Source organism: Misgurnus anguillicaudatus, chromosome 18, assembly GCF_027580225.2.
Source record: "Misgurnus anguillicaudatus chromosome 18, ASM2758022v2, whole genome shotgun sequence".
Taxonomy (NCBI): domain Eukaryota; kingdom Metazoa; phylum Chordata; class Actinopteri; order Cypriniformes; family Cobitidae; genus Misgurnus; species Misgurnus anguillicaudatus.
In genome coordinates, this window is record NC_073354.2 from 35326323 (window position 1) to 35470501 (window position 144179).

General features: G+C 40.2%; 10 protein-coding genes, 1 long non-coding RNA gene and 3 pseudogenes across 11 annotated transcripts; 1 reads left to right on the forward strand and 13 right to left on the reverse strand.

Moving 5' to 3' along the window:
• Positions 1–11863: 11863 nt before the first annotated feature.
• LOC129429961 (trace amine-associated receptor 4-like) lies at positions 11864–12883 on the reverse strand. Its single transcript, XM_055186965.2, has one exon. The coding sequence runs from the start codon at positions 12881–12883 to the stop codon at positions 11864–11866; it is 1020 nt and encodes a 339-aa protein (XP_055042940.2).
• A 6180-nt stretch (positions 12884–19063) lies between these two features.
• On the reverse strand, positions 19064–20083 carry LOC129429954 (trace amine-associated receptor 3-like). Its single transcript, XM_055186957.2, has one exon. The coding sequence runs from the start codon at positions 20081–20083 to the stop codon at positions 19064–19066; it is 1020 nt and encodes a 339-aa protein (XP_055042932.2).
• A 3462-nt stretch (positions 20084–23545) lies between these two features.
• LOC129429959 (trace amine-associated receptor 4-like) lies at positions 23546–24565 on the reverse strand. The gene has a single exon (XM_055186963.2). The coding sequence runs from the start codon at positions 24563–24565 to the stop codon at positions 23546–23548; it is 1020 nt and encodes a 339-aa protein (XP_055042938.2).
• A 4640-nt stretch (positions 24566–29205) lies between these two features.
• Positions 29206–30225, reverse strand: LOC129429957 (trace amine-associated receptor 3-like). Its single transcript, XM_055186961.2, has one exon. The coding sequence runs from the start codon at positions 30223–30225 to the stop codon at positions 29206–29208; it is 1020 nt and encodes a 339-aa protein (XP_055042936.2).
• Positions 30226–54009: 23784 nt separating this feature from the next.
• LOC129429994 (trace amine-associated receptor 3-like) lies at positions 54010–55005 on the reverse strand. Its single transcript, XM_055187005.2, has one exon. It carries the CDS (start codon positions 55003–55005, stop codon positions 54010–54012), a length of 996 nt encoding a protein of 331 aa, XP_055042980.2.
• Positions 55006–59373: 4368 nt separating this feature from the next.
• Positions 59374–60477, reverse strand: LOC129429993 (trace amine-associated receptor 3-like). Its single transcript, XM_055187004.2, has one exon. The coding sequence runs from the start codon at positions 60475–60477 to the stop codon at positions 59374–59376; it is 1104 nt and encodes a 367-aa protein (XP_055042979.2).
• A 7147-nt stretch (positions 60478–67624) lies between these two features.
• Positions 67625–69927, forward strand: LOC129434961 (uncharacterized). The gene is made up of 4 exons (XR_012358464.1): positions 67625–67671; positions 68241–68404; positions 68874–68990; positions 69664–69927. It is a non-coding gene; the product is annotated as an uncharacterized lncRNA (long non-coding RNA).
• A 10918-nt stretch (positions 69928–80845) lies between these two features.
• LOC129429968 (trace amine-associated receptor 2-like) lies at positions 80846–81865 on the reverse strand. The gene has a single exon (XM_055186971.2). The coding sequence runs from the start codon at positions 81863–81865 to the stop codon at positions 80846–80848; it is 1020 nt and encodes a 339-aa protein (XP_055042946.2).
• An 8259-nt stretch (positions 81866–90124) lies between these two features.
• Positions 90125–91052, reverse strand: LOC129429950 (trace amine-associated receptor 4-like; annotated as a pseudogene).
• A 5111-nt stretch (positions 91053–96163) lies between these two features.
• On the reverse strand, positions 96164–97194 carry LOC129429970 (trace amine-associated receptor 4-like; annotated as a pseudogene).
• Positions 97195–115116: 17922 nt separating this feature from the next.
• Positions 115117–119895, reverse strand: LOC129429992 (trace amine-associated receptor 2-like). The gene is made up of 2 exons (XM_055187003.1): positions 119828–119895; positions 115117–116155 (listed from the first exon to the last, which is right to left on the reverse strand). Exons 1-2 carry the CDS (start codon positions 119893–119895, stop codon positions 115117–115119), a joined length of 1107 nt encoding a protein of 368 aa, XP_055042978.1.
• Positions 119896–122056: 2161 nt separating this feature from the next.
• LOC141350303 (trace amine-associated receptor 3-like) lies at positions 122057–123070 on the reverse strand. Its single transcript, XM_073855403.1, has one exon. It carries the CDS (start codon positions 123068–123070, stop codon positions 122057–122059), a length of 1014 nt encoding a protein of 337 aa, XP_073711504.1.
• Positions 123071–131724: 8654 nt separating this feature from the next.
• LOC129429991 (trace amine-associated receptor 4-like) lies at positions 131725–132771 on the reverse strand. The gene has a single exon (XM_055187002.2). The coding sequence runs from the start codon at positions 132769–132771 to the stop codon at positions 131725–131727; it is 1047 nt and encodes a 348-aa protein (XP_055042977.2).
• Positions 132772–137111: 4340 nt separating this feature from the next.
• On the reverse strand, positions 137112–139156 carry LOC129429964 (trace amine-associated receptor 4-like; annotated as a pseudogene).
• Between the last annotated feature and the right edge of the window lie 5023 nt (positions 139157–144179).

The following is a 144179-nucleotide window of genomic DNA, read 5'->3' on the forward strand; positions in this document are numbered from 1 at the left end:
TGTATTCTTCAAAATGGTGTTTGTGTAAAAGTCTTATATTTTTCTGGCTCCCCCTTGCTGTGTGTTAATAAGATCAATAATAATGTAGGGTTATATATTAATATTTTTAATAGAAACAAAAGATTTAAGGAAAAAGTCTATTATTTAATACTACAATCTAATATTGACATGGTTTATTAATAATTAAGTTTGATAAAATGCAATATTTATCTCTTATTTAAAAATGCATTAATTAATGAATGTATATAAAATAATATATAATTAAGTGTTTTATGTATGAAGTCAAAACTCTGACATGGGCTTAATGTTACGATCCCCCTTTCATCTGCCCTCACTTTTCAGACTTCACTTCCCATAATCCTTTGCACCCCATCATCCATCATTTATTAATGTCATCACATGTTCACAAATATCTGGACTCTGTATATAAACACTCTTTTGTCTTTTTCATTGATCAGTTCTTTTTATGTAACGTTTGTGTGTAGCGTGACTGTGTTACATGTTCCTGTGTTTAACCTGATAAATATTATTAAAACTACTATATTGTACATTGTGTTTGAAATCATGCACGCTGCACCATCCGATTGGTTTAACCCACAAGATAATATGCTTTTAAATCTCACTTGTGGTTAATGTCATAAACTAATCAGACTGCACAGTGTGCATGATGATGGATTGTTTGGGATGCTGTGACACGCAACTGTATTTGTGCTGCACATATCCGAATCAGTAGCTACGTTTACATGGACACATTTTGCCTCCATCGGATTAAAATCCTTCCGATTATTAAATCCTATCATAGCGTTTACATGAACACTTAATAATGTGATCGGATTGATGTGCGTGTTTATATGACACAAGATTTACATCAGATTTGATCATTTGACATGCGCACATTGCACAAATACAGTTTTACGGTGTTTCAAGATTTGCTTTGTGCCTCACTGATTATAAACCAGCAGCAAAAACACCCATTCACGTGTGCCCAAAAAGCGTATTTTACTTCACGCTGTGCTGCAGGGACCGTTCGCGAGAGCGAGTCCAAACACATTCGTTTGTGGATCAGAGAATAAATCATGGACTGACCGGACAACGCTGTCATGTATCACTTTATGGGGAATTGGACGGATAATAGGAACAAGATTAACAAGACAGTCACTTCTTGTGACTTCCTTCAACAAAACAAACTCGAGTTATTTGCGTCACATGTCATTACGGCAATTCTACGTCATTGCACTTGTGCATATGCTCCACACTCCCGTCCTGTAGGTGGCGGAAATGCACCTTTCCGTGGGTTTGCCAACCGCCATTAAAAAAAGAAAAGATGGCACATGCGCAGAGCATCCCATTTTCAGTTATCCATCCGATCAAGTGTATACATGTCATTTTGAGCGGATTACAAACGGTATAAACCACCCCTAACAAGCGGATTAGATTTTTAATCAGATTGGCACTTTTTAGTCCGATTGAGGTGTTTACATGGAGCATTTTTATTCAGATTGATCATTTAAACGGATTACAAATGTCCATGTAAACGCAGCTGACAGTTGATGTTTTGCACTCCGTCAAGGTAGCGTGCACACCCGAGACCACCTCTGCAAAGTTTACCAGAGTACCAGCATACCACAGTGAAAGTGAAGTGACTTATTTGCCAATGTATGGTAATACATGCACTGCAAGTCTTAAACACACACACTATGAGGCTGTTTACACTTGGGATTAAGATCTGTTTTCGTTGATTAGATCACAAGTGGATGAGGGAGACTTATTCTGTTTAAACCTGGTATTTAAATCTGTTACTTTCGACCACTTCTGTCCTGATTACTGACGAGGTGGTCTGTGGTGACTGTGGGCGAGTCTCTCTGCTGTAATTTAAATGCAAGCGGGAGTAATGATGGGTTTAAATTTACCCGAACTAATATTATGTCAGAGTCTGCTGCTTGTGTTGTAAGTAAACATGCTGCAAATTGTTTTGTACATGTAAATGTAAGAGCTTTCTCTGATATTTTTAGATATTTTAACTTCCACACGCTAGCAAAATGAAACTACTGAAAGACGCAGAGATCAGCCTCTTTAGTTTTATCAATGAAAGCCTTAAGATAGCGCTGCATACTGTGTGTTGACGTTAGAAGTCAGAAAAGATGTAAAACATTGTGCTCAGTACATCAACTTTTAAATAAGTGGGCGGAAAGTAGGCGGTCTCGTGTGGCTGTTTCATGGCTCTTTTTTGTGTCCTTGGTTTTGACCCTTGCCTGGATTTTTGGATTACGTTTCTGGATTACCCTTTTGGATTTGTTTGCCTTTCCTTTTGGGAGTCTTCTAATAAAAACTCTGCATATGGATTCATCTCTCTCTCGCTTTGTGTAGGCAGCCCCTTTGTTACAGAATACTTTGCCATACCAGAACCCAGCGGAGGATTGTTTATTTCCAACCGGCAACAATAAATCCAGTGTTTGCTTTGCTTGAATTACGCCAGTGCAACCGACCGATTGAGGATTACGTCAAGGACTTCCTGGATTTAAGCTATCAGGTACACCATAATGATGACATGCTGAAGGACATGTTTTATAATGCAATTGATTGGGATTTACGACTGTGTATGCCGCGTGATGCCTCACATTAGACCTTAGAAAGTTTAATTGACTTTGCTTTGTTAATGAGTGGTTTCCCCCTTTACCGTGGGAGCTGCAGATGAGGGACACTGCAGTTCAGCCACAGCTACCTCACAAGGACCAGCTCAGGTCATGCCTGTTTTACCAAAGCCTGAACAAACCATGCCTGTTTCTAAGATGGCCGCCATCATGCCTGTCTCTTTCTCTAAGATGGCCTCCACCAAACCAGTCTCTGCACCCAAGATGGCTGTACCTTTACCTGCACCTGTTTTTAAGATGGCACTGCCTTACCGGCACCTGTTACCCAAAAAGCCATCGCCACACCTGTCTTCAAGAGGGCTGTTGTTACCCCTGCACCTGTTATCAAGATGGCCGCTGTACCTGCACCTGAGCCACTTCACAAAATGGCTGCCTCACCAACCTCTCCAGTTCACCCCAAGACCCGACTATTGATGTCAAGTCTGCTGGATACCCAAATGGTGTCAGTACAGACATCTAGGACCCCACATCAAGTTTTATCCTGTTCTGTGGTTCCTACGGCAACAGAGGTATGTCCTTTGAACTCTGTGCTTCCTATATTTGCCATGGCCCTGTGGTGTGCGTGTTTTTTTTTTTTGGTCTTCTGTTTCATGTGAGGATTCTCCAGCCCATGAATCTGAATCATCTGATGCACCTCCTGTCATTGCTAGAACCTGAGCCTCCTGCACATTCCGTCAAAAGTGAATCGTCTGAATCGCCTGGCTTACCTGAATCGCCTGTTTCACCTGATTCGCCTGTTTCACCTGGTTCATCTGTTTCACCTGGTTCACCTGAGTCACCTGTTTCACCTGAGCCGCCTGTTTCACCTGAGTCGCCTGTTTCACCTGGTTCACCTGAGTCGCCTGTTTCACCTGGTTCACCTGAGTCGCCTGTTTCACATGGTTCACCTGAGTCGCCGGGTTCACCTGATTCCAAGATGGTCAATCATGAACACTATAAACTCTCTGTCTTGCTCAAGATGGACATTTATGAACTCCAGGGGCCTCATTTATCAAACGTGCGTACGCACAGAAGTGTGCGTAAAGTGTGCGTAGGAACAGTTTTACGCAAAGTGTGGAATTTATCAAATTGCACTTATACGTAGAAATGTGTGTAAATATACGCACACCTCTGAGTATGCGTACGCAGAGCATCTAGTGGTAGAATAGCGATACTACACAGGACCCTGTTCCAGTGAGTAAAGAAGTGTCTATTTATTATCCACAAGCAGGTGTTAAAAACGATTAATGTCAGTATGGTAACAGCAAATAATTATAATGATTTATTTGTGATATGTATCTTTATCTGTGAAAGCTCTACATGTGATTTGTATAAATTAAGTCTCCGGTAAATGCTTGAACAGTGCAATGGCTTATCTTGCGATATTGGAAGACTTGGCAAATAATCCATTCCGCCGGTAGCGCGTTTTCAAAGATCGCGCCAATGATGCTGATTATATATGCTGCTGTTTAAGGTGGAAAGTTGTCCTCCTCCAGTTGCACTCGTTTCACGTCGGTGTGCTGTGACGCGTTTTTTTCCCCTGATAATTTAATGTCAAACAACTTTTTTTATTTCTGAAAGTGTTCTCTCCCCCTTATATTCAATGGAAACTCACTGGTAACATGTTCCCATGTAGATTTGTTTTCTTTTGTTAGTTATTCCTCCCGCACTAAGTAAACCAATCAGGATGTGTTATTAGGATTTATCCTCATCCACCAGTAACTCAATTTCTGTGTCTGTAAAATTCCTCTTTTACGCTCTCTTTGTCATTAATGCGATAAGGGAAAAAGCACAACCACGTGACATATAACGGGAGGTGTTGTCACCATACATGGTTCATTGGAGGCGTTTCGGAATGCAAATGACTATGAACGTGCACGAGCATGGTGCTTAAGAACAAGTGGGATTTATCATCAAGGATTACTTACTGATGTGCGTACGAACCACGTGCGCACGTTTGATAAATCCCGATTTTTTTGTACTTAGGCACATTCTAAATTTCATTCGTAAGTACAAATATAGAACATTTTCTACGCAATGTTGATAAATGAGGCCCCTGGAATTTACTGTGTTTATGTTCATGTTGTCTGATTACTTTGTTCTGCCAGCCTCTCTCTCTCTCTCTCTCTCTGCTAACTATGTTTTCAGGTCTAGAGCGCCTCCTGCACCGCCTTGGTGTCCAATATTACCAGTACCCTGGTCGGCAGGAGCTCCCCCAAGTATTTTTTGGGGGGGTAGTACCCGGACGCATGGAGGAGGCAGAGGACACCGTGGATGAAGCCGAGGTGTCCAATCTTCCACTTCTGCCTCATGACCATGGTCCACGCCTGCCTCATGACCCTGGTCCACGCCTGCCTCATGATCATGGTCTGTCCTTGCCCCATGACTCTGGTCAACCATGGCCCCATGACCCAGGTCCATCAGGACCTTATGACCCTGGTCATTACGATGTATGTTTAGATTACAGTCAGAAACCTGGCTGTGCTTAAAGATTAACCTACTTAAGTCTGTGTCATTAATGTTAATCAAACAGCCCATGACAAAGAGACAAATAGCTCTAAAAATAATAATATATTTAACTCATTCACCGCCATTGACGAGTTATCTCGTCAATTATGAGTTAATATTTAACTAACAAATGTGCCTTTCTGGACGAATTTCAAAGTGAATGTGTAATTTTATCCACTAGATGGAGCCAAACCGCCAATTTATCAAAAACGGAAGTTAAAATGATTTGATGAATTATTTGAACTGCCTTTATGCTTGATAGTCATTCTGAGTCTGATCTCTAACATAAATTCCTTTACAAAAACGCATTTTTTAAGCTTTTTGCTCAAAATGTTGTATTTTTGAAGAGAAATATCCATATTTCAGTGGTCAAATTAAGTGGAAAAAGTAAATATATAATGAAAGTTTTTTCCCCATTTTGTTTGTGTGTTTGTTTGTTTGTTGTTTGTTTGAAGCAGAGGGTGTGTTCTTTAATTTGATATAATTTGTATGTTTATATATTTATAGAAGATAATTTTTCCTGCAAGGAATTTTGTGAAACTTTTGTTAAAATCACAAAAATGCAGGTGGGCAACTTTTCTCAAAAAGGCTGGCGGTGAATGAGTTAATTTATACAATAAAGACAGTGTTATGATTCGTTTAATATAATTTCTGTACCTTATGATAATTTCAGACCTTATTAATTTACAACTTTGTTCTTTTTTTAAATGTTTGCAATTTCTTTATTTGTTATTAGATTTTTCCCACCCACTTTTTGCTGATCCGAAAAATAATTTGATCTGTGCCCTAAAAACTGTAATGTTTTCCGGACTGTGAGATTTGTGATCCGTCACACACCCCTAGTAAAGTTAGTACAAAGTGATAGCCATAAATGCATTTGTACTAATAAATGGCATACTAATTTCTTTCGGTGTTTCGGTTTCGGTTTTCGGCCTTGGTTTCCTTTTTTCGGTTTTCGGTTTTGGCCAAGGATTCTCATTTCGGTGCATCCCTACTTGTCATGTCACACTTCCCATTTCACTTCCCAGTTTGATCGCTATATATCCGATTCATTGTCATAGTCACACTGCGAAGTATTGCCAGAGTAACACCTGCCTTACTAAGCGATTCATTGTCATTGTTGTCTTGTTTCATGGTTCTGTTTTCATGTTCATGGTTTTGACCCTTGCCTGGATTTTTGGATTACGTTTGTGGATTACCATTTTGGATTTGTTTCCCTGCCCTTTTGGGATTCTTCTAATAAACACTCTGCACATGTATTCGTCTCTCTCTCTCTCGCTTTGTGTAGACAGTCCCTTTGTTACAGACAGAAGTATAAATACAAAATGAAATACGAGCCTCGGCGTATCATCCTAAAGGATCACATTTGTAGAGCCGATGCGTAAATAAATCGGTCGTAACCCACCGCGTATTTTGGGTAATATGAGATAAGGCTGGAAAAAACCTTATCATCATTCTCGGTAAGAGGGACCGGCTCGAAATGTCCTTCGCCAGCAGGACATCGACTTTTGCACGCAGTACATGTGCATCGAACGCTTTCACTATACTGCCCTACAAAGCGAAAGCGCAGTAACTACGCATTTGGTCAAAATTAAGTTAAGGGTTAAAATGGGCTTTGTGAGATCTGTTGTGTCTTGTGACAAAGTCTCCTGGTTAAATTTTGTCCCATTTCAGAGAAATGTGTGTGCCAAAATTGCAGTAACATGTTTGACTGGCTGGTGTAAAAAACTTTAAAGCCATTTTTCTCAGTTTCAGTGTTTGCGTAGATACTGCACTTAGCCTTTGGAGGGCAGTATAGTGAAACGAATGCCCGTAGAATTTGGGGGAGTGCCGGTAATTGTATTTCGTAACCGAGGCGGACAGTGCGTAAAACTCAACGAGACGGGCTGGGAACTGAAGCGAAGCATCCAGGGACCGTACGAGGAGAATTAACGACGAATTACCCGCGGTGGGGCAGCGAAGCGAGACAGGTGAAACTGCCGGTGTGTCTGCTGTGACAGCATAAACATCTACAGTATGTGTGTGTGTGACACTGACCTGAGCCCGCTGAGGGTGACGGTCGTCTGGTCTCCTGTTCGGAGAGCGCAGACTCCGGAAAAACACCCGCTGGCGATAGAGGAGAGGTAGGGTGAGCTGGTGTGCCCGCTCACGGCTCTCTCGATCCTCTGGAGACCTGGAGAGGGAAGAGGAATGCACTCTTATGTGTGGTTAAGTGGGTACCGGCTGGACAGCCGGTGGAACAGATGCAAACCAAGAATTTTTCACCCGACCCTCTACCGGGGGAAGGAGCGAATCACCGACTCCTGAAGAGTGATCCTCTGCCAATCCGGGTCGCCCGTACTGGCCACTTAAACTCCCGATTTTCACGGAAAGCGGCTAAGCGGGCGGGGCGAGCTGCTGACGACCGGTTCCCATGCGCTGCCGAGATGGGGTCCGAGGAGGGGAACAGAGGTGGCCGCCGCAGGATGCCGACGGCGAGAGGCAGACTGAGGAGCCGGCGTGGTGGACCAAGGGCAGCTCTCTTTCGCCGGGGCATGACCTAGGAGATCGCCTCAGTCTGCGCAGCGGAGCTGTACGACTCCACGGGCTCGCCGAAGAGGCCGGTCTGTGAGACAGGAGCATTCAAGAAGTTGTTCTCGTCTGCGTCCGTCATGTAAGCCAGACATAGCCAAAGGTGGTGATCTTGAACACTGTGGTGGACATCGCACGACTGAAGGTCGCGGCTTCCCTCGTAAATCTCTAAAGCCTTTGCTTGGTGAACCTGCAGTAACGTTATTGCGTGCAGGGCTGAAGCCGCGTCTCCGCATGCCTGATGGGCAGCGCCCATAACCGGACGACTGTCTATACAAACACGGGAGGGAAGGGTTGGGTGGTCCCTCCAGGAACGCAGCTGCATCGCAACCCCCCGCTCCACTGAAGGGATCCCCCCCTTAGCGGCTCCGTTGGTGAGGGAGGTGAGGGGTGAAAGCTGAACGGCCGAGACGGCCGCAAATCACTTCAGCTCTTCGTGCCGTCGGGAAAGGCAGGCACAGGAGGTGAGGACCGTAGAGGCCCGGGCAGCTCCGAAGTACCAATCATGTGGGCGGAACGGTTCGGGCGGAGAGGAGTTAACCCCTCCAACTCTACCGTTTCCGTCGCTCGACCGGGCACGGCCGCCATCTCCGGGATGACTCCGCCTCGGAGGGAAAAAACGGACACCCCTCTGATGCTGCAGAAGTGACGGGACCAGAAGGAGGTCCAATGGATTCGGCAGAAATCGCAGAACACGACTCTGCAGTCTCCACCGGAGCCTCAACCGGCTGAGGATGAGAAGGCCGGTAGGTGTAGGACGCATCCTCCGTCCTACTCAGCATAGTGATGCGAAGAGCGTCCTGCGAGCGCTTGACAGCCGCACCATGACGGCGTTCAGCACTGCAAAGGCGCGGACGTCGTTCCCGTAGAAACGACAGTCGTCTCCGCAATCCAAGAGGGTTATGCTCTCACAGAGAGAACAAAAGCTCTCCACGAACGCAGCCTCGGAGTGCTCGATGCCCAAGCACGAAGACAGCGCTCGTGACCGTCACTGGAATCCCTGTACTTCTCACATCCAAGATCACACAGACGAAAAACTATCCTGAAAAGGACGCTGATCTCCGAATATACGAGAGAGTGGCTGTCTTTAAAAAGACACAGAGCTCTCACGTATCACTCTTTAGGGAAATCACTCTTTAGGTGCTCAGCTGATGATGCGCACAGGGAGAGGCAACGCACACACTAAACTCAAAACAACAAAATATGCAGAGCAGTGGAATACTGCGAGCGTCCGCTGTGTCAGTACTGCTTGTCAATCAACTTCAGCAACCGTTCCCAGCAGAGCAGAGAGTAGCTTCTCAGTAGCAGATAATGCCGGCTTTCGAAGCGATAAAAAAAGAAGCTGATTTCTATATTTGCACCTGTGGCTTATATACGCACCTGGCGGGGCGGCGCCAGCATTATGCAAATATCTCAATGCCAAGTTCATTGGCGTTTTAGTAGTATTCGAAGCAGATTGGTCTCTCTAAGCGAGTTCCCAATTCGTCGGTCACGACGTGACGTCGTAGTGACCGACTGAAAGGGAACTATTGAGTGAACTTTACAGGACACAGGTGTGAAACAACAAGTAACCAAAGAAACAGAGAAGCCGCTAATTAAGAAGATAATTAACTAATAAACGTGATAAACTAAATGAACAGGGAAACACCAGAAACTAAAGCGAAACTGTGACAGATACACATGAGCAAACATCTAATATATATTGGTACTACAGCGTTTGTGATTTGTAGGCCTATTTAAATATAGTTGTAAATTAAGGTAATAATAAGGTAAGGGATGTGCCTGAAGCCGAATACGTTATTTGTAAAGGCACAGATAATGGCTTCATAACGAATTCATCCGAATAACAGAAAAAATATTCAGCCAGACACAATCACGTTTTTCTGGAACAACCTGAATTTATAAACCCCTTAAAGCAAGAAAAATATGTGTGTGAAGTGAATGAGTGTAATCTATGAAATGACATGTATGACATTTTCTGTGCGTCTCTTATTTAGAAATCCAAGCTTTTTGGAATTAACTTAAAAATCTTAAAAACACTGCTAACATCAAAATTCCTTTAACCCAGCTGTAAAAAAGTTAACCGAAGTTTTTTTTCGCTTTATTAAATTACACAAGACCAGAAAAGTTTGATAAAATGCTGCACTCTGATAATAAAATATTCGTTAATATACAGACTCCGGTAACAGATGATCTTTTCATTACTTCAAGTTGAAGCAAGCTTTATTGTCAATGGTGAATATCAAATAAATAAGTAAATAAATAAAATATGAAAATGTAACATTTTAAAAGCAAAATTTAAACAGAAGATTACTATGACATGAATTGTAATTGCACATATTGCATAAAAATAAAACATTTGAATTAAATCTGTTTCTAAATACCTCATTGTTAAAAATCATGTTACTTGTTTTGAAATAATGGTCAAAATGATTTTTAAATAATAGAGCATATTGTTATTTGAAAATTTTAAACAAATATCTGATTATTTATTTATTAAGATAAAGATTAATGAGAGTTTATTTTAAACATTTTGTTATGTTCATGCAAACTCTGTCAAGCGGAAACGCTGTTACCAATTAGTCACAGGGGCACACCTATGCTGGGAGCGGGAGCGAAAGCACTGCGTCATGAATTCTTGTCAAAACAAATGTTTTTGATCTATTCTACATGTGTGTATCGGTGCGCCTCTTGTCGATCTTAATAACTTTTTTTAATAAATCAGTTCCCGAACTTTATCTTTCTCAATAACTCAATAAACATCAAGCAAGTCCTGCATTTTATTTTCAAATTACTGCATGTTTTTAAACCAAAACCAAAATGTCAGACGCACACGCATCTTTATAGTATTAGGTTAATCATTTAGGATGATGCACCTCTCGGAAAACGTACAAATAATGATCACTTTAGATAATTTATTACTGGAGTACACTGTAAAAAGTCATTCTGTAGGCTTGTAGATTTTATGAAATTGAATATGTAAACTTTATTTAATAAAATTAATTTCATGTAGTTTGGTAATTTTTGTGTTAAAATTACTTTAAAATGACTGGAATAAAAACAACTTAGTGTTTTTGTGAAGGATTTAGCTATTCTTATTGTGTATCTGCGAATGTAGCGAATACTGAATAAATCCAACGTAATACAAATGAGCTGTTTTAAATGAAAAACCATTTCAGGTTTATATGCAGGTCGTGAGCGCTGAGGAGACTGATTTAGGAAATATTTCTGTTATTGTGCCAAAATTCAAAGTTTTGAAAGCATTTCATTCGAGAATGTATGTTTTTTTAACAAGGTTCATAAAGATATCCCCTATTTAAACATTTCCTTCGAGTTTTTGGCGATGGGAGCTCCAGATAATCAGCGGGCGCTCAGCGCTCATATATACCGGACAACGGCGCCTCACCTTGCCTTTTTTTTCATTCAAGGTTAGCTTGTGTTGGCTATAGTTTGAATATGTTTTGTGTTAATTTATGAAAATAATTTGCTTTTCAAAATAATTTATGATTTATTTATTTGTAAGTTATATACAAATTGGTATAAAATTATATAAGAACTGTATGTTCATACACACAAAAAAACAATACATTCATTTCTTATTTGACGTAATATTAATGCAAATATGAAATAAATGACTGACACTTGCGGAAATGTGTTTATTGCTGAAGTGAACTAAAAAACATACATTTTGGGTGTCTTTGTGTGAGGACTGAGACAGCATCCACATGAATGAGTCCAACTCAACATTGACAAATGTGATTGGCATGAAACAAAAATATCAGGAAACTAACAAATCACTGGATTGCTTAAAATAATGAGCAGCATAAAATATGATTTTCTCTTTTTATAATTTGACATCAAAGTGAAGAGTGGACTTAAAGGGTACACTTACCCTATTATTGAATCATGACTTTAATCATATATGATTAAACAGTTTTCAGTTCCTCTGAATAGTTTTGTATTAAACATCAACTTGGGTTTAAATCACAAAACCTACATACTATTGAAGACAGGACATTAAAAGACAAGTTAAAAACATTTGTAATATACATCTCAGATCTAAATCTGTCTGGCACGTTTTGCTCAATGTGTTGTTTAAATTCTCTTGTTTATTTATTCAGTCACTGGTTATTATTTATCTACAGAAACTGTATTCATTCAAATGTAAGAGTACCTGAATGACTGAATCCACAGATATAAGTGAATATGAGAGTCTTAAAGGCCTTCTGAAAGCGAGGATAAAAAAATCCATAGATCAAAGGATTACAAGCTGAGTTAAAATATGCAAACCAAACTAAAACATCAAAAACATCAGCTTGGATCACATAATTAAAAAAAGGATTAACAGCTGCAGCAATAGAAAAAGGCAGCCAGCAGATAAAGAAAACTCCCATAACAAGAGCCAGAGTTTTAGCTGCTTTTCTTTCTCTGTGTGCAGAACTTTGACTGTTAACACCTGTGGTGATCACAGACACTTTCTCTGACAAAACCTTTGCATGTTTTTTCACAACATTGAATATGATGATATACAGAGAGGTCATTATAGTTCCTGGAATAATAAATGCCAATATTATACAAGTTAGTCCCCATTCTTTGTTAAAAAACAGAACACAGCCACCAAAACAAGACATCTGTAATAAAAAAGCTTCCAAACCAACAGCATTCACCCCTGTAAACACAACAGAAAAGCAGTACACAAATGAAAAGATCCATGTAAGGGTGATACATACAGTCACAGTGTTGTTTGTGATCCTCATTTTGTACCTCAGAGGGTCACAGATGGCCCAGTATCTATCAATAGATATTAAACTAAGATGTATTAAAGAAGAGAAACAGAGGGTTACGATCAAGCTAGAGTGAATTTTACAAATAACATCTCCCAAAAACCAGCAGCCCTCGACAGATCGCACCATACTGTAGGGCATCACCAGTAAACCCAGCAGACAGTCACACACAGCCAACGACTGAACGATCAGATGAGTTGGAGACTGAAGCTGTTTGAAGTAAGAGATGGAGATGATGATCAGCAGATTCCCAAAAACTGTCATGAGGATCATAAGTGAAATAAAAGCGTACATTGCCACTTTAACAACAGTGAGACGATGAGCTCTAGGACAAGAGTCTGGATGTAAAGGATAACACAGGAGAATATTCTCAGTCTCATTGAAAGACATCGCGTCTGCCCGAACATCTGAAAGGACTTCCTTTGTAATTGTTAACAGGTAGACAATTATCACCCAAAGTTTAAACTGAATAATTTTAGAAATTACAACTCTAAAGAAACATAAACATAAATACTGTACATGCCCATTCGATCTAACTCCCCAAATAAACTTGATATAGCTCAGATGTGTTCATTTATACACATCAGGTCAGGTCTCAACCCCTCCCCAACTGTATACGTAACTAACTGATACACAAACATCTTGACTCATGAGATTAGAATAATTTGATGTTATCTAATATTATCTGTGACTTGATCTGAGAGCAATAACACACAATATTTTGTATTCTTCAAAATGGGGTTTGTGAAAGTCTTATTATTTTCTGGCTCCCCCTTGCTAATAAGACTAATGTTAATAATGTAGGGCAATATATTAATGTTTTTAATCAAACAAAAGAAACAAAAGATTTAAGGGAAATGTATATTATTTAATACTAAAATCTAAGTTTAGGTGTTTATCCTAGATATTGACATGGTTTATTAATAATAAAGTTTGATAAAATGCTAGATTTATCTCTTATTAAAAGAAAAGTCAAAAACATAAAGTCAAATGTCTGACATGAGCACTGCACACTGTGTGTTCACGTTAGAAGTCAGAAAAGAGGTAAAACATTGTGTTCAGTCCATCACATTAGATAAGTGGGCGGAAAGTAGGTGGTCTCTTGTGGCTGTTTGAACAGATTCAACCACATGCACGTTTACACTACGAAAGCAATCCGATCGAAAGTGTTTTCAACTACCTCTGAATGTGGTCGAAATTGGACAAGCTCAAAAAGTTTTGAACATCGTTTACACCGAATTTTGACCCGATATGACCCCGTCAGCGAACCCGCGGGTTTAGCGGGAAACTGTCAGGGGCTAAGCGCCCCAAACTCAATGGGCAGTCTGGCGCAGGGCCCCCGGACAACATCTCCGAAATCCGCATGTTCAGCGCCTCGCAGTGCGATCGCAAAACACCTAGGGGGCCGCGCGACGCACTGACACTCCTCAATTAAACCAATGTTATTATTCGTACCAGGTTCATGTACACTCGTCCCGGCGACCCTGAGAAGTGCCGGATCTCAAAACGAATAACTGGCAAACGTACAGCCGGTGGGCGAGGAGGGGGTAGGGGGGGGGTTGGTAAAGGCAGGGTACAAAATGAGCAAAAATGGACAGGGATGGTGTTTTCATAACAAACTCTGCACTACAGAGCACGTGAACGGACGAAAGCAGGTCCCGTGACGTCCCGTGTACAAATAATGGCACTGTGTCATGGGGGTTGGGGGGACGTTCCGTGCACATAATGGGCAAATGTACAAATAATGGGTCCGTGTCATTGGGGGGGGTCGTAGGGGACGTTCCGTACACATAGTGGGCAAATGTAGAAATAATGTGTCTGTGTCATGGGGGAGGGGTCGGGGGAGACATTCCACACAAATAATGGGCAAATGTACAAAAAGTGGGTCTGTGTCATGGGCGGTCAGGGGGGTCGGAGGGGTCAATCCGCACAAATAATGGGCAAATGTAAAAATAGGGGTCCGTGTAATCGAGGGTTAAGGGGTCAGGGGAGTCGAACGAATAGTATGTCCGAAACCTCAGTATACGTAAATGGGTAGGCGAGAATTACCGGGATTTTGGACTATTTCTCGGGAGATTCAGAGGCACGTGTACTTAAGTATCGTCCGAAACCACCTACTTACTGAAAATGTAGTAGGGGAAACAGTACGTGAACAGAGTAGTATGTCCGAATCCTCAGTATCATTTAAATCAGTAGGCGAGAAATCCCCGGATGCCCTACTGAGTCGGTCCAGATTCTGAAGCGTGCATCGGATGGACACTTCTATCCCAGCTTTCCCATGATGCCACGGGTAAGCAAAGCAATCGACCGGAGACCAACCAATCGGGTGATTTCGATACATTACACAGGGCTGTTCCTCAGCACCCTGACTTCACGCACAGACCCAGGATTTACAACAAAGTGCTCAGCTGATTCATGAAAATAAAGCTGTAGAATTGTCACAGCTGTGTTGAGATGACAGTAAATATGTGATGGTTTGTTAGAAAAATACATCTGAATAAAGTTTTGTTTGATATGGAATTCACTTCTATATGTTTTCATTTATTGTGATGGTTTTATTCATTCATTTTTTTATTCATGTTTCCTGTTGTTTTAAGTAAATACAAGAGATTGCTTCACTAAAATGTATATAATCACATTGCCTGCATTGTCTAGTTTGTATTCAAGCGCAGCTGTCAACTGATAATAGATATTAAATTACAATCTGCTTGTTTTACTTATTTTTGTCCACTACAAACTAATGTGTAATATCTGTTACACTGACAGAGACCGTCGTAGAGTTGTCAATTACTGATGCAATCAGGTGTGTTAGTGCACCTGTCCCTCATACACAAGCATACGTTATCATGTCTGTTATTAGGTTCGTTCGAGTTCATGCACCTCTGTAGGTGGATGACATCAAATTACCGTGAGAGCGATTCCCGAAATCATATGGAGAAGTCTCGCGGTATTGTGATGTCAATCTCCTGTCTTCTTGTGGTTCCGCATGAACTCGAACAAGTCTACTACATCATAGGTCGCATGATAACGTCAAATGCTGTCTTAGCGCACGTTAAGTGGGTACTGAGTGAAATTCAGTACCTACACAGTAAATATGCAATTTCGGATTCAGCCATTGGGTCAGTGTACGGGGGGTGGGGGTCATGGGGGATCGTGGGGGCACCCCCATGACTCAAGGGCGCCCCCAGGGGCGTATGTATGGCCACTATGGATATGGTCACGGAGGGGGGCATGGTAATAGAGAAGTGACGTTGGCTCATAGGATTAACAGAGCCACGGCGGATACGAAAAGCATACAATCACTCGCCCCCACTTTCATGACAATGTTAAATTATGTGAGTTTTTGACACAAGGGAACCGTACACTTGCCAGTTATGGATATTGACTGTGGACGTGGGTTCGTGTACATTGGGCGCCCCCCCCCACATTTTTTGCAACACGATGGGAGTTGCGAGGTATGTCCCCGCCCTAACCGGAGACAGTGAATGGTTGATCCGCCCACCTGGCCCCCCATGAGCCAAGCAAAGGGGCGTCAAAGATTTTGGGTTTTTGGTGTGATACACCACTTTGACTCAAGGGGGCGACTGTACCCCCCATCCATGGACCTGTTATTTATCCATTAGTCCATTAGTTGTATGGAAACACCCTCAGGACCCCCCAATGTACACAGACCCATTATTTGTCCATTACTTATTAGTTGTATAGAAACACCCTCGGGACCCCCCCAATGTACACGGATCCATTATTTGTCCATTACCCATTAGTTGTATGAAAACACCCCCGGGACCCCCCCAATGTACACGGACCCATTATGTGTCCATTAGCCCATTAGTTGTATGGAACTCATCCCTGACCCCCCACCGAGGTACGCATACCAGTTATTTGTCCATTTACCAATTTTTTGTATGAGAGGCACCACCCCCATGTCCGCTGACCCATGACTTGTCCAATTGCTTATTATTGTTGTAAACACGAGAGACCAAATTTTAGATCGCACCCGATCTTCCGCATATTTGAGCTGTGACTAGAGCGCACCAAGATTAAGACGGGTGTGCAGGTCCCGTCAGCCTATCTCGTTCCTGTGCCGAGATAGAGGACTGACACGTGCATCCAAATGTTTTCCATTGGACAAATAATGGGTTTGTGTAAATGTTTTCCTTTAACCTCAGTGATTTCTACCATTTTACAGCAACACGGGCGATGCCCAGATCACGGCAAGGTCACTTTCGCGCATGTGCAACACGTACACAAACCCGCGTTTTGTTTTTGAATGGGAATAATGGGCATGTGCCGTGTTTTTTTGACCAAATTTTCAACCTCGCCCGATCTTCACCAAATTCGAACCGCGCATAGAGTGCCCCAAGATTAAGACGGGTGCGCAGGTCCCGGCTGCCTAGCTCATTCCTGTGCCTAGATAAAGGATTGACACAAGCATGCAAAATGTTTGCCATTGGATGAATAATGGGTTTGTGTACATTTTTTCCTTTAAACCGTCAGCGATTTCGACCGCATTACCGCAACACGGTCATTGCCCGGATTGCGACATGGTCATTTGCGCACACGTGCGACACATACACAAACCCACAGTTTATTTTTAATGTGAATAATGGGCAAGTGTACGGCGGTATCTCCGCCCCGCAACGTCACCGCCCCGAGACGTGCGTTCCCACACATGGCCCGACCCCCTCTTCACGCGTGAGCAGTCTGAAGTTAATCTGGGAACATTTTAAATTTTGCCTTAAAAATAGACGTTATGCTCTTGTCTTTTTTTGACCTCACCTGATTTTCACCAAATCGAACCGCGCGTAGATCGCGTCAAGATTAAGGCGGGTTGCGCAGGTCCCAGCCGCCTTGCTCTTTCCTGTGCCAAGATAGAGGATTGACACCTGCATGCAAAACTTTTGCCATTGGACAAATAATGGGTTTGTGTAATTTTTTTTCCTTTAGACCCTCAGCAATTTCGACGGCATTATCGCAACATGGTTGATGCCCGGAACGCGATTAGGTCACTTTCGCGCACATGCGACACGTGCACAAACCATGTTTTGTTTTTGAATGGGAATAATGGGCAAGTGTACGGCCGTATCTCCGCCCCGCGACACATCATCGCCCCGAGACGCGCGTTCCCGTGCATGGCCCAACCCCCTCTTCTCGCATGAGCAGTTTGAGATAATCCGGGAATGTTTCATATTCAAGCACTGAATTTAAGCCTTTTTCACTGAATTTGAATGCCCGTAGCTCCGCCCCCAGAAGTGCCACGCCCTCAAACTTTTGTTTGTTGCATTTGTTGGACAGTACTGTTGCCATACTTTCCAAAAACCTACATACAAGTCTCTCCTACCTTCCCTGGCCAAGAAACAGAGCTCTGAAAACAATCTTTTTTTCACCAATTTTCAAACACAAAAAAACACTCCAAAACTTTTTCACCCATATTCAAATGCTTGTAGCTCCGCACCCGAAAGGGCCACCCCCTCGAACTTGGGCTCATTGGAAAGGTCTCATCCAGGGCTTTTCAACTAACCCACAAATCTCTCCAACTTTCCTCGGCCGAGAAAACGAGCTCTGAATACATGCCTTTTCATAAATTTTCAAAAAGGAAAAATATCGTAGAGACTTGTGAGTGGTGTTGTCGGAAAACTCTCTCTTCCCCCTTCAAAACGCCCATACCCTCATGTCTCTAGAATTTTCACACACAAAAGATATTGAGGCAAAAGTCTAAAAGAGCCTTTTTATAACAAAAAAACCCATTTCGGCCAAAAAAATGTTGTAAAGACTTGGGGGTGGTGTCATTTGAAAGGTCTCGTCGCATTTTCATGTAATTTGACAAACTTCCGGTTTAAGACCCACCCACTTCCAGTTCCATCCGAATACAAATACAGATACCAAAACCAAAATTTTCAGATTGTTACAGATACAAATACTGACTCCACTGCACACATCTAAGCCCAGTCCCGGGGCTCCTTCCCCGTTCAAGGGACGAACGTTTCGAACTTGGGGGGTATTTCCTGAGCTCTGAACCCTCGCCCCAGGAAAGCACGTCAAACACGCATATCAGCATTGTCAGTGGGGCGAACTCGTAAATGTGTTTATTTCTGAAGGGTCCTGAAAAAACATAAATTTTTGGTGTTTTTGTGTGAGGACTGAGACATGAATGAGTCTAACTCAACATTGACAAATGTGACAACAGGCATGTAACAAACATTTCAGGAAACTAACAAATCATTGGATTGCTTAAATAATGAGCAGCATAAAATATGATTTTCTCTTTTTATAATTTGACGTCAAAGTTAACAGTGGGCTTAAAGGGTACACTTACCCTATTATTGAATTATTACTTTATTTAAGTATGATTAAACAGTTATCTCCTCTGAATACTTTTGAATTAAACATCAACTTGGGTTTAAATGTCTCAAATCACAAAACATACAGACTACAGAGGTCTGACGTTAAAAGACAAGTTAAAAACATAAACATTTCAGATCTAAAACTGTCAGGAACTTTTTGCTTAATGTGTTGTTTAAATCCTCTTGTTTATTTATACAGTCACTGGTTGGTATTTATCAATTATATTCATTCAAATGTCAGAGTATCTGAATGACTGAATCCACAGATATAAGTGAATATGAGAGTCTTAAAGGCCTTCTGGAAGCAAGGATAAAAAAATCCATAGATCAAAGGATTACAAGTTGAGTTAAAATATGCAAACCAAACTAAAGCCTCAAAAACATCAGCTGGGGTCACAAAATTAAAGAAAGGATTAACAGAAGCAGCAATAGAAAAAGGCAGCCAGCAGATAAAGAAAACGCCCATAACAAGAGCCAGAGTTTTAGCTGCTTTTCTTTCTCTGTGTGCAGAGCTTTGACTGTTAACACCTGTGGTGGTCACAGACACTTTCTCTGACAAAACCTTTGCATGTTTTTTCACAACATTGAATATGATGATATACAGAGAGCTCATTATAGTTCCTGGAATAATAAATACCAAAATAAAACTAATTAGTCCCCATTCTTTGTTAATAGACACAGCACAGGCACCAAAACAAGACATTTGTAATATATAAGCTTCAAGACCAACAGCATTCACCCCTGAAAACACAATGCTAAAGTTGTACACAAATGAAAAGATCCATGTAAAGGTGATGCATACAGTCACAGTGTTGTTTGTGATCCTCATTTTGTACCTCAGAGGGTCACAGATGGCCAAGTATCTATCAATAGATATTAAACTAAGATGTATTAAAGAAGAGAAACAGAGGGTTATGTTCAAGCTAGAGTGAATTTTACAAACAACATCTCCCAAAAACCAGCAGCCCTCGACAGATCGCATCATACTGTAGGGCATCACCAGTAAACCCAGCAGACAGTCACACACAGCCAATGACTGAACGATCAGATGAGTTGGAGACTGAAGCTGTTTGAAGTGAGAGATGGAGATGATGATCAACAGATTCCCAAAAACTGTCATGAGGATCATGAGTGAAATGAAAGCGTACATTGCAACTTTAACAACAGTAAGACGATGAGCTCGAGGACAAGAGTCTGAATGTGAAGGATAACACTGAAGAATATTCTCAGTCTCATTGAAAGACATTGCGTATGCCTGAACATCTGACAGGACTTTCTTTGTAGTTGTTAACAGGTAGACAATTATTACCTAAAGTTTAAACAAAATCATTTTATAAATTACAACTCTAAAGAAACATGAACATAAATACAGTACATGCCCATTCAATCTAACTCCTCCAAAATAAACTTGATATAGCTCAGATGTGTTCATTTATACACATCATGTCAGGTCTCAACCCCTCCCCAGCTGTATACGTAACTAACTGATACACAAACATTGTGACTCATAAGATTAGAATAATTTGATGTTATCTGATATTATCTGTGACTTGATCTAATAGTCAAATCAGACAATATTTTGTATCCTTCAAAATGGGGTTTGTGAAAGTCTTATAATTTTCTGGCTCCCCCTTGCTATGTGTTAATAAGATTAATGTTAATAATGTAGGGCAATATATTAATTTTTAATAGAAAAAAAAGATTTAAGGGAAATGTCTATTATTTAATACTAAAATCTAAGTTTAGGTGTTTATCATAAATATTGATATAGTTTATTAATAATAAAGTGTGATAAAATGCAAGATTTATCTCTTATTTAAAAATATATTAATGTATATTATATAATATATAATTAAGATTTTTTATGTATGAAGTCAAAAGTCTGGCATGGGCTTAATGTAACGATCCCCCTGTCATCTGCCCTCACTTTTCAGACTTCACTTCCTATCGTCCTTTGCACCCCATCATCCATCATTTATTAATGTCATCAGATGTTCACAAATATCTGGACTCTGTATATATACACTCTATTGTCTTTGTTAATGGTTGGTTCTCGTCTATGTAACATTTGTGTATGGCATGACTGTGTTACATTTTCCTGTGTTTAACCTGCTAAAGATTATTAAAACTTCTACATTGTACATTGTGTTTGAAATCAGGCACGCTGCATGGTCTGATTGGTTTATGACATTAAATAACCACAAGATAATATGCTTTCGAATCTCTCATGGTTAATGTCATAAACTAATCGGACTGCACAGCGCGAATGATGATGGATCGTTTGGGATGCAGTCACACACAGCTGTATGTATTTGTGCTGCACGTATCAGAATCAGTGACAGTTGAAGTTTCACACTCAGGCACGGTTCGCAAGCAGACCCGAGACCACCTCTGCAAAGTCCACCAGAGTATTTTGCCACCTCAATGTTGCTGTCCTCTCATCATGAGGGGGGCCTGTCTTCATCCTCGTTGACTCTTGTTCGTGTCTGCCTCCAGTGGCGACTGGTGACTTCTTTTTTTGAAGTGCACGATGCGAAGTTCGTCACAACATGTATATAGCTTGTCATGTGTGTGGTTCGTCATTTCAAAATATGTGTTCTGCGCTTTGAGAGATTGTGTGTGCACCACGTGTCATGCCAAAATAAGTGCCTGCGTGTGCCAGATACTCGCACGATCTCATGCGTAATCAGAGTGTACTGTTAAGGGAGTGTGTTGTGTGTATTTAGGGAACTTGAGTGTCTCTTTTATCATAAACCGTTTTGACGTGTCTTCAGCAGGCACTTATTTTGACAAAACATGTGATGCACACAGGATCTCTCCACACGCATGACACATATTTTGGAAAAGAGAACCACACACATGACAATCCGAACACTTATTTTGAATTAGGAAGAGCAGTCACGAGTCGCCACTGATCACCTCATTCGTCACATGTTCTCAAAAGTCTCTCACAATGAGAGGACAGCAAATTCTTGGAGGTGGCAACGTATATAGAAGAAAACAATGAGCAGCAGATCACCATAAAGCAGTGGTCACCAATCCTGGTCCTGCAGGGCCGGTGTCTCTGCGGAGTTTAGCTCCAACCCTAATCAAACCTTAATTAGCTGCTTCAGGTGTGTTTGATTAGGGTCCCTGGGCAAGGCAAGCCCCTGACTGGAAGGATACACTAATAGTTCTTAGTTATCTACAGGAGCGAAATGCGTTCAGCAGTTACCAAGGTCTGAGGAACATTGCCATGGGGGAGCATGCTCTTTCCAACGTCAACGTTGATAATGCATGGTCTGTTGGCACTGTCATCCTGAAGTCAGTGGATGGACAAACACCTGGCGACTATACTTTCAAGAGGAAGGATCAAGCTGTTACTCTTGGCGTTAGGACTTCTGTGAGGAATAATGGAAAAGAAATTCAAGTTGATCCACAGCTTCTCTTCCAGAGACCGGTGATTGTGGCACAGAATTATGATGTACAAGACTGTGATGTACTGTGTTGCTTATTTCACGAAGTAAAGAAGCATTCCCTTGCTGATGCCATCTGAAAACTTGTTGGGACAGATGTTTTAGCAGAAAATGTGGTCAATGGCAGTCAGTATAACTTGGATGGTGGAGCACTTCTTTACTGAACTCCATGGTCCCAGGGATCTACTTACAAAGGCATATGTCACACCAGAGAAGGTCAAAAGGGAGGATTGGCACTACAGTGACATTTACAGCTGACATGACGTTCACAACGAAGAAGGAATACTAGAGTGGGAAATTACGACAGTTGCAAGTATTTGTGTTCTCCTTTCAAACAAAGAATGGGAACAAAAACACAGAAAATGCATAGAGCGGCTTTAATACCAAGTGTAAACAGCCCTTATGACTGCAGTGCCAGAGAGCAATGTGGCACAGGTGCCTTGGTCAAGAACACCTCAGTTGCAACCTGCCGGCACTGAGACTTGAACCGACAACTCTTGGGTTGCCCGACTCTCTAACCACTAGGCTACAACTGTCCATAACATCCCAGTATGGAGAGATCACAGTAGCAAAACGAATCGAAAATAAAAATACTTAACAAAATAAATAACAAAAAATTTATTGTTTGTATTTCCCATGCTTTATTTTTGTCTCTCTCTTTTAGTAAGGCTATGGTTTAACCCTTAGATCAGCTGTGTGTGCTAGCTTTTAAAACTCATCTTTTAATTTAAACAAATTATATAAAATGAAGTACTGTCTGTTCTTAAAAAAAACAATATTCATTTTTTTATTTGATGTAATATTAATGCATATATGAAATAAATGACTGACACTTGCGGAAATGTGTTTATTTCTGAAGGGTCCTGAAAAATATAAATTTTGGGTGTCTTTGTGTGAAGACTAAGACAGCATCCACATAAATGAGTCCAACTGAACATTGCCAAATTTTATAATTTGACCTCAAAGTTAACAGTGGTCTTAAAAGGTACACTTACCCTATTATTGAATCATGACTTTATTTGTGTATTATTTAACAGTTGTCAGTTCCTCTAAATACTTTTGTATTAAACATCAACTTGGGATTAAATGTCTCAAATCACAAAACATACAGACTACAGAGGTCGGACATTAAAAGACAAGTTAAAAACATTTGTAATATACATCTCAGATCTAAAACTGTCTGGCACTTTTTGCCCAAATCCTCTTGTTTATTTATTCAGTAACCGGTTATTATTTATCTTCAGAAACTGTATTTATTCAAATGTCAGAGTATCTGAATGATTGAATCCACAGATATAAGTGAATATGAGAGTCTTAAAGGCCTTCTGGAAGCGAGGATAGAAAAATCCATAGATCAAAGGATTACAAGTTGAGTTAAAATATGCAAACCAAACTAAAGCCTCAAAAACATCAGCTGGGGTCACAAAATTAAGGAAAGGATTAACAGCAATGGTAATAGAAAAAGGCAGCCAGCAAATAAAGAAAACGCCCATAACAAGAGCCAGAGTTTTAGCTGCTTTTCTTTCTCTGTGTGCAGAGCTTTGACTGTTCACACCTGTGGTGGTCACAGACACTTTCACTGACAAAACCTTTGCGTGTTTTCTTACAACATTGAATATGCTGATATACAAAGAGCTCATTATAGTTCCTGGAATAATAAATGCCAAGATAAAACAAGTTAGTCCCCATTCTTTGTTTGAAAGGAGAACACAGCCACCAAAACAAGACATCTGTAATATAAAAGCTTCAAGACCAACAGCAATCACCCCTGAAAACACAACAGAAAAGCTGTACACAAATGAACAAATCCATGTAAAGGTGATACATACAGTCACAGTGTTGTTTGTGATCCTCATTTTGTACATCAGAGGGTCACAGATGGCCCAGTATCTATCAATAGATATCAAACTAAGATGTATTAAAGAAGAGAAACAGAGGGTTATGTTCAAGCTAGAATGAATTTTACAAATAACATCTCCCAAAAACCAGCAGCCCTCGACAGATCGCACCATACTGTAGGGCATCACCAGTAAACCCAGCAGACAGTCACACACAGCCAATGACTGAACGATCAGATGAGTTGGAGACTGAAGCTGTTTGAAGTGAGAGATGGAGATGATGATCAGCAGATTCCCCAAAACTGTCATGAGGATCATGAGTGAAATGAAGGCATATATTGTCACTTTAACAACAGTGAGACGATGAGCTCTAGGACAAGAGTTTGGATGTAAAGGATAACACAGGAGAATATTCTCAGTCTCATTGAAAGACATTGCTTCTGCCCGAAAATCTGACAGGACTTCATTTGTAATTGTTAACAGGCAAACAATTATAACCCAAAGTTTAAACAGAATCATTTTAAAATGACAAAGAAACATGAACATAAATACAGTACATGCCCATTCAATCTAACTCCCCAAATGAACGTGATATAGCTGAGATGTGTTCATTTATACACATCAGGTCAGGTCTAAACCCCTCCCCAGCTGTATACGTAACTTACTGATACACAAACAGTGTGACTCATGAGATTAGAATAATTTGATGTTATCTGATATTAGCTCTGACTTAATCTGGTAGTGATGATAGACAATATTTTGTATCGTTCAAAATGGGGTTTGTGAAAGTCTTATAATTTTCTGGCTCCCCTTGCTATGTGTTAATAAGATTAATGTTAATAATGTAGGGCAATATATTAATGTTTTTACTGCACGTAAAAACATAAATTGACAGCTTTCACCAGACTAAAGAAATTAGTGTAAATATTTGTTTTATTAAACAAAATATAGTGTTATCAAGTATACTAAATAATGTTTCTTCATATGTATAAGCATAAAAAATCCTTCACAAAATGGATTACATGTTAATGCTGTTCTGTTACTGTCTGTCCTTTCAGTTGCTTGGTACAAAATATCTAAATTTATCCAGTAACAATGTCTGAAAAATATGAAGGGAACAGTTCAAAATGCAGTCATCTCTAAATCTGCAAAACACACATTAATTTCTACATAACAACTTAAAAGGAAAACTAAAGTGCTCTTTTCTGCTAAACTGAGATCTTAATCAATGAATACAAACCTCTCTGGCTTAAACAAATCCTATCACGTTACATTTATTCTCATTTATTCTCTGTACTTAACTAAATGTAATGTTGAACACTCTCTTCTGTGCTTCGAGTTGCACTGGTAAAATATCCTCATCAATATCAGTCAGAAACACAAACAGGCCAAACTAAACTGCCAGTGTTGGAAAAATGAAAAAGTGCAGGAAAACATTTCTCTCTTAATTTGTACCGTTCCTTCAAGTCTATAGAAATTTAAATAAGCTCAAATGAAAAATAAATAAAGTAGGCTGAACTAAGTTGAACTTAAAGGACAAGTTCGGTATTTTACACTTAAAGCCCTGTTTTCAGATTGTTTATGATGAAATAGAACGGTTTTGACTGAAATTTCGACATATTCGGCTGCCCAGAGAATTTTTGGGTGTTTGTGTTTCAGCTCCTACCTTTACAATGGGTTTAATGGTGCACTGGAACAATCCTTCCTAAAATGGATTAAACTTTCGTTTACAAAGACGTGAAACTCACCGAGTGGTCAGGGGTGTTCACTGGTATGCTCACACAAAAATCGCTGCAAAATACGCATTCCAACAGGTTTTATTGTAGTTTTTGCCAACTCCATTGACTTAGTTGTGCTGTGAGGTACGGTATTACTCCGCGCCGGGAACTTTGTTTCTATTCTTGCAATTGGCAATGGCGGAGTAGTGCCACCAACTGGGCTGGAGTGTCTATTATTCAAGATCTAAGCGTAAGAATGTACGGGTGTGGGGCGTTTGGAAAAATAGGTCCACAAGTTAACAACGAATGCTAAAACAGCTGTTGGAAAGCATCTTTTAACGCGATTTTTGTGTGAGCATATCATTGAACACCCCTAACCACTCGATAAGTTTCATGTCTTTGTAAACGAAAGTCCAATGCATTCTAAAAAGGATTGCTCCAGTGCACCACCAAACCCACTGCAGAGGTAGGAACCGAAACACAAACACCCAAAAAGTCTCGGGGCAGCCGCAAATGTCAAAACCCCAGTCAAAACCGCTCCACTTCATCACAAACAACCTGAAAACAGGGCTTCAAGTGCAAAACACCGAACTTGTCCCTTAAAGACGAAAGCATAAAAAGTCCTAGTTAAAAACAATGTTCATTGATCATTCTTGACATGTATTTACTTTTAAAAATGCAGCATCACGCACTCCTTTACTATTTTCCCATCTGTAAAGGGCTTGTTATGCTTTCCTAAAATCCACTGTATTTTCAGTGGACACTCATAGATGACTCGTCATAACTCGTTGTTGGGCAGTGAGGGGGAGAGGACCCGTGTGGGTCGCTCATACAGGGCTTTTATTTCATTTATTTTTTTGCACCCTCACCTCGGACCTGAGAGTAAGTTTCTTCAAAGTGTCTGTTTAGTTTCGTAATGATGTTTAATGTCTCCACTTTTGACAACCGCAACAGACTCGCGATCTGCTATCTCCGCCTGTACTTTGAATTCATGGACGATGCCGGACTTTTGTGCTGCGTATGGATATTAGTTCTACTAGCACTATGCATTGTGGTTAGAAAAAGTAGATTTTCAAAATTTTAAAACTTTAATTTTTTTCTTGACCCAATGCTAAATTAGAATTAGGATTAGGATTCTTTATTGTCATTCCAAAACATTTACATGAACTGGAACGAAATTAGTTTCTGAGGTCCGGTTAAAAACCACCAAATAACTAGGCTACTACACATTAATAAATACAATAAATATAAATACAATATAATTAGGACAGCAAGTTCAGTTTGTCAGATTCTAGCATTGGCAGTGTTAAAAAGTCTCACAGCGTCTGGATAAAAGCTGTTTTTTAACCTTGATGTTCTAGTTCTGATGCTACGCAACCTCTGTCCCGAAGGAAGAGGGTCAAATAGTCCATTAGCAGGGTGGGAAAAGTCTTTCATAATGTTTACAGCCCTGATCTTACAAGCATTGGTGTATACTGTATATCTTCAATTTCAGGCAGACCGCAACCGATGACTTTCTCTGCCATCTTAACCACACGCTGTAGGGCCTTCTTATCTGTTACAGAGCAGTTTCCATACCACACTGTAATGCAAGATGTTAAGGTGCTCTCCACCACACACTTATAAAAAGATGAAAGAACTGCAGTTCCCAGGCCAGCCTTTTTAAGCTTCCTCAGAAAATACATGTCTGACTGTTGAAACAAACCAAAAGAAAACGAAGAAAATCGCATTCATGACGATTTATGGTGATTTTATTTCCGTTACACCATTGCCTACAATGAGGCTAATGCGGGAATCCCCTGTTTCAAGATGGCGGCTCTGTTTGACGCATTCGGTCCAATGAACTGCCGTAGCCAAAGATTTTATATAGGGCTGTCAAAAAATTAATCGCGATCAATCGCATCCAAAACAAAAGTCTGTGTTTACATAACATGTGTGTGTGTTTACTGTGTGTAAATATTATGTATATATAAATACACACACATTCATGTATATATTTAAGAAATATTTGCATTTATATACTGTATATAAATGTATATAATTTATGTTATATAGAAACATAAATATTTTATATATAAATATAACCAATTTTTCTTAAATATATACATGACTGTGTGTGTTTTTATATATAAATAATCATTATACACACTACACACACATATGTTATGTAAACACAAATTTTTATTTATGATGCGATTAATCACAATTAATCTTTTGACAGCCCTAATTTTATAATAACGTTAAATAGCGTTTGCTATTCATGTAGTTTATTGTGTTAAAAGTCTTTGCGGTCTGAATGGACCCATCTCACAGTCCTTATTCAAAAACATAAGGTGGTCTTAAGTGGTCACACAGTCAATAATGGTGAAAAAAGACAATACATATAAAAATATGTTTACAAAGAGATGCAATATACTGTGGACTAACCATCATAGTAATTTTATTTGTGCCCACATTAAGAAATGTTAATTTTTTTCATTCAAGGTTAGCTTGTTTTGGCTATAGTTTAAATATGTTTTGTGGCACTGTACCATTTCAGGCTATGTGTAAAAGAAATTAATTTATGAAATAATCTCCTTTACAAAAAAATTTACGATGTACTTATTTGTAAATTAATGTAAAATAAATAACAAAATATTTATTGTTTGTAGTTCACATGCTTCATTTTGTCACTCTCTCTTTTAGTAAGGCTATGGTTTAACCCTCAGATCAGTTGTGTGCGCTCGCTTTTAAAACTCAACTTTTCATTTAAAGCAAAATTATATAAAATTATATAAGAAGTACTTTGTGTTCATACACACAAAAAACAATACATTTATTTCTTATTTGACGTGAAATGAATGCATAATTAAAATAAATGTTTGTGGTAACCGTGGTATAAGCGGAATAATTGCCTCCGGTCCTTTGAAAATAATGCACACCCACGGTGTAACGGCAGTCCGCATCACGCCGTGCCGCATTGCACCTTGGGTGTGCATTATTTTCTTAAAATTCAATGGCCCGTCATAAATTATTCCTTACAAACAGCATAAAATATGATTTTCTCTTTTTATAATTTGACGTCAAAGTTAACAGAGGCCTTAAAGGGTACACTTACCCTATTATTGAATTATTACTTTATTCATGTATAATTAAACAGTTGTCAGTTCCTCTGAATACTTTTGAATTAAAAATCAACTTGGGTTTACATCACAAAACATACAGACTACAGAGGTCGGACATTAAAAGACAAGTTAAAACATTTGTAATATACATCTCAGATCTAAAACTGCCGGGCACTTTTTGCTCAATGTGTTGTTTAAATTCTCTTGTTTATTTATTCAGTCACTGGTTATTATTTATCTACAGAAACTGTGTTCATTCAAATGTAAGAGTATGTGAATGATTGAATTTAAAGATATAAGTGAATATGAGAGTCTTAAAGGCCTTCTGAAAGCGAGGATAAAAAAATCCATAGATCAAAGGATTACAAGTAGAGTTAAAATATGCAAACCAAACTAAAGCCTCAAAAACAACGCCTGGGGTCACAAATTTAAGGAAAGGGTCGACAGCAGCAGCAATAGAAAAAGGCAGCCAGCAGAGAAAGAAAACGGCCATAACAAGAGCCAGAGTTTTAGCTGCTTTTCTTTCTCTGTGTGCAGAGCTTTGACTGTTAACACCTGTGGTGGTCACAGACACTTTCTCTGACAAAACCTTTGCATGTTTTTTCACAACATTGAATATGATGATATACAGAGAGCTCATTATAGCTCCTGGAATAATAAATGACAAGATAAAACTAATAAGTCCCCATTCTTTGTTAATAAACACAGCACAAGCACCAAAACAAATCATCTGTAATATAAGAGTTTCCATACCAACAGCAGTCACCCCTGTAAATACAACCGAAAAGCTGTACACAAATGAAAAGATCCATGTAAACGTGATAAATACAGTCACAGTGTCGTTAGTGATCCTCATTTTGTACTTCAGAGGGTCACAGATGGCCCAGTATCTATCAATAGATATTAAACTAAGATGTATTAAAGAAGACATACAGAAGGTCAAGTCCAAGCTAGAATGAACTTTACAAACAACATCTCCCAAAAACCAGCAGCCCTCGACAGATCGCACCATACTGTAGGGCATCACCAGTGAACCCAGCAGACAGTCACACACAGCCAATGACTGAACGATCAGATGAGTTGGAGACTGAAGCTGTTTGAAGTGAGAAATGGAGATGATGATCAGCAGATTCCCAAAAACTGTCATGAGGATTATGAGTAACATTATAGCATACATTGCCACTTTAACTCCAGTGAGACGATGAGCTCTAGGACAAGAGTCTGAATGTAAAGGATAACACAGGAGAATATTCTCAGTCTCATTGAAAGACATTGCATCTGAGGGGACTTTCTTTGTACAGTAATAATAAACAGACAGCCAATTAGAACACAAAGTTTATACAAAATAATTCTAGAAATTACAATATGGTTGAGGGAAATATATAAAGAAACCTGAACATAAATACAGTACATGTCTATTCAATCTAACTCCCCAAATAAACTTGATATAGCTCAGATGTGTTAATTTATACACATAAGGTCAGTTCTAAACCCCTCCCCACCGGTATACGTAACTAACTGATACACAAACATTGTGACTCATGAGATTAGAATTTATGTTATCTTATATTATCTGTGACTTGATCTGATAGCGATCTGATAGCATAATCAAAATGGGGTTTCTGAAAGTCTTATATTTTTCTGGCTCCCCCTTGATAAGTGTTAATAAGATTAATGTTAAAAATGTAGGTTATTATATTGTTTTTAATAGAAACAAAAGATTTAAGGGAAATGTATATTATTTAAAACTAAAATCTAACTTTAGGTGTTTTTCATTGTATTGTTCCCAGTGTAGTTTAGGCTAGTTTAATTGTTGAGCCACTAGGTGGTGCTAATCTATATGTTTGAAAGTAACCTCTGACCTAAAAGGGACAGTAAGTAGGGTTTCAAGTGTTTTGTAAATCAAAATCAATGTCTTTATTCATAAATATGTCCTCATGGGTGTCAAATGACCTCTGCCAGTGATCTGACTTTTCTTTGTAAGCTTAGAATTTCTTCTCTTTACTTACATTGAACGGGTAAGTCCAAGAAGGCTTCCATGTCATTCCGCCATACTGATAATTTATAATAGCACAGAGGGACAAAAAAGCACTAGCCTACCAATGCGTTTCCACAACGCGTTTGTCACGGAGTGACTTTTTAGGGTGCGGAACTAAAGTGATGGAGATTGGTTCCGCCCGGACCGAAATCTCCGAACACCAGTTACTTCCGGGGGAAGAAATCAGGGCTTCATTGAATACAGGTGCATAGATGAGCGTGGCGATTGTGGATTGGACAGTGAGAAGAGAAGGAGGAGTATAAAGAGAGCCTCAGAAGTTTCAGATGGCGCAGTTTATACTAGCCGATCCGGTGAGAGAGTTCGAGTGTTTGGGCGAGTATAGGGGTAAGGCGGCGGAAGCCATTATTGACTGGGCGAAGAAGGATTTAGGAACACAGCGATTGAGCTGAGTATAAAAACGTTGAATGATTACCTGTGTAATACACCATGCAAACGTACAAAAAATTCTGAGAGATTGCAAACAGGAGTATTCACCGGAAGTGTCACCGAGTGAGGCCATCCGGCGAGTGATACTTGATAGTGGGGAGATTACCCGGCAGCTGGAAAAAGAGGAGACAAAGGGCTAGTGTTACTGCCGTGTGTGAGTACCATTAAAGCATTTAGTCAACATAACATCGGAAAGTAAATCATGCAGTGAGTTCTGTGAGTCCCAGCATAACATGTGAGCGGCCCCACGGTCGCGAGTAGAGGAAAACGCAGGGGTGTTGCGACGGTTGCATCTCTGACCCTTCGCTGCATCAGTGTCCAACGAGTCCCAGGAGGAAGCCCCAGTCAGTCGTGGTTATGACCCTAATTCACCTAGAGTGTGTGGAGTGCAGTGGGTGAGTCTTTGTCCTTGCCGTGAGTGTATACACTTGAAAAATTGCAGGGTCGTGCTGTGTCTGTGTCGTCAGTGACCACCTCTAGGCTGGGCGAGCCCTGGTGAAGGAAGTGGATGTTGAGGCTGGTGAAGCGAACATCCATATTCATATGCCATTCGCAACATCCTGAATTTACATCCTAAATTTCCTTTCCTACAGAGGCGGTGGTGAACTAACGAATCAAGTAAGAACTGTGTGTATAAAGTGGAAAGTATTCATATTGAGGAGTTTTGGCTGCTGTAGGAGGAACTAGCTGTGTGGATAATATTACCTGTTGTGGAGTCTTTTCAAAGGTTCGCCACTGTCTAGATCTCATGCCTTGTCGGTTGGAAGAGAGTTGCCAACATTGTCATGTTCAAGAAACCAATTTGAAATGATTCAAGCTTTTTGACATGGTGCATTATCCTGCTGGAAGTAGCCATTAGAGCATGGTGGTGATAAAGGGATGGACATGGTCAGAAACAATGCTCAGGTAGGCCGTGGCATTTAAACGATGCCCAATTGGCACTAAGGGGCCTAAAGTGTGCCAAGAAAACATCCCCCACACCATTACACAATCACCACCAGCCTGCACAGTGGTAATAATGATGTATGCATGTTCTCATTCTGTTTACGCCAAATTCTGACTCTACCATCTGAATGTCTAAATGCTAAATGCTTTGAAGCAACTGCCATGTGATTGATTGATTAGATAATTGCATTAATGAGAAATTGAACAGGTGTTCCTAATAATTCTTTAGCAGGGCTGCACTGGTTGCACTGGTGTGCCTAACATTTTTTCTTAGGTGCACCAGCACAAATGTTGATTGCACCCTAATTTTTGACTGCATTGGATTTATAGTTCACCCAAAAATGAAAATTCTGTCATAATTTACTCACTCTCATGTTGTTACAAACCTGTATAAAAGTCTTTGTTCTGGTAAACATGAATGAAAATATTTTTAACCAAACCATTCATGAGCCCCACTCACTTCCATAGTATTATTTTTTCCGTGAATCATGCTTGGTTTGGTTATTTACATTCCTCAAAATATCTTGCTTCTTGTTTATCAGAACAAAGAAATGTATACAGGTTTGTAACAAAATGAGGGAGAGTTATGATGACAGAATTTTCATTTTTGGGTGAACTGTCCGTTTAACACTGCAAGTTTAAACCCTTTTGGTTTAATACAGAATATAAACATGTAGGCTATTTTATAATTTTTATGTTGTCATTCCATTCTCCTTATACGAGTCATTCACAGTCCTGTTTGATAACCCGCATCTGCGCGATTAAAATAACACTTGACCCGTTATCCGACATCAGCATCAATTTATTTCATTTATTTCATACCCGCCCGTTTGACATAAAGACTGCGACCGACCGCACCGCAAATTGTAAAGTAAGTAGAAACCTTTAAAGATCTTCATGCAGAACATTGACAAAAATAAGCACAGGACCATGATTGGACAAATATATTATCATTTAATGTAAAACTTTATGAGGGTCGGCAGATTGACAGCTGAGCGGTCAGCAGTGTTTGAACACTCATAAGCGCTGCGCTTATATTTATACCGTATAAATTGATGATATGATTGCAGTGATTACAAAGGAATGTCCAAAAAAACTTAAGTAGAATGTTAAATGTATAAAGTTTAATCTCTCTTTCTCGCTGCCCTGCGTAATCTCGCGCCGGTGATGGCATGATACGCGTGATGAGCTTGCATCTTGCATTACCTTAAATTATGGTCATACAAATAAAAGTAAAACAACATTCAAAACTGTAATGGTTGTTTAAATGCTTTTTTAAATGGGTAAAAAAGTTGTTTGTGCTGCATAGGTTTTGGAGCGCGTCACACAAAAAGTAAACTTATAGGTTTTCGTTTTGAATTCGTTTTGTTAATTTGCTAATTATTTAAGTAAAACACATTTCATGTAGGCTTATTTATTTTATTTTATTTTCACCAAATAAAGACATAATCATCATGTTTTATTCATTTTAATGCTTTTTGCGCATAAACTTAACCATTGGGGGAATTATTTATAAATAAATCAACAACACAAATCAAGGAATTGACTTATTTCTCTATTTTAGACAGTCTGGCAGGGCAGTAATAGTGATACAGCAAACACTGAAAAGTTTATAGGATTAGATTTGGAAGTAAGATTATGAAGAAAACAGCGGTCCTGACTCCTGGCTTTTTTCTTTAAATTGGGCGCACACGACATTGCTGTTCAGGGTTACGTTCAAATAATTTTCTTCAAAAGAATTATGCTCTGGCTCTGATTTGATTGTAAGAGGCTCATTACCCAATTCCGTCTTCGGGTTTGGACCAGGGCTGATGTGACGGGAGGTTGATGTCAGAGGATTGGTTATGATCTTTGGACGGATCAGGCATTAACTTAACATTCTTAACAAAAAAGTTGTCAATCGTTCTTTTCCTCTTCTCTTATCATCCGCGGCTACATCCACTCTCTTTATCTGATGGACCAAGGCTACTTTTCTCTCTGTCTGAGTGGAGCGCACACGCATTTTTAAACGTACACACGTAGATCTGGACCATGGCTTTTTCCCTCGAACTCCTGGTCGACCTGATATTTTTTTAAGTCGCACCATTGGGAAATTAGGTTGCATGTGTGACCAAATTGGTCGCACTCTCGAGCCCTGTTTAGGTCAGTGTATAATCTGTATTGAAGTAAAGAGAGAACAATTCTTTCCTGGCTGAGCTCATTAAAAGACAGAGAGCCTTAGCCTACAGCGACACTGGAGCCAGTGTTTACCGTGACAGTGTCATTATCCCAGAGTAAGAGCCATACAGAAAGTCTGACCAGGTATATGAGCTGTTGACGCAGTGCTTCGCCCTGGGGGTCCTCATGAATATCAAGGGGGATATGGACTCCATCTATACTCCCGCCGCTGAGGGTGAGCATAATTGGGTATCTGGATATATAAACTGTATAAATGAAGATGTCTGCTACCTTCGCGGATTTGGTTCAGCTCTCCTTCATCTTTGTATGTCCTACCCAACTCTCCTTAGTCTCCACTGGTCCCACCCAACTCTCCTTCATCTCTATTGGTCCCGCACAGCTCTCCTTCATCTTCGCTGGTTCCACTCAGCTCACCTTCATCAACTGAGGCATCTCCAGTCTCCGAAATGATCCCACCCTGCCTCCCACGCCCTCCTTCTCTGTCTATGCCAGCCTGTCCGGCTACACTCTGTCTGCTGACATTTGAAGACACGTCAGCTTAACCTCAGCAAGCCAAAATCAACAGGGGTGGTGTTCCCCATGTCTCAGCCTCCAGTCTTTGAGACACGACAACACCTCAGCCCTTCAACCAATCAACTCCACCTTGGCTCTTAGCTCCCTTGTCTCCACAATAGACTGTCATCTCCACCAAACTCTCTTGTCCCTCCAGCTCTGCCTTGGTTGGGACTCCACTTCTCTGGCTACACCTCATCGATTTGTCCTTCTGGCTCTGTTGGGCTCCTCCTTTCTTCCAATATCACATTGGTCCTCAGTCACTCAGGCTCCGTCACAGTCTTTCAGATCCCCATCTCTGCCTCAGCTCCACCTTGGCCCTCTGGAACCTCAGCTTCCCCCTGGCTCTTCGTCTTCTTGTCTCCATCCTGGGCCCCTCTCCCATCTGCTCTGTCTAATTCGTTCATCTACCTGTCATCGTTCTTTCCAACCCCACCATAGATCCTGCCACAGTCGACTCAGCCATAAACATCAGGCTGGCTGTAGTTCTGGTCCTCTCTCTGCTCAAGGCCCCATCTACCCTCACTTTCCACACTCCACTTTCCATAATACTTTGCACCCCATCATTCATTATTGTCATCACCTGTTTGCAATTATCTGGACACTGTATACTCCACTGTCTTTGTCATTGGTCGGTTCTTGTCTATGTAACATTTGCATATGACATGACTGTGTTACATGTTCCCGTGGTTAACATGCTAAATATTATTAAAACTACTACATTGTTCATTGTGTTTGAAATCATGCGCGCTGCATGGTCTGATTGGTTTATGACATTAAATAACCACAAAATAATATGCTTTTAAAACTCTCTCGTGGCAGGCAGCAGTATGTATTTGTGCTGCACGTATCAGAATCAGTGTTTCGCAATCCAACATGGTTAGCGTGCACATCTGAGACCACCTCTGCAAAGTGTTCCAGAGTGTTAGCATACCGCAGTGAAGTAAAGTGACTTATTTGCCAATGTATGGTAACCCATCCAGTAAGAAGTGGTCAAGAGCACCTCAGTTGCAACCTGCCGACATTGAGACTGGATCTGACAACATTTGGGTTACAAGCCTAACTCTAACCACTAGGCTACAACTGCCCATAAACTAGGCTATGACTGTCCATAATAACCCAGTCAGAGAGATCACAAGCCAAACGAAACGTACTTTGGGGTCAAGTGTATTCTGAGACACTATGCAAAATGTGAGACAGGGGTATAAATACACACAACTATTGAGTGAACTAAACAGGACAGTGTTGTGAAACAATGAGTAACCAAGAAAACAGAAAAGGCGCTAATGAAAAAAATAATCAACTAATAAACATAATAAACTATCTGAACAGGGAAACACCAGAAACTGTGACAGATACACATGAGCAAATATCTATTATGTATTGGTGCTACAGCATTTTTTATTATATTTCATCCCTACTGACGGCCAAAGGGGGTGCTTAAGCACTGAATGATCCATCTCGCGCATGCGCAGGTCGAGTGTTTATACCAACAAAGTCACCCATGACCACTGATGCCTACGGAGAGTCTATAACTTCCGGTGACATCAGAGGATCTGTTCCTTTTCATCTTCTCGATTCGCAGGTTGTTTTTCTGAGCTAGCAAAAGACTAGGATATCGCTAACTGTGTTTCATTCGTTGCTGGTGGCCTTGTGACATTTTTTTGTCGGAGCAGCGAGTTGCTTGCCCTCCAAAGGCCGCAACAGAATCCACCGAGAGGTGAGTTACAAACTTTATATATAACTGCTTGTTGCTTGACTATTGTTTGGTGCATTTGTTGGTGACGGCTGTGTTTTCGCTCCCTCTCCTGGCATTTGTAACCTAACGATACGGTTTATATTATTGGATTCATCTGCGGGTGCTGCCTCAATTTATTGTATATTTGTTGTAACATGGACGCGTTTTTGGTTGATTGTTCAACTGTGCTCGTGTAGTTACTTCGTGCCAACTCGGTTGTGCTGGTTTATTTTGTTCAATGTCTTTTTGCGCTTTAACTGCGCTTTGTGTATTTCGTACCAACTCAGTTGTGCCAATTTTTTGGTTTAACGTTCGGCGCTTAACTGCGCTTGTGTATTCGTGCCAACACGGTTGTGCCGGTTTTTTGTTAACCGTTTCGGCGCTTAACTGCGCTTTGTGTATTTTGAAACAACTCGGTTGCACAACATTTGCGGTGACGGCTGTGCTTTCGCTTCCGCTCCCGGCACCTGTACTGCGTTTAGTGTCTTATTTTCGTTACCCTAAGCTGGTGAAGGCAGTGCTTTCGTTCCCGTTCCCAGTATATTTGTGCCTCAGTGACTAGATTGGTGGCATCATTCCCCCTGAAGCTAATTCTTTTTTCTTTTTTGCTACATTTGTTGGTGAAGGTTGTGCTTTCGCTCCCTCTCCCAGCATCTGTACTGCATTCTGTGTCTTCGAACATTTAAAAGAGGGTCTTTCTGACGACCCCTGCATGAACTGTGGTATCATGCCTCAGGCAGTGAGGGCAGCTAGACTGGCTGAACTGTTGGGCTCTACTTCGTCACTTGGACATTTGACCCCAGCCCAGAGACTGGCTCCAGATCAGACTGGGCAGTCTAAACATCAGGCTGCTGAGACCGCAGGCCCCACTCCTGCAAAAAAGGCTAAAGGACCCCGGCTTGCCTCCAAAGTGGACCAACTAACAGCGGAGCTCAATACTATGAAGTCCCTTTTCCTGGCTTTCCAGTCCAGGACTGGAGCAGAGCTGGCAGATGATTTTTTTCCTTCGGCAGCCTCCTTGGAGTCAGGAGGACGATGTGCTTTCCGTGGCAGCGTCAGCTGGCCAGTTTAATGAATATGAGCCAGAGGTACTTCCACAGATGGGAGCCTCCCAACCTTCTGGGGCCGGCTCCTGTTCTTCAACCCATAGCTCTACTGGTGGTGTTGAGGACTGCTCATTCATTCGTATGGCTCTAGCCTGTCTCCAGTTAGACATGCCGCAAACTCAGCCGGCTCCGGCCAGTGCTTTTTTCAGGCGTGTCCCAGCCTCTGTGAGCTTTATTGCGCCCCCATCGGAGAAGTATCTGAGAGAATTGTAGGCATGTTGGAGTGATTCTAAGGCCCTCTCTCATGCAACGTCCGACGGCCGGACTCTGGCAGCCATGCAGGATGCACAAAAGTTTGGATTGGACCGCATGCCAGCAGTTGAGCCGACTATAGCGGCTCTTATCATCTCACCTGATGAGGCTTTGAGGCCGGATGCTAGGTGCCCTCGTCCCCAGTGCCGGGTTACAGATGACCTGCTCTGTAAGCCTATGATGCAGGGGCTCGCATGGGACGCATCGGTAACTCCATGTCCCACCTGATGCTCGCTTTGTCAGCTTCCCTGCAGGAGACTGAGTTAGATGCCTCTGTCCACAATTTGCATTTGCATTGATGTCTAGGGAATTGGGGCGGTTGTCGTCTACTCTTGTGCAGGCTCGCCGCCAGGTATGGTTGGCACAATCTCCTCTCACTGAGGCCTGCAGGAGACCCCTCCGCAGTGTTCCGGTGGAACCAGGGGAGCTGTTTGGTTCCGCAGCCCTGGAAGCGCTTGAATGCATGGTCCAAGCCGGACGGACTCGACAGCAGATGTCCGGGCTTCAAAGGAGCGTTCCGCCTCCTAGCAGGTCTAGAGGTCCTCCAGCTGTCCCACACTCATCCACAGGCTCACCCCAGGGGCTACCTAAGGTCTCTGCGCCCACGTCCACAGCCTGCTCAGCTGCAGGCACCGACCTTTCGGGCGCCTGGAACTGCCGTAGACCTGAGGGGTCTCAACAGGTTCCTGAAGGTTTTGAGGTTCCACATGCTGACCACTGCAGAGGTACTGTGTACAATTGCCAAAGGAGAGTGGGTTTTAGTTGCAGTCAAATGCAAGGGCGCCTTCTACCCGGGCGCAGTACGGGAACAGGTGGCAGCTGTTGACTACATGGTGTTCAGACAGGAATGTGGACCCTGTGCACTGTTCAGTTCCAAAAATTTTAGAGTTCCTCCAGTCACTCCTGGATGGCGGCCGGTCCCCGGCTACCTTAAGGGTATATGTGGCAGCCATTTCCTCTCGACATGCTCGGGTGGATAATGACACAGTGGGGTGTCACAGATTGGTGTCCCTTTTTCTGAAGGGTGCATGGCGGTTACGCCCCCATGAGCACAATGCACCCCATCTTGGGATCTACACCAGGTGCTCGATTCTCTATGTTCACCTCCCTTTGAACCCCTGGCTCAGGCAGAGCTGAATTGGGTCTCTATTAAGACTGTATTTCTCCTTGCTATCATGTCAGCAAAGCGTGTTGGGGAACTCAATGCGCTCTCTGTGAGTGACTCATGTTTGAGGTGGAACTCCGATGGCTCGGGGGTTACCCTGTGGCCGAATTCAGCTTTTCTCCTGAAGGTTTTGTCATCATCAAAACTTAACCAACCTATCCACTTGGCGCAATTTACTCCCCCAGAAGGGGAGGACAGATTACAGCTGCTGTGTCCCGTACGGGCTCTCAGAACCTACGTGGTCACGACTGCGAGTATAAGGCAGTTAGACCAGCTCTTCCTCTGCTATGGTGGACCTAGGAGGGGCTGTGCTCTCTCCAAACAGCGGTTGTCTCATTGGGTGGTGGATGTAATCACCCAGGCATATAAACGAGGTGGTCACCCCCTGCCATCCGGAGTGAGGTGCCACTCTACCAGGGCGTTCTCAACTTCATGGGCGGCCCTGCGCGGCATGCCCCTGGAGCGCATCTGTGAGGCGGCATCATGGGCATCCCCAAGTACCTTCTCCAGGTTCTACAGGGTGAATGTCGCCACCCCCCATCCACTGGAGGTGGCCCTGTTGCCGAACTCTGCGCTCTCCTCTCAATAAGGTACGTGCTAAATTCCTCGTGACTTTTTTGGTATGTGTCATCCAGTGCTTAAGCACCGCCTCTGGCGGTCAGTAGGGATGAATGGAAGGAGAGTTACGTATGTAACTACGGTTCTATGAATCCCGGATGACTGCCAGAGCGTTCTGTCACTCAGAATCCCTGTGTACTCTTGAGAAGATTCTGTAGGAACAGATCCTCTGATGTCACCGGAAGTTATAGACTCAGGCATCAGGGGTCACGGGTGACTTTGTTGGTATAAACACTCGACCTGCGCATGCGCGAGTTGGATCATTCAGAGCTGAAGCACCGCCTCTGGCGGTCATCCAGGATTCATAGAACCATAGTTACATACGTAACTCTCGTTTGTAGGTCTATCTAAATATAGTTGTAAATTAAAGTAATAATAAGGTAAGATAAAAGGTTGGTAAGGTGAAAGCCGATAAATGTCTGTTACCATTAAACACTTTCATTCAGGGAATTATTAAAATGTTTGTAAGTCGAGGGATTTGTCATTGAAAAACATAAGGTGATCTTAAATGGTTACACGGTCAATAATGGTGAAAAAAAGACAATACATATAAAATATGCTTACAAAGACATGCAAAATACTGTGGACTAACCATCATAATAATTTTCATTGTGACCACATTGTGTTAAGTGTTTTCATTCAAGGTTAGCTTGTGTTGGCTATAGTTTACATGTCTTTTGTGGCACAGTTTCAGGAGTTAATTTATGAAAATAATCTGCTTTACAAAAAATGTATGATGTATTTTTTTGTAAATGATTCTAAAATAAATAACAAAATATTTATTGTTTGTAGTTTACATGCTTGCAATCTCTCTATTAGTAAGGCTATGGTTAGATTATCAGATTAGCTGTATGCACAAGATAATAAATAAATTAAAATCGCAATGTTCATACACAACAAAATACATATACATATAAGTAAAATCTATGCATATATGAAAAAAATGTGTTTATTTCTGAAGGGTCCTGAAAAACAAACACAAAAAGGTCTGTTTTTGTGTGAGGACTGAGACAGCATCTACATGAATGGGTCTAACTCAACATTGCCAAATATCAACAGGCATGAAACAAAATGTCAGGAAACTAAAAACATCACTATATTTCTTAAAATAATCAGCAGAATAAAATATGATTTTCTCTTTTTATAATTTGTTGTCAAAGTTGAAAGTGGAATTAAAGGGTACACTTACCCTATTACTGAACCATGACTTTATTCATGTATGATTAAACAGTTGTTATTTCCTCTAAATACTTTTGTGTTAAAAATTAACTTGGGTTTAAATGTCTCATATCATGAAACATGCAGATTATTGAGGTCAGGATATTAAAAGACCAACATTTGCATCTCAGATCTAAAACGGCCTGATACTTTTTGTTCATTGTGTTGTTTAACGTCTGCTGTTTATTTATTTAGTCACTGGTTATTATTTATCTACAGAAAAACTGTATTCATTCCAATGTCAGAGTATGTGAATGATTGAATCCACAGATATAAGTGAATATGAGAGTCTTAAAGGCCTTCTGAAAGCAAGGATAGAAAAATCCATAGATCAAAGGATTACAGGCCGAGTTAAAATATGCAAACCAACCTAAAGCCTCAAAAACATCAGCTGGGGTCACAAAATTTAAGAAAGGATCAACAGTAGCAGCAATAGAAAAAGGCAGCCAGCAAAGAAAGAAAACGCCCATAACAAGAGCCAGAGTTTTAGCTGCTTTTCTTTCTCTGTGTGCAGAGCTTTGACTGTTAACACATGTGGTGGTCACAGACACTTTCTCTGACAAAACCTTTGCGTGTTTTCTCACAACATTGAATATGATGATATACAGAGAGCTCATTATAGTTCCTGGAATAATAAATACCACGATGAAACAAGTTAGTCCCAATTCTTTGTTAATAAACACAGCACAGGCACCAAAACAAGACACCTGTAATATAAAAGCAACAGCATTCACCCCTGAAAACACAATGCTAAAGCCGTACACAAATGAACAGATCCATGTAAAGGCAATAAATACAGTCACAGTGTTGTTTGTGATCCTCATTTTGTACTTCAGAGGTTCACAGATGGCCAAGTATCTATCAATAGATATTAAACTAAGATGTAACAAAGAAGAAGTACAGAAGATCATGTCCTAGCTAGAATGAACTTTACAAATAACATCTCCCAAAAACCAGCAGCCCTCGACAGATCGCACCATACTGTAGGGCATCACCAGTAAACCCAGCAGACAGTCACACACAGCCAATGACTGAACGATCAGATGAGTTGGAGACTGAAGCTGTTTGAAGTAAGAGATGGAGATGATGATCAGCAGATTCCCAAAAACTGTCATGAGGATTATGATTGAAATGAAAGCGTATATTGCCACTTTAACAACAGTGAGATGATGAGCTCTAGGACAAGAGTCTGGATGTAAAGGAAAACACAGGAGAATATTCTCAGTCTCATTGAAAGCCATTGCGTCTACCCGAGGACTTCCTTTGTAATTATTAACAGGTAGACAATTATAACACAAAGTTTAAACAAAATCATTTTAGAAATGAAAACATTTATCTAACTTCCTAAATGAACATGTTATAGCTCAGATGTGTTTATATATACAGTTCAGGTCAGGTCTGAACCTCCCCAGCTGTATACGTAACTAACTGATTCACAAACATTGTGACTCATGAGATTACAAAAAAAAAACTGTGTGTCCTGAATTAAAGATCAAAGGAGTTATAATGTTAGGGTTTATGATAAAAACATGCAGGGCATAGGGGTGTGCGTGCAAAAAAATTAAGATAATATTCTGTGATTTTGCAGATAACGATAACCAGGGTGCGATTGGTGAGGGGGATGGCGGGGATATTCCCCCCATGATTATTGGTCAACAAATGGCCATATAAACGGCCTAAAATAAAGATAATTTAAAAACGCTGCAACAAAAATAAATAAATAGTGCAAACAACCGAAAAATCTGAAATGAAGTATTACTGTCTGCACTTTCACTCCTGTGACAATAGGTGACAGGACGTCTTGGTTATGTCATGATCCTTTTTTAATCTTGTTCAATAAAAATAAACAGAACTTTTATAAAGACAAACGTTTGTTTTAGTTTTAATATAAACACACATTGCTAGAGAGGAAGGGGCAACAATCTACTTAATATTTAAATGTAATATTCCTCTAAATGTATGCACAGATATGTAAGAGAATAATGAAAGTGTTTTTCATACGATACTTTAACAAGTGTTTTTGCTGGTGGTTGACTAGTAACAGACGCCACGAGATGCAGACCCCGAATTCAATTCTTATGAAAATAAACTCGGCCATATTTAAGCGACCACTTTCTACTGACCCAAAGCGAGTGTTTCATTCCTATGGAAGGTAAGCCTCATGCTCATGAGTATTGCTGTTCAGGTTTTTACTCATTTGCACAACGCGTCAATTGTTTTTGATACAATGCGCAGAAGAATAAAGGTCTTAGGGCTCAGTCACACCAAAAGCGCTTTAAACGCTTGCAAACGCACGGCGCGACGCACTGCCTTTTTTAAAAAAGAGCAGTGCAGGGCGGCTTTTCATATTGCTAAGCAACCACCGAGTCAGCTGTCTTGTCAATCAAATATTGAAGCGTGAGCGCTCTTTTGCTGTTAACTGTCATATTAGCAGAAACTTTAAAAAGATGACGCTTACTCTGACCTTGTTTGAGGATAAGAGGAGCACAAACACGCAGGAGAGAGTGAGCGAGTGGAGTCCGGTTCTTCAAAGCAACTGTAAACTTCCCTCGCCACAACGTAAGGCCTGCCTCTCCCCTCATTCGATTGGACAATGGAAGACGCGAATGACGTCAGGCGCTCCTCCGCTCTCAGCGCTCCTTCAAAAACGCGTGCACGGCAGGCGGCAGAAAACCGCAAGGCGCTCGGCGCGCATAAACAGCGCGCAAACGCGCCCTGCCCATAGAATATCATTCAAAAAAAAAGGCGCCTGCAACAGACTTTTAAGAAATGGTCCAAACTTTTCATTTCTTTAGCAGGTCGTATTAATATGGTGAAAATGAGTATCTTGCCCAAATATTTATTTGTCTTTCAGTGTATCCCAGTTTACATTACTAAAGCGTTTTTTAAAAATCTGGATAAAATGATCACCCAATTTATTTGGAATAACAAGACCCCCAGACTCAAGAAGGTATATTTACAGAGGATTAAATCAAAGGGCGGGATGGGTCTGCCTCATTTCCAGTTGTACTACTGGGCGTGTAATATAAGAGCACTTTCGTTTGGCCTACGAGAAAGACAAATAGAGTGGTGTGAGATGGAAAATGAGGCATGCTCACCTTCCTCTTGGCCAGCTTTAATTTATTCAGCTTTGCCTGCCCCCACTTTAACGCGAATAAGCAATCCGGTGGTTTCCAACTCACTCAAAATTTGGAACCAGATAAGAAGACATTTTAAATGGCATACAGGCTCTATTTTAAGTCCTTTAACTGCCAATCACACATTTCCCCCTTCCCAAATGGATTCAATATTTCAGACCTGGTTCAAAAAAGGAATTCATTCCTTTCAAAATTTATTTATTAACAAAAAATTTCCGACATTTCAGCAGCTACAACAAATATTTCAACTACCTAATTCACACTTTTTTAAATATTTGCAAGCTCGCAGTTTTGCTCAAAAGAATTTCCCATCATTCCCTAATGAACCGTTAAATTCTCAGATGAATTCAATGTTTTTGTCTGATCCATTTATTAAAGGAGGAATATCCACCATATATAATAAATTATCACAGTTGGAATGCGATGTCTCATTAGAAAATTTAAGAGCAGCTTGGCAAGAAGATCTTAGAATAGATATCACCGACTGGCAATGGGAAGCAGCCCAAGAACGGGTTCACTCTTCTTCTTTGTGCATCAGGCATGGTTTAATACAGTTCAAGATCTTACACAGACTTCATCTATCTAAACTAAAGCTCTCAAAGATGTTCGCTTCGGTGGACCCATTATGCGACAGATGCTGTCAAACACCAGCCACACTAGGACATATGTTCTGGAATTGCCCTAGTATTCAGAATTATTGGATTTCGGTTTTTCAATTGCTATCAAAGGTGTTGGAAAGACCGATAGACCCAGACCCGATTCTGGCTATCTTTGGTACTAGTAGTGACAGTATGGAGCTCTCTAAAAGTCAGTGTATTGTGCTTGGTGTTATTACACTCCTAGCACGCAGACTGATTTTGCTTAATTGGAAACAGAAAAATCCACCTCGTTGCTCTGTCCTGGTTAAAGATATTATGTACCACCTTCAGCTCGAAAAGATTTTCTTTAAAAAAACAAGACTGATAACTTTTATGCAGTATGGGAACCATTTATTAATTACTTTAATAAGACAGCAATAATTGAACCCTGATCCCATGATCCCCCCCTTCTTTTTTTTTTTTTTTTTTTTTTCTCTTCCCTTCTCTCTTTCTTTTTCCTCTATATTATCACCTGTACTCAAATATAATTTACTTACATATGAAAGAACAGTATTGTATACTGTATCTGCAAAGTGAATATTGTTGAAATTTTTCTTTGTGCCAATGCAAAAAAACCAATAAAGAGAATGTTTAAAAAAAAAAAAAGGCGCCTGCAACTGCCATAAACGCTTTTGGTGTGACTGAGCCCTTAGACATCAGGTAGGCTACCCAAGGCAACCATCTTGGGGGAGTTTTCCAAGTCTCCACCTTCATCCTCCAAGAACCTGACTCCACCTTGGCCCTTTGACCCATCAGCTCCACCTTGACTCCTGGCTCCCTCATCTCCACTGTGGCCACTCCCTCTGGCTCCACCTTGGTCAATCGTCATCCCGCCTTCTCCTCAAGGCTCCATTCCTCTGTCTTCTCTTCATCACTCTGTCCCACCGGGTCTGTAAGGCTCTTCCCTCCCTCCACCTCAGTCCTCAATTGCACTGGCTCCACCGCAGGCTTTCGGATCCCCGCCTTTGCGTCAGTCGCCTGAGCCTTCGGCTCCACCCTGGTCCTCCGGTGCCTCTGATTCCCCCAGGTTCTCAGTCTGCTTTGCTCCACCCAGGTCTCCTCCTTCTCCGCCACCACCTCTAGTCCCCAGGGTGTCGAGCACCAAGGCTCCACCTTGGCACCTCCCTCCAGCAACTCCACCCTGGAGCTTCATCCTGGACTCTGGACTAACACCTTGCTCCTCCTGCTCCAGGCTCCTCCCTGGCTCCTCCCTCCATATTCATCACCCTGGCTCCATTGTAACAACAGAGTTGTCCTGGGTGCTGAAGCGTTTAATCTCTCGCAACGTTTGTAAATTCTTTATCTACGGTTTGTTACAAATAAAGTATTTTAGAATGTATACCTTTTTTGCTATTTGTAAATTATTATTGTAAAAATATTTTTGAGATTACAGTGATCATGTATCCATACTTTGTCCGCAATTAAAACCTTGCTGATTTTACTTATTACTCCATGACTGATAAAAAAATACTTTTAAATAGAACCAAATCTTTTATTACAAAAAATAAACATTTTAATAAATAAAAAAAACATAAATTTTTTTTACCATCAACAGTTTTTCCACATACAAATTCCGTCATGTTAATAGGGAATCCACCATAGTGCGAGCGCAACTCGATGTTTTTAGAGGATGGGAGATGAGACTTTTATTGATTTATTGCACATCACACCCAGAACACACCCATTACTCATTACAAGAATAAAACAACCCAGTCTCACCCCATGGCGTCAATATTTGACGACACTTGACCATGCGTCAATATGTTGACGCGGAGGGTATACCTTTCGCGTCATTTTTTGACGAACTGGGGACTGCAACACCACTAAGTCCGTTGCATTCTCTTTCCTATTTTCTTACCATTTTCTACCATTTTTTTCGCGTCGGTTTAGGGTTAGAATTACAGAATGACATCCCTACCCAAACCTTTCCCTAACCCCAATGCCAGGCGACAACTGTTTAATTTCGCGTACCTAATAGTATTGAAGTCCCCAGTTCGTCAAAAAATGACGCGAAAGGTACACCCTCCGCGTCAACATATTGACGCATGGTCAAGTGTCGTCAAATATTGACGCCATGGGTGTGAGACCGTGTTAAATAAAAACAACCATTCTTCACTGTGCGGCAGAGACACAGATCATTTTTAGTCGTTAAAGGTCACATTCTTCCAGATCCCATTTTTAAACTTTAGTTAGTGTGTAACGTTGCTGTTAGAGCAGTGGTTCTCAAACTTTTTCAGCATGCGGCCCCCCTTGTGTACGGTGAATTCCTTCATGGCCCCCCAAAGAAAATTTATGACAAAAACAGTTCAAAAACGTAACATTTTCATTAAACAAAACATGAAATTATACAATGTAGTGCTGTTGGTTAGTAGCCTTATTTTTTTTTTAGGTTTAATTACACAGAATTCATGATAAATTAATGTATTTTATAAAATGTCATAAAACTGGGGCCCCCCTGGCACCATCTCGCGGCCCCCCTGGGGGCCCCGACCCCCAGTTTGAGAACGACTGTGTTAGAGCATAAATAGTCTTGCTGTGTTTTTTGCAGTTTTTTTCTGGACAAAGCCCGCCCACTGACATGTCAAACAAACAATCACAGTTTGTTTCATCTAGCGTCACGTTTCGGACTCCCCACAATAACGAGCCGGCTGGCAAAAATTCAGTTATTGAAATAACCTGCCAACCGAATAGCATCTAAATAAACAACATTAATCACCATAGAACAACGTTGTGCACTTCATCAACAGCCACATCTATTAAACATCTGTTTGAAGCATATCTCTTCACTTTTTAACACCTACTAAACTCTGCCCACAGGAATATGTCAGTCGCCAGCTAAGCTCAAACGGCACTGCTAAGCTAAGCTGCTGTCACAACAGACTAAACAAACTACACAATCAGAACTCGTTACATATTTCTAAAGGAGGGACTTCACAGCACAAGGAAGACATTAGCCAATTTTTAGGACAGTGAAAACAGCGGTATAGAGATAAGTAAATTTTGTGATAAATACCGAGTTTTTTTACACGTGAAACATGAACACGTGTTATATTGCGCCCTGTAAATGCAATCAAAGCTTTAAAAACACAGAAAGAAGTGCACTTGCGCCATGCGCATTAGACCATGCGCTAAGATGCTTAAAATGGGGCCTAAAGATTTTATTGAAATTCTTTGAAAGTTGGCTGTATCAAACTTTCTACATATATATTACAAAAGAATACTGGATACATGAATAATGGTAGACAATATTTGATTACATCAATCATGAAATCGACCGATCACCTATGCAAAAAATGTATGTGGAAAGAAACATATATTCTAAAATATGAATTTAATCACGTGAAAAAACATAATTAAATCTGGTGACCTTTCTTCATGTAGCCTTTATTAAGCTAGTCAATCCAGTGAAATAAACCAATTTAAAGTTTCACAGACTGTTAAACATAAAGGGGCCATTTCCCAGACAGGGATTAGACTAGTCCTAGACTAAAATAAATGTAAGAGCTGTCCAAACTGAAAACAACTTGCTCTGACATATCTTAAAATATCGCACCATACTGTAGGGCATCACCAGTAAACCCAGCAGGCAGTCACACACAGCCAACGACTGAACGATCAGATGAGTTGGAGACTGAAGCTGTTTGAAGTGAGAGATGGAGATGATGATCAGCAAATTACCAAAAACTGTCATGAGGATCATAAGTGACATAAAAGCGTACATTGCCACTTTAACAACAGTGGGCCGATGAGCTATAAGACAAGAGTCTGGATGTAAAGGATAACACAGGAGAATAATCTCAGTCTCATTACAAGACATCATGTCTGCATGAAAATCTGACAGGACTTCCTTTGTAATTGTTAACAAGTAGACAATTATAACACAAAGTTTAAACAAAATCATTTTAGAATTTACAATATGGTTAAGGCAAATATCTAAAGAAACATAAACATAAATACAGTACATGCCCAATCAATCTAAATCCCCAAATGAACGTGATATAGCTGAGATGTGTTCATTTATACACATCAGGTCAGGTCTAAACCCCTCCCCAGCTGTATATGTAACTAACTGATACACAAACATTGTGATTATGAGATTTGAATAATTTGATGCAGATTATATTTTGGAATTTGCCGATAATAACAATAGACTACATTTTGTATCATTCAAAAATGTGTTTGTAAAAGTCTTATATTTTTCTTGCTCCTCCTTGCTACGTGTTAATAAGATTGATGTTAATAATGTAGGTAAATATTTTAATGCTGATGTTTTTAAAGAAAATAAAAGATTTGTGAATAGAAATGTTTCTATAACTTAAAACTAAAATCTAAGTTTAGGTTTTTATCTAAAGCCATATTCGGACGGGATTAGTTTTACAGGACCTCTGAGAAAATCGTGCTTCTCAGAGGTCCTCTGTGTTTTTAATCCCGTCCGAATCGGCCATGTCTGTGTTTTTCTCTGACGACCTCCGTAAGAATTCCAGAGCAATTTACCTACTGTTTTTCGCCGAACTCAGAGGTCCTCTGAGAATTTTAATCCCGTCCGAATGCAAATGTCTGTGTTTGCACGCAATATCTTTTGAAAACGCGGTTCATTTCGTGTTTTGTCCAACATGATGTGCCGTAAGGTCTTACTAATGCACGTATATTGTATTTCACATTCATTCAGATATGGATGTTTTTCGCAAAATAAAATAATTAAATCAAGACGAGCTGAATATCAAACACTGTTAAGACTGGCCACTGTAATATTATTAACGTTATAAGAAACTCCATTCAAAGTTGTTCAACTCCGGAATGGTAATGTTAATTAATAAAGATACTAAATTGTTATTAGTCATTATTTCTTCATTTATTATTGTTTATTATAAGCAGACCGTTATATAAAACACATAGGCTAACGTTACTTTAGTAGGATTTGTATATTTTATTTTGATTTGTTAAAATTAAATTAATAAATTACATGTTCTGTCATAATTTTACATTAAAAGCAAAATATGTATCATTACAAACACGCGTATCCAGAGCACGTGCTCTTCTGCAACGGCCAAATGCATGAAACAGACACTCCCATCTCTGGAATAGCCTGCATCATTTTAATCCCGTCCGAATCGGTACATAAAATCACAGACGTCCTGGGGGACACGTTGAAACCCAAACGTTGTTTGGAAAACTAATCCCGTCCGAATAGTGCTATAGATATTAATATGGTTTGTTAATAATAAAGTTTGTTTAATGCAAGATTTATCACTCATTTGTAAATGTATTAATTAGGTGATGTACAGTACTATGGAAAAGTCTTAAGCCACCACCACCAGACTTGTTGTTTTAGAAGTTTAATGTCCATCCATATTTATTTTTCAATCTATTTTATTACGATACAATTAGAAAATACAGAGAAAACTAACAAAAATGTTCAGTACTGAATGTTTTCTTTGGGCATCGTCTGTGTTTTGCGTGACCTCTCTTGGCACTAAACACATCTTGAGCATTTTTGAGCAGAATGAAGTAAAAGACTAATTTCTTTATGTCCAAGCTCTTCATCTCCGCTGGTCGCCCCTAGCTCTCCTTCACCCTCCTCCTCTGTCTATGCCAGCCTGTCCAGCTGCGCTGGGTTCATTGACATCTGAAAACACCTCAGCTCACCCTCAGCACACCAAAATTGATGGGTCAGATGAGCTTCGGGATCTCCAGCTGTCAGCTACCTCAGGGGTGGTGTCCCCCATGTCTCCGCCTCCAGCCTCTGAGACCCGGACCACACCTCAGCCCTTTGACCCATCAGCTCCACCTTGGCTCCTAGCTCTCTCGTTTCAACCATGGCCCTTCATTCCATTAGCTATGCCATGCTCCCATGTCCTCCCAACTCTGCCTTGGTCAGTCATCATTTCGCCTCTGCTTCAGGACTCCACTCCTCTGGCTACACCTTATCACTCTGTCCCACCGGCTCTATTGGGCTCCTTCTTCCCTTTGACATCACCTTGGTCCTTAGTCGCTCTGGATCCATCATGGACTTCTGGATCCTAGTCTCTGCCTCAGTTGCTTGAGCCTCCAGCTCCGCCTTGGCCTTCCAGAAACTCAACTTCACCCTGGCTTTCCGTCTGGTCATCTCCAACCTGGGCACCTCTCCCATCGGCTTGGTCTCCATCGTTCATCTCCCTGTTGTCGTCCTCTCCCTCCCCAGAATGGATCCTCCCACCATCGATTACGCTATGGGACATCAGGCTGGCTGTGGTCTGGGTCCTTTCTCTGCATAAGGCTCCACCCTGGACTCTTCCCAGTCATCTGTCCTCCCCCAGAGCCTCCTCCAGTGCTTTATCTCCCTCTGCGGCGTGAGGTCACGCCTTTCAGAGAGGGGAAAGTACTGTCACGTTCCCCCATCATCTGCCTTCGCTTGATGGACTCCACTTTCTATAATACTTTGCAGCCAGTCATCCATAATTCATCATTGCCATCAACCATTCACAATTATCTGGACTCCATTGTCTGTGTCATTGGTTGGTTCTTGTCTATGTAACATTTGTGTTTGCCATGACTGTGTTCCATGTTTCTTTGTTTAACCTGCTAAAGATTATTAAAACATTGTACTCATTGTCTCTCATGTATGGTATAAACATGAGACTTAATTTGTATTTTGGCACCATTTGAGCCCATGTGTGTTCCAAGTAAGCCCTAGTGTTGCTTTCGTCAACAAAAAGTATGACGAAATATAGTCGTCAACAAACGTTTTTTCACGTGAAGAAAACGAGACGAGACGCAACGAAAATGCTGGTCATGTGACGATGACTATAATAAAATGTATAATGCAATATTGTTGACAAATAAAAATGAGACTAAAAGTGGTTTACAAAATAAAAACTAGCTAAAATGTCTCTTCATTTTCATTGACCAAAACGAGACGAGACGAAATGTTATAACGTTATTTCGTCTTTTACCCATCCCAGCATCTCCGCGCCCCCGCCACCTGACTGCAGGTGATCACGTGTGTTGTTGGCGCTGCGTAGATCAATCAAAACATGATTGTACCGCGAGAGTGAGTAGAAAGCATGCGGAGGAGTCTGCTCTCGCGATGCTTTGATATCATACGCCTCCGTTTGCACATTAATGGGCATTTCAAACAGTGTACGCAGCAACGTGAGTGTTCCTTTTCCGTACGAGAGGTGCGGAGAAACGGGGGTGTGTGTGTGTGTTAGCTTGGACTACTTCTGTTTTGATTATGTAGACTTTTATGTAGACTCTTACAAACAGTCAAGTCACTCACTCAGAGATAGTAAAATAAATATCTTGTAAATTCAAATCAGAGCATCTTCCATGTCTGGAATGGATGTATTCTTAAGTCTATAAGGTAACACTAATATAACTTTTGTTTGAAATGGGTTTGGCTAAAATATTTTTTTTGTCTATACTACTACTTAGTCATTAAACTAATTGGGTTAAATAGAATTGCATTACTAAAAAGAGACTAAAATACAATTTCACTGACTAAAACTAGACTAAAATGTCATCAGTTTTCGTCGACTAAAACTAGACAAAAATAGTCATGGATAAGTCTGACTAAAGTAGGACTAAAATGCCCAGACTTTTAGTCGACTAAAACTTGACTAGACTAAAAGAGTATGAACGTGACTAAAACTAATAAAAACTAAAATGACAGCTAGACTAAAACTAAAATTAAAACAGGCTGCCAAAAACAACACTAGTAAGCCCACTTTATGATTGATTCACATAATATAAAAAAAATCATTTTTACAAGAAGTACCCTAACGTGATGATTGTCCACCGTCCCCCCTCCACAGCTGGTTTGCACTCACACTACACTTTATGATCTGGTCCAGAGTATACTTACCTCATTAAAAGATGCAGGTGTTTTAAAGAAATCTGGAAGATATATGCAAAGGAACTCATTGTAATTCAGAGTTCATGGCTACTGCACTGTAAAATCATGCACGCTCACAGTCCGATTGGTTTATGACATTGCGCGGTTAGCGATCACCTCTGCAAAGTGTACCAGAGAACTCCTAAGCATACCGCAGTGAAAGTGAAGAGGATTATGTGCCAATGTATGGTAACCCATCCACTGAGTAGTGAACATGCAGTGCAAGTTGTGAACACACACTGTCACTGCAGCGCAAGGGGAGCAATGTGGGACAGGTGCCTTGGTCAAGGGTACCTCATAGGGTGGTTTTAAATGGTTTAACAGTAAATAATGAGGAAAAACGCAATATTTACATTTATAAATATAAAATATATTTACAAAGACAAGACAAGACATGTAATATACTGTGGACTAAGCATCATAGTATTTTCATTGTGCACACATTAAGACATTTTTTTCATTCAAGGTTAGCTTGTGTTGGCTATAGTTTGCATGTCGTTTGTGGCACTGTACCATTTCAGTCCTTCTGTAAAAGAAGTTAATTTATAAAAAATAATCTGCCCTACAAAATAATTTATTTAGAAATTTTTGGGAAATTAATGTAAAATATTTATTGTTTGTAGTTTTTTTAGTTTCTTTATTTTTGCATGTGTCAAAGTATTATATGTTCATACAAAAAAAATGATCTCTTATTTGATGTAATATGGATGCATATATAAGAGAAATGACTGACATGTGTTAATTTCTTTAACAGGCATGAAACCGAAATGTCAGGGAACTAACAAATTACTGAATTGTTTAAAATAATAAGCATAATAAAAAAATGATTTTCTCTCTTCATAATTTGTTGTCAAAGTTGAAATTGGACTTAAAGGGTACACTTACCCTATATTGAATCATGCCTTTATTCATGTATGATTAAACAGTTGTTTCCTCTCAATACTTTTGTATTAAACATCATCTTGAGTTTAAATGTCTCGTATCACAAAACAGAGACTATAGAGGTCGGACGTTAAAAGACAAGTTAAAAACAATAGTAATATACATCGCAGATCTAACACTGTCTGACACTTTTTGTTTGTTGTGTTGTTTAATGTTTGCTATTTATTCAGAAAATATTATTTATCTTCAGAAACGGTATTCATTCAAATGTCAGAGTATCTGAAAGATATAAGTGAATATGAGAGTCTTAAATGCCTTCTGAAAGCGAGGATAGAAAAATCCATAGATCAAAGGATTACAAGTTGAGTTAAAATATGCGAACCAAACTAAAGCCTCAAAAACATCCGGTGGGGTCACAGAATTAAAGAAAGGATCGATAGCAGCATCAATAGAAAAAGGCAGCCAGCAGATAAAGAAAACGCCCATAACAAGAGCCAGAGTTTTAGCTGCTTTTCTTTCTCTGTGTGCAGAGCTTTGACTGTTAACACCTGTGGTGGTCACAGACACTTTCTCTGACAAAACCTTTGCGTGTTTTCTCACAACATTGAATATGATGATATACAGAGAGCTCATTATAGTTCCTGGAATAATAAATAACAAGATTACACAAGTCAGTCCCCATTCTTTGTTAATAAACACAGCACAACCACCAAAACAAGACATCTGTAATATATAAGCTTCAAGACCAACAGCATTCACCCCTGAAAACACAATGCTAAAGCTGTACACAAATGAAAAGATCCATGTTAAGGTGATTAATACAGTCACAGTGTTGTTCGTGACCCTCATTCTGTATCTCAGAGGGTCACAGATGGCCAAGTATCTATCAATAGATATTAAACTAAGATGTATTAAAGAACAAATACAGAGAGTTGAGTCCAAGCTAGAATGAACTTTACAAATAACATCTCCCAAAAACCAGCAGCCCTCGACAGATCGCACCATACTGTAGGGCATCACCAGTAAACCCAGCAGACAGTCACACACAGCCAATGACTGAACGAGCAGATGAGTTGGAGATTGAAGCTGTTTGAAGTAAGAGATGGAGATGATGATCAGCAGATTCCCAAAAACTGTCACGAGGATCATGAGTGAAATGAAAGTGTACATTGTCACTTTAACAACAGTGAGACGATGAGCTCTAGGACAAGAATCTGGATGTGAAGGATAACACAGAAGAATATTCTCAGTCTCATTGAAAGACATTGCTTCTGCCTGAAAATCTGACAGGACTTTCTTTGTAATTGTTAACAGGTAGACAATTATCACCCAATGTTTAAACAGAATCATTTTAGGAATTACATCTTTACATGGTTACAGCAAATATCTAAAGAAACATGAACATAAATACAGTACATGCTTATTCAGTCTAACTTCCTAAATTAACGTGATATAGCTCAGATGTGTTAATATATACACATCAGGTCAGGTCTCAACCTCCCTAGTTGTATACGTAACTAACTGATACACAAACATTGTGACTCATGAGATTGGAATAAAAAACTGAACAGTGTCTCCTGAATTAAAAGTCAATGGAGGAATGATGAAGGGGTTAAAGATATTATGCTGGCTATTAACATATCAGAAAGTGCATGAAAAACATGTAGGGCATATAGGGGTGTGCAGGCAAAAAATATCAAGATAATAATCTGTGATTTTGCATATAACGATTACCATGGTGCAATTTGCTGGTGGGGGGGGGCTGGGTTTACCCTCCATGATTATTTGTGCAAATGCATTTGCACCCATTTGTGCACCCATGGGCGTTCTTGTCTGAAAACAATGTGCCAATATATACTTTTGTGCCAGTATATGACTTATGTGCCATGGGTATGGGCTGGGTAATGTGTGTGGTTAAATATAAACAATAATGTCGGAGCTGATGGTGTAGTGGGCAGCGTTTCAACATGTGGTGCTTTCGCACTTTCGGCGAACCGAGTTCGATTCCCGGCTCGTGGTCATTTGCCAATCCCATACCCCTCTCCCCTCCCTGTAGAATACTTTCCTGTCCTCTCCTTACACATTGTCAAATAAAGGCAAAATGGCCAAAAAATAACTTATAACGGTTCGGTGCGTACCTCGGTTTTGAGGCCACGGTTCGGTTCATTTTTAGGTACAGTAAAGGGAAAATGCATGAACATTAAACTGCAGGTTGTTTATTTCTATAAACTTTTTTTAACAATTTGTTTACACTTTTTTTAAACACTTTTTATTTAAATATAATAAATAAGATATATATAAAATAAAAAAGAATAATAAATAAAATACTGCTGCAAAGTTCTCCACTAAATAACATACTTTTTTTTACATTATTTTATAACAGTAGGTAAATCTTTTCTTAACCTTCTCTTAAACTTTTTCTACTAAAACCTTGCACTAAACTAACAAATTCAATTCCTGAATACATTTATGAACTATTAGCTTACATGTTTGCCACCAAAAAATGTTTCTGTTTTGATTTATTTAGGATTTTTTTTTAATTCACAGTATTGAATTGGTTATGTACCATTTCTGTATAAAAATAATATTACTGGTCCATGTGTAACTGCATAGCAAGCAACATGATGATATACTTAGTATACACTCATATTAAGATGAGTGAGCTGCATACATAGCCATCTTTTATCTTTTGCACGTTCCTCATAATCTTTGCTTGTCAATATAAGCTATGACTTACTGAGTAACAGCTGAGTAAGCCCGGGTTACAGCTCTTCTCTTTCCCGACCAGCTGATCGCATTGTGACACTGATATGATTTACGTGAGGTGCAGATGAAAAATCTGATCACGCATTCCTTTCTCGCCGTCACAGAAAGCGCGACTCATGATTGCGTAGCAACGAAAGACGTGCAACCTCTCACGCACTTTTGAAAGAACAAAACAGCGCGTTGACAAGGGTTTAAGACGCGCGTTTAGAATCAAACGAATATACAACTAAATAAATAAAAATCTTTCTGGGGGCCGAATTATGTTATATGTTTGACAGAAAACTTGCGCTGAACGCGGAGACTTCCGCCACTTAATACGTTTGTGTAGAAACACGAAAATTTACCTATGTTCCGCACACAAAAGATTGCCGGGTTACAAGGTCGACTATCTAATCACTAGGCTACATCTGCCCATAAACTAGGCTACGACTGCCGATAACATCCAAGTATGTAGCAATCATACTAGCCAAACTAACTGTAGGTCAAAGGACTCCCCAGATGTGTAGTTTGTGGCAGTGACCCTATCACTGTCATGGTGGAGAAAAGTTAATTGGGCAGTGATGAGCTAACACAAACACATGCGCAGGAGTAGCAGATAAGGCTTTTCCACAGTGCAAATGGGAAAGAGTCAGGTTCAGTTCAACAGCCTTGAACACAAAGTGCTGTGAAATGCTGATCTCCTGAAGCACAGAGCGGATCCTGAAAATCTGGAACTCACAGATGCGGTCCTGAAGCCAGTGCAGAAGGTCCTTAACAATATGGAACACGCAGATGAAGGTCCCTTGAAGTGAAAATTTGCTCTTCTGAGCTTCACCTTGTTGCAGACATGGATTATTGCCCTTCTGGACGCAAAGCTCGGAACGTTGGGGTGATCCACTTAGTCTCTGGATGCACATGCCAGAAACTTAGAACTTTTGGTCGATATGGTTCAGTCTCTGTACTCAAACTCAAAAGGAGGAGCTCTTAAATCTTAAGTAGAGATTCAGAAACTTGGTTGGCTTTTCGGTGATCTATTATTGTCTCTCTCGTACAAGGTCGAAGACTCAGAACGTAGGTTTTTTGGTTGTCCTGTTACAATCTGTGAGAGTCAAAACTTGTATTCTCTGTTTCAGTCTCTTAGCGCAGGGTCCGAGACTCAGAACGAGAAATGTCTGGAAAAAAAGGTACTTTTATAACTTTCAGATAAGGAGGAGTTTGCATCTTGGCGCTTTCCTGATGCAGAACCGTGATTGGCTGTTGATGTCAGAAGGAGCCCACAGAATGTGGCCCACTTTTTTTCGCTGTGAGGAACTCATTTACATAGTATAAAGTACAGAGTTTAAACTTTAGAATTTCATCTATGCATTTTCCACTTACCAAACCACTTTCCAAAATGCCCTTGGCAGTATCCTGACAGTCGCAGCCATTGAGAAAAATATTCCTGCATGATAGTCATGAAAGCATTCGATAAAACAACATCCATCGGTGCTTTTAATTCAAAGTGTGAATATTTGGAGAAATATTGATTACATTTTATGTTTACTTACAATATACAACAATATTTCTGCATGTGGAGATCGCTGTTTTAAAAACAGGCAAATAAAGATATTTTTAGGAAGGAGACAAACACGACTGAGATTATATATGATTTATTTGTGTTCTTCACGCTATGTCGGGTATTTTCATAACAATACTGTATATGTATAATGCTAAGCTAATCGAGCATAATAGCATCCCAAGCTAGTCATACCAGCATATGTTGTGTTTTGGTGCTGGTATCCTGGGACCACCAGCTAAACCAGCATAGACCAGCATAATTCCCATGCTGGTCCATGCTGGTTTGATGGTGTTTTTACAGCAGGGAGCTTAATAGCATAAAAAGTTTATTTTCTGTCTCATTTTGTGATCCCAAGCCACATCAGATCATGCATGGTTGTTTAATTTCTCAACTTTTGATGTTATAAAGTGAGTTTTATTATAAATCTCTTTATTTGTCGTGTTTTGATGGTGTGCTAAGTCATGTAAACACGTACTGTCTGGAGATATATGAGATATATGTTTTTAGGAATAATTTCAACTGGTAAAGCTTATTTTTAGGTAAGTTTCCTTTTGTAAGAAAGGTATTTAATACAAAGAAAGTAAATTGAGACTTGATCAAAGAAAGGATGGATTAAAACACTGAATAGAAATTCATGAGTAATCATAATAATAAAAGAATAAACATTTAGACAACCATAAGAGTTGTTAATACTGTAAGTCATCCAGATGCTTATATTTAATGGGTCTGTTTATAAAATGGAACAACATGACAATAAACGTAAAGCTCGATGCTTGTAAGATATGAATAAACAAACATTCGCTTAGCATTTTGATGTTTTTTGTAAATAAATTACCATGACATGGTTAAAATAAAACATTTCATAAAATACAGTTTTAGAGGTATCATATTCAAATTTGAAACAGAACATGGTCAGACTGGTGCACTCTAAGAAAGGATGTGTTCATTTTAACACATTGTTTTGTATTTCATTGTATTTCGTGTTGATTTTGAGTTCAAATAAATAAAAGGGACAACACAAGATGTGTTAAAACAACACGTAATGCGTTGTCCTTAACTAGACAAAATATGTGTTTTTAACACATTCGTTTTAAGTGTGTGGCTTTATCTGGGGTGCGTTTTTAGAAACTGTAGCTCCAAGGCCAGTTTTTAAGTGCAGAGGCTTCATAAACTATGTATTTTAATTTGGCTATGACACTGTGTGCAGGGATTTGGGTTAACAGGTTAAAACATATGTAAATATAAATCCAGATCTAACACTGTCTGTCACTTTTTGTTCATTGCTATTTTTCATTCAGTCACTGTTTTTTTTTTATCTACAGAAACTGTATTCATTCAAGTGTCAGAGTATTTGAATGATTAAATCCACACATATAAGTGGATATGAGAGTCTTAAAGGCCTTCTGAAAGCAAGGATAAAAAAATCCATAGATCAAAGGATTACAAGTTGAGTTAAAATATGCAAACCAAACTAAAGCATCATAAACAACAGCTGGGGTCACAAAATTTAGGAAAGGATCAACAGCAGCAGCAATAGAAAAAGGCAGCCAGCAGATAAAGAAAACGCCCATAACAAGAGCCAGAGTTTTAGCTGCTTTTCTTTCTCTGTGTGCAGAGCTTTGTCTGTTAACACCTGTGGTGGTCACAGACACTTTCTCTGACAAAACCTTTGCATGTTTTTTCACAACATTGAATATGATGATATACAGAGCGCTCATTATAGTTCCTGGAATAATAAATACCAAGATTATAGAAATCAGTCCCCATTCTTTGTTGAAAAACACACCACAGCCACCAAAACAAGACACTTGTAATATATAAGCTTCCAGACCAACAGCAGTCACCCCTGAAAACACAACAGAAAAGCTGTACACAAATGAACAGATCCATGTAATGGTGATTAATACAGTCAAAGTGTTGTTTGTGATCCTCATTTTGTACTTCAGAGGGTCACAGATGGCCCAGTATCTATCAATAGATATTAAACTAAGATGTATTAAAGAAGAAAAACAGAAGGTTATGTCCAAGCTAGAATGAACTTTACAAATAACATCTCCCAAAAACCAGCAGCCCTCGACAGATCGCACCATACTGTAGGGCATCACCAGTAAACCCAGCAGACAGTCACACACAGCCAATGACTGAACGATCAGATGAGTTGGAGACTGAAGCTGTTTGAAGTAAGAGATGGAGATGATGATCAGCAGATTCCCAAAAACTGTTGTGAGGATCATGAGTAACATGAAAGTGTACATTGCCACTTTAACAACAGTGAGACGATGAGCTCTAGGACAAGAGTCTGGATGTGAAGGATGACACAGGAGAATTTTCTCAGTCTCATTGAAAGACAACACATCTGCCCTAAAATCTGACAGGACTTCCTTTGTAATAGTCAACAGGTAGACAATTATCACCCAAAATTGAAACAAAATCATTTTAGAAATTACATGGTTAAAGCAAATACATAAAGAAACATAAACATGAATACAGTACATGCTTATTCAATCGTGATATAGCTTGGATGTGTTCATATATACAGATCAGGTCAGGTTTCAACCCCCCAGCTATATACGTAACTAACTGATTCACAAACATTGTGACTCATGAGATTACAATAAAAAACTGAACTGTGTGTTGTGAATTAAAGGTCAGTGGAGTGGTTGAAGATAATATAGTGGCTATTTACTATCTATTAAAAAAATGTGAAAGTCTGACATTTTTCTTGCTCCCCCTTGCTCTGTGTTAAAAGGTTTAATGTTAATAATATAGGTTAATATATTAATGTTGATGTTTTTAATGGAAACAAAAGATTGATCAACTATTTTATTGATGATATTGTCAAAATCAGCAGCCCAATTTCCAGGCAATTTTAGTCTTTTTGTTTATTCGTTATATTTTGGGTCACACTAACCAAGAGTGCTAGCCTTCTAATGCTGTGTTTACACCAACTTGAACAGTTTGATTGCATTCGCGTGTCTAGAGCGAAGTGGACGCGTGGAAAAAGCAAGCATTTGAAGCTCGTCAGAGGCAAAATCCGCTTCTTGTGAGAGGGGCAAGTGCTATGCGGTTGTCTGTTTGCAAGATGGCTGATGTTGATTGTGTGAGGATTTAAACAAGGAAATGAACCCAAACGCAGACAGAACTAAAAATAATAAATTTATTAACAAACAAGGGAAAACAAAACCCACGAGGGGGCAAAACAAGACAAGGTTAACACTACACTAAACTAACATAAGACTAAACATGAACCAACATCAAACTACATATAACAGACTAGACTAAATAACTTCAATACTCACAGATACCAAACTCAGGAACACAACAAGGATTGTAACAAGGAATGAAACAAGACACACGAGCACAGAACAGCAAACACAAGGACAATAAATAGGAAGAACTAATGAGGGACACAGCTGAAATCAATGACAAGTAAGGGAGCGGGTAAAAAGTGACGAGACCCGGGAAATGCGTGGTCAGAATAATACAATACTAAAACCACGCATTTCCCACATAGAACATGGTACTGCCAGGACATCGAACACAAAGACTAGATATAATTAAACATGATTCTGACGGATCCTGACAGTACCCCCCCCCCCCTTAAGGAGCGGCTACCAGACGCTCCTCAGGGGGAACACTAAACTCTAGACAAAACCAACTGACACACAGAGAACAACCAAGAAAACATAACAAATAACATTAAAGGCAGACATGACAAGATTACAAACGGGTTAGGGTGGGATAACAAAAATAATAAACAAGGGAGGGGGGGTGGAGAAACAAAAGAGTTCAAAGGTGGTGGTCCAGGGTGAGAGGGTGGGGAAGGAGTCCTTGGAGAAGCAGAAGGAGTCCGTGGGGGTCTGGGAGGCTTTGGGTGAGTCCTGGGAGGGGCATGAGAGGAATGGGCAAAACCTGGCTGGGGCTGCGCTGGCTGCGCACGCGGCTGGGGCTGCGTCGACGGCTCTGAGCGCTGCGTCGACGGCTGTGGGCGCTGCGCTGGCGGCTGCGACGACGGCTCTGGGCGCTGCGCTGGCGGCTGCGTCGACGGCTCTGGGCGCTGCGTCGACGGCTCTGGGCGCTGCGTCGACGGCTCTGGGCGCTGCGCTGACGGCTGCGTCGACGGCTCTGGGCGCTGCGCTGGCGGCTGCGTCGACGGCTCTGGGCGCTGCGCTGGCGGCTGCGTCGACGGCTCTGGGCGCTGCGCTGGCGGCTGCGTCGACGGCTCTGGGCATGCTGGCTGTGGCTGGTCAAGAGTTCCCCTCCTCCTCCTCTTCTTCTTCCGAGGCGGTGGGGTAGAGAGTGGATGAGGTGACACCAACTCAGGGTCACAGAGAGTCAAGCTTCCCATGACTAGACCCTTGGGAGTACTTTGAAGAGGAGCGGGTTGAGAACCTCCGGAGGGAGTTCTGAACTCACGGTTCATGATAAGTTCTACTGAGTCCGGGAAGCTCATTGGTTCGACGACCCATTGCTCTGACTCAGTAAGAGGCTCATCCAAGCAGCTGAAAAAAATGACCTTGAGTTCAGACTCATTAAAGCCGGTGCCCTTCGCTGCTTTCAAAAAGTCCATAGCGAAATCCTTAACAGGATCTCCCTTCTGGCGCATGCCAAACAAAACGTGACGGCAAGCAATAATATTGTCCATTGTCCGCTGGGTTCAGATTTGGCTCGTGCGTAATGTGAGGATTTAAACAAGGAAATGAACCCAAACGCAGACAGAACTAAAATAATAAATTTATTAACAAACAAGGGAAAACAAAACCCACGAGGGGGCAAAACAAGACAGGGTTAACGCTACACTAAACTAACATAAGACTAAACATGAACCAACATCAAACTACATATAACAGACTAGACTAAATAACTTCAATACTCACAGATACCAAACTCAGGAACACGACAAGGATTGTAACAAGGAATGAAACAAGACGCACGAGCACAGAACAGCAAACACAAGGACAAAAAATAGGAAGAACTAATGAGAGACACAGCTGAAATCAATGACAAGTAAGGGAGCGGGTAAAAAGTGACGAGACCCGGGAAATGCGTGGTCAGAATAATACAATACTAAAACCACGCATTTCCCACATAGAACATGGTACTGCCAGGACATCGAACACAAAGACTAGATATAATTAAACATGATTCTGACGGATCCTGACAGATTGTGCATTTATCGAGAGAGTTACAGGTTTGTATTTGGTCACCTTACTATAGGGGGAAAATAACGGCGCGGATCGTGTTTTCTTACTGTTTAGCACAAGTGTTTCCCAAGCAAGTTTGAATCTCTCTCAGTAAGTACTGACATATGGCCATTCCCTCATAAAACATTTTAAAGGTAACGTCACCACATTTATTTGTTCATTTATTATGTTGAGTACACCACAGTTTTGTAAGTGAAAAAATAATTGTGTTTTCTTACTGTTTAGCACAAACGTTTCCTGCACAAGTTTGAATCTCTCTCAGAAAGGACTGACTGGCTGTCTGTTCTCAATTAAACGGTCATTCACTCATAAAATCTTTTATAGGTAATGTTGCCAGATTGTTTTATTCATTTATTATGTTGTGAGTACACTACAGTTCTTCAAATGGAAAAATAATTTCATATTTATGTGTTTTCTCACTGTTTAGCACAAACATTTCCCGCGCAAGTTTGAATCTCTCTCAGTGAGTACTGATGGACAGCCCTTCACTCATAAAACCTTCTAAAGGTAACGATACCACATTTATTTACTACGTTGTGAGTACACCAGTTCTTTCAATGATAAATTTATTCATGTGTGCTTTCTTACTGTTTAGCACAAGCGTTTCCCGCGCAAATTTGAATTTCTCCCCAGCCAACATGTATATGTGGGCCCCACATGGGTTTTACTTGGGCTACATGGGTACCAAGTGGGCATGGTCCTATTATGGGCATCTTATATGGGACTCACTTGGGTTAGTGTAGTAGGCCCCACATGGGTTAAAAAACATAGGCTCCCTATATGGGTCCTAGTTGGGATGTTAATGGGAAATGGGCCTGGGCTCATAATAGGAAACACATATGGGGCCCTCTTGGGCAACCAATATGGGTCTTAAATGGGCTAACACAATAATTCCCATATAGGTTCCTTATATGGGTCCAAAGTGGGACCCACATAGGTTATGAGTATATGTGATTTGAATAAGGAAACACAAATGGGACCCTTTTGGCCAAACCATATGGGTCCAACATGGGCAAACACAATTATTCCCATATAGGTTCCTTATATGGGTCCAAAGTGGGACCCACATAGGTCACCTATATATGTGTTTTGAATAAGGAAACACATATGGGGCCCTTTTGGCCAAACCATATGGGTCCAACATGGGCAAACACAATTATTCCCATATAGGTTCCTTATATGGGTCCAAAGTGGGACCCACATAGGTCACCTGTATATGTGTTTTGAATAAGGAAACACATATGGGACCCTTTTGGCCAAACCATATGGGTAAAACATGGGCAAACACAATTATTCCCATATAGGCTCCTTATATGGGCCGAAAGTGGGACCCACGTAGGTCACATGTCTGTGTTTTGAATAAGGAAACTCATATGGGGCCCTTTTGGCCAAACCATATGGGTACAACATGGGCAAACACAATTATTCCCATATAGGCTCCTTATATGGGCCCGAAGTGGGACCCACATAGGTCACCTGTATATGTATTTGAATAAGAAACACATATGGGACCCTTTTGGCCGAACCATATGGGTACAACATGGGCAAACACAATTATTCCCAAATAGGCTCCTTATATGGGCCCAAAGTGGGACCAGCATAGGTCACCTGTATATGTGTTTTGAATAAGGAAACACATATGGGACCCTTTTGGCCAAACCATATGGGTACAACATGGGCAAACACAATTATCCCCATATAGGCTCCTTATATGGGCCCAAAGTGGGACCAACATAGGTCACCTGCATATGTGTTTTGAATAAGGAAATACATATGGGGCCCTTTTGGCCAAACCATATGGGTACAACATGGGCAAACACAATTATTCCCATATAGGCTTCTTATATGGTTTAGAAGTGGGACCCACATAGGTCACCTGTATATGTGTTTTGAATAAGGAAACACATATGGGACCCTTTGGGCCAAGCCATATGGGTAAAACATGGGCAAACACAATTATTCCCATGTAGGCTTCTTATATGGGTCTGAAGTGGGACCCACATAGGTCATGAGTTTATGGGTTTTGAATGAGGATACACATTTGGGACCCTTTCGGCCAAACCATATTAGACCAAAATGGGCAAACACAATCAGTCCCATACAAGCTCCCGACATGGAGCTATGTATGTAATTGTCATTTCATGCCCTGTTTTAAACAGGGATCCTGAAAGGTTTATGCCTATGTTTTCAGACTGTCTTACTTCACAAACCATGGTGACGCTAAAAGCAAGACATGTAGCCTAATAGTTTATGAAGTCCCAAAGGACTGCAGGATAACTTCTAAGTAAAGACGGCTGCATCAATGTAACAGAAGCCTTGCATTTTTTACCCAAAGCTTGCATGGGTATTAGTGCATTTAAAATGTTATTTGTAATATGATGACAAAACATTGCAAAAATTAGTTAGGTTCAGGCTCAGGTTAAAATTTTCCTGCAAGTCTAAAGCGATCTAACATAATTAGCAAAAGTGAGAAAGTGACAGACCATATTCACCGTATTCTGATATCTAGACCAATCAGTTTTCACTGTGGGCAGGCTTACAATCAACCTCTCTCTTCAGCTCAGTAAACCACTGTACAGTAGTTTATTTACAATGTACAGTAAATGACAGAGTGTCCAAAAAAACACTGGAAAATAATACAATATTTACTTTATTTTTCAAGTACATAAAAGTGTATCTGTGTGTAAACCCTCTGCTTTTAAACAAAACAAAAACATTTGATCCTATCTTTATTTGTTCCTTTTTATCTTATTTTAAATATGTGTAGTTTTTTATAAATATAGGGTCAAAGGAGTTTAAGGTGTCCTTCATAATTGTACATATATTTTATAGCTGTTAAAAGAGCAACCATATTAAAGTAGGCTAATAAACAACATAACACAAAATAATATATAATTTATATTGATGATTTAATTATTTTAAATGTATGTTTTTTTTGCGGGGGCTTGTTGGTGAGCTTCCTTCCCAATCAGTTTTTGTAGGGTGGGATGTCTGAGTGTAATTTTAATAAATTAAACAGTCAAAACTGCACAAAAATCTTTTATTTACATTGTCTCCAATGTTTGCTATACTGAGAGGATTTGTTCATATGTAGAACTGATTTTATGTTTTGATAGATACTAAGTGAATTATCACCATACACCAAAGGCCTCTATCATGCTCTGGCCAGACCTTCAATACTGAAAGTGTTTAGAATGTTTAGCCAACATTGAGACAAGCTGAGTCATGCTGAGTCCATGAGTTTAGGTCCATGAGAAGAGCATTGAGCAACTAGGCTCTCCTGATTTTGCCAAGTGGTTGATGTCCTCAGGGCAACTTTATGTTGACCCGGGGATAACATTTCAATCAATCAATCAGATTTCAGAAATAAGTTTACAGTTTGTTTCACCAACTATGGTGTGGTGCAGGGGTGGCTGGTGACTTCTCTTGTGAAGGATTCAAAAATTTGTGTTTGGGGTGTCATGTGTGTTGCTCATCATGTCAAAATATGTGTTTGTTGCGTCATGTGAACCATGTGCATCATGCATCGTGCCTGCTGGACACACATCGAAAGGATTTGTAATTAAAGAGGCGCTTACAAAATACTTGCAAGACACTACACTAAATTCATGCCACACACATGACAGGCTACATGTTGTGATGAGATTTGCATCATGTGCCCTCGATAAAGAAGTCACCACGCGGCCGTCACTGCGTGAATGGCTACTGGATTTTATTTATTTGGGGTCTATGGGCTACAGTTTTCCAAAATATACTCTTATGAAAATTAAATAATTAAATTAAATTAAATGGTTTACTACAGTTTAAAAAAAAAAAAACATACTCTAGTAAAACCATGGTTTTGCCAATAGTAGGCCTAATCAATACCAAAAAACATTTTACTGTACCACAAAAAAACATACTTAATTTTCGTTAGCTAGGCTGTCTCTTTTTTCAATGGGCTATTATACTTTCATGTAGAAAATTAACCATGGTTTTACTATAGTTAAAACAAAAACAAAAAACATAGTAGAACCATGGTTTTGCTAGTAACCAATACACCAAAAAAAAACATGTTTACACTTTTACCACAATAAAACCATGGTAAATTTTCGTAAGGGCTATATGCACATTGTGTTTTGGGGTATATTTATGCAGATACAGGCCCATACAAATTCTAAACCGTAGACATTGTGTGTGTGTGTGTGTGTGTGTGTGTGTTTGTGTGTGTGTACGTGTATTGCAATAAACTCGAATTATATGTGTATCCTACAGAAAATGCAGTATTAATGCTAAAAAGTGATTTGTCCTGCATCATCACTATGTTGTATTCGTTTAAAAAAACGGCGCCAAGAAAGAAAGGACATGCGCATTGTTCTCCTGAGCCAGTTAACGTAGGGCTGGTACATTGCTGTCTTCACTGGAGTGCTGCAAGCTCGAAGTGTGGTGAGTAGATCTGTTTTATTACAATATATGACATTAAACTGTTGATAAAAAGTATATTCAAGTAGTCAAACATTAAAATATTATTGGATGTTATTCTAAATCAGTGGCGAAGCTCGCCGGGATAACGTTTGGTGAATGCGTACGGTCGAGGTTGCGAAAATCAACCTTGTGTTTAAATTGTTAGAGTTTTAAAACATTACATTTACTCTGTTAACGTAACATTTACTTAAGAAGCGCTTTAGGATAACAGTTATAGTGGGTATTTTTACTTTTACTCGTAACTCGATGATATTTCTATTGACATGCCCTCAGTTTTGCACGACGCACTTTATTTTAATGCAGTACGAAATGCGAACTTCAGATTATTATTATTATTTCATAATTTGCCGAAGCATTTGATTTGTGAATGAATGACTCTTTTGAACGAGTCGGTTCTTCACAAAATATTGCAAATGAATTACTGTTTTGTACCGGGTCGATTCTAAACTAGCTATTGATTGAACGGTTTGAATCAGTTTGAATGATTTGTTCCGTTTGCTGCAAGATCTGAATCATCTGTACATCTGCAGGCTGCAGCACTTCTCGCTCGTAACGTGAAACTTAAAAACACGCCAAGGAGTGGATGCAAGTGAACTATCAATCTACTGAAACAGAAGCGGGAAATGTATTCGAAGACGAAAATGCTCGCGCGACCTGTGCGTCAGACCCGGATAAACGCACGCGAGCTGACAAAGTAAGTTAACGCGCTTTCAGAAATGTTCACTTAAATCACAGCAGGAAGAAAATCCATCGACGATTGGCGTCTGATTCGCTCTAAAAAGTAATGTTTGTTCAGATGTGAGTGCTTTTTGTGACACATTAGTTTGATAATATTAGATAACACGAATTACTGTATTTTTACTCAAGTAAAATATTGACTGCTGTCCCCTCCTATGGAAATCACGTTTTCGTTTGGCTGCATCTAGTAAGAGCACTATTTTGTTTGCTCAGTTTGATCACTGATATCTATTACAAGTTTTAATGTCATTTTGGATGTAGGGAAGCAATTAGGTGCAGCGTTATAACAAGACTGTTGACTTCTATGCCTACCTTTACATGAATTTTTTTTTAGCGTACATACTGTATAGTATAGACTTGGTTAGTGAACTTTAACAGTAGCTGTTAACTCATATAATTTTGTCATTTTTATGGATTTTTTTCAGATCCTGAGTAGCTGTTATTCAACATAAACACATTTCCGCACACATGAAGATGGATGACGATAGTTCATCTTAAAATGAAACTTATGTTTATCAGCTTACCCCCAGGCCATCCAAGAGGTAGGTGACTTTGTTTCTTCAGTAGAACGCAAATGTAGATTTTTAACTCCAACAGTTTCAGTCTGTCAGTTGTATAAGTGGATGGTAACAAAAACCGAAAGAGAAAAAAAACATGCACAGACAAATCCAAATAAAACCCTGCAGCTCGTGACGACACATCCGTGTCCTACTTAAGACACAAAACCTTCGGTTTGTGCGAGAAACCGAACAGTATTTATATCATTTTTTACCTCTAATACAACATTATCCCCAGAGAAACGGCAGCCCCTACGCCCTCATTCTGTGCACCCGATACAGTAGGTGGCAGTTTGCACCTATGAAGTTGTTTTGCAACCCGCTATTAAACATTAGATGAATAAGAAGGTGATGTGTGAATGCGCGTGTTTCATTTTAAGATGAACTATCGCTATAAACAGGCCCATTGGCTGCCTACATATTATAATAAGCTGTTTTAAATTTCAAATGTTCAATGCCTTATTGCACCGAGCACAACCCGAACATAATTTCTAAATATCTATCCGAACCCGGCCCGTCGGGTACCGTCGGGTCCCGCTGGCTCGGTTCGAGTATCCATCCTTTAATACCTACTGTATGCCAAAGACTGTCATTGTAAAAAGTACAAATGTGCCATTTTTAATATTTCTTTATCTTAAAAATGTATTTGGTTTTGCAGATGCTCTTAAGAACAACGCCCTGATGTCCAAGGTCAACCAGCAAGAAGCTGAGAAGGCACTGCCAAAATGGTTTACTGGGGCAAGGGACAGAGGAGGACAGAGAGCATCAAGAATGCAGAAAAGGATGTCTGTTTGAGAAAGGTTAAAACTACAGTTGTTGATTTGAACTGTTGTAGTTCTTTAATTTTTCTTAAAGGAAAACACAATCATTTTTCAATATTTACCATGTTCTTCCCTCAACTTAGATGAATTAATACAAACCTCTCTTTTCTCAAGGTGTGCACTTAAAGGTGGGGTGCACAATTTCTAAAAAAAAAAACGTTTTGGAAAAGGGAGACAGGAAGACTATCAAAACACACTTGTAGCCAATTAGCAGCATGTCTACTAAATGACATCGTTGCCTGGGTTGCGTATGTGTGGGGCGGGTCTATCAAAAGAAGGTCCAGATTCTATTAGGGTAAGGGTGTGTTTGTTTAGATGATTTCAAATATCAACATTGGCTTTCAGGCACCCTGCCTTTATTTGTTGTAAAGTGTGGCGTGAATGTGTTAGCATTTAGCCAAGCACCATTCATTCATTAGGATCCAAACAGGGATGAATTTAATAGCCACCAAACACTTCCATGTTTTCCCTATTCAAAGACTGTTACATGAGTAGTTACACGAGGAAGTATGGTAAAAAATATAACTATATTGTATGGCGGAAGAGCACTTAGTTTGTAGCACTCGACCTTGGGCACAGTAACATCATCACTCCTGACTACTCCCCCTCTTGCTTAAACTACAGTCAACATAACCAACATGCCTGTACTAATGTTAGTACATTGAGCAGACTCTGCGAAATATCAAGTTAAGTTTAAGTGTACGCATTGAGAAAAGAGAGATATGTATTTATTCGGCTAAGTTGATGGAAGAACATAGTAAAATATTGAAAAACTGTGTGTGTAATTATCTTACTTTCATTTACTTTTAAGGGCCCCATTTCAATAATTTTTTAAAGGGGCCATGGCATGAAAATCTGACTTTTTCCATGTTTAAGTACTACAATTGGGTCCCCAGTGCTTCTATCAACCTAGAAAATGTGAAAAAGATCAACCCAGTAACTTCCATTCTCTGCAAGCATGTGAAAAATAGGTAGTTGAAATTTGGCTCTCCTTATGATGTCAGAAGGAGCTCTTATTATAATAATACCACACCTTAATCTGCACAATCCAACCACAGCACTGCCATTTAGTGCAGAGAGGGAGAGACAGAGAAAAAAATTCACAGCACAATTAAGTTTCAATTTCAACAAACCACCATCATTGTTATCAGTGTTTGAATTTCATCAGCTCATTTGCATTTTAAAGTAGGGATGCACCGAAATGAAAATTCTTGGCCAAAACCGAAAAAAGGAAACCAAGGCCGAAAAACCGAAACACCGAAAGAAATTATTATGCCAATTATAAGTACAATTGCATTTATGGCTATCACTGTGTACTAACTTTACTAGGGCTGTGTGATGGATAAAAAAACCTCACAGTTCGGATCACATTACAGTTTTTGAGGCACAGATCAGATTATTTTTCGGATCAGCAAAAAGCAGGTGGGAAAAAATCTAATAAACAATAAAGAAATTGCAAACATTTACAAAAAAGAACAAAGTTGTACATTAATAAGGTCTGAAATTAGCATTAGGTACAGAAATCAAATTAAATGAATCATAACACAATAAATTAAATGTATTATTATTTTTAGAGCTATTTGTCTCTTTGTCATGGGTTGTTTGATCAACATTAATGACACAGACTTAAGTAGGTTAATCTGACTGTAATCTATACATACACTTAAGACATAAACAAATGTTTTTATTAGAAAAAAAATACTGTGGAGATAATTTTGTTTATATGTGCCCTGTCAATAACAGAGAGATTTTATGTTTGCTTGTTTTTTTTTTTTAAACGCGTTTCTCTCGTATGTGCACTATTAAACGCGCGCACACATAGAGAACGAGGGTGGATCCCAAACAGCGCAACAGTCGCTCCACATAAAAACGTTACGTTGTGTTTCGTTGCTTTATTCGCCGAATGTATGTTAATGGATTACAGTATGAGACATATTAGCGCGACTCTCTCTAAAGTTTACACATCAAGACATGCTTAATCTTTGCAGACGCGTGCAAACAGCTCGACCGTGAGTGAAACCTGCTTGAGCACGAAGGGGAGGGGTGGGAGACGACTGATCACCGTGAGTGAAACCCAAGCGCTAGTGCACGGATGGGAGGGGCGCAGTTAACATTCATTTTCGGTTGACTTTTTCGGCTGGATTTTTTATTTCGGCCCGAAACAGATAATGCCATTTTCGACCGAAAATTTCGGCGACCGAAATTTCGGTGCACCCCTATTTTAAAGGACACACCCAAAACAGCACATTTTTGCACACACCTACAAAGTCGCTGTTTTAACATGCTATAATAAATTATTTATATGGTATTTTGAGCTGGAGCTTCACGTTTGTGCTCTGGGGACACCAAAGATTTATTTGACATCTTAAAAAGGTCTTGTGAAATGGCCCCTTTAAGATGTAAAATAAATCTTTGGTGTCTCCAGAGTACATACATGAAACTCTAGCTCAAAATATCGTATATATAGATAATTTGTTATAGCAAGTTGAAATTGCCACTTTGTAGGTCCAAGCAAAACTGCGTCCTTTAAACGTGTCCTTTAAAATGCAAACACAGATCACAATGATGGTGGTTTGTTGAAATTGAAACTCAGTTGTTCTGTCAATTATTTTTTCTCACTCTCTGCATTAAATGGCAGTGCCATGTTTGGATAGTGCAGATTAAGGAGTGTTATTATTATAATAAGATCCCCTTCTGATATCACAAGGGGAGCCACATTTATATTACCTATTTTTGACATGCTTGCAGCGAACATTTTACCAGGTTTTCATGCTATGGGCCCTTTAAATATAATTTTTTTTCTAATTGTATTCGCAATATACTTATCAAAGTACATACCTCCTTATACTATATATGGTGGCAAGAAAAAGTATGTGAATCTTTTAGATTTTCATACTTTTTTTTATAATTTTTTCATAAAATGTGATCTGATCTCCATCTAACATAATGTGTCTAAAAAAATAACACAACTTCTGATCTTTTATGTCTTTATTGAACACACTTAGTGGCCAACCACATCAAACGTGTTTATGGAAGTTGCAGGCGCAATGTCCTCCTACAGACATTCACACATTATCCTGAAGAATTGTCTGATAAACTTGGGAATTTATCTTCCCCTCAATGATTGCAAGCTGACCATACCCTGATGCAGCAAAGCAGGCCCAAATCAACAGGTCTTCTCCATAATACTTTACAGTTGGGATGATGTTTTCATAATGATATTGCGTGCCCTTTCTATGCCAGATGTAGTGCTGTGTGTTTTTCCAAATAGTTCAATCTTCGTTTCATTAGTCCACAAAACATTTTGCCAAATACCACTGTTGGAATGTCAATTTGTTCTTTTGCAAATTTCAGGCGTGCAGCAATGTTCTTTTTAATACTGTAATTAGTGACTTCCTTTGGTGTCCTGCCGTGAATACACTGCTTGTTCAGTGTTTTACGTGTTGTAGACTCAAATACAGAGAGTTCCAATAATGCCTTCAAATCTTTGCCTGTCATTCTGGGTTGTTTCTATACCTCATTAAAGGAATAGTCTACTCATTTTCAATATTAAAATATGTTATTACCTTAACTAAGAATTGTTGATACATCCCTCTATACTCTGTGTGCGTGCACGTAAGCGCTGGAGCGCGCTGCGACACTTCGATAGCATTTAGCTTAGCCCCATTCATTCAATGGTACCATTTAGAGATAAAGTTAGAAGTGACCAAACACATCAACGTTTTTCCTATTTAAGACGAGTAGTTAAACGAGCAAGTTTGGTGGTACAAAATAAAACGTAGCGCTTTTCTAAGCGGATTTAAAAGAGGAACTATATTTTATGGCGTAATAGCACTTTTGGGAGTACTTCGACTCGCCTGAAAAGTCCGCTCCCCTTCTCACTTTCATAATGGGAGAGGGAGGGTGTTACTGCGCCGAGTCGAAGTACTCCCAAAGGTGCTATTGCGCCATGGGGTATGGTTCCTCTTTTGAATCCGCTTGGAAAGGCGCTTCATTTATTTTGTACCACCAAACTTGCTCGTATAACTACTCGTCTTAAATAGGAAAAAGTTAATGTGTTTGGTCACTTCTAACTTTATCTCTAAATGGTACCATTGAATGAATGGGGCTAAGCTAAATGCTATCGAAGCGTCGCAGCGCGCTCCAGCGCTTACGTGCACGCACACAGATGATAGAGGGATGTATCAACAATTCTTAGTTAAGGTAATAACATATTTTAATATTGAAAATGAGTAGACTATTCCTTTAATGAGTCTCCGTGGTGCTCTTAGTGTCATTTTGACTGGGTGTCCATCTCTTGGTAGAGTAGCAACAGTCCCAAAGCATCTCCATTTGTAGATTGTATGTCTGTAGACTGGTGAATTTCTACAGTCTTTGACATAACTTTTAACCCTTTCGAGCTCCATGTAAAGCAACAATTCTTGATTAAAGCTCTTTTGATAGCTCTTTTTGGTGAGGCATGGCCCATATAAAAAAATGAACTCCAAAAGTAAACTTTAAAGTAGCTGTAGTCCACACCTCCAAATACATTATCTTAAAGAGACTCCAGGTGTGATAAAACCTGACTCCATTTTGCTTTTTCGAGGTCTCGTTCGCTTAAAAGTTCACATACTTTTTTCACAAGCACTATGAGTTTTTAGGTTGTTCTTAAATAATTCTGTTCTTTCATGTCTTTATTGTTTTGTTTTTTTAGAACCATTATGTTTGTCTATACCCTTGACTTGATGAAGACCAGATCACATTTTATGACAAATTTATTTAGAAAGCTATGAAATTCCAAAAGGTTAATATACTTTATCTTGTTACTGTATTTCTTGAGGGACATACTTCTTTTCAAAACACTCAAGACTCTAAAAGGTTCTAAAATAGTTTTGTGCCATTGTAACAAATGTGGCATGATGGTTAGTTAAATAAAAATGGAATTTGAAAGGATTTCAGTGTCACTGTGTGCTTTACTTCTTTCTGCCCTGTTAATACAGGGCGTCATCACACTCCTCTCATTACAATACGCTAACTGGATAACACTGGATATGTCTTATTGAATATGCAGTTTACTAAAATAATGTATTTACCTGCAACAAATTAATTACAGCCTAACTATAGTTATTGTATTTACTAGCTGCTGACCTAGGATTTATAGTTATAATTTTAAAGAAATCTATATTTTGCTGTACCTTTTGTTGTGAATTGTGTCTTTTGGGGTATTTTTTGCCTAAATATAGTCAAGGGGGTTGTATGATTTTTTGGTTCACAACTTCCTATTCTGAAAGTTTGATCAATTCTGCAACAAATGTATTTATGGTAACAGACTCAAAAAGTTTTTCTTGTGTAGTTTAATGCAAGTTCAGACTAACATTTTAATTTTTTTGGTTTAACCTCTGCCACAGCTTTTCAAAGCTGAAACTCATGTAGATGTAGCAGAAACGCATACAATCCCACCAGCAAGCCAGATTTTAGATCAGGTAGTCTTCGTGTAGCACCCATTTAGAGCTGTAAGATGGGTCCCAGATGGGTTTTGCTTATGTTGTACATTTGGGAACTACCTTAAAACCGAGTAAAATCCTGCATATAACCTACATGGGCAATTGACAAGGGGCAAACATGGAACCCACGGACAATCTCACTTACAACCCATATTTCATGACCATGTTGTCCCTATGTAGTACCCACATAAAACTCAAATCTGGGCCCAACATGGGCATTATGCATATTGCCCAATTGGGGCCCACCAAACACCCAGTGAAATCCTGCAGATAACCTACATGGGTAATTGACAAGGGGCAAACATGGAACCCACGGACAATCTCACTTACAACCCATATTTCATGACCATGTTGTCCCTATGTAGTACCCACATAAAACTCAAATCTGGGCCCAACATGGGCATTATGCATATTGCCCAATTGGGGCCCACCAAACACCCAGTGAAATCCTGCAGATAACCTACATGGGTAATTGACAAGGGGCAAACATGGAACCCGCGGACAATCCCACTTACAACCCATATTTCATGACCATGTTGTCCCCATGTAGTACCCACATAAAACTCAAATCTGGGCCCAACATGGGCATCATGCATATTGCCCAATTGGGGCCCACCAAACACCCAGTGGAATCCTACAGATAACCTACATGGGTAATTGACAAGGGGCAAACATGGAACCCGCGGACAATCCCACTTACAACCCATATTTCATGACCATGTTGTCCCTATGTAGTACCCACATAAAACTCAAATCTGGGCCCAACATGGGCATTATGCATATTGCCCAATTGGGTCCCACCAAACACCCAGTGGAATCCTACAGATAACCTACATGGGTAATTGACAAGGGGCAAATATGGAACCCGTGGACAATCCCACTTACAACCCATATTTCATGACCATGTTGTCCCCATGTAGTACCCACATAAAACTCAAATCTGGGCCCAACATGGGCATTATGCATATTGCCCAATTGGGGCCCACCAAACACCCAGTGGAATCCTACAGATAACCTACATGGGTAATTGACAAGGGGCAAACATGGAACCCGCGGACAATCCCACTTACAACCCATATTTCATGACCATGTTGTCCCTATGTAGTACCCATATAAAACTCAAATCTGGGCCCAACATGGGCATTCTGCATATTGCCCAATTGGGGCCCACCAAACACCCAGTGGAATCCTACAGATAACCTACATGGGTAATTGACAAGGGGCAAATATGGAACCCGTGGACAATCCCACTTACAACCCATACTTCATGACCATGTTGTCCCTATGTAGTACCCATATAAAACTCAAATCTGGGCCCAATATGGGTGTCGTGCATGTTGCCCAGGTGGGGCCCACCTAGTAGCAAGTGCAATCCTGCATGAAATCCATGTGGGCAACTGGCATGAGGCCATTATGGAACCCGCGGACAATCCTATATAGGGCCCATTTTTCAGCCCAGTTCATACCCATATGGGCCCTATATACAAATGTTGGCTGGGTCTCAGTAAGGACTGACGGATGGCCATTATTTAGAAAACCTTTAAAGGTAACGTTACCACGTTTATTATGTTCTGAGTATACTACAGTTCTGTAATTGGATAAGTAATTCATATTTGTGTGTTTTCTCCCAGGTTAGCACGAATGCATCCAGCATAATAATGTTGGATCTTTACCATTGAGGAGACTGACTGAGTGTTCTCAACCAACCATCACTCACCTGCAAAAACTTTAAAGGTACCACATTAATTTATAATGTTGTTAGTATACCACAGTTCTGTTTGTGGAACATTTATTAATATTTTTGTGTTTTCTCACATGTAAGTATGAACGTGTCTAGAGCAGTTTTCGATCTTTACCATTGATGAGGGTGACTGACAATCATCTACCAACCGTCATTAACACACAAAAACTAAAGAAATGTTACTACAAGTGGACCTATTCGTTTACTCATTAGGCTGTGAGTACACCACAGTTTTGTCAGTGAAACGGTAATATTTGTGTTTTCTCACTGTTTGGCGTTGACAAATGTGACCATGTGTAATTTGGAAATTTCATGGGAAAAGTGTACATCTTAAAAATGTTTAAATGTTGTTTGATATAAGGAACAGTACACTAATTTACTAAAAGTGTACAAAACACTGAGTCTACTAAAGTCATAAAGGAATACTTGATATATTTCATAAGGAATGTGTAAATCTAATATTAGTTTTAATGCGAATTTGGACTGAACAGCACACTTCTGTTTTGTCTAAAACAATGTTTGTAAAATAAATGATGGTTCAATAAACTGTATTAATTTTACCCTTTTCTGTCATAATTTTTATACTAATGTTTTTCTGATCTTATGTAACTTAATTCATTTGAGTTAAATCAACTTAAACCATTTAAGGCAATCGTTTTCCTCAAACCATTTGAGTACACTGTTAAACCTTACCAGGCTTTTTAGGAGTAAATTACTGGCAACACTGTTGCCAGCTAGTTACTGTACAGCATCTGTAATGGTGACTTACTGGCAACAGTGTTGCCAGTATAGTACTGTGTCTATGACACTACAGTGAATAACTGGCAACAGTGTTGCCAGTAATTTACTGTCTCTGTACCATTACGGTGTCTTACCGGCAACAGTGTTGCCAGTTTTATACTGTAGGTTAGGAATTACAGTTAATAACTGGCAGCAGTGATTTCAGTTAATTACTGTACAGTACCACATGCTTCAGGTATAGTACTGTATAGTATATAAAATACTGTACTCATTGTGGTACTCTAAAACTTTTGAAAGATTCTTTTTTTATGTTACTTTATTAAAAAGGGAGAAAGAAACCCAAAATATTTAGACAAATAGACTTTATAACTGTGGCAATAGATGTCAGGATCAGAGGACGGATGAACCCAATCGCAGTCAAAGTCCAGGAAAACAGAAAACACTTTATTTACTAACATATAACAAAACCCACGAGGGTGTACACGACATGAAACACCCTAAGCAGATAGATAATACTAAACTTGACAAGATAACTCGGCTAGATAACCACATGAACACAAGAACAAAACAAAACACGAACCAGCACAGAACTAAGGACACAATGACATTATATAGAAAAAAATAAACAAGATAATGAGGGGGAACAGGTGATGGGAGAAAACCAATGATTACTAATAAGCAGGAGAACGAGGGGGCGGGGACAAGAGACAAGACACCGAAAGGCACATGACCCATTAAACAAGGCCATGAACCTCCACATAGAGCAAGGATGGGTAACTTCGGTCCTGGAGGACCGGTGTCCAGCAGAGTTTTGCTCCAACTTGCCTCAGCACACCTGCCTAAAAGATTCCAGTATGCCTAGTAAGACCATAATTGGCTGCTTCAGGTGTGTTTAATTATGGTTGAAGCTAAACTTTGCATGACCACGGCCCTTCAGGACCGAAGTTGCCCATCCCTGACATAGAGCATGGGACTGCCAGAACTCAAAACTGCCATCATAACTAGATATAAATACAAAACAAGACTCCTTGGCAGGATCCTGACAATAGATAAATACATAAAACAAGGAATCACAAAATTAAACTAAACAGAAGAAGTTTTCTGTAGAATTGGCAAAATAAGATAACAAAAAGCAATAATATAAACAAAGAACACTGCCACAGCATGACAGTTAAACCAAAGCTAACAAAATCATACTCCAAAACAATGCAATCAAATAACAATCAGGTTATTTATTGGTATTTATTCCAAACCTGCAGTTATTCAACATAATTTAAATGATCTTCTTATATTCTTACAATTCAAGCATTAACAAAAATGTTTCATATAACACGAAGTATAAACCAGAAATTAAGCTCTGTTTTATGCACAGGCCCACTAAAGGGTTAATGATGCCACATGGTGATCAACAGTAAAAATGACAAATTTTACCTTTTTGCTAAAGAAAAAACCACCATCAATCAAAAATGCATGATAATAAGGTGTCATGGCTTTGCAGTCAAAAAATGTTGCTATAATGGAAGTCAATGGGGCAAAAATGACCACAAACAATAAATGAGGAAGAAAAAAAATTAAATCTGATGCTGCACAAAACCTAAAAATTCATCAAAGCCAATGTTTTTTCTAATCGTTGAAATGCCCAAGACTGTGAAAAGGGTTTTTACAAAAAAATCCAGTCCAAAATCACGTTTTATATTGAAAATAAGTCATTTTGTGTTTTTTCCCAAATACTTATTTGGGAAGTTCACTTATAAACTTTTAAAGAGGCAATTAAAGAGTTACAATCGTGGAATTTTTGTAAATATTTGGTAATTTTGATCAGTATTGGGGTTGATTAACAGATTAATATTTTTTTATATTAATCTGATACATTTTTACAACTGTTTCATTTAGTGGCATTTTTTGGCCACGAACAACAGGAAAGGGCAGTGAATTTGAACAATGCACAAGGGTTAACGTTGATAGGAGATGCTAAAAACTTGCTAATCAGGAAGCTATTTGGGACCTTAACTTTATGTGTTTTAAAGACACTCACAAATATTTTAACAGTTTACTTACTCATTTTCAGCTTTAAAACATACAAATCCACTATTCTATTGTTCAACACAGCATGAGTAAACAAACAAACAAACAAGTTTATCAAGGCAAATTGGTGACACCTGCACCTGTGGATGTGTGTGTGCCAGTAATTTACCAGATAATATTACAGTTATTTTCCTTAATTGGTGCAAAGAGTCATTTATTGTAGTTTATTATTAGTGCAGCATAACTGCACCTCATATCACAGTAAAATACCTTTCACTGATGTTAAAGCTAAATACTGCCAATTTTACAGTTATTTACCCAGAAATCTACAGCAAGGGTTAACAGTGTAGCTTTATATTGTGTGAACTAAATAAAATGTATTCAGTGAACTAAAACTATTTGAGTGGTATGAACTTAAGCAAACTTAATATATTTGAGTAAAGGTAACTCAACAATTTTTTTGTCTCATGCACTTCTAATTTACAGTTCACAGTACTCATATGTATGAGTTTTAAAACTAAAATGGTTTAAGGCAATCGGTTTCCTCAAATGGTTGAAGTTAACTTATCAGGTTTTAGGGTGTACTGTCTGGAGATATGAGATATATGTTTTTAGGAATAATTTCGACTGCTAAAGCTTCTTTTTAGGTAAGTTTCTTTTTGTAAGAAAGGTATTTAATACAACGAAAGTATATTAAGACTTTTGATCAATGAAAGGAAGGATTAAAACACTGAATAGAATTTGTAAATAATGAATTATAATAATAAAATAATAAACATTTAGACTGCTTTCAAATGAGAACAAACGTATGGTTCAAAGGCTTCATAAAATATGTATTTTAGTTTGGCTATGACACTTTTGGGAGGGTTCAAAAGCAGAGATTTGGGTTAACAGGTTAAAACATATGTAAATATACATCTCAGATCTAACACTGTCTGGCACTTTTTGTTCAATGTGTTATTTAATGTTATTTATAATGTTTCATTTTTTATTCAGTCACTGGTTATTTTTAATCTATAGAAACTGTATTCATTCAAGTGTCGGAGTATTTGAGGGATTGAATCCACAGATATAAGTGAATATGAGAGTCTTAAAGGCCTTCTGAAAGCAAGGATAAAAAAATCCATAGATCAAAGGATTACAAGCTGAGTTAAAATATGCAAACCAAATTAAAGCCTCATAAACAACAGCTGGGATCACAAAATTAAGGAAAGGATCAACAGCAGCAGCAATAGAAAAAGGCAGCCAGCAGAGAAAGAAAACGCCCATAACAAGAGCCAGAGTTTTAGCTGCTTTTCTTTCTCTGTGTGCAGAGCTTTGACTGTTAACACCTGTGGTGGTCACAGACACTTTCTCTGACAAAACCTTTGCATGTTTTTTCACAACATTAAAAATGATGATATACAAAGAGCTCATTATAGTTCCTGGAATAATAAATAACAAGATGATAGAAATCAGTCCCCATTCTTTGTTAAAAAACACACCACAGCCACCAAAACATGACACCTGTAATATAAGAGCTTCCAGACCAACAGCAGTCACTCCTGAAAAAACAACAGAAAAGCTGTACACCAATGAAAAGATCCATGTAAGGGTGATTAATACACTCACAGTGTTGTTTGTGATCCTCATTCTGTACTTTAGAGGGTCACAGATGGCCCAGTATCTATCAATAGATATTAAACTAAGATGTATTAAAGAAGAGAAACAGAAGGTCATGTCCAAACTAAAATGCACTTTACAAATAACATCTCCAAAAAACCAGCAGCCCTCGACAGATCGCACCATATTGTAGGGCAGCACCAGTAAACCCAGCAGACAGTCACACACAGCCAATGACTGAACGATCAGATGAGTTGGAGACTGAAGCTGTTTGAAGTGAGAGATGGAGATGATGATCAGCAGATTCCCAAAAACTGTCATGAGGATCATGAGTGAAATGAAAATGTACATTGTCACTTTAGCCCCGGTGAGACGATGAGCTCTAGGACAAGAGTCTGGATGTAAAGGATAGCACAGGAGAATATTCTCGGTCTCATTGAAAGACATTGCGTCTGCCCTAAAATCTGACAGGACTTTCTTTGTAATAGTTAACAGGTAGACAATTACTGTATCACCCAAAATTTAATCAAAATCATTTTAGAAATTACATGGTTACATGGTTAAGGCAAATACATAAAGAAACATAAACATCAATATAGTACATGCTTATTCTATCGTGATAAAGCTTGGATGTGTTCATATATACAGTTCAGGTCAGGTTTCAACCCCCCAGTTGTATACGTAACCAACTGAACACAAACATTGTGACTCATGAGATTAAAATAAAAAAAATTGAACTGTGTGTCCTGAATTAAAGGGCAGTGGATTGGCCCTTTCAAAAAAAACAATTTGTGAAAGTCTTACATTTTTCTTGCTCCCCCTTTGCTACGTGTTAAAAGGAGTAGTGATAATAGTATAGGTTAATATATTAATGTTGATGTTTTTAATGGAAACAAAAGATTGATCGACTATTTTATTGATGATATTGTCAAAACAGGCAATTTCAGTCTTTTTGTTTATTTGTTATATTTTGGGTCACACTAACCAAGTGTCAGGATATGGGGAACACAAAACACGAACCCAAATGCCGACGTATACAAAAAGGGATTTATTATAAAACAGGGGAAAAACAGGAAAACAAAACCCACGAGGGGGCAAAACAAGACTGGGAAAACACGACACTAAACTAACACTAAACTTTAACAACACTAACAATAAACTCTTCAACAGATTTAAACAGATCAAGACTAAAAACATCAAAAAACTTACAGGAACCGACAGGGCATGAGACAAGACGAACGTGCACTGGACAACAAACACAAGGACTCTTAAATAGGGAGAAAGTAAATTACATACAGCTGGAAATAATTACAAGTAAGGGATCGGGGAAAAAGTGACGAGACCCGGGAAATGCGTGGTCAGAATAACCCAATACTACAACCACACATTTCCCACATAGAACATATGTACTGTCAGAACCCTGCCATGCTAAACTAGATCTAAATACCAACAGGATCCGGCAGGATTCTGACAGTACGCCCCCCTCCAAAAGGCGGCTACTAGACGCCCTCTAGGGGGAACACTAAACATGGGACATGACAGACTGGATACAAGACAGAAACCATGAAAACATAACAAATAACATTAAAGGCAGACATGACAAAATTACAAATGGGTTAGGGTGGGATAACAAAATTAATAAACAAGGGAGGGGGGGTGGGGGAACAACAGAGTTCATAGGGGGTGGTCCAGGGTGGGAGGGTGGGCAAAGAGTCTGGGTGGACTTCGAGAGAGTCCAGGGAAAGTTCTGGCCGAGATCGGCAAAACCTGGCTGGGGTGGCGCTGGCTGCGCCCACGGCTGGGGTGGCGCTGGCTGCGCACACGGCTGGGGTTGCGCTGGCTGCGCACACGGCTGGGGTTGCGCTGGCTGCGCACACGGCTGGGGTTGCGCTGGCTGCGCACACGGCTGGGGTTGCGCTGGCTGCGCACACGGCTGGGGTTGCGCTGGCTGCGCACACGGCTGGGGTTGCGCTGGCTGCGCACACGGCTGGGGTTGCGCTGGCTGCGCACAAGGCTGGAGTGGCGCTGACTGCGCACACGGCTGGGGTTGCGCTGACTGCGCACATGGCTGGAGTTGCGCTGACGTCTGAGTATACGCCTCAGTGCGCTCTGGCGGCTTGGTCGACGGCTCTGGGCGTTCTGGCGGTCGCGACGACGGCTCTGGGCGCTCTGGCGGTCGCGTCGACGGCTCTGGGCGCTCTGGCGGTCGCGTCGACGGCTCTGGGCGCTCTGGCGGTCGCGTCGGCGGCTCTGCGCGCTCTGGCGGTCGCGTCGGCGGCTCTGCGCGCTCTGGCGGCTGCGCCGGCGGCTCTGCGCGCTCTGGCGGCTGCGTCGGCGGCTCTGCGCGCTCTGGCGGCTGCGTCGGCGGCTCTGCGCGCTCTGGCGGCTCTGGGCGGTCTGGGGGCTGAACAATCTCCCCCTTCCTCCTGTTCTTCCTTCGGGGTCGCGGAGCAGATAGAGGGTGTGATGGAGCTCTTAAGTCGGAGGAAGACCCCCCGGACGACGACTCCCAGGAGATCCTCCTCTCACGCTTCCCTCGAAGGGACAGAGGTGGGGAGCGGCTCTCTGGAGCCGGAGGAGAGAGTTCAGGGTCGCCGAACCCCCACATCCCAACGGTCCTTCCCTCCCGGATGGGCGGGAGTCGATGGGGTTCGGCGGTTCGGGTCGGGTTCCACCTGACGGTGGCTACGGGTCCGCATACGAGCGGGTCATAAGACTCGTAACCCAACTCGTATGCGGGGCGGCAACCCTTTCCCCGTCTCGCCAGGCGAGTACCGGTGTACATGTCCGCTGGGTTCTTTTCTGGCACGTTCGTTCTGTCAGGATATGAGGTACACAAAACACGAACCCAAGTGCGGACGTATACAAAAAGGGATTTATTGAACAAAACCGGGAAAACAGAAAAACAAAACCCACGAGGGGGCAAAACAAGACTGGGAAAACACGACACTAAAATAACACTAAACTTTAACAACACTAACAATAAACTCTTCAACAGATTTAAACAGATCACTACTAAGAACATCAAAAAACTTACAGGAAACGACAGGGCATGAGACAAGTCATGGGACAAGACGAACGTGCACTGGACAACAAACACAAGGACTCTTAAATAGGAAGAAAGTAAATTACATACAGCTGGAAATAATTACAAGTAAGGGATCGGGGAAAAAGTGACGAGACCCGGGAAATGCGTGGTCAGAATAAACCAATACTACAACCACACATTTCCCACATAGAACATATGTACTGTCAGAACCCTGCCATGCTAAACTAGATCTAAATACCAACAGGATCCGGCAGGATTCTGACACCAAGAGTGCTAGCCTTCTAATAAATTACATAATGAGACAAGCAGTAAAAGATCATTTCAGGTTTTATAGTTATGTATTAACCTTGATCTTGATCCATCCTGCCTACTTATATTTATTACATGTTTATTAGATTTTACATGTGTTTTGGTGTTCAAGTATACGTAGTAAGTCGTAGAGGTCGACCGATGTCTGTGTGTGTGTGTGTGTGTGTGTGTGTGTGTGTGTGTGTGTGTGTGTGTGTGTGTGTGTGTGTGTGTGTGTGTGTGTGTGTGCATGTGCGTGTTTTCAGGACCGATATCGATACTGATTATTACAGATCGAGTAGACCAATAAGCGATATTTTCAAGCGATATGGTCTGGAAGTATGAACTGTTTTATGCATATAACAATTAATTAACCAATTTAAATTAATATAATCAGTGTAAATAATTGAATTGCCTTCATGGCTTCATTGTGTATGTTGTTGAAAAAAACGCAAATGTTTTCATAAAACTATAACATTAATACCATATTAGGCACAATTCAATAGCCTATTCCTAAAGTATATATGTCACCAAGACAGGCATTTAAGCATACCCGTGTGTGTATCTGAACATTTATATGTAATAATTAAGTCGCACAAAATAACTCAATCTGTCGCTTGTTGCGAGCAGCTTAAGAGTGCACTGGCCAAAGACCAAAGTGCTCAAGTTCTTTATGCTTTAAAATGGCTTGTATTTTTTAAATGACATGACTTACAATGACGTGCAAATGCTAACTCAGTCAATTGCCTGAAACATGTGCTAAACTTTAATAAAAAAAATTGTCCTCCGAAGAGGTTGGTGGGGTGGTGGTGGGCCAAAAAAAGAAACTCTTTGTTTTGTTGTTTGATGTGCCAAACTCTTGTATTTCAGTGTCAAACTCACTTGCAGAACAATCATTGCAAAGGAGCTCCAGTTAGCAAGTGCTTTCAGCGGTGTCTTGAGCCTCCAGTGCTGACTGGCTGGACTCGTGACTCCCAACAAATCAGTTGGGCGGTGGGTGGGCATTGCTCTAGGCAACTGGGATGATCAATTGAGTGACCCTCTGACCCTCTGCAACACTACTCCTCAGCCCTTCCATCTCCTGTATTTGATCCTTTCTCATAACTCAGTGAATAAACCATTGACATGACCTAACCTCAACCCCAATCTCATCACAATCCGCCAAACACTCCAACCCGTTTGACTAAGGCCAGAAGCCCTATTGTCATCGGTAATGCTGGTTCTGTGGCAAACGGTTCTGTATGGCATACTATTTGCCGCAAAACACAAGACCACAAGAAAACGCAAAAATCTCACTGCAACCCAACCATGGGTGCCAACCTGTTTGACTAAGTCCAGAGGCCCCACTGTTGATGTTAATGCAGGTTCCGTGGCAAACGATAGCAAACTATCTACCGCAATTACCCAACAACACTTATCTATTGTATATGACTTAATGTTGATATCCCTTAATACTTACCTGAGGCATCGTTGAGACTCTGTGGGATGGTCAATTGAGTGATGGCACCCTCTGGGTTGTCAAGTGTGCGCCCTCCTTCCTGGGTGTTTTGCTAATAGGCCCACGACACCTCCAGAGGGTTTAGCATTGAATAACAGCATCCCAGGTTCACTCCCTAGTTCCCATCAACTCACTCCCAGGCGGAGTCTTTTCTCTTCACCCACAGCCACTGGCTTCCCATTTTTTGCAGCCGTGGAGAGGTCTTTGACTGCCTGCCGGTGGGCCTTTCCTTGCACTCCCATCTCCCTGTGTAGCCTGGATGTTGAGGTGGCTAAGAACCCTCTGCAATCTACTTCCACTGGGCGTACCTTCATATTCCATAGGTCGGGGATGTTGACAAGCTTGAGTGAGGCTGGCCACAGTACAAGGCCTGTTTGCAGGTTGGTGGCTGCAATTTCAGCTGGGAAGCAGATTTCTTGTTCAAGTCTGAACAAGAACAGCTTTCAGTCCCGTGCTCTGCCCAGCTGACCAGAGTCTGATCTTATGGTGGTGAAGTTGGCTTGACCCTCACCCTCCCGAACAAGTGTTGGCTGCCACTGGGATGATGAGCTTCTTGCTTCCTCCTCCCAACGTACCTCCTAGACCACCATCTTGCCTCTCTGAGATAGAGAGGCCTTGGTCCACACTGGTGTAATGGCCCCAAATACAAGACCACTCCTCCCCTCCTGCACTCGGCCCACAATGTCATGTGTCTGAGTGCTGCCTTTGCCTGCTCAGTTGCAGCCAACGGGGTCCACTTCCTTCTGGTGGCCAAGATGGTGGCAGCTTAGGCTACAGATGGATTGCTCGAATCCAGTAGCATCACCTCCATTCTGACTTTGGCACACTTGTACTCCTCTACCAGACTGGCAATGGGCAGATGTAGCATCTCTTTGCCATGAAGTCCAATACTGCTGAGGCACCTAGGAAAGCCAAGCTACTTCCTTACATATGATCTGACAAATCTCTCCAGCTTTTCCACCTTTGAGAGCGGGATTTCATATAGAGGGTAAGAGGGTTATTTAGCATGCACCCGAGCTTCAGCTTGCCCAGAAGCAGGGTTCTGTCGATGTTCTCCAGGCCATTGGCTACCTTCTTCCTAAGCTGTTCTACCTGCTCTTTGTCTTTAAGGGAGGCATCATACCAACGACCTGTCACTGGCTTCTCTGAAATAGTTGGGATGGATTCCTTGCCAATGTGGAAGTGGTCTGACAGCTTCCCCTTGATGATGGAGATACTTCTAGACTTGCTCAGCTTGATCTTCATGCGAGCCCGCTCAATGTTTTCCTGGAGCTTACTTAATAGCCGTAGAGTGCAAACCTTGGTTGTGGTGAGAGTTGTAAGGTCATCCATGTAGGCTCTGACTGGCGCCAGCCTCAGCCTAGGTCTTATTCGCTGTCTGCCAACTGTCCATCTAGAGGCCCGAATGATGACCGGCTAAATGCTTAATATCAACATCGATAATAGGCTAGATCAATAATCAGTCGACCACTAGTAAGTCTCTCCAGTTTTTCAAAGTTCTGTGATCGCAGAACACAGGGCAAAATAAACACAATATCACATTTCTGTGATCCTGCAATTAAAACATCTCATACAAAATAAATAAAATTATCTAATATTCTGTCATCATACAGAGTAGACAACTATATTTAGGCTTTATTTTACCACTGCATATAAACAATCCCTCTCTCTAGCTAGCTGCACCCTGCAGTTAACAGTCACTCACAGACCTGCACGGGTCTTGCTTGATAAACATGTACCTGCAGAAAGAACACCCGACCCGTTATCCGCAGCAGCATTATTTTAAATCCATGTGACCGGAACTTAACCAGCAAAGTGCGCTATAAGTACAAACCTTTAGCAGTCTTCAGACAGACATGAACCCAAGTAAGCCTTATCAGCGTGTACAGAATGAGTCAAAATAATCTTAGGCTTTAAACCCGCAGTCCGCCCATGGTTATTGATTTTCTGTAGAGCAGTGCTGCTTGTTTGCTTCAACAATCACAAATGCATGGTACCCTTTTGAGAACAATCTCTCGACATTGCTTCAGAAACTGACACTATGGGAGGGCCTCCCCTCTTTCAATTTTCTGAAGCTTTTTTTATAAAACAATGCCAGTGTACTGGCCGATGCCTGCCATGACGATATATAGAGGCATGGCTTCCACCCAGGGGTGTTGTTAGACATAAAGCCCGCTGTGTGCAACACTTCTATACAATTTCCTTTGCTTAACCCACTATTCCTACCCTGCAACAAGTACTGGAAAAGATAAACATGTATTTAACTTAATATCATTACCATGTTTGGAGGCATTAAATATTTTCTTGCACATTTGCATTTTACATTTTACAATGATAAAATAACCTCAGCCATAGTTATTGCTAACTGTTTATGTATTATCCTAGAGCTAGTGAACTAAATATTAATTTTATAATCCTCTGATGTTTGAGACCTGACTGGGTGAGGATGTAGTGTGTCTTACCTCCCTTACAATCTCTCCTTTCTGCTTCCCTCTCCCTGCTTTGCACAAAACATTTATGAGCCCTGGCTCCATTTTTCTACAGCTCTGTGTCTCTACGGTACATATCCTGTGCCCAACAGCGGATCATGCATGTCTCCGTTGCGCACTGTGCAGATAATTTTAAGAGTTCACAATGTCCCCGCACTATGGTGACACACTCCTGCGTTCACCCTTTTCACGTTTGTATCCCACATCCAGCCATCCCAAGTGGTGTGCTGTGGTAGGTTTGACTGGTCGTGCCTGACACATAAACCCCTGTGGCCCGGCCACAGCTCCAGGCACATACATGCTGCATTCGACGCAAGTTGCAGTCGGCAATGAGTTCGTAATATCCTTATATGTTCGGCAGTGCCCACACGGCTGTGATAAGCAGTGGGTTCTTACGTTGTCAGACCACTCATTCGACATCAGACCACCCAAGCTGGCGCTGTCCCTTCACATTTTCACCGCTGTGTGCCGGTACCGGCTCCAGAGATTGCAACTGTGCATCAAAGCCTGACAAGTTGGATAGAGCAGCTTGTACAGCTGCTACTATCTTATTTTGTTTTTGTTTGAAAAGGTTTTGTTTAGTACAGTCTGAGCTTCAGAAACAGAATTGAAATAATTAACTTGAATTAATGTTTAATAGTTGAAGGAAACATGTTTTTTTGCTGCGATATTAGACAGTGATTTTATGGAAATCTGTATCTTCCCCCATATACGTTTCTTAGATTTTCTTTAAATGAACTTTGGTACAGTATCCAAAAATTTCATTAACGAGATATGCTAATAAAATAATTTGTGGATACTGTAAATAACAATACTCTGCAGTGGTGAACATTAGATAGTAATCTGTAATGTAAATCAATGTAGATCCAGGCTGAACTGAAGAGTGATAAATGGGGAGTTCTGCATTTTTATCAGTTCTCATTGTACATTTCATTACTTTATTACCAAGGGCACATGGATTGAAGTCAAATAGTAATAAATCAAAAGTTAACCAGGTGTTCTGAAGCATTAAAATGTTAAATGATGCACATATGATCGTTCATCTTAATTGAAATGAATATAAAATTTGGAAATAGACATTAAAGAAATGTTAACCTAACAATAAAAAATGTTTTATTATAAAAATGTTTTGGATCCCACTAAATTGGATTAAAACAGAAGACAGAAATGCATACAGTAGAAAGGATTTTTGGGTGCATGAACCATTTAAGTTTTTTTTAACATTACTTCTTTAGTAAATGCAAGATCACCCAGATTAAACAATATCTTGTAAAAAAATATTCATTTTTACGAGAAAACATATTAAATAATTTACCTGAACAAGCAGATAAAAACATTTAGTAGAAAAATATTTATAAAAATGTACATATTAACTGTCATATTTAATCAAATATCAAGCCACCTGAATCCTTAAAGCCACAGACATAAGTTAATATGAGAATCTTAAAGGCCTTCTGAAAACAAGGATAGAAAAATCCATAGATCAAAGGATTACAAGTAGCGTTAAAATACGCAAACCAAACCAAAGCATCAAAAACATCAGCTGGAGTTGCAAAATTGATGTAAGGGTCAACAACAATGGCAATAAAAAAAGGCATCCAGCAAAGCAAAAACACACCCATGACAATGGCCAAAGTTTTCGCTGCTTTTCTTTCTCTATGAGCAAAGCTTTGATTTTTTTAGTCCCCCTGTAGTCCACACAGTCACTCTTTCTGACATAACTTTTGCATGTTTTTTTGCCACATGAAAAATCTTCATATACAGACAGCTCATGATAGTCCCGGGAAGAAAGAATGTAAGAATCGGGCAAATAAGACTCCATTCTTTATTAAAAAACAGAACACAACTTCCCACACAATAAACTTGCATAATGAGTGTTTCCAATCCAACAGCATTCACCCCTGAAAACACAATGCTAAAACTGTACACAAATGAAAAGATCCACGTGAAGGTGATAAATACAGTCACAGTGTTGTTTGTGATCCTAATTCTGTACTTCAGAGGGTCACAGATGGCCCAGTATCTATCAATAGATATTAAACTAAGATGTATTAAAGAAGAGATACAAAAAGCCATATCCAAACTAAAATGCACTTTACAAACAACATCTCCCAAAAACCAGCAACCCTCTACAGATCGCACCATACTGTAGGGCATCACCAGTGAACCCAGCAGACAGTCACTGGCGGCCAAAGACCGAACGATCAGATGAGTTGGAGACTGAAGCTGTTTGAAGTGAGAGATGGAGATGATGATCAGCAGATTCCCAAAAACAGTTGTGAGGATCATGAGTAACATGAAAGTGTACATTGTCACTTTAACAACAGTGAGACGATGAGCTCTCAAACAAGAGTCTGTATGTAAAGGATAACACAGAAGAATATTCTCAGTCTCATTGAAAGACATTGCTTCTGCCTGAAAATCTGAGAGGACTTCCTCTTGTTAATGTGAACTGAAAATTTTTAACACACGTTTTAACAAAATAATTTTTGAAATTTTAATGTTAAATGGTAAAATCCATTATCTAAAGAAACCTGAACATAAATACAGTACATGTCCATATAAGTATAGTCAGATTTGCTGATATATAGTGTCAGATACCTCCCCACTCCTCCTCTACCTGTACGTACATACGTAACTAATTGTTAAACAAACATTGTTACTCATGAGATTAGTGTGAAAACTGAACTATAGTGAACTGTGTGTTCTGAGTTAAAGGTCAATGGACTGGTTAACAATAGTCTGAAGGCTACTGCATTTACTTCTCCATATCGCTTGTCCACAAAAGGGTCACATGAGAGTGCTGGGCCCACAGGCAGGATAAAATAAAGCACACTCTTGGAAAGGATGCATTAAATTTTCACACTTCTTTTTATATTAAGCTTTTAACACATTATGCATCATTTTGTGCTAAAATAAAACACAAGTTGTGTTAAAAGTACCACAAAATGTGTTATTTGAATAATAACACAGATGGGTAGATTCTGGGACAATGCATGTAGTGTGTTGTCCCAGAATCAAAACTAATCTGTTGTTTTTAACACATCAGTTTTAAGAGTGCAGTAAACACAAAAGCAGTGGTTTACAGCAGTGGTTATCGAACTGGGGGGCACGAGAAGGTGCCGAGGGGCCCCCAATTTCATGACATTTTTAAAAATATATTAATTTATAATAGATCCTGTGTAATTAAACTTCAAGGTTCAAGATTCAAGAATATTTTATTGTCATTCTAACAATACACTACAAGAAGTGCAATGCAGAACGAAATTACGTTGCATAGGACCACCACAAAAACACACAAGTAAACATCATCAGCAGCCAAAGATAAATGAGAATAAATATACTATCAAAAAAATAACAAGCAGAGCTGAGCTAAAATCAACAAAAAGCATCCGGACCCATGCATTCTTTTCCTTCAGGTGTTCCAAGCTCAGATGTAGTGCAGTGGCTATTGCATCCTCAGTTGACTGGTTTGAGCGGTATGCAAACTGAAATGGATCAAAAGAGGTGGCCAATATGGAAATAATGTATTCCTTCACCTGCCTTTCGAAACACTTCATTATTACAGAGGCCAAAGCTACTGGGCAGTAGTCATTTAAACAGGAAATGGGAGATGTTTTTTCACAGGAATGATGGCTGAAGTTTTATAACAAGATGGCACAACAGCTTGAGACAAGGAGGTGTTGAAAATATCTGTGAAGACCTGTGTAAGTTGTTCCGCACATTAATTTTCCTCAGGGTTTTAAAGACATCCTACGGGTCAAGGCTCAACACTCTTTCATTGAGTTGAAAGACGGCCTTCACTGCTGGAGTATTGTTCAGAGCATCGAACCTGCCAAAGTATTTATTCAGGTCATTCAAAAACTCAATGTTGTCATTACAGGACAGGGAAGTAGATTTATAATCTATAGCAGACTGAATTCCCTGCCAGAGTCGCCTGGTGTCTCTGTAGTCTGTAAAATGATCTTGGATTTTTTGACCATGGGCTTTTTTTGCCAGTCTGATGGCCTTGTTCAATTTTGCACGGGCAGACCTGAGGGCATCCTCATCGCCAGCTTTAAAAGCAGAGTTTCTTTCCTTTAACAGGGATCGCACCTCAGCTGTCATCCACGTTTTCTCATTTGCTCTGACAGTAATATTCTTGGTGACACTAACATCTTCCATACATTTATAGATATAGCTGGAAACAACATCAGCATATTCATTGATGTCCGTGCCCTGACTATTTGTAGCCGCCTCTTTGAACACTGACCAGTCTGTGCTTTCAAAACAGCCCTGCAATGCCATCATGGCTCCCTGCGGCCAGACCCTCACCTGTTTAGTAGAGGGCTTTGTTCGAGTAAGCAGGGGCCTATATGTTGGTGTAAGCATGACAGTAATATGGTCTGATGATCCCAAATGAGGGCGGGGCGCCGCTCTAAATGCAGTCTTGATATTGGTATACACATGGTCTAGTGTATTTGCACCTCTTGTTGCAAAATCTACATGCTGGTAAAAGTGGGGGAGAACTTTTTTCATGTTTGCCTGGTTGATATCTCCAGCAACAACGAAAACCCCTTCTGTATGTGTGGATTGCCGTTCATTTATGTGTTGATAAAGAACATCCAAGGCTATATTTGTATCTGCATCAGGAGGAATATACACTGCAAGAAGAAAAATGACAGAAAGTTCCGTTGGAAGATAATAAGGGCGGCATTTAATGACCAGGGCCTCTATATCTGGGAACAGTATGAGAAGGACTTCTTTGCATCTGTACACCATCTTTTGTTAATGTATATGCAAACTCCACCACCACAAGTTTTTCCACTGAGAATCCTAGACATATCAGCTCGAAAGGTAATTAGACCATCAAGATTAACAGCCTCCTCTGTAACCGTCTCATTTATCCAGGTCTCCGTAAAAACTAGTGCACAGCAGTCTCTCACCTGTCGTGATGATGTTAAATCTAGTCGGAGATAATCCAGTTTGTTTTCCAATGATCGGACGTTTGCTACCAAAATCGATGGTAATGGCGATCTGCACGGATTTGCTTTCAATCTTGCTCCTGCACCATCGCGGCAACCCCGCTTACGCTTCCGCATACACCACCGCCGCCAATGCCGTCCCTTTCAGGTAATGTTGGAACAATGTACCGGCACAGAGCTAGTGCACGCTGCGGGTGCACGCAGCAGTCCTAAGTCCCTCAGTTTGTCCATGCCATTTAAATCAGCGATCCCTTCTCTGATTATTGTTCGCAGTCTCAGTAAACTATGGCGATCATAGACTAAACGCCTTTGTCTGATCCGATCGAATTCAGAAGTGTTTGCGTTGTTTATGTTGTTTTTTTCATGAGCCGATGCTGCTGCAGCCAGCGACATCGATCACCAACATCACCAACATCAATTCATTATATAATTTAATATTTTTGGTTTAATTAAAATTCTTGTTTTTAGAAAGTTTGAGATTGATTTATGTAAGATTTTTTTTTTGGGGGGGGCGTAAAGGGATGCACTCTACACAAGCAGGGGAACATGCTGAAATGTTTGAGAACCACTGGTTTACAGTGCGTTTTAGAACAGCAAAAGAGCATTGTTAAACACACTGGGCTTATTGCTTTTATGAAACAATTATTCCTTATAATGTGTGGTTACAAGTGGTCTGCAGTTGTGAGGCTAGCTGGATGTACTGCCAAATCCTCTGAAACACCTTTGGAGATGGCTTATGGTAGAGAAATGAACATTCAATTCAAGGGCAACAGCTTTGGTGGACATTCCTGCAGTCAGCATGCCAATTGCACGCTCCTTCAAAACTTGTGACATCTGTGGCATTGTGCTATGTGATAAAACTGCACATTTTAGAGTGGCCTTTTATTGTGGCAAACCTGTGCAATAATCATGTTGTTGAATCAGCATCTTGATATGCCACATCTGTAAGGTGGATGGATTATCTCGGCAAAGGAGAAGTATCTGGCATAGAATCTGGACCTTCATTTGATAGACCCGCCCCACACATACGCAATCCAGGCAACGATGTTGGTTAGTAGACATGCCCCTTACTTGGCTACAAGTGTGTTTTGGTAGTCGGCCCAACTCCCTTTAAATGTTTTTTTTTTTAAATCACCCACCCCGCCGTTAAAATAAAAGAGGAGCAAACGATATATAGATAAGTTAAGTTTTAAACTCATTCACGTCCACTGTGCTCTGGATGGGCCATGCTATCAAAATCCTTTAAAGTCACAACGAAACGCAAATAGCAATTGTCTTGTTTTCCCCGTCATGATGTATATCCGAGTGAAACAGCTTCTAAATGAGAAAAATGTAGGACGGATTTGAATTTGTCCAATGAGAACAAATTGGATCATAGGAAGTTGGGTCATGTTGCTAATTGCTAACCGTCGTGATCTTTTCCCGGGCCCCACCCTTCTGCCATTCCTTGTAACTGGAAGTAAAGAGAGATCATTTCGAGGAGGAGAAGAGATTAGTGTTTTTGATTAAAGATTATAAGCGCACATGAATTTAAAAAAATAAGCTCACAGATAAGTAGAAAACACAATATTCCAAAAAAAATATTTAAATGTTATTGTGAGTTTAACTGAAGGAAAGCTTTGGTTTATCCAAAATGTCAATAGAGACGTTGCTATGCACTTCTGTGCAAAAAGTCTCTTATAACTGAAAACACTGATTTGGGCATTATAGAAACAAAAGCACAAACACAAACTTTAGAGATTTTTTGTTATTACGAGGAGTGTAAATATTTTCGGTCGATTTGAAACTATAGTGGGACAAATAAGATTGTGGGGGGCCGGGCTGCTATAATCGAAGTAATTAATGAGAAACACTGTGTGTTCATGAACTGATTTGTGGATACTGTAAATAACAATAGTGTGTAGTGGTAAAAATTGAACAAAATCTGTAATGTAGGTCCGTGTTATCACATATCTGGGCTGAAGAGGTAACTATAGGTGATCTAATAGTTTCTCTCTAATAGTTTCTTGATGAATATGAGCTGTTCTTACAGCTTTTATGCTTTTCTACTCATGCATGTGTTTAAATGACTGTGATGACCCCTTGTCTGAAACGTTGTAATGTAAACCGATGCACACATGAATGATGTGTGTTTATATTTCAAATTGGATTTAAATCACTGTAAAATGTCCAGTTATACTATAAAGTGCAGATGATACAAAATATCTTTGTTTTCAGCAGAGGAAAACGCAAACAGGTTCATAAGTACATAAGTAGTTAATAATTATAAAATGTTTATTTTGGGTGAATGATACCTTTAAGATGTATTTAACATTACTACTGTAGTTGATGCAAGATCAAACAATGTCTTGTAAGGGTGTTAAAATCACTTTTATAACAGTAACAAATGCTACATTGCTAGCAGATAAAACATTTATTTATGGCATAAAATCTTTATAAAAAATATAAAAAAAGACTTTATTCAAATACCAAACTGACTGAGTTCTTGAATCCACAGATATAAGTGGATATTAGAGTCTTAAAGGCCTTTTGAAACCGAGGATAGAAAAATCCATAGATCAAAGGATTACAAGTGGAATTAAAATATGCAAACCAAACTAAAACTTCAAAAACATCAGCTGGGGTCACAAAACTGAGAAACGGACCGATAACAGTAACAGTAAAATAGGGCAACCAACAGAGCAAAAACACACCCATGACAATGGCCAGAGTTGTAGCTGCTTTTCTTTCTCTATGAGCAGAGCTTTGATTTTTCAGTCCCCCTGTTATCCCCACAGTCGCTCTTTCTGACATAACTCTTGCATGTTTTCTTGCCACATGAAAAATCTTCATATACAGACAGCTCATGATAGTCCCGGGAAGAAAGAATGTGAGAATGGGACAAATAAGACTGTCTGTTAAAAAACAGAACACAGCTTCCCACACAGGACATTTGCAAAATAAGCATCTCCATCATTCACCCCTGAAAACACGATGCTAAAACTGTACACAAATGAAAAAAGCCACGTGAAGGTGGTAAATACAGTCACAGTTCTGTTTGTTATTCTCATTTTGTACCTCAGAGGGTCACAGATGGCCATGTACCTTTCAATAGATATTAAACTAAGATGTATCAAAGAAGAGATACAGAAGGTCATGTCCAAACTAGAATGCACTTTACAAACAACATTTCCTAAAAACCAGCAGCCCTCGACAGATCGCACCATACTGTAGGGCATCACCAGTGAACCCAGCAGACAGTCACTGGCAGCAAGAGACCGAACGATCAGATGAGTTGGAGACTGAAGCTGTTTGAAGTGAGAGATGGAGATGATGATCAGCAGATTCCCAAAAACAGTCGTGAGGATCATGAGTAACATGAAAGCGTACATTGCCACTTTAACAACAGTGAGACGTTGAGTTCTAGGACAAGAGTCTGGATGTAAAGGATAACACAGAAGAATATTCTCAGTCTCATTGAGAGACATCGTGTCTGAGAGGACTTCCATTGTAATTGTTAACAGAAAGACAATTAATAAATAAAGTTTAAACAAAATTGTTTTAGAAGTTACAACATGGTTAAGGCAAATATCTAAAGAAACATAAACATGAATACAGTACATGCCCATTCCTAAATGAACTTGGGCTCTCAGATTTGTTCATATATACTCTCAGATCTCACCCCCCCCCCTCCATTGTGACTCATGAGATTAGAATGAAAAAAAACTGAACTGTGTTTCCTGAATTAAAAGTCTGGTGGCTACACTCTTAAAAAAATGTCAAAAACTACAAAACTGTAAATTACAAAAATGCAAATTAGTGAAAACAGTGACATAATGCTCACATGCATATTACATGTTTAGACAATGGGCCCTATCATACATTCGGCGCAATGCAGCACCAAGTGCAACGCAAGTGTTTATTGCTAGTTTTAGCCCGGCACATTTATCCATTTCACGTCCTGCGTGTTGTTTAAAAAACAAGTGGTTTTGCGACTATTTAGCGTGCCCATGAGCAGGTGGTCTGAAAACTAGTTGTATTCAGGCGCATTGTGGGTGCGTTGATATTTTGAGGCAACTTATAAAGAGAATTTTACTAATATACACTTATAAATACAGGTTTACAATGCACGTACACTTTGCTTATTACACACACACAAACACGTAGCAGCACACAAACATTTTTAAATATAAAAAAAGATAAAATGTAAAATATTTTTATTGGATCTCTTGGATTATTATATGTGACTATTGTAAGTAATACGTTTATCAAAACACTCACAGCGCTGAAGCATTTCGGCTGTCAATCTCCTGTATGTTACAAATAAAGTATTTTTAGAGTGCAAACTTTTTGCATATTTGTAAATTGTTCTTGTAAAAATACTTATTTAATTTTTTTGTGATAATAGTGATTACTATACTTTTTCAGCAATTAAAATCCAGCTGATTTTACTAAAAAAACAACAACCACCAGCTTGAATTAAGTCTGCTGCAGCAGCGATGGACAAAAAAAAATTTGTATAAAATTTGCACGGCGTGAGTGCTGTATGCTCAAGGTAATACAATATGATGAGTCACTAATTGAGCCATCATCACCAGGTGACAGCACGCAATCTCGGGTGAGACCAAAACACCGAAACTGTGCCCGTGACACACCGAACCGTGAGTAATTTGAAGCATTGCACCCCTAGTAAATAGGGAATCTGCCATGGCACAAATGCCTTTGAAAGGGATTAGGAAATGAGAGATGCAGGTTACACCCAAAACACATCCATCACTCCTTAAAAAAAGGGTACAACCCTTTTTGACCATTCACCATGCTCACCGATCATTTATCCCAATGGATTTTGAGATGCCTGAAGTACAGTTGACTTAAAGGACAAGTTCAGAATTTTACACTTAAAGCCCTGTTCACGAGTTCACACTTACAAATAATTCAGAACAGAGTTATTAATATGCGTATTTGGCGTGCTGTCCGAGGAGAGGGCTCCGAGTTCGTTAATGGACTGAGCCCGGAGCACTTCCTGGTGGGGAGAGGGTTCCGGGCTCAGCCTTAGGCCCGAACCCAGAACAATCCCCCCTGTTCTGGTTAGTAAGGTGACTTAGGCAATCTTGTGGAGAAGGGGAGGTGGAGGGATGCTGAAACTATCGAGGAATGAGGGTACGTTGGTTTCCAGTCTATATAGGTTTCTGTTGATGCCAATCAGGTGGATACCTGATTACTGATTGTCAACAGCTGGTCGTAGTTGAGGTGATTAGGTTGATTATTTGAACGTGTTCCTCCCGAACTTTGTTAATAAAAACATCATTTCACGAGTTCACACTTACAAATAATTCAGAACAGAGTTATTAATATGCGTATTTGGCGTGCTGTCCGAGGAGAGGGCTCCGAGCTCGTTAATGGACTGAGCCCGGAGCGCTTCCTGGCGGGGAGAGGGTTCCGGGCTCAGTCTTAGGCCGAACCCAGAACAATCCCCCAAAAGATCGCAAACTAGCATCGGACAGCAGCCGGGAACTGTGTGTGTCCCCCCAAAAATTGCTGAATGTAAAGTGGGAGGTAACAGGGCTCCTGCGGCATCGTAGAAAACATAACTGCTGTGACAGTTGGAAATTGTGAAAAGCAGGGCTCCTGTGGGAGCAGAGAAAACAGCACCGCTGCGGCGGTGGAGAGACAGGGCTCCTGCGGGAGCAGAGGAGACATCACTGCTGCGGCAGTGGGGAAATTGTAAGAACAGGGCTCCTGCGGGAGCAAAGGAGACAGCACCGCTGTGGCGGTGGAGAAAGAGAGCTCCTGCGGGAGCAGAGATTGTGAAAAGCAGGGCTCCTACGGGAGCAGGGAAAGTGACACTGCTGTGGCAGTGGAGATTGTGAGAAGGCATGGCTCCTGCAGGAGCAGAGGGAATAGTACCGCTGCGGCGGTTGGGAAAAACAGGGCTCCTGCGGGAGCAGAGATTGTGAAAAGCAGGGCTCCTGCGGGAGCAGGGAAAGTGACACTGCTGTGGCAGTGGAGATTGTGAAAGGTGGGGCTCCTGCGGGAGCAGAGGCAACATCACTGCTGCGGCAGTTGAGAAATTGTGAAAATTAGGGCTCCTGCGGGGGCAGAGGAAACATCACTGCTGTGGCAGTGGAGAATTGTGAAATGTAGGGCTCCTGCGGGAGCAGAGGAGACAGTACTGCGATGGTAGTAGAGATTAGTGGAAAGCAGGGCTCCTGCGGGAGCAGAGGAAATGGCACCACTGTGAAAATAGGTTCCTGCGAGGGCAGGGGAAACATCACTGCTGTGGCAGTGGAGGAAATTTGTGGAAAGCAGGGCTCCTGCGGGAGCAGAGGAAACATCACTGCTGTGGCAGTGGAGGTTAGTAAAAGCGGTGCTTCTGCGGAGCAGAGGAAACAACATTGCTGCGGCGGTGGAGAGACAGGCATCTGCAGGAGGCAGGGGAAACATCACTGCTGCGGCAGTGGAAACGGGCTCCTGCGGGAGCAGAGGAAAACATCACTGCGATGGCAGTGGAGGTTAGTGAAAGCAGGGCTCCTGCGGGAGCAGAGGAAACAACACCGCTGCGGCGGTGGAAACAGGGCTCCTGCGGGAGCAGAGGAAAGTCACTGCTGCGGCAGTGGAGAGTAGGGCTTCTGCGGAAGCAGGGGAAACATCACTGCTATTGCAGTGGAGATTAGTAAAAGCAGGGCTCCTGCGGGAGCAGAGAAAATGGCATCGCTGCAGCAATGGAGAACAGATCTCCTGCGGGAGATGGTAAAAACACCACTACTGCGGCAGTGGATTTTAGTAAAAAGCTGGCTCCTGCGGGAGTAGAGGGAAAATCAATGCTGTGGCAGTGGAGAGAGTCTTATAGTTTGTGTTGTCCTGGAGCTGGTGGGATCCGCTGATGAGGGTTGATTGGGTTTCTCTGATGTGGGAGCGATTTGATGTGAGAGTAGAGGAAACATCACTGCTGTAGTGGTGGAGAAATTGTGGAAGGGAGGGCTCCTGCGGGAGCAGAGGAAACCACTTTCATGGCAGTGGGGGTTAGTAGAGTTCATGGGAAAAAGGGGGGGCTCCTGTGGAAGCAGAGAAATGACACTGCTGCGGCAGTGGATAAAGTCTAATAGTTTATACAGTCTTGGAGCTGGTGGGATCCGCTGATGAAGGTTTGTTGGGTTTCTCTGATGTGGGAGCGGTTTGATGTTAGAGCAGAGGAAAAACATCACTGCTGTGGCGGTGGAGAAATTGTGGAAGGGAGGGCTCCTGCGGGAGCAGAGGGAAACCACTTCCATAGCAGTGGAGGTTAGTAGAGTGCAGGGAAAAAGGGGGGCTCCTGCGAGAGCAGAGGAAACATCACTGCTGCGGCAGTGGATAAAGTCTGATAGTTTATGTGGTCTTGGAGCTGGTGGGATGGAGCTGGTGGGATCCGCTGATGAAGGTTCTTTGAGCTTCTCTGATGTTGGAGCGATTCAATCGAATGTAGGTTTTGGAGAAGAGGTCTGCTGGGAAGCCAGATATGAGTAGGGCAGATTTAAGGTGTTTTGGAACCGGAAGCGTGTAACCTGGCGATTTGAGTCAGGGTTTGATGGGTTTGATGTGGATCTAGCCTGGGAGTCGCTGGAATGTAGATATGCTAGGAGAGTCTGGTATGGTTGAATTGGTGTTTGGAAGTTGAAGATGTAAATGCAATGGCCTTTTCTCACTTGGTCTGTCTTGCTTTGTTTGATGGAATAAGAAATGGTATCGTTGTCCAGAAGTGATAGATCTGAAAACTGTTGGGTGATTATTTGGATTGAAGTTGCAAGTGATGGCCAGAAAGAACATTGCGTAGAGTATGAGGGTAGTGTTGGTGGACTGGAAATCTCGACAAAGGGTGGAGATGCATATGGTGAGTATTTCTAAGGTTACTGGCTGTCTTGCATCAGGACGGGTGGGTTCTTTGGATTCCTAACGAGCGTGGATGTCTGGGTGCTAGCTATTACTGGAGAGGGTGAGCCGAAAAAGAAGTTTGTGGAAAATTTTGGATTCCACTTAGGTATCCTTTAATGGAGCTGGCTTTGAGATGGTGAGTCGGGACAAAATCAGGAAAAACAGGTTGTAAGAAGAGTAGAAGGTCTTGAAGCTCTTTCAAGGGGTTGGGTAGGTTTTTGAGGATTCTGGGGGATACAGCTTGGAATGTGGTATCTAAAGAGGCATTTGAGGTGGGGGTTTCAAGTGAAGATGCACTGGTTCCAATTTCCTTGGCTAATTCAGAATTTCAATTTTTACTTTAATTGTGACATGCTGATACATGCTTTGGCCAATTTCAATTTTATTTCTAAGAACTATGATTGATGGCAATAGGCTACAAACAAAATTCGCTTCTTTAATAGAACATTATTTATCAATAAATAATTTATTTAAAATTGCACTTTCATCCATGTTGAATTAAATGACATGATCTTTTATTTGAAAAGATCTCAAATAAAGTGCTCGTAAGTTTAGTCAGGCTCAGTGACGTTATTTATCAGCCGCATTAAATGTCCAAATATCAGTTGGACGGCTGTGGTTAGAAGTATAGTTCTATTGTTAGTATAACATGTAGACTTGGGTAGATCATGCTTTTAAACAAATAAGAAAGCAGCATGCAGTGATTTCTATAACCGTAATCTAAATATAAACAAAGTCTGTTTCAGCTGAGCAAACTGAGCATAACAACGAGCTTTAAGACCCTGGGGAATCCCTGGAATGAGTGACGTAGAAGGAAACTTGCGAATGAAAGACGAATCTTGGATTTAAACAACAGAGAACTAAAACGTGACAACAAAAGCTTTAGATGTGATGCATGTAGTTTACAGCAATAATAGGAAATTAAATCGATCTGAACAGATTAATTTGTCTTGGCATCATTTACTTTATTGTTGAGCCAACATAGTTCAGCGACGGATGTGCGACAAAGTTGCTATGTTTTCGGGAAATAGTCATGACAAGCCAGCTGGCCTCTCCAACTATCCACGGTATGGTGGTTTAGCAGCGCATTATGCCGTTGCTTGGGAAAAGCACCCCAGAGCAGGGTACGCACACGAGCCAGCGGAACAACATCAATGTGTCAACTGCAGCGCGGGGCAGGAATCAATATGGGCTCGGGTTGTGTTCCTTATGTAAAACAATCGCGTTTCCCAGTATGGAATTAAATTAATGTAGCTGTTGGATAACATGAGCTGCTTCCACTACCAGTGTGCATGTGGCTTTGAAGTTATTTCTTGCGCAACTGGCAACATGATGTAAGTTACGAATTAATGTGTGCTGTATGTCATACCAGTTTGATTTATAATTATAAGAAAACAAGGGGGAAAAGTAGGGGCGTCTGGGCATATGCTGCTAGCGGAGGTAGCCTCGTGCTCGAGCCCGATTGTGGAGACACAGGCAGGGGAAAGGGTTAGAAATTAGACGGAAAGGTTTGTGAAAGCAGGGCTATAACACCACTGGCGGAAACATGCTTGAGCTGGATGGGAAACCTGTATCGCTGGGATGTGTTGCATCGTGCAGTGCATGGCAGGCTGTTTTGCGGCAATCTTCAGAGCGAAAAAATGATTGAGGCTTGGCGGCAGAATCTTGATCACAACCTGGACAGGCTGAAAGCCTGCTGGTGCTGTCTGACGAAACCGCTCTTGTGAGGATGGAAAACCTTTTGGTGAGTAGAGATGTAGCTTTGTGATCTTTCCTTGTTTAGTTTGTGGCTTTGCGGCGAGGTGTGGATTTGTAGATGGAAGAGTTGGTTGGAGAGAGATATGAAGATTGTGGAACTTCTTAGAGAAGATGTTGGCGTTGGTTGATGTTTGTCTTAAGTTTAAGCAATGTTCAATTCCTGCTGAAACTATCGAGGAATGAGGGTGAGTTGGTTTCCAGTCTATATAGCTTTCTGTTGATGCCAATCAGGTGGATACCTGATTACTGATTGTCAACAGCTGGTCGTAGTTGAGGTGATTAGGTTGATTATTTGAACGTGTTCCTCCCGAACTTTGTTAATAAAAACATCATTTTTCAGATTTGTTTATGATGAAATAAAACGGTTTTGACTAAAATTTAGACAAATGATGCTGGCCCGAGAATTTTCGGTTTCTGTGGTATCACCCCCTACCCCCACAATGGCTGCATAGGTGCACTGGAACAATCCTTCCTAAAATGCATTAAACGTTTGTTTACAAAGGCGTGAAACTCATCGAGTGATCAGGGGTGTTCACTGATATGCTCAAACAAAAATCGCTGCAAAAGATGCTTTCCAACAGGTTTTATTGTAGTTTTTGTCCAACTCCATTGACTTGTATTAGATGTGCTGTGAGCAGTGGCGGCCAGTGACTTCTTTTTTTGAGGGCGCTCGAAGTTTACAACGAATGGTAAAACACCTGTTGGAAAGCATCTTTTGCAGCGATTTTTGTGTGAGTATATCAGTGAAACAACCCTGTCCACTCGGTGAGTTTCACATCTTTGTAAACGAAAGTTTAATGCATTTTAGGAAGGATTGTTCCAGTGGACCTATGCAGCCATTGTGAGGGTGGGGGGGGGGGTGATACCACAGAAACCAGAAATTCTCGCGCCAGCAGCATATGTCCAAATTTCAGTCAAAACCGTTCTACCGTAAAACTTCAAATAATAGCCTAGTCCCAAATAGACGCCTGTCTCTTTTAGACGCCTGGTGTGACGACAGGTTTGGGTAAATAAACGCCTGTCTCAAATAAAGGCTTGGTCTGTTTTTTAGTTTCGGGTTGTATTTAATCTTCTAAAACCCGTCAGATAGTCTGTTTAAGACAGTTCTATGGTGCAGATTGAACACGCTAAAGTTTTTTTTGCTTACCGGTAGATGTCACGTGACAGACGCAGTCGTTCCGTGACTCAACACTATGACAACACAACAAGCTTCGTCGCCAGGATTGAGGTGTTGATGACAGTAGCGAAGTGGCAATTGGGAGAGTCGGGACTTTTCCCGGTGAGCCGGTAGTGTTTTGAGGCTGATAATAGCCGGGCTTTCAGTCTTTTGTCATGCATGCACTCCCGCCACACATTGTATTTCTCCCGCGGAAACACTATTTATCATATTTAATATGCTGCAGCGCCCAAAATGCATCTGGCCGCACTGCTCTCTCTCTCTATCAAGCCCGTCTTCCCTAGAGTTCTAGTCGAGCGAGCCAATACAAAAAAAAAGAGAAAGAGGCTACACAATAGCCAATCAGAACATAGCACTGTTGTATCTGGGTAAGATTTCACGCAACAACCAATAAAAAAAACATATCCTTGTTAGCTTTATTTAAAATGCCAATAATTTAAGACTGTTGTTATTACACAAACTAATTTGTTAAACACATTCAAATTAAAAATAAAACGTAATATGTGGTAACCTCCTGCTGTCATGCTGGAACAATTAAATTAAAAGCCTGTCTCTTATAGACGCCTGTCTCTTTTAGACGCCTGGTGTGATGATAGGTTTGGGAAAATAAAAGCCCGGGCTATTATTTGAAGTTTTACGGTATTTTATCATAAACAATCTGAAAACAGTGCTTTAAGTGTAAAATATCGAATTTGTCCTTTAAAAATCACCCATTTCATTGCTAAAAAAATATATTTTGTGTATTTGGTAGTGGTGCACCGAAATGAAAACTCTGGGCCGAAACTGAAAATTCAGGACTCACTTGGCCGAAAACCAAAACGGAAGCCGAAAATGGCTTCTTTTGACAACTTTTAAAATGTTAGACTTTTCTATATTTGTCAACAAACAAACAAAAATGGCATTGAAAAGCCTGTGGTGGTTTTCTGTGGCGGGGAAGAAACGTAAGCCACTCGGGCGACGGAAAAATGGCAGCTACTTATTCTTACACGACAGCATCAAGTTTCTCTCATGCTAACACATTGACCCCAAAGGATCTCATGAAAAACTTTCCATTATTTTACTTGAAGTCAATGAAAATCGAGCAGAACCAAAACATTTTACAACTGATTGTTGTCAAAAAAGTTCAGCGACGGAGTCCCAAGGATGACAGCAGCAATGACAGTGTTCTTAACTCATTCACCGCCATTGACGAGTTATCTCGTCATTTATGAGTTCATATTTAACTTTCACGAATTTCAAAGTGAAAGTGTAATACCGCTTTTATCCACCAGATGGCCCCAACCCGAATTTATCAAAAACGGAAGTTAAAAATATTTAATAATTTATTTTAACTGCCTTTATGTTTGATAGTCATTCTGAGTCTGATCTCTAACATAAATTCCTTTACAAAACGCAATTCTTTAAGCTTTTTGCTCAAAATGTTGTATTTTTTAAATATCCATATTTCAGTGGTTAAATTAAGTAGAAAAAGTAAATATATAATGAAAGTTTTTTCCCCATTTTTTTTTTTTTTTTTTTTTGTTTGTTTATTGTTTGTTTGAAAGCAGAGGGTGTGTTCTTTAATTTGATATAATTTGTATGTTTATATATTTATAGAAAATAATTTTTCCTGCAAGGAATTTTGTAAAAATTTTGTTAAAATCACAAAAATAGTCTGTTTTTATAATAAATATTTTAAAGGTATTATAACCTAAAGATGCTATGTGAAAGTTTGTAACAGAAAATAGAGGTTTTAGCTTTTTTCTCCTCACTTCACATTTATAAAAATCACTTTAATAAACAAGTGTCTGAAACATTATAATGCACACATGACTGTGTGTTTATATTTTAATCTAGATTTAAATCAATGTAAAACTTTTATTTAACTATATTTTTTCACTCTTTCTGACATAACTCTTGAATGTTTTCTTGCCACATGAAAAATTTTGATATACAGACAGCTCATAATAGTCCCAGGAAGAAAGAATGTAAGAATGGGACAAATAAGACCCCATTGTCTGTTAAAAAACAAAACACAACTTCCCACGCAGTAAACCTGCATCATGAGTGTTTCCAATCCAACTTTGTTCACCCCTGAAAACACAATGCTAAAACTGTACACACATGAAAAGAGCCATGTGAAGAGGATCAATACAGTCACAGTGCTGTTTGTTATCCTCATTTTGTACCTCAGAGGGTCACAAATGGCCAAGTATCTATCAATAGATATTAAACTAAGATGTATTAAAGAAGAGATACAGAAGGTCATGTCCAAACTAGAATGCACTTTACAAAAAACATCTCCCAAAACCAGCAGCCCTCAATAGCGCGCACCATACTGTAGGGCATCACCAGTAAACCTAGCAGCCAGAGAACAAACGATCAGGGCCCAGTTCCCCGATAACGTTCACTCTTAGCGTGCTAAGAAGACTCAAAAAGATATATCTTACCAAAGTTGTTTGTGTTCCTAAGTGTGTTCCCCGAAGTGTCTCTTAGGAAGCTTCTTAACACGCTGCCTCTAAGAACGACGTAACAATGGCGCTGTCCCAAGTGAAGGTGCTGAATTATTTGCGATTTATTTTCCACTTCACGTGAAGGTGCATTACAGCGTTAAGAAAGACAACACGTTCTATACAAATGGAACATTACTCAAATTATTCCAATAACATTTATTTTAACATAGTTTAGTTATCTGTAAATATAGACTATTAATTAAATTATCAAATTGTCAGTAATACGGGTAGACGAACCGGGTATCCCTCGCTAATCATCCACCCTGCTTATTCCGTTGTGCCACTTGTGCCGATTATTGACGTGGGTTTAACGACTTAAAAAAAAATATATAATACACTTTTATACTAATGGTAAGGTACTTTACAATCAGAATTACTTGGCAAGCAGCTGTAGTACCTCTGTTTAATGCGGTATTGCTTGCCACTAATGTTTTCAATAAAAAACAACCTATCTACAATAAACAGAGAGAGTTAGATAGAGAATATGGTCTGAGAAGATCCACCAGCTCCATAATGGGTTGTCTTGGGAGGCAATTTTTTTTATTTAGCCACGTCAGGCAAATTGTCAAAAGGTTTTAAGTGTTGCCTAATAAAAAAAATTGCCATGGACTAAACGGTTACGGGGTTACCGGTGTTACGGGGAAGTTTGTTCCCCCTTTTTTACCTTTAGTGCAGTGTTTTTATAGCGTTTTTATCACATTATACATTTATTCTTTATATACATTGAAAGTTTTAATGGCTACTGAGATTATTTTTACAGTATGAATCATATTTTATGTATAATATATATTTATAATGTATGGAAACATAACAGTTTTAAAACAAACAGTGAAGAGAGAAAAACGGAAAAAGACAGGCTATATGTTAAAAGACATAAAACTGTCAAATATGTAATATTTAATAAATTGTCTAATAGAATATATGATATTATTGTTTTTTAGTATAACCAATTGAAATCTTTAATCTTTCTAAATAAATTATAAATGTAACGTGATGAAAACGCTATAAACATAGAGTGAACAGACTTCAATGAGGAACAAACACTGGTGCCGTCTTTGATTCATTAGTTCTGATACCAAATAAAGTCAACTGCATAAATAGTCCTGTATCCATTGCAAACATATTTTATTATAAGTCTTAAAAATGTCCATATCATAAAATCATTGTCAGCATACCATAGTTTGACTTGTACTGCGCTGCGCTGATTTCTAAAGACTGCGGCAATAGCATTTTGCGCTCAAACAACGCTAAGAGAGAGCTTACGAATGGTCCAGACCAACCTTACGAAAGTGTGACTTACAGAAGATATACTTAGCGTACGAACGTTTTGGGAACCGTGCCATAGAGTTAAGAGAGAGGTTAAGGAATAGGTTAAGAACTACTTAGCAATAAGAACGTTTTGGGGAACCGGGCCCAGATGAGTTGGAGATTGAAGCTGTTTGAAGTGAGAGATGGAGATGATGATCAGCAGATTTCCAAAAACTGTCATGAGGATCATGAGTGAAATGAAAGCATACATTGCCACTTTAACAACAATGAGACGATGAGCTCTAGGACAAGAGTCTGGATGTAAAGGATAACACAGGAGAATATTCTCAGTCTCATTAAAAGTCATTGCGTCTGCCTGAGAATCTGAGAGGACTTCCTTTGCAATTGTAAACAGACAGACAATAATTAAACAAAGTTTAAACAAAATCATTTTAGAAATGACAACATGGTTAAGGCAAATATCTAAAGAAACATAAACATAAATAGAGTACATGCCAATTCAATCTAACTCCACATATGAACTTGATGTACCTCAGATGTGTTTATATATACTGTCATATCCCCCCCCATTGTGACTGAACTGAACTGTGTATCTTAAAGGTGAAAAATAAACAATGCCAAATAATATTCATTTTTGGTTGAAAAATATTTAGCATCTGTTTCAGAAAAGGTTCTTTGTGGCAGTTTTTTAGACTATAAAAGTAATAGATCTTCTTTGGGGAACCAAAAAGGGTTCTTCTATGGCATCGCTGTGAACACCTTTATTTTAAAGGGAACATGTTATGCAAAATTAACTTTTGTAAGGTGAACGTGTCTCCACAGTGTGTGTGAACAACCAGCCTTTAGTGGTAAAAAAGTCCACTTTATTTTTATGTCCTGTAATTTTCATAAATCAAAAGCAGTGTTGAGTCTAACTCGAGTCAGAGTCAAGACCAAGTCCAGAACCAGCTTTATCTGAAGTCGTTCTTGACTCAGACTTTACACTAGATCTCTGGTCTTGATTTGGACTCAGTCTTTAGTCAGAGTCAAGACCAAGTCCACATCCAGCTTTATAACTCGAGTTAGACTTAACAACAACAAAATGACTGGTTTCAGATTTTCCCTTACAATGATGTCATAGTACGGAAAGTCCCGGCCCCAATCGGTAATGGTTTGCCCTATTAGCATTTCATTTTTAAAGAAAGTGTCCCGAAGAAAACAGATAAAATCTTAAACGTTTGCAGTTAATTTACACCGGACTGCTTCACAAACAAGGATCAGTTTAACGCTGGATTTCAATAAGGATGATTCCGTAAGATGTGTCAATACCAACGCTTTGTGCTCTAACCTCATATTCAAAAAAGTAAATATCACACATATTCAAAAAAGTAAATATCACACTTTATATGTTGTGATTCCTTCCAAAATGCCTTTCTGAATGTGTTACCACTGTCTCAGAGTGTGTACTTTATGTCTTAAGTTTATGTATAAATTAGGCAGAAACAAGGCCAATTAACCTACTTAAGTCTGTGTCCGTAATGTAAATCAAACAACCCAAGACAAAGAGAAAATCACAGGTAGTGCCTTTAATTCCCCTTGTGCGGTCCCTGGTTACCTAGCAACAGCTTACCGGTCCGTCTTATTGGTTATTACGCACAATCCGCCTCGGATATTTGATTCAGTTTGCCCGGCACCCCCCCTCCCAAATTTTTAGGCATTCGCTTCACCGCGGTGAAACATGCAGACGCACATGTACTGCGTGCGGAGATATAGCTCTTACTGGCGAAAGACGTGATAGAGCCTGTCCCTCTAAACGAGATGAAGTCAGGGTTTTACAGCATGTACTTCATAATACGAAAAAAGGTTGCGGGTGTACTGAACCGTGCACTTCTCAAAATGCAATTCAGGATGCGAACGCAGAATAGTATTTTTCAATCCATTCACCCCCAAGATTGCTTTGCACCCATAGACCTAAAGGACACTTACTTTCATGTCTCGATTCTCCCTCGTCACAGGCGGTTTCTCCACTTTGCTTTTAGGGACAGCCATATCAGTACAAAGTTCCACCATTCTGGCTGTCTCTCTCTCTCTCTCTCTCTCTCTCTCTCTCTCTCTCTCCCCATGTCTTCACGAAAGTAGCCGGTGGGGCTTATAGTAGCTCACTCTAGGCGGCAGACACTTTGTGAACACAGAGACTTAACGCTTCGGCATCTCGCTCGTTTAGGTCTTCAGGTCAACTCTTTCCCGTGCAGTGGATCTCTTTTCTCGGTATGGAACTCAAACTAACGGCTCGTCTAACAAAAGGCGTATAAAGTCAATGCTGACGTGTTTGATTACTCTCAAAGCCAAGTCAGCGGTCCCACTGAAACAATTTCAGAGGCTCCTGGGGCATTTGGAAGTCCCGAGGAGAGCGTGGCACAGTAGTGTGCATCGAGTAACCATTACATCTGCGTGCCTTCTCACTTTCCCTTTATGGTCAGACCCAGCATTTCTCCTGGCAGCTGAACCCTGAAATAGGTCTTCAGGCATGCGATTTTATGCCTCCTCCACAGCGAGCTTGCAGTTTTGGAAGTGTGGACAGCAGGCGAATGGCGACTCCACCCCCAGACGGTTCAGCTGATTGGAAACGTTTCGGCAGAGCGCAAATGCTGTAGATCTGTTTGCATCTCCAGCCACAACCCATTGTCACCTGTTTTATTTACTAACTGACGGTTTACTGGCACACAGCTGGCCACAGGGTCTGTGCAAATAGGGTTTCCTCCAGTGAGCCTTCTCACAAAGACACTGTGCAAAGTCAGAGAGGATGAGGAGAACATTTTACTGGTTGCTCCTTATTGGCCCAACAGGAACTAGGTCCTCGTCTTTCTCAAGGAGGGGGCATCTTATGGCACCCACGCCCTGACCCCGGATTCTTCACGTATGGTCTCTCAATGCGGTGCGGAGGTTCTGAGTGATTTACCGCAAGCGGTATCTAACACCATTACTGCAGTGCGAGCGCTGTCTATGGGACACACTAAAATGGAACTGTTCATCGTATGGTGCCTCAACAAGAAGACCCCAGAAAATGCCCCATCAGCGTTGTGCTTTCATACCTTCAACATCGATTGGCTCTCACCCTCCACCATTAAAGTAGATGTTGCCGTGAGATCCGCTCAACATGCCCCGATAAATGGTCAGTGGGTCAGCACAACCTGTTGTAAAAAATCCAATTTCAAAATTGTTCTTTCAACAAAGGGTCAGCTTCAGTGGAGGAAAGTCAGTGGGTCAGCACGACCTGGTTATTACACTGTAAAACATCCAACTTTAAAATTTTTCTTTTGACAAAGATAATTAAGTTAATTGAACCAAGATTTTTTTGTTGTTCAATTTATTATTTTGTGTTTACTAAATGAAATAAGCATTATCATCCAGCTATTATTTTGTTGACTGGACTTGAAAAGAATGTAGTGTTGCATCATCTTGGGCACTCGCTCGTGGTTCCTCGCTGACAGACATCTGCAGAGCTGCTGGTTGGGCGATGCTAAACACATTCACTAGATTCTGAAGTGTACATGTTGAGCCGGTTTCCTTTCGTGTTCTCTCCTCATCTGGTGGAACACCGAGCGCCGCCTCGTATGTCGGCTTGCAGCCCTGTATTGACTATGCCACGGAAATTCGTGAGATCAGGTTGATTGGTGCTACACCGTAGTACCGTTATGGAAGGCTGTTTGGTCAAAAAGCGTAAAAGTTCTTCTTGACCACCCTCCACTTGGAAGCTAATGTTGCGGAACAGCGGCTGTCAGCCTCTCACTAGCTGTATTCTCTGTAATCCTAGGTGTTAGGCTAGGGCCTCCACATTGCGTCCCCTACGCGGGGTTCCCTTGTATTTCTGTGGCTTTAATCCTAATAACCCATGTTTTCCCTCAGCAGAGCCCGCTCTGTGTCTCTCCCCTAGTATGTGTTATTACTTGAGTTTTTATGTGTCAACCTGTCGGATGTTTATGTCTCTTGCCACCCATTAACCTTCTTAGGGGGTGTAGCTCCGCCCAGACAAGGTTCACTTCCCAGTTTGCTAGTTCACTACCGTGGGCTAAGGATCTTGTAGTGACCGGCCTTCTGCAGTAGCCGAGGTTCCGTCTCCTCAGTGGAGTCAGAAGGTTTACACAGGCACTGGAAGGGTCAGCTTCAGTGGCACTTTGGTAGGGATTCCGAATTTGTTGGTCACGACTTGACAACCTAGTGACCGACTGAAAGGAAACGTCTTGGTTACGTATGTTACCCTTGTTCCCTGAAGGAAGAGAACGGAGACTAAACCAGCGGGGCAGCGCCAACAGATGCAAATACCCGCATGCCAAGTTCATTGGCATTTTAGTAATTTCTCAAAGTAGATTGGTCTCTCTAAGCAAGTTCCCAATTTGTCAGTCACAACGTGACGTCTTCACTTCCTTCCTTCAGGGAACGAGAGTTACAAACTTAACCGAGACGTTCTTTTTACTCTCTGCCACATGCTTTTGGCATTCACTTCTATAGTATACAATGGAATATTATGGAAGTGAATAGGGCTCTTGAAAGATCTGGTTACAAACATTCTTCAAAATATCTTCCTTCATGTTTATCAAAACAAAGAGATGTATACAGGTCTTTAACAACATAAGAGTGAGAAAATGATGACACAATTTAAATTTTGGGGTGAACTATCACTATAATACACCCAGGACTGTAAAAAGATATTTAATGGACCCCTCTTATGACAAGGCCCGGGACAATGTCTCTGGTTGACTCTCCATGTTGAAGGACCTGATGTAACAGTGTTCCTGTTCCTCAAATGGTAAAACATTGCATTAGCAGTGCAAATGAAATACTGAATAAATATATGGGCTAAATGCAGTGTAGATTTCTTTGGATCACAGCTCACACTAAGTAAAACTAACTGGGCGTTCAAGTAAAACCTCCACTTAAAAAAGTAGTCCCACTCTCCTCAAACCGTAAACTATAAATAAACTATGAATCTTCTGCCATTAATATTTATAAACAACAACATTCAAGGTTTGTCTTGATAAACTTTTCATTCTCTACCTGAGCTTGTGTCAGTCAATAACTCTGACAGACACAAACATTAATTAAACACTAACAAAAACAGATCTATTTAAACCACAGCTGTCAGTCATACAAGCACATAAGTAAATATTATTACCCTATGAGACTTGTTATTTTTCTGTTTTATTGCAATGACTCTCATAGGAGTTTGACCAATCAAAGGTGTTAATATCAGCAGCCACACTCTTAGTACCTAAGTGCTTTATTACATGAAGCTCTTTAGTTGTTTACTGTCACATAACTAATGCCCAACAGATCTCAACACTTTAGGGAGACGTAGCAAAGTTTCTAACAAAGCCCTTACAAACTTTAGCCAAAGTTTACCTAACATGAACAGAAAAGTGGATGTGTTTCTAACAACATTTTAAAAGGAATACAGTGTGTGAAACTAGATCAGGTTTAATCCAACAGCTGTAACAATGTAACCAATAAAATATCTCCTGAAATTGTTCATGTTTATTATTACAGAGCAATTCCTCTGCTTGGTTTGCACACATCCACAGCCGTGTTGTTGTTGCTAAAGATGCTACTGTAGGACTACACTCTTGATCTGGGCTTCTTGCAACAGAAGAACGATTTAGGGTTTTCATGGTTGCTGAAAGAACCATCATTCTAAAAAATGCTGGGTTGTTTTTAACGCAGGGCTGGGAAAATTTTGGACTATTTAACATAACTGTATCTTTGGCAGGCCGGAAATTGACAACCAAATGCTCATCTTCAAAGTTGAAAACACCTGGTGTTTAAAACTGGACTTTTTGAAGCAATACTTCTTGGAGCTTTAAGTGTATAAACCCCTTTGAGCCATTTGGAGGATGTATGCACTTTTTGGGGTTTAAAGTCAGAAGTTGTTCCCTTTTTTTTATTCACAAGAGTTTAATGGATATGTGTATCTCACACCAATGTGACTTTACGTATTAAGTAAATACCTTGAAATGTCGCGCATGACGTATTCAAAACTACCGCTCCAGTGTGAGGAAAGAGGACCGTTCAGAGGTTATTGTATGTGGAATGATATGAATTAATGGCTTTGTTCAGTTTATTGTTTAAAATGGTCCGCAAGTGTGCATTTTACATATGTAAATATGTAGATCTTTGTTTTTATTATGATTTTATCGTCTCTTATTACATTTTTTTCTCTCTCTAATATATTGTTTTCTAATTTCTATGTAAAGCACTTTGAATGACCTCTGTGTATGAAATGTGCTATACAAATAATCCTGCCTTGCCTACAGTGTTTTCACGTCCCGTTGAAACCCCAACTGAGGTGGTACTACAAAAAGTATCGGGTACTACGTACTGCACCAAGTAAGCCCCCAGAAGCAAGCTAACTCGACCCAAACCAAACCCTGGGGTTGTATGGAATGGAAAAGCGCCTATAGTTGCTGTTAGATAATGAAGCCATTCTTTCCTTTCAACCTCTCTCGATCTTAAATGGATTTACAGAGACCCTTTATAATAGACAGTATCTAATAACCTTCACTAATGTTATAATTCAGAAACATATATTATTTAAATCATGACTAAATGACTATTGAGGTCAGTATGTTAAAAGACAAGTTAAAAACATTAACCAAATACATCTCAGATCTAAAACTGTCTGACACTTTTTGATCAATGTGTTGTTTATTTTAATAAATGATCTAATATGTATGGAAAGATTTAAGCATGTGAAACTAAATTGAAAATGATATACTTTATTATAAAGAATGATGAAGGAATTAAACATCTCTAAAATCAACACTACCAGCTTCACATGTTTTAGTCACTGGATATTATTTATATACAGAAACTGTATTCATTCCACAGATATAAGTGTATATGAGAGTCTTAAAGGCCTTCTGAAAGCGAGGATAGAAAAATCCATAGATCAAAGGATTACAAGTTGAGTTAAAATATGCAAACCAATATAAAGCCTCAAAAACATCAGCTGGGGTCACAAAATTAATGAAAGGATCAACAGCAATGGCAATAGAATAAGGCAGCCAGCAGAGAAAGAAAACGCCCATAACAAGAGCCAGAGTTTTAGCTGCTTTTCTTTCTCTGTGTGCAGAGCTTTGACTGTTAACACCTGTGGTGGTCACAGACACTTTCTCTGACAAAACCTTTGCGTGTTTTTTCACAACATTGAATATGATGATATACAGAGAGCTCATTATAGTTCCTGGAATAATAAATGCCAAGATAAAACTAATTAGTCCCCATTCTTTGTTAAAAAACACAACACAGCCACCAAAACAAGACATCTGTAATATTAAAGCTTCAAGACCAACAGCAAACACCCCTGAAAACGCAATGCTAAAGCTGTACACAAATGAAAAGATCCATGTAAGGGTGATTAATACAGTCACAGTGTTGTTTGTGATCCTCATTTTGTACTTCAGAGGGTCACAAATGGCCCAGTATCTATCAATAGATATTAAACTAAGATGTATTAAAGAAGAGATACTGAACATTATGTCCAAGCTAGAATGAACTTTACAAGTAACATCTCCCAAAAACCAGCAGCCCTCGACAGATCGCACCATACTGTAGGGCATCACCAGTAAACCCAGCAGACAGTCACACACAGCCAATGACTGAACGATCAGATGAGTTGGAGACTGAAGCTGTTTGAAGTGAGAGATGGAGATGATGATCAGCAGATTCCCAAAAACTGTCATGAGGATCATGAGTAACATGAAAGCGTACATTGCCACTTTAACAACAGTAAGACGTTGAGCTCTAGGACAAGAGACTGGATGTAAAGGATAACAAAGGAAAATATTCTCAGTCTTATTGAAAGACATCGTGTCTGAGAGGACTTCCTTTGTACTGTAATTATAAACAGACAGTCAATTATAACACAAAGTTTAAACAAAATTACAACATGGTTAAGGGAAATATCTAAAGAAACATGAACATAAATACAGTACATGCTTATTCAATCTAACTTCCTAAATGAACGTGATATAGCTCAGATGTGTTCTTATATACAGATCAGGTCAGGTCTCAACCTCCCCAGCTGTATACGTAACTAACTGATACACAAACATTGTGACTCCAATGACTTGATGAGATTACAATAAAAAACTACTGTGTATTCTGGATTAAAGGTCAATGGAGGGGTTATAGATAATAAGGTGGATATTTACTAGGGATGTTTGGTTCGGTCCACATGGTCCAATACGCGCATGTGAATTGCAGTTGTTCGGTTTATTCATCCAAATCTGTCCGTTTTATATTCCCTGCACTTTGGTTACTGTGTGTGCACCCTCATGATCTGCGCATTGGGATATAACTTGAACGCCTTACAGTGAGTTGATATCCAGTAACCATATGCGCTAGCTGTTATGCTGAGTTTACACCAAACGCGTTTTGGGTGTCAAAATCGCGTCTACCACGCCTAGTTTGCCGCTTGAACACTTTGAATGCATTCGCGCGTGTAGAGCGGAGTAGACGTGCGGAAAAAGCAAGCATTTGACGCGCGTCCGAAGCAAAATCTGCTTCTTGTGGGAGGGGCAACTGCTGTGCGAGTGTCTGTTTGCAAGATGACTGATGTTACTTGTGCATTTATCAAGAGAGTTACCAGTTTGTATTGGGTAACCTTACAATAGGGGGAAATTAAACGGCGGGTCGATAAACGTCACATAACTCAAAAGTGAAGTGTGTATTACAACTTACCAGGTTGCCCAAAGTCCTTACTGACACTCTTCCAAGCGAGGTCCTTTTTATTCCTGTCTCTCATCTACAGAAATAACAACCTGTGTCATATAGCTTCGAGTGACTGCTTGAGTGAGTGACTCCGGGCAGGGCTGCCACCACAGCAGCAGGCAGGCTCCTGATTGGTTAACGTGGCGCGAAATTCCGCCAAAGTTCAAATTTTTCAACTCGGGCGTCAGCCGCAAATTCGCGTGAACCGCAAAATGCACAAAAGCATCATTCGCGCGTACCGCGCACAACGCTCAATTCGCGCCTTAGGCGCAAGCTTCACGCGCGAATGAGGCGGAAACGCGTCTTACGCTCCGCGCCGAACGCCTCTTCCGCGCCGCAGGACCTCCTGACGCGCGTCAACGCGTCTGCACATTGACATAACATTGAAATCACTCGCGCTTCACGCCTCTACCGTGGTTGGTGTAAACGCACCATTAGCGTTTATTGCTACTTGCAATGCAGGTGTCAGATTTAATTCGCACACACACAACATGGTAATCATGAACTGGCTGACAACAAAAAGAGGCAGCACAACTGTCTTAAATCTGATGTGTGGATTAATTATTTGCACAAGTAGATTACATAAAACATCAATGTAAAGATGCAAATTCGCGTGGGGCAATGCGAATGACACAAATGTCTGGTTTGTTATTGCCGCAAACGTGCGTCATTTATCTCAAACAGGTCTTCCGCGCAAGTTGAAAAAGTTCAAAGAAGAGAATTCGCATGATGAGGTAAATCCCACCAGTAATCTTGATGAGGAACGCATTTTTGGTTTCTACACTGCATAGAATGATGTTGGACTTAAAGGCGGAGTCCACGATGCTCGAAAAACGCTTTGGAAAAGGAGACGGGCCGACTACCAAAACACACTTATAGCCAATCAGCAGTAAGGAGCGTGTCTACTAATCGACATCCTTGCCAGGTTGCGTATGTTTGGGGCGGGTCTATCAACAGAAGGTCCAGATTCTATTGGGGTAGGGGCGTGTTTGTTTAGGTGATTTCAAATATCAACATTGGCTTTCAAACATCATGGACTCCGCCTTTAACAGTAGTGCAGTATTGTATAGCCTTCATTTACAATGTAAAGTTTTATTTACTAAGTACAGGTATGTAAAATGGCAATTTATGTTTACATGTGTTTATTTTCAAAATGTAAGAATTCACGTGTTCCCCGGTTTGAATAGGATATAATTTTTATATATCTTTATTTAATTATATATCTTATATTATTTTATCAATACACTAGAAATGTGTAAGATGATTTTTGCATTTACATAATATAAAGAGAATTGCAATTAAAACTAAACTTCTCACTGTTCCTGTTACCTAAGCATAGAATAATTTAGGCCAAACCATCAAAACCGAACCGAAAACCGCAGATAAGAACCGAAAATTGTATTGAACCATTGACTAACTGTATTGTTGCATCGCTAATACATATTAAGACATGCATGGAAAAATGTTTAGGTCATGTGGGAGGGCAAAAGATTGAGATAATATATGTGATTTTCACGAAAAAGATAACAGCCGATAAATGATATCCTTCAAAACAGTTCTTGCTCCCTCTTGCATCATGTTAATAGGATTAATGTTAATAATGTGGGTTAATATATTAAAAGAACAGTATGTAGGATTGTGGCCAAAACTGGTACTGCAATAACAAAACTTGTGGCTAAAATTGGTACAGCAATCACACAACTGGTGGCAATTACATAACATGACAAACATAAACATCAGGCTGCAACTCCACTTTTTAAATGACAATATCCTGGCTGGACCACTATTGTCAGTGATATAAGTATTTGAAATGAAAATTATTTCATAATGTCTGGTGACATATCAGGGCCATTTTATGATTAATTGATATAAATTTCTTACATACTGTTCCTTTAATGATGATGTTACACAGACTGTTAAACATATAGGGGCAGTTTCCCAAACAAGGCTTAAGTGTAGTCCAAGACCGAAATAGTTTTTTTGAGCTTTCTTAACTGAAAACACCTGGCACTGACATCTCTTACAATATATCAGTGTCATTGTTTTGTCTCAAGATGCATACCAGTAGTGTTTTTTGTAAGGCACGTGTTACGATCACTTTTTTCATCACAATAAGCTGTAAAGTCAGAAGTTCCATTTTTTTTCAATTCGGTGCCATATGGAGGTGTCCCATTGCCCATTAATTGCATGGGGGCCTTCCTTACACGCCCCAAATGACACAGAGCCGTTATTCGTACATTTGCCAATTGCCTCATGGGGGGCCTTACCGACCCCCGCAAATGACACGAAGCCATTATTCATACATTTGCCCATTATTGCATGGGGGGCCTTACCGACCCCCCTCCCCACCAAAAGTACACAAACCGGTTTTTCGTACATTTGCTCGTTATTTTCAAACTTTGTCTCCCTGTCTCAAAAGTTATCTTGTTGCGATCGGGGTGATGACCCAGACGCGGCGATGCGTCTGAAATTACAGAGAGTCCAGAGGAAAAAAGTACACTCGAGAGACTCGGGCTGGTGTCTTTCGAAAGCTCTCTCCGGCCCCATCAAAACGCCCCCACTTCTAATTCTCTAGGACCTCCCCTTCTGGAGATATAAAAAATAGATTTTATATTCAAATGCCAGTAGCCCTGCCACAGAGAAGGCCACTTGATCATAGGCTTGTTGGAAAGGTCTGGTCCGGAGCTTTCCAACGAACCCACATACAAGTCTCTACGACTATACTGGGCCGAAAAATAGAGCCCTAAACTAGACTCTTTTTCACCCATTTTCAAACTCAAAAACACTTCTCACCAAAATTTAACCAGGTGAATCAGCGTCTTCTGAAACTTGGTCCCTGGTGACAAAATTTCGGAACCCATACTTAAAAACGGACAGGACTTGGACCAAACTTTTGACCTCACCCGATCATCACCAAATTCGAACTGCGCGTAGAGCGTGCCGAGATTAAGATGGGTGCGCAGCAGGGGCGTAGGCAGAAAATGTATTTTGGGCGGGCCGGGGCAAAAGTGAGTGGGCCAATAGTTTATCCTAGAATAAAATGACTTAAATAATAATTAAACCTTAGAGTAGAAAAAAGAATAGACAATCTGCAAAAACAGTGACATCTTTCCTTTGCAATTTTCGTCGAAGGCAATAATAAAACACTGTCTAAACATGTTCAACCAACACATAGCTCAATAAAGGCTGGACAAACCAGGCCAGGCAGTCTTATTTAGGCTAGTCATTAGTGCAAAAACAGTTCACCTGAAATAAAGTAGGCTAAAAGTAACAGGAAATTGAAATAATGAAAACTCTCAGCAGAGCACGGTTTGAAATAAATAACAACACACTGCCTAATTTATATTAAATCAACCATATACAGTGCAATCATCTGGTGGAAATTAAGCTTTTGTGCCAAAAAATAGCAACTCGTTTAAATTAAACAATGTAACTTAACCTATAAGGCATACATCTATAAACAACACACCACTTTTTAGTTAAATCACTTCCCGAGCAAAAATTAAGGAAATGAGTTAAACAACAGGCTTACCTTTGTTGTTTTCATTCTACAAAACAAGACGCAAACGCCTGGGTTTAATGTTGAAAACAGAAATGATCTCATTATAGTCCAAAGAGTCACAGAGTTATTTTTCAAAAAAACAAAAGGCACATTTGAATAATAAAAATAAACAAAAAATGTATTTTGATTAAACTTGCCTTGGCGGGCCAAGGAGTTATGTGGGCGGGCCAGTGCCGCCCTGGCCCATTACCGGCTACGCCCCTGGTGCGCAGGTCCCAAACGCCTAGCTCGTTCCTGTGCCGAGATAGAGGCCTGACACGTGCCCGTAAATAGTTTAGCATTGTACGAATAATGGGTCCGTGTCATTTTTTTCCTATAAAGCCTCAGAGATTTCGACCACATTTCCGCAACACGGACAATGCCCAGATCGTGTCAAGGTCACTTTCGTGCACGTACAAGATTTTTAATCTCAGGCACTGAATTTAGGTCTTTACTCCAAATTTGAATTCCCGTAGCTTCGCTCCGCCATGAGGGCCATGCCCTCAACCTTGGAATTGTTGGAAAGTACTGTACCGGGGCTTCCCTACGAACCCAAGGTCAAGTGTCTCCAACCTTGCTCGGCCTAGAAAGAGAGCACTAAACTTTGGCATATTTCACTTGTTTTCTAACACAAAAAAACCCAAGTCCAAGCCTTATTCACACATTTTCAAATGTCCGTAGCTCCACCGCCAAGGTAGCCACGCCCTCGATCTTGGACTCGTCATAAAGGTCTATTGCAGGATCAATCCTTATTTACTTCTCCTCATCTTACTCGGCATTGGAAGGTTTCAATGTCTCTTGACAATATCTTTAGTCACTTGAAATGCAAATTTGACTGTTCCTTGTAAACTCATGTCACAGTGCTTTAACCATGGTTCAATCACCAGACTATAGGATCATAAAATCACAGCTTAACTCTCATCTGGTTTTAATAGAAATATTTGAAGAAAATATCTTGAAAAACTTTCTTCCAGTAAGTTACCTTCACTATACGGTTATAATTGAGAAACATTTATTATTTGAATCATGTATGATTAAACAGTTGTCATTTCCTCTGAATACTTTTGTATTAAACATCATCTTGGGTTTAAATGTCTCACATCACAAAACGTACAGCCTATTGAGTTAAAAACATTTGCCATTTATTTGTCAGAATTTAAACTGTCTGTTTGTGTTGTTTAACTTCTGCTGTTTATTATAATGACTGACATGATATGTATGATGTTCCCATTGAGATCATTACAGACATGGAGGTTTTTTTAGGAATTTTACTTTTAGGAATCAAAATTTTACTGTATGTCATCAATAACGTCAAATAAGCAAAAGATTTAATCATCCATAAAATATAGCATGTGAAACTACATTAAGAGAATAATAAACATTATTATAAACAATGGTAAAGGAATTAAATATATCTGAAATCTACGCTACCAGCTTCACAACATTTATTCAGTCACATTATTTATCTACAGAAACTTTATTCATTCAAATGTCAGAGTATCTGAATGATTGAATCCACAGATATAAGTGGATATGAGAGTCTTAAAGGCCTTCTGAAAGCGAGGATAAAAAAATCCATAGATTAAAGGATTAAAAGTTGAGTTAAAATATGCAAACCAACCTAAAGCCTCAAAAACATCAGCTGGGGTCACAAAATTAAGGAAAGAATCAATTGCAATGGCAATAGATAATGGCAACCAGCAAATAAAGAAAACGCCCATAACAAGAGCCAGAGTTTTAGCTGCTTTTCTTTCTCTGTGTGCAGAGCTTTGATTGTTAACACCTGTGGTGGTCACAGACACTTTCTCTGACAAAACCTTTGCGTGTTTTCTCACAACATTGAATATGATGATATACAGAGAGCTCATTATAGTTCCTGGAATAATAAATAACAAGATTACACAAGTCAGTCCCCATTCTTTGTTAATAAACACAGCACAACCACCAAAACAAGACATCTGTAATATATAAGCTTCAAGACCAACAGCATTCACCCCTGAAAACACAATGCTAAAGCTGTACACAAATGAAAAGATCCATGTTAAGGTGATTAATACAGTCACAGTGTTGTTTGTGACCCTCATTTTGTATCTCAGAGGGTCACAGATGGCCCAGTATCTATCAATAGATATTAAACTAAGATGTATTAAAGAACAAATACAGAGAGTTGAGTCCAAGCTACAATGAACTTTACAAATAACATCTCCCAAAAACCAGCAGCCATCGACAGATCGCACCATACTGTAGGGCATCACCAGTAAACCCAGCAGACAGTCACACACAGCCAATGACTGAACGATCAGATGAGTTGGAGACTGAAGCTGTTTGAAGTGAGAGATGGAAATGATGATCAGCAGATTCCCAAAAACTGTCATAAGGATCATGAGTGTAATGAAAGCGTACATTGCCACTTTAACAACAGTGAGACGATGAGCTCTAGGACAAGAGTTTGGATGTAAAGGATAACACAGGAGAAAAGTCTCATTGAAAGACATCGCGTCTGAGAGGACTTCTTTTGTAGTGTAATTTCAAACAGGTATTCAATTATAACACAAAATTTAAACAAAATCATTCTAGAAATTACAACATGTTGAATGCAAATATCTAAAGAAACATGAACATAAATACAGTACATGTCTATTCAATCTAACTTCCTAAATGAACGTTCATATGTTCATATGAATGTTCATATATACAGTTCAGGTCTCAACCTCCCCAGTTGTATACGTAACTAAGTGGTACACAAACATTGTGACTCATGAGATTAGAAAAAAATTAACTTTGTCTAAAAGGTCAATGGAGTGCACACTGTTAAAAAAATGTCAAAATACGTACCTCAACTGTCACTGAGTGAGTACCCTTTTAAAATGTCCAAATCATTAGAGATACAGATATGTACAATGGTACAATACTTATTTTTAAGGTAATATGAACTCTTTAGTACAAAGGTGTACTTTTGCCCCAGTGACAGCTGTGGTTAGAGGTCTTCTCAAGTCCAAAAAAATGTACCCGAACCGAAACGACCCGAATTGCTTTTTATCCGGAACGACAAACCCAAGAAAATTAGACCAAGTCCGAACCAAACCAGTGGCAATTTTTTTAAAACCTGACATGACCTGAACGGAACTGACATTTCTGCCGTCTACAACTCCACACTCACCAGTCATATATTTATTTTTCTTTGTTATCTGATAACAACACCAAGGTAACAGCAAAAATGTGCATTTAACTCTTTCCCCACAAGCATTTTTTAAAAGGTGCCAGCGGCAGCATTTTTAAGTTAAAAATGTTTAATGCCTTCCAGCGAATGTTCTTCTTTAAATATATAAACATACAATATATCAAATGAAAGAACAGACCCTCTTCTTTCATTAAAAAAATTCATTCTATCTTCTTTTGTTCTCTTTTAATCACAAATCAGATATGGGTAGGTTTCTTCAAAAATACTAAATTTTTAGCAAAATGCTGAGATAATTGCATTTTTGTGAAGGATTTAGGTGGACCTGTGAAGACCTCTAGATGTGGTACATATTTTGAATTTTTGTCTGGCAGTGTGGTTGAAAATAATCTTGTGGTAATTTACATATTATGAAATACATACTGTAACCGACAAATTGGGAACTCACTAGAGAGACCAATCTGCTGAGTGTAACTAGAAAGACACAATAAACATTGACATGCATTATTTGCATTTGCCGGCACACCCCACCGGGAGAGAATAAAAAATGACAGTGCGCTGCAGTATTTAGCTGAGGAGCCGAGCATAGAGACCCGGCTGCCTTAGCAGTGGTACAGTATGACGTCACATTGATTAATTGGGAACCCCAACCAAAACGCCATGATAGCTGCCCCTTCCAGTGCCCTGTGTAAGGCTCCTAGCTTCTTGCTATAGAGTAGCCAGGACAAGGTCTGACACAAAGAAAGCTGGTTACTGTTGTTCCTGCCTAACCCAACCAGTGATACTTAAATAACAACGGGAAGCCTACCCATTCCAGTGGTAAGGGAAACACTGTGGAAACTATGCCCACCTAGGAGATCTTTCAGTGGAGTTAACAATATGGAATAACCGCTAGGGGTTTTACTGTATATCAAAGTCTCTGGGGTGGCTTTAAGAGAGTACACCAGAGTACACCACACAGAGACAGCAAAGAAGCTCTGCAAAGGTAAACACATGGTATCCTGAGTGTCATTACATATGGACTCCAGGCCTAGCACAGGCTTTCAAGAAATCAACAATGAAAAGCCGGCACCAGAGCCTCTTCCACGTCTGGCTGTCAAGGCATTGGAGGAAGTGGTAGTGCCAAATGGAACATCGGAGACCCGAAGGATATGAGCGGTGCGCCCAGAGGTAGCCAGCTGACAGTGGCGCACTTTCAGCAGAGATACTTTAGCAACCTTCGGTATTCTACCATTAGAAAACATTTAACAGTCAGCTTGGCTAGTGTGAAGCTCCTCAGTCAGTCAGTAATGATCAGTAACATCTGTTATGCGTGTGACAGTAAGTTACAGTTTACATTTTACAGTTTCTTGCCAGAATTTAAAATTGCATTTTAATCTGTTCATTTAAAAACAACCTCTGGTCTTCTTCTTTGTATGGCAGCGTTGCACGGTTTTATGCTAAGCTTAAGCTCCCTTAAGGGGCTTTTGCTTTTAGTACGTCTTTTGCTTTTTTCTGCCTGTACCTCGTCCTGGACCAACAGACGCTTCTCTCTCCCTCTTGCTCTGTCATATCACGGCTTAGGAAAACTGCAGAGGCCTCTCTCTCCATTGCTTCTATCATCATCATGGGAACCTTGTATTCAAAAATGGGCCAAAGAAGCCTCGGCAGGATTCCGTGCTGGTACATCCAGGTTTTATACTTCACTTCAAGTTGTGTCCCTCATGGAATTTGAGTCTCCTTCAGGGTAAAGCGGAACCGTTCAATCACTTCTTTAGTACCAGTGACCTGGACGTGTCTGGCTTAAAACTCATCCTTTCCTATTGGATGATATTTTTGAGCCCCTGAATAAGCCACCTGCACCCAGGACTGAGGCTGCTGTTACAGTAAGGTCATCCATGAAGACTCTTATGGGTGGCTGCCAAGTACCAGATCTAGACATGGGGCCTCTATATTCCACCTCTTCTGATTAAACCATCATGTTCATGGCCAGAGTGAAGAGTGACACCGAGATTGTACAGCCGGTAATAATACCCTTCTCTAGCCGTTGCCAGTCAGATGTTAATGCTCCTGATGAAACTCAATTCGAAACAACTGCAGTAGTCCATTATGAGGCTGCGAATCATCTCGGGCACATGATGTCTTGTTAGGATGTCTTTGACCAACTTGTGGCGAATAAGATCCAGCTAGAGTACTGCAAGGTCTCCCCTGTTCTCCTTTGCCTCCATGAACAACTGGCTTACCACTCCTGTGTGCTCTATGCATCCAGGTACTCCTGGTACTCCCCCCTTCTGCACTGAGGTATCTATGTACCCAGAGTTGAACTAGTAACCTTGGGCACTGCTTATAAACCTTATAAGGTACTCCGCTGGGATCAGGAGCGAAACTTGATCTTGCTGCAATTACATCCTCTTTCACCTCTTTCAAGGTGAGCTCGGAGATGTTGGACTGAGCCGCAGGTTCTGGAGGTTTGATTAGCTTCTCGCAGGGACCAAGGTCTTGCTCCCTTGCAGCATCACTAAATGTGATAATGAGATTCATCTCCTCCGCCGAGCATGTAAGGTTGCCGCTTTTCTTCTGCCCCAGGAGACTCTTAGTACGGCCAAAGGGGTTGGAGATAAATGCCCTTCGCTTATGAGAATATGGAATGTAGTATTTACAAATGTTTACTCAGAGATTAATCTGCTGGAAAATGATGACATTTCTAACAAAAGCGCTTGAGATTTGAAAGCACAACTAGGGAGGCACCGAAATGAACATTCTTGGCCAAAACCGAAAAAAAGGAAACCAAGGCCGAAAACCGAAATTACCAAAAGCAATTATGTCAATTATTAGTAGCATTGCATTTATGGCTATGTCTGTGTATTAACTTTACTAGGGGTGTGACGGATCCCAAAACTCATGGTTCGGAACACATTACAGCAAGACACTTAACCCCTAGTTGCTCCAGAGGTGTGCAACCTCTGATATATAGCAATAGTAAGTCACTTTGGATAAAAGCATCAGCTAAATGAATTAATAAATAAATGAATAAATAAACATTAATGACACAGACTTAAGTATGTTAATTGAGGTTACTGTCTCTTTAAGACCAAATAAGCACAGACTGGTTTCTGACTGTAATCTATACATACATTTAAGACATAAACAAATGTTGTTGTTTTTTAGAAAAAGAATACTGTGGAGATCGTTTTGTTTGTGTGTGCCCTGTCAATAACAGAAAGATTTTAAGTTTGCTTGCTTTTGGAACCGTATATGCACTACTGAGTGCACTTAAACGCATGCGCACACACAGACGGAGGGCGCATTCCAAACGGGGCAGCATAAACAGTCGCTCCACATAAAAACGTTACGCTGTTTTTCAGTGCTCTATTCACCAAATGTTTTTTAATGGACAACAGTTTGAGACACATTAGCGCAACTCTCTCTAAAGTTTAAAAAAATCAAGAGTTTTGATCTTTGAAGGGCATAGGGATGATCACGTCTGACTGGAGCTGGACTGGACACATTCAACCGCATGTGCATCTGTGCGTACAGCAAGCTGCTCATTTTAGTGCCTTTTTGCGGTTGAATTGTTAAAAATCACTTGAATGTTAACATTTGCAAGCCTTTGAAACATGTGCAAATGCTAAACTTTCCCTACTTAAATTTACGCATTAATTCACGAATCGCATGCGCATCAGATTTCACATACATGTCTTGTAATAGATTATAATATACAATCTGAGGACTATTTACATCGTAACACTTGTATATGAGATTACACTCGCGTTCAAAACCAGCGATCAAACTTGTTTCTAAAAGTTGGCAGGTGCATAATACATAATATCCAAACAGCGCTGTCAAATATCGTGACGTCATCTGACTCGCTCGTTCCTCCAATGACTTCATGGAAAATATTGATAGACAGAACGTAAAGCCAATTAGATAACAAATCCAACGACCTTTGTGTGACGTTTTATTTCCTGGTGTGGAAACGGCATTTAATACGCTTATATAAGGATAAACAATTAAAAGAACGAATGTGTATGCATGTAAACAAAAGACTTTTATTTTGGGGCTGACTGGCACTCAGAAAAGGCACTAGTCGTACAAAACTCTTGCAAGAACCTCATTTTTGGGCCTATTGACTTCAAATGTGAAATATAACTTCTTTAGACTTGTGGCTTTGGCATCATTGCATTTCTAGGTTCCACACACATATTTATCATTAAGACTTTTAGTATTAGAAACATGTTACGCAAAAAAAAATGTTATTACAATGTACTTCAACCTATCTACCTTTTTAATATCTTAAAATAATTTTGAAACCTGGAAGCTCAAAGTGTCTTCTTTCTAATGATACCACAGTTATGATAAATGGTTTAGTAAAAACAGCCCTTTTAGTGAAAGTAGGTCTTTCGTGGTTTGGGCCAGAGTGGGGGGGCTTTTCAAGAGGTTAAATAAGACTTTTTTCAATTGAACCTCTCTCCAAATCAAATGACTGAACCCTACAGACTTATGGAGATTCTTCACAAATAAATGTCATATGCAGTTTTTAATTGTAAATTAAAACTTTATACTTGACCACAGTGTGATTTGTGTTTAATATGTTTATAAATGACACTCATTCAAACACTCAAACAAAGTTTAGTTACTGTACAGTATGATGCAATGTCTGTGTTTATCACACATACACACACACTTAGTTATGCTTAGTTATGATGTAATGTCTTTGTTTATCACACAAACACACAGCAGCACCCAGGAGTCTTATTATAATTTCTCACTTTTAACAGCATTTACCTTGCAAAGGTCCTCACTTCTCATTGTTGACAGTCACTTATCAAGGTGTCACAGATTTGCTGTCACATCTTGCATCAGATCAACCCTGTTTGTCCAAGCATTGATGATCATATAGTGTTAAACACTAAATGCTGTAAAATGTCTTAAATAACCTTGAAATTACTTTTAATGAAATTTGACTTTTTTGGACTGTGTGAACTGGTTTTACAGTGCCTTACTGTGGTGCAGTTGTCAGACCACAAAACCATAGTCTGGGTATTATGATGAAAACACCTGATATTTCAGACTGAAATTATATATAAGCTATCGTTTGGCCTTATTCTACCATATTAACCATTTAAAAGTTACTAATAGAAATACTTAAATATCTTAAAAAAATGTTGTTTAAGTGAGTAGTGAGTTAAGTAAGTTAGACATGTAATGAATAAGCATGTGGATTGGATCATTATGGGTCAGAAAATCAGCCAGTTAGTGTCACGGTCTTGTCAGACATCTGTGCTAGATGTAGGTCTGAGTGCATCTGGCAGGACCGTGGCAGTATCATGTTCTGTGTGGGGGCATGTGGAATCACATTGTGTGTGTGGCTTCCACATGTTCCCGGTGTCTTGTTGCTGTCGTGATCTTGCCAGACCTTAGTATAGGTTCAGGTCTGTGTTAGAGGGCAAGATTATGGCAGCATTGTGTGTACGTGGGAACACGTGTGCTTCACATCATGTTTGTGTGACACGTGTTCCCAGTGTTTTGTGGCTGTCATGGTCTTGCCTGACTTTGGTTATAGTCCAGGTCGGATGTTGGCAAGATTATGGCAGCATTGTGTTTATGTGGGAATACGTGTGTTTTCACATCATGTATGTGTAACACGTGTTCCCAGTGTCTTGTCACTTTTACCCTTCTCCCTTATGTACTCGTGTCTTAAGTGATTAATTATGTTCACCTGTTCCCCATTGATGTGCTGTCTATATAATGCCCTTGTGTTCTCTGTGTGGTGTGCGTGCGTTGTCGTTGTTCAGTGTTCATGTATTCTGTGACCTGTTCATATATTCCCGTGTTTATTTGTGTTTCATCACATGGTTTGTTATTCCTTGTTTTACCCCATCGTGGGTGTTTCTTTTATGTTCTGTAAATAAATTCATAGTTATATTTTCATACATTTCCTCTGCGTTTGGGTTCATCCTTTTGTTTTCACTTCCCGGTGTAGAACCGGTCGTGACAGAACGCACGCACCAAAACTGAACCCAGCGAGGATGTTTGCTGGCAGCCGCCTGGCGATACGGTGAAGAGGATCCCGTCCCGCATACGAGTCGGGTTACGAGTTTTATGACCCACTCGTATGCGGACCCGAGGTGAATGCCAGGCGGCAACCAACTGGGCTTGCTGGACCCCGCCAGACTCAGTCCAGCGTGAGGGGGATTATGACCGGCGTCATCAGGATGGGGAGGTCGAATTCCGTCTCCCCGACGCTAGAGACTAACCCAGTGACCAGTGGCCTTTCAGAGCTCCCGGTGTCTGGACGAAGGAGGAGGAGAACAAGGAAAGTCTCGCAGCCGGCACAGTCGGAGACACGTCACTCGCCGGCGCAGTCGGAGACACGTCACCCGCCGGCGCAGCCGGAGACTCGTCACTCGCCGGTGCAGCTGGAGACTCGTCACCAACCGGCGCAGCCGGAGACTCGTATCCCGCCGGCACACCCAGAGACACGTCATCCACCGATGCAGCCGGAGACACGTTATCCGCCGGTGCAGTCGGAGACACGTCATCAGCCGGTGCAGCCGGAGACACGTCACCAGCCGGTGCAGCCGGAGAGACGTCACCCGCCGGCGCAGCCGGGGACCCGGTACCCGGTACCCGCCGGCGCAGCCGGAGACCCGTCACCCCCCGGCGCAGCCGGGGACACGTCACCAGTCGGCTTTTCAGCCGCGGGACTTTAGGACTCATGTTCACCATGGACAGTTTGTTCCCCCTGTTTTTGCCCCACCACCCCTTCATCATATATTGTTTTTGTTGAATCACCCTAATCCGTTTGTCACATATGTTTGTTTACCTTTGTTGTTTGTGGTAATGTTGTCGTGGTTGTCTTCTGTTGTGCAGTCTTTCGTTCCTCGTGTTTAATGTTTTTTTTGTTTTTGTTTGTGACGTCTTGTATCCGTCTTTAAAGAGGGGGGTACTGTCATGGTCTTGTCAGACATCTGTGCTAGATGTAGGTCTGAGTGCATCTGACAGGACCGTGGCAGTATCATGTTCTGTGTGGGGGCATGTGGAATCACATTGTGTGTGTGGCTTCCACATGTTCCCGGTGTCTTGTTGCTGTCGTGATCTTGCCAGACCTTAGTATAGGTTCAGGTCTATGTTAGAGGGCAAGATCATGGCAGCATTGTGTGTACGTGGGAACACGTGTGCTTCACATCATGTATGTGTGACACGTGTTCCCAGTGTTTTGTGGCTGTCATGGTCTTGCCTGACTTTGGTTATAGTCCAGGTCGGATGTTGGCAAGATTATGGCAGCATTGTGTTTATGTGGGAACACGTGTGTTTTCACATCATGTATGTGTGACACGTGTTCCCAGTGTCTTGTCACTTTTACCCTACTCCCTTATGTACTCGTGTCTTAAGTGATTAATTATGTTCACCTGTTCCCCATTGATGTGCTGTCTATATAATGCCCTTGTGTTCTCTGTGTGGTGTGCGTGCGTTGTCGTTGTTCAGTGTTCATGTATTCTGTGACCTGTTCATATATTCCCGTGTTTATTTGTGTTTCATCACATGGTTTGTTATTCCTTGTTTTACCCCATCGTGGGTGTTTCTTTTATGTTCTGTAAATAAATTCATAGTTATATTTTCATACATTTCCTCTGCGTTTGGGTTCATCCTTTTGTTTTCACTTCCCGGTGTAGAACCGGTCGTGACAGTTAGAGATAAGAGAAAGTATCTTGTGATGGTGTGCAGACAGTATAAACTAGTGAATATTATTTATGTCAACCAGTGACATATATCCTTTTGAGTGGTTGACTATAATACAGTAATTATTCAGACAGTGGAAACTTACACAACACATTAAAACATGTTTAACCTCTGCTGTTCATTATAATAAGTGGTTTAATATGTATGATGTTCTTATTGAGACCAATACAGGCCAAAATGATTATTAGTTAACTTTATTGTAAGGAATTTATTACCTCAAATCATCAGTACAACCCTCAATATATCTGTTCAGTCATTGACATTTGAATGAATATGATGTCTGATAATCAGAGTATCTGAATGATTGAATCCACAGATATAAGTGGATATGAGAGTCTTAAATGCCTTCTGAAAGCAAGGATAGAAAAATCCATAGATCAAAGGATTACAAGTTGAGTTTAAATATGCAAAACAACCTAAAGCTTCAAAAACATCAGCTGGGGTCACAAAATTAAGAAAAGGGTCAACAGCAGTGGCAATAGCATAAGGCAGCCAGCAGAGAAAGAAAACGCCCATAACAAGAGCCAGAGTTTTAGCTGCTTTTCTTTCTCTGTGTGCAGAGCTTTGACTGTTAACACCTGTGGTGGTCACAGACACTTTCACTGACAAAACCTTTGTATGTTTTTTCACAACAGTGAATATGATGATATACAGAGAGCTCATTATAGTTCCTGGAATAATAATTGCCAAGATTACACAAATTAGTCCCCATTCTTTGTTAAAAAACACAACACAGCCACCAAAACAAGACACCTGTAATATAAAAGCTTCAAGACCAACAGCATTCACCCCTGAAAAAACAACAGAAAAGCTGTACACAAATGAAAAGATCCATGAAAAGGTGATAAATACAGTCACAGTGTTGTTTGTGACCCTCATTTTGTACTTTAGAGGGTCACAGATGGCCAAGTATCTATCAATAGATATTAAACTAAGATGTATTAAAGATGAGATACCGAAGGTCATGTCCAAACTAGAATGAACTTTACAAATAACGTCTCCCAAAAACCAGCAGCCCTCAACAGATCGCACCATACTGTAGGGCATCACCAGTGAACCCAGCAGACAGTCACACACAGCCAATGACTGAACGATCAGATGAGTTGGAGACTGAAGCTGTTTGAAGTGAGAGATGGAGATGATGATCAGCAGATTCCCAAAAACTGTCATGAGGATCATAAGTGAAACAAAAGCATACATTGTCACTTTAACCACAGTGGGACGATGAGCTCTCGGACAAGAGTCTGGATGTAAAGGAAAACAAAGGAGAATATTCTCAGTCTCATTGGAAGACATCACGTCTGCCTGAAAATCTGACAGGACTTCCTTTGTAATAATTAACAGGTGGACAATTATAACCCAAAGTTTATACAAAATAATTTTAGATATTACAACATGGTTAAGACAAATATCTAAAGAAACATTAACATGAATACAGTACATGCCTATTCAATCTAACTCCCCAAATGAACGTGATATAGCTCAGATGTGTTTATTTATACAGTTTAGGTCAGGTCTCAACCCCTCCCCAGCTGTATACACTCTAAAAAATTTGCTGTAATTTTGCAGCTGGTTGCCAGTAACTTACTGTAGAAGATAAAGTCAAAAAATGTTTCATGTTCATTTAACTTTGAACAAAATGTTGCCAGTAAATAACATAAATGTAAAATCTACAGTAAGTTACTGGCAGCTAGTTGCCAGTAATACCCATTAATACTGTAATTTCTACAGACATTTTTTACAGTGTACGTAACGAACTGATACACAACCATAGTGGGTGCTTCTCAATTCTTTTTGTGCATTAATTAAACGAATTCTTAATGTATTAAGTAGAATGGAATATCCTTACTCTCTGTGTAAAATATATTATCAAATAAAGTATAAAAATAATAAATATAAAAAAATTATCAAAATAAAATATAAAGTGCATTGAAACCCCTAAAATATTTGACAAGAAAAATAAAGTGAAATTGTTAGAATTCAAGACATTCTTAAAAGTGCTGTAAAATAAATATATATGTGTCTATACCACTGATCATTTATATAGGTCGGTGGCCTATACATTTCAATTCAATTCAATTTTATTTATATAGCGCTTTTCACAATTTGGTAATTGTATCAAAGCAGCTTTACATTAATAGAAGCAGTGAAAAGCACAGAAAATCGCTTTTGAATATTAAATATGCTAGAGGTGGGCGGAATGAGTGAAGCGTCTTTTGCTAGTTTAAACTTGGCGCAAATATCATTTACACATTTAGCGCCACGTTGTTTAAATAGCAAATGCATAGCAAATGCATTTGCGCCCAATTTTGGGCAGAGCTACTGCGCATCCATGTGTTTGATAAGCAAATGCACGTTGTCGTCCCATTTATAGGCACATATTACTAAAGCACTCATTAAATAACAAAACCAATATTGCGTCATTGACTTTAGACAAGGTTTTAGTTGGTCAATGGCATTCTGGTCTGAAAATGAGGTGTTTTCAGGCGCATAGTCTATTTTTGTAGCATCAAAATAACAATGTCATTGACCAACTAAAACCTGGTCTAAAGTCAATGATGCAATATTGTTTTTGTTATTTAATATGCGTGTTATTAATATGTGCCTATAAACGAGACGTCAACGCACATTTGCTTATCACACAAGTGGATTCGCAGTAGCACACACGTGTTTAACTGTGAAAAATTTAAGAATTGAAATGTAAAGATTATTTTTGAGTATTTTGGGCAATAATAAGGACCGATTATGAGCCGTACGAAGGCGTAAACAGCTGCTTCACCTGTAGCCTTGTAAAACAAACTGTGCATATTTTGTTCATACATGTATGCAAATGTACGAAAGTTTACACAGTACATATATTGGCCCTCATTTATTAATCTAACGTAGAAACAAGCGCCGACCCGTGTGCAAATATCATCTTACGACAGGGTTCACGTGTGATTCATGAAACATTTCTATACCACCAATCTCATTGTACAAATAACCGTCCATTGATAAATGTGGTGGATGAAAACTATTGTAATTTAAATATAACGGCAATAAAAATGTAGCCTCGCCCCTAGAGTTCATGACATGAAGAAACGTAACCCAGACACGCAAAGAAAGTCTCCATGGATACTGAACTTTAACTTTTCAAGTTCAAATGAAGTAGCTTGAAAAGCAATACAAAAAGATGTCGGGGACATGCAGTTTGGAGCCAGATCACTGAAGAGAAATTGATCTTGTACGGCTTGGATGGCTGTTGAAAGTTGTTAAAGCTTTAAAGGACTAACTATAGTAATTGCTATAGTTTTTATGATAAAAACAAACATCTTAAATGCCAACTCAAAACTTGCATACACGAGGTGAAACTTGGCGTGAGATTTGATCGTAGCCACTGCTCGTCCATTGATAAATCCAAGTTAGTTTCTGTCGTACGCTGGTTTCATTAATGATGGCCATTGTTTTTATTGACCTGAACAACTTTTGCCCTGACATTCAGAAGCTCTTTCCAACTGTAAATCGACCATTTTGGATTTTGTGAAAAGTGCATGGGCGATCTTTTAAATACTCTACCTATAGAATTTATGTGATCGTCATCAAACTTGGACAACATTATGCCAAAACATTGAAAAATATTGCTAAATTGCGAATGGACTTTTGATATCCCAAACACTGTTGTCATGGGGAAAAGGAAAACATTAAGTGTCCAGGATTTTTCCTGCCTAGATTTTGGAAGCGGATGCCACATCTAAATCTCTAGCAGCCTCCGGCTCTTGACAGGTTTCTCTGTATGTGTCTTTACAAAAACACGAACATCCTCGCACTCAGTGGATTGTCACTAGTAAGTGCTGTTTTGGCTTTACGCTGTTTCACTATCAGCACAGTGAGGTGCGTACTAAACTTTATAACAAGAATTGCAATTTATGAAGTTTTCACCTAAAAGCAGTATATCAGCTGTGATATATTGGCTATATTTGTAAATGAACACTGCTGCTTAGGGGCAATGTTGTTTTAATAAATGTAATGTTTTATAAAATAAAAAAGTTAATATTTGTCATTTTCTTTAATCATTTAATTATTAAACACTCTAAATATGTTGCATGTAAAATGTTAAGCCACGGTACACACATATACAGTATGTGCACATCAGGATAGCACCACCTAATTTTGATTAGGAAAAACCCTGGTGTCTCATAACCATTAAGTGATTTGGGTCAAACTTAAACTGTATGTCGGGTTAAAGGAACACGCCCACATTTTGGGAATTTAGCTTATTCACCGTATCCCCCAGAGTTAGATAAGTCCATACATACCTCTCTCATCTCCGTGCGTGCTGTAACTCTGTCTGACGCAGCCCCCGCTAGCTTAGCTTAGCACAAAGACTGGAAATGCATGGCTCCAGCTAGTATACTGCTCCCAATAAGTGACAAAATAACGCGATCATTTTCCTATTTATGTGTTGTGATTTGTATAGTCAAACCGTGTACAAATAACAAGGTGATATGAGACACAGCGATCTTTTAACAGTATACATACTGAGAACTATATTCTCTGAAGACGAAGCACTGCCGCATGGGCGGAGTGATTTGCACAACTCTGACCGAATTCTCTGCTCCTCACCAGGGGCTTCTCGTGTGCTGCGAGCAGATCACTCCGCCCATGCGGCAGTGCTTCGTCTTCAGAGAATATAGTTCTCAGTATGTATACTGTTAAAAGATCGCTGTGTCTCATATCACCTTGTTATTTGTACACGGTTTGACTATACAAATCACAACACATAAATAGGAAAATGATCGCGTTATTTTGTCACTTATTGGGAGCAGTATACTAGCTGGAGCCATGCATTTCCAGTCTTTGTGCTAAGCTAAGCTAGCGGGGGCTGCGTCAGACAGAGTTACAGCACGCACGGAGATGAGAGAGGTATGTATGGACTTATCTAACTCTGGGGGATACGGTGAATAAGCTAAATTCCCAAAATGTGGGCGTGTTCCTTTAAGGTGGCTGATCACGGATGTGGTTATTTTGGGTCACAGTTATAGCCCCGCCAACTGGCAACAGGTAGTAAGTCACATACTGTACAACATATCCTAAAAAGTCCACAGATTTTTTCCACTTAAATGCATGTCTTGCTTGCTTAAAGTGAGAATGGTCTGTTGTGAACAGGCTTGGTTGTGATCATGAAGCTGAATAGTGTGAATACTTAAAGAAAATATATTCTAGTAAGTTACGTTCACTAAGGTCATAATTCAGAAACATTTGAATCATGACTTTATTCATGTATGATTAAACAGTTCTCATTTCCTCTGAATGCTTTTGTATTAAACATCAACTTGGGTTTAAATGTCTCATATCCAAAATATACAGACTACTGTGGTCATGACTTTTAAAGACAAGTTAAAAAAATTGGCCATATACATCTCAGATCTAAAACCGTCTGGCACTTTTTGCTCACTGTGTAGTTTGACCTCTGCTGTTTATTATAATGACTGATCTAATATGTATGATGTTCCCATTGTGATCAGTACAGGCCTAGAGGATTTTTCAGACTCAAATATTTACTGTGTTTCAATAACATCAAATTAGAAAAATAAACAATAGCATGTGAAACAACATTTATTCAGTCACTGGTTATTATTTATCTACAAAAACTGTATTTATTCAAATGTCAGAGTATCTGAATGATTGAATCCACAGATATAAGTGAATATGAGAGTCTTAAAGGCCTTCTGAAAGCGAGGATAGAAAAATCCATAGATCAAAGGATTACAAACTGAGTTAAAATATGCAAACCAAAATAAAGCCTCATAAACATCAGCTGGGGTCACAAAATTAAGGAAAGGATCAATAGCAGCAGTAATAGATAAAGGCAGCCAGCAGAGAAAGAAAACGCCCATAACAAGAGCCAGAGTTTTAGCTGCTTTTCTTTCTCTGTGTGCAGAGCTTTGACTGTTAACACCTGTGGTGGTCACAGACACTTTCTCTGACAAAACCTTTGCATGTTTTTTCACAACGTTGAATATGATGATATACAGAGAGCTCATTATAGTTCCTGGAATAATAAATTACAAAATGACACTAGTAAGTCCCCATTCTTTGTTAAAAAACAGAACACAGTCACCAAAACAAGACATCTGTAATATTAAAGCTTCAAGACCAACAGCATTCATCCCTGAAAACACAACAGAAAAGCAGTACACAAATGAAAAGATCCATGTAAGGGTGATCAGTACAGTCACAGTGTTGTTTGTGATCCTCGTTTTGTACCTCAGTGGGTCACAGATGGCCCAGTATCTATCAACAGATATTAAACTAAGGTGTATTAAAGAAGAGATACTGAAGGTCAAGTCCAAGCTCGAATGAACTTTACAAACAACATCTCCCAAAAACCAGCAGCCCTCGACAGATCGCATCATACTGTAGGGCCAGACCCGGCGCCAGACACAAATTGACGGACGGGCATTTCATTTTTCAGGGGGGGGGGCACAGATGAGAGCAACGTCACTGAAATGCATAATATCATTAAGTATGAATTAAGTGGACAAAAAAGCAAGGAAGAACTAACATACCTCTCCATTAACGCAATACAACGGAGAAGTCGTAAAGATTGGACCTAGCTTACTGAAGCAATCTAAACGCAAATAAAACACGTCGCAGGGCTCGACATCAACGCTTGTCCGGTTAATATCAGAGACAAGTGGATTTTTTAAAAGGCCAAGTGAAAGAGAATTTACTTACTCGACCGAACAAGTAGCCTAGTCTGATTAGAAACGCCAATAACAATCACCAAAACACGATAATGATTCTGCATCCTTTAATCAATGGCGACCGAAAGTGCATAATGTAAAAACGCAAAGTTAAACAAATAAGCACAGCAAACACAAAGTGTGTTAACAAAGTGGGTTAAACATACTGCGGTAAAAATGTGGATTTTTTAATAACATGATACAGTTAAGCAGCATCATATCACGGTTGAAAATGTGACAGATTTAATGACAGTTCACTAAACAAGTAATTAATATTAAGCCACTTACATTTTGGACGCAATGTTGACTGTTTTTGTTGTTCCAGCAGCGAAAATAGTGAAAGATAACAGCAGAACCATAACGTGTCAGTCTCACTGCAGGCAGCACTCCATCGTGTCTTAACATTAAGCCGTGGCGCGCTTAGCAAACAACCAAACATTTCCGCGCTCACTACTGACAAACCAATCAAATTCGTTTAAAATATATATATTTTTAAATCAGACCAAACACATTTTTATTTTTATTCATGAGTTATATATGTACAAAACAATAACTTTTAATTAATAACAGTGGCCTATTGATAAAAACATGGAGCTGGTGAACAGGTGAAGGGAGACCGCAGGTTCGTCCAGGGCGGGCCCTAGTGACTCACAGGGCGGGCCCGGCCCCCTAAAGCCCGCCCATGGCGCCGGGACTGTGTAGGGCATAACCAGTAAACCCTGCAGACAGTCACACACAGCCAATGACTGAACGATCAGATGAGTTGGAGACTGAAGCTGTTTGAAGTGAGAGATGGAGATGATAATCAACAGATTCCCAAAAACTGTCATGAGGATCATGAGTAACATGAAAGCGTACATTGCCACTTTAACAACAGTGAGCCGATGAGCTCTAGGACAAGAGTCTGGATGTAAAGGATAACACTGGAGAATATTCTCAGTGTCATTGAAAGACATCGCTTCTGCCCAAAAATCTGACAGCACTTTGTAATAGTTAACAGGTGGACAATTATAACCCAAAATTTAAACAAAATCATTTTAGATATTATAACATGGTTAAGACAAATATCTAAAAAAAAAAACATGAATTCAAATACACTACATGCTCATTCAATCTAACTCCCCAAATGAACGTGATATAGCTTAGATGTGTTTATTTATACAGATCTTGTCAAGTCTAAACCCCTCCCCAGCTGTATACTGTATGTAACTAACTGATACACAAACATTGTGACTCATGAGATTAGATAATTTGATGTAGATATTATTTGCTACTTTGCTGATAACAATAACAGACAACATTTTGTATCCTTTAAAAATGTGTTTGTGAAAGTATTTTATTTGTATTGCTCGCTGTTGCTGTGCGTTAATAAGATTAATGTTAATAATGTAGGTTGCTATATTAATGCTGATGTTTTTAATGGAAATTAAAGATTAAAGGGAAACCTGTCTATTTTTTAAAACTAAAATCGTCTCTGTTATATATGTAACCCTCGTTCCCTGAAGGAAGGGAGTGGAGACGTCATGTCATGACCGACATATTGGGAACTTGCAAGAGAGACTTCTCTGTTTCGAGAAACATACAAAGAGCCAATAAATGTTGGTATGCATTATTTGCATCTGCCGGCGTTGCCTTGCCACACTAGTACAAATGAGAAGCAGGTGCAATGCATAAGCAACTATTTTCACTGAGAAAGCCGAGCATCTAGTTTCCGGCTGATGCAGCAATGGTAAAGCCAGCCGTGGCGACAGAACGTGATGTCTCTTTTCCTTTCCTTCAGGGTACGAGAGTTAACTTAAACATTATAACAATCAACAAATTACTGTGTTCGCTCAGAAAGCCGAGCATCTAGTGCCTGGCCGGTATCAGCAGTGGAACAGCAAATGTGGTGAAGGGACGTGGCATCTCCATTCCCTTCCTTCAGGGGCGGCAGTGGCTCAGTGGTTCATGTAGGTTGTCTACAAACCGGAAGGTTGGTGGTTCAATCCCTGGCTCCAACTGACCATGTGTCAAGGTGTCCTTGAGCAAGACACCTAACCCCAGCTGCTCCCGACGAGCTGGATGGCGCTTTGCAAGGCTGACACCGCAGTTGGTGTATGAATGAATGGGTGAATTTGAGGCAACTTGTTAAGCGCTTTGGATGGAAATGGGTCTGTTAAAAGTGCTATATAAAATCCAGTCTATTTACCATTTACATACGTAACCGAAACAATCCTTTTTAGTTGACCACTATGGCGGCACGTCATCACCGATGAGTTGGGAATCTCTACCAAAGCGCCACTAAAGCTGACCCTTCCAGTCCCTGTGTAAACCCTCTGTCTCTCCCCTAGGGAGACGGAACTAGGGTTTTTGAGCAGAAGGCTGGTCACTGCTAGTTCCTTAATCGACGATAATCAACCAGGCAAACTGGGAAGCGAACCTGCCAGGCGGGACTAGGAACGCTGTGGAAACCATCCCCTAAGGATTCTACCACTTGGGTAACATTAGGGTACTCATTAGGTCATTAAATGCTGAAACCCTCTAAGTAATATCCCAGACTAGAGAGTTGCAGAGTGGGCTCCACTAAGGGAACGTGGTAGAAAAAAGACTTCCACAGAAATATACACATAGAAACCCTCAAGAGTATGCAAAACGGATGCCTAGCCTAACAGGTTCTCAAGGATGCAGCTAGTTAGAGGCTGACAGCCGATGCTCCGCAACATTGGCCATAAAGGCGATGGAGGAGAGTCAAAAACCCTGGTGGGCCTGTAAGGGAATGGTGGCTGGTCGTTTGGGAGCAGCGTGACCATTTAGCGGCTCCACCGTCAAGAGAGGTGCTAGATGATGGCTGAACGGTCGGTTCCGGGAGGAAAGCGGGTTTTCATGAACTCATCATGCACCTCGGGGAATAATGGAACTGGTGGCTGGGACTGCGCTGTTCTGGAAGACCCAAAGTATCAGTCTTCTAAGCATGACGGTTCAGGTGGTGGAGGCAGTGTCCACTCTAACCCAGCCACCTTTAATTAGGCTCAGCCTCTCCACTCTTCCTCCAGACTCTGGGACCCTGATTTCCAAAGGAAATGAAAATTCACTTTCATCAAAGAACATAACTCCACTCAGCAGCAGTCCAGAACTTCAGCCCAGGCAAGACGTTTCTGAAGAGTGGCACAAGGACCAACTTTATGGAGATTAGAGCTGTGAAAATGAATCATGCAAATGCACGATTTTAATGAATTTGAATGAATTACGGTGAAATGCAGCCACATCCAAAAACGAGAGGGCACTCTCGTGCAGAAACGCCATTTGTGCCACAGAAGAAGTATCATTACAAACGCTATTCCAGGAAATGTCTAGTTTCAGGTATTTTCTTGATAATAAATAATATTTTTGATAATTGGATGTTTGACGAGTGTTGCTTTTTAAATGCACATTATAAACAACTCAAACTGATTTTAGATTGATAAGGACTTTCTACAGAGCCGAAGTACATGCACAAGCTGTGCATGAAACACAGAATCGGAGCCTTGCGATTCAGAATCGATTTCAGACACGTATTTTTAATGGGGAATGCAAAGGATCGATGCACAGCCCTAATGGAGATGCAGATTTCTTTTTTCCAACAGGACTTTGCACCTGCACACATTGCCAAAGCTACCAGTACCTGGTTTAAGGACCACGGTATCCCTGTTCTAAATTGGCCAGAAGACTCGCCTTACCTTAACCCCATAGAAACTCTATAGGGTATTGTGAAGAGAAAAATGCGATATGCCAGACCCAACAATGCAAAAGAGCTTAACTATCAGAGCAACCACATCGCTTTTCAATGTGCATGTGGACAGCATCCAGATACAGGTTGCATGTTAATCTTTAGTATAAACGCAGCTCAATGCAAGTAATTGTGTTTTGATGTGTGTGACTTTTAACATTACAATGTTTATCAAGGTGACAACATTTGCTTATGTGTCCAAGTACTTTTTTTGCTATGCACTCAAATGTATGTACATACCCATGACAAAGTGTGCATACTTAGTGCAGAGTAAAGCCCTATTCACACAGGATTAAGATGACAGACAACCACCGCAATTATTACAAATGATTTAAGGTCACCAAGTAATACTGATCTGGTGTGAATAGCGCTTAAACTGGACAACAAACATAACAAAAATTCTTCTCTTAAAAGCAATCTCTAAATTCATTCTACCTATGTGAACAGTTTTTATATACAATGTTTTGCTGGATCTTTTTCTTTATTATTTTAAGGCATTAGATTGACTTGGATCTACTAGGATATGCAAGATATGCTATTGAACACAATCAAATCCCTCCTCAATCATATAATAACACTAAAGAACAAAAACTAAAAACACAAAAAAAGGAAAAAAATAATAAAGTGGCAGAAAAAGGCCATTTATTCTGAATAATATAAAAAAATATTTTTGAAAACAAAATGATACAGTGCTATACAGAAAATGAATGTCATACTCATTCAAATGCCAAAGTGCTTGAGTCACTGACTCTGCATATATAAGTAAAAAACGAGAATCTTAAAGGAACCGTATGTAGGATGGTGGTCAAAAATGGTCTTGCAATCACTTTCAAATTACTGTAGAGTGGTGTATCCCATCCACCTCCCCCCTGACTCGAGGTTGCCAGATAGTATTGGCTGCAGGATCCAGCATGAACGTACTGGATGCTACAGGGAGCTTCCAATGGCAAGTGACAAGTCCTACACAGTAAGTTTTTTTCTGTTAAACCTTTTAGGATGACCGGGCCATGCTGGCAGGCCCAACGCATCTTTGTTTACAAACTATTTACCCTCTGGGGTCCGACCATTTTGGGACACTGTCAGAGGTTCTGACATGCTCTTACATTTGGTCTTTTTTCAGTTGCTTTAAAACATAATAATGGCAAGTGTCTCATACCACTGCGTTCAGCACAAACTGGGCTAAAATATTATATGAGCTACATGTATGTACATGTTTGTATTTTTGAGAGAAAAATGTTTATGCGTGGTTTTTAAAAAAGCAAAATTTTTAAGTCACTGATATAAGTCCACAAAACCCATACTAAACATGTTTTAACAAGACTTCTAGTAAAAGAATCTAGTAGTCTAGAGTTTTTTGTTTAAAATTATGTGAAAATCATCCTGCCTACTTATTCACATAAAACAATATATTGATTTAGAAATTGTAAGACACTTTTTGTTTAGAGGGGCCGTATGCGAGAAGGATTGATTGACAGCTAGCAAACAAAGGCTTGCATAATGAGTTGCATAATGAGGCAGGAATGTTGGGAACTACAGTAAAGAATGTGAGGACAAATGTATGGTCCGTGTACGTTTTGATAGTTTGTTTTTTCGTTTAAACCAAAAAACGAAATAACGAGAAACCACATGTTTTTCGTTTGTTGTTTCAAACAAAAAAAACAAAAACCGGCAAAAGAGAGCCGCTCCTCCGTCCCTTGTCTCCGAATCCAAAAACGAAAAACGACCAAACCAAATTCAAACAACAGTCCGATTTTGGTTTTTGGAGGTTCCTTTTTTCATTTCTCCGTTTGAAGATCTACATTAAAAGAAAGCCAGGTTGGTCACGTGACCCGGAAGTTATATTAAATACAGCCTATCAAAATAATAGCCAAGGTTTTAATTAGAACGGTCATAATGCAGCACTAACGTTACACCAGAGTAACGTTAGAAGGAAAAAAAATCAATAAATAAATAGGCTTATATAAAGCTGGACCGAAAGAAATATGTTAGCAACAGTTTATTTAATATTGTGCCTACATCCACGTACACATCGTCACGTTTAATGAGCGCATTGTTTGGTTCAATACAGTACTAAGAACTTATTGTGTGTGCAGAGTTGTTACTGTTAGCGCTATATTATGTAATTAAATTAATATTTAATGTTGTTTCCACCGTATGGACCAAACTGTTACCCCTTTCTACCAGCAGGTGGCAGTATTTAAACGACTGACTGTATTGTGCCTTTGGTAACTGTT

What these genes read in the sequence shown, in the direction of transcription:
- LOC129429959 (XM_055186963.2), bottom strand. Translation starts at nt 24,565, where the DNA reads ATGTCTTTCAATGAGACTGAGAATATTCTCCTGTGTTATCCTTTACAT.
- LOC129429991 (XM_055187002.2), bottom strand. Translation starts at nt 132,771, where the DNA reads ATGTCTTCCAATGAGACTGAGAATATTCTCCTTTGTTTTCCTTTACAT.
- LOC129429961 (XM_055186965.2), bottom strand. Translation starts at nt 12,883, where the DNA reads ATGTCTTTCAATGAGACTGAGAATATTCTCCTGTGTTATCCTTTACAT.
- LOC129429968 (XM_055186971.2), bottom strand. Translation starts at nt 81,865, where the DNA reads ATGTCTTTCAATGAGACCGAGAATATTCTCCTGTGCTATCCTTTACAT.
- LOC129429994 (XM_055187005.2), bottom strand. Translation starts at nt 55,005, where the DNA reads ATGTCTTTCAATGAGACTGAGAATATTCTTCTGTGTTATCCTTCACAT.
- LOC141350303 (XM_073855403.1), bottom strand. Translation starts at nt 123,070, where the DNA reads ATGTCTTTCAATGAGACTTTTCTCCTGTGTTATCCTTTACATCCAAAC.
- LOC129429993 (XM_055187004.2), bottom strand. Translation starts at nt 60,477, where the DNA reads ATGATTTTGTTTCAATTTTGGGTGATAATTGTCTACCTGTTGACTATT.
- LOC129429992 (XM_055187003.1), bottom strand. Translation starts at nt 119,895, where the DNA reads ATGGGTTCCGAAATTTTGTCACCAGGGACCAAGTTTCAGAAGACGCTG. An exon ending in ATTCACCTGGTTAAATTTTG is followed by an intron (nt 116,156 to 119,827) that starts GTGAGAAGTGTT and finishes TTATAATTACAG; the next exon opens with TACAAAGGAAGTCCTCTCAG.
- LOC129429957 (XM_055186961.2), bottom strand. Translation starts at nt 30,225, where the DNA reads ATGTCTTTCAATGAGACTGAGAATATTCTCCTGTGTTATCCTTTACAT.
- LOC129429954 (XM_055186957.2), bottom strand. Translation starts at nt 20,083, where the DNA reads ATGTCTTTCAATGAGACTGAGAATATTCTTCAGTGTTATCCTTCACAT.